The 115,584-nt window shown below is 42.1% G+C and overlaps 8 protein-coding genes and 1 non-coding gene across 16 annotated transcripts; 5 read left to right on the forward strand and 4 right to left on the reverse strand.

Annotated features, from left to right (window-relative positions):
• Positions 1-1,344: 1,344 nt before the first annotated feature.
• Positions 1,345-9,093, forward strand: LOC115111559 (neuromedin-U-like). Of its 2 annotated transcripts, XM_029637721.2 has the most exons (7): positions 1,345-3,784; positions 4,042-4,088; positions 5,391-5,441; positions 5,542-5,568; positions 5,689-5,739; positions 8,341-8,415; positions 8,916-9,093. In XM_029637721.2, the coding sequence occupies exons 1-7, from the start codon at positions 3,712-3,714 to the stop codon at positions 8,946-8,948; spliced, it is 357 nt and encodes a 118-aa protein (XP_029493581.1). In that variant the 5' UTR covers positions 1,345-3,711; the 3' UTR covers positions 8,949-9,093. The 2 variants fall into 2 exon arrangements, with proteins under 2 accessions (XP_029493581.1, XP_029493589.1); XM_029637729.2 differs by lacking the exons at positions 1,345-3,784; positions 4,042-4,088 and adding an exon at positions 4,471-4,654.
• A 150-nt stretch (positions 9,094-9,243) lies between these two features.
• Positions 9,244-12,149, reverse strand: LOC115111550 (phosducin-like protein 3). The gene is made up of 6 exons (XM_029637711.2): positions 12,044-12,149; positions 11,034-11,166; positions 10,732-10,822; positions 10,365-10,508; positions 9,897-10,105; positions 9,244-9,757 (listed from the first exon to the last, which is right to left on the reverse strand). The coding sequence occupies exons 1-6, from the start codon at positions 12,047-12,049 to the stop codon at positions 9,615-9,617; spliced, it is 726 nt and encodes a 241-aa protein (XP_029493571.1). The 5' UTR covers positions 12,050-12,149; the 3' UTR covers positions 9,244-9,614.
• Positions 12,150-13,413: 1,264 nt separating this feature from the next.
• On the forward strand, positions 13,414-42,824 carry LOC115111570 (TBC1 domain family member 8-like). Of its 4 annotated transcripts, none has more exons than XM_065013895.1 (21): positions 13,414-13,810; positions 16,085-16,195; positions 16,656-16,774; positions 16,971-17,199; positions 17,312-17,552; positions 20,852-21,058; positions 22,904-23,111; positions 23,610-23,795; positions 23,949-24,101; positions 33,135-33,285; positions 37,381-37,595; positions 37,729-37,846; positions 38,529-38,814; positions 38,941-39,082; positions 39,180-39,278; positions 39,371-39,439; positions 39,577-39,823; positions 40,357-40,422; positions 40,610-40,696; positions 40,768-40,895; positions 41,000-42,824. In XM_065013895.1, exons 1-21 carry the CDS (start codon positions 13,684-13,686, stop codon positions 41,474-41,476), a joined length of 3,666 nt encoding a protein of 1,221 aa, XP_064869967.1. In that variant the 5' UTR covers positions 13,414-13,683; the 3' UTR covers positions 41,477-42,824. The 4 variants fall into 4 exon arrangements, with proteins under 4 accessions (XP_064869967.1, XP_064869968.1, XP_029493603.1 ...); XM_065013896.1 differs by having other exon boundaries at positions 13,415-13,810; positions 40,795-40,895; XM_029637743.2 differs by lacking the exon at positions 20,852-21,058 and having other exon boundaries at positions 13,416-13,810.
• A 3,780-nt stretch (positions 42,825-46,604) lies between these two features.
• Positions 46,605-57,797, reverse strand: rpl31 (ribosomal protein L31). Of its 2 annotated transcripts, none has more exons than XM_065013897.1 (5): positions 57,753-57,797; positions 50,176-50,282; positions 47,903-48,028; positions 46,995-47,107; positions 46,605-46,672 (listed from the first exon to the last, which is right to left on the reverse strand). In XM_065013897.1, the coding sequence occupies exons 1-5, from the start codon at positions 57,780-57,782 to the stop codon at positions 46,641-46,643; spliced, it is 408 nt and encodes a 135-aa protein (XP_064869969.1). In that variant the 5' UTR covers positions 57,783-57,797; the 3' UTR covers positions 46,605-46,640. The 2 variants fall into 2 exon arrangements, with proteins under 2 accessions (XP_064869969.1, XP_029493662.1); XM_029637802.2 differs by lacking the exon at positions 57,753-57,797 and adding an exon at positions 53,712-53,811.
• On the reverse strand, positions 47,509-47,643 carry LOC115116901 (small nucleolar RNA SNORA5). Its single transcript, XR_003861617.1, has one exon. It is a non-coding gene; the product is annotated as a small nucleolar RNA SNORA5 (small nucleolar RNA).
• A 371-nt stretch (positions 57,798-58,168) lies between the features above and the next one.
• LOC115111586 (CCR4-NOT transcription complex subunit 11-like) lies at positions 58,169-64,779 on the forward strand. 2 transcript variants are annotated; one of them, XM_029637779.2, is made up of 7 exons: positions 58,169-58,918; positions 59,049-59,213; positions 59,488-59,640; positions 63,294-63,508; positions 63,608-63,810; positions 63,923-64,019; positions 64,267-64,779. In XM_029637779.2, the coding sequence occupies exons 1-7, from the start codon at positions 58,600-58,602 to the stop codon at positions 64,462-64,464; spliced, it is 1,350 nt and encodes a 449-aa protein (XP_029493639.1). In that variant the 5' UTR covers positions 58,169-58,599; the 3' UTR covers positions 64,465-64,779. The 2 variants fall into 2 exon arrangements, with proteins under 2 accessions (XP_029493639.1, XP_029493646.1); XM_029637786.2 differs by having other exon boundaries at positions 63,294-63,496.
• A 211-nt stretch (positions 64,780-64,990) lies between these two features.
• Positions 64,991-72,422, reverse strand: LOC115111582 (plastin-2). The gene is made up of 16 exons (XM_029637765.2): positions 72,323-72,422; positions 69,254-69,330; positions 68,962-69,122; positions 68,699-68,828; positions 68,260-68,392; positions 68,058-68,139; positions 67,746-67,911; positions 67,437-67,579; positions 67,184-67,279; positions 66,800-66,995; positions 66,596-66,674; positions 66,381-66,495; positions 66,142-66,275; positions 65,882-66,002; positions 65,610-65,734; positions 64,991-65,506 (listed from the first exon to the last, which is right to left on the reverse strand). The coding sequence occupies exons 2-16, from the start codon at positions 69,318-69,320 to the stop codon at positions 65,374-65,376; spliced, it is 1,881 nt and encodes a 626-aa protein (XP_029493625.1). The 5' UTR covers positions 69,321-69,330; positions 72,323-72,422; the 3' UTR covers positions 64,991-65,373.
• Positions 72,423-76,163: 3,741 nt separating this feature from the next.
• Positions 76,164-84,415, forward strand: LOC115111599 (leucine-rich repeat-containing protein 63). 2 transcript variants are annotated; one of them, XM_029637817.2, is made up of 10 exons: positions 76,164-78,142; positions 78,473-78,595; positions 81,027-81,524; positions 81,736-81,894; positions 82,011-82,165; positions 82,490-82,588; positions 83,043-83,179; positions 83,274-83,390; positions 83,549-83,788; positions 83,929-84,415. In XM_029637817.2, exons 2-10 carry the CDS (start codon positions 78,502-78,504, stop codon positions 84,140-84,142), a joined length of 1,713 nt encoding a protein of 570 aa, XP_029493677.1. In that variant the 5' UTR covers positions 76,164-78,142; positions 78,473-78,501; the 3' UTR covers positions 84,143-84,415. The 2 variants fall into 2 exon arrangements, with proteins under 2 accessions (XP_029493677.1, XP_029493685.1); XM_029637825.2 differs by having other exon boundaries at positions 76,170-78,142; positions 83,307-83,390.
• Positions 84,416-87,558: 3,143 nt separating this feature from the next.
• LOC115115804 (GDP-Man:Man(3)GlcNAc(2)-PP-Dol alpha-1,2-mannosyltransferase-like) lies at positions 87,559-90,696 on the forward strand. The gene is made up of 5 exons (XM_029644295.2): positions 87,559-87,917; positions 88,217-88,438; positions 88,557-88,928; positions 89,092-89,675; positions 89,796-90,696. The coding sequence occupies exons 1-5, from the start codon at positions 87,859-87,861 to the stop codon at positions 90,074-90,076; spliced, it is 1,518 nt and encodes a 505-aa protein (XP_029500155.1). The 5' UTR covers positions 87,559-87,858; the 3' UTR covers positions 90,077-90,696.
• The last annotated feature ends 24,888 nt before the right edge of the window (positions 90,697-115,584 follow it).

Consider the following 115,584-nt stretch of genomic DNA (forward strand, 5'->3'; position numbering starts at 1 on the left):
CACACACACACACATACACACGTAGGGCCGGCTCCAGGAATAAGCGACATAAGCGGTCGCTTAGGGCCCCCGGCCGCTGGGAACTCAGTCGTGGTCTCAGCTTACTGTTGAGAGTTAAAATAGTAGAATATACAAGGTGCAAGTTCAACATTTTGCTGTGCATCAGCAGGTTTTCTCTTGTTTTGTCAGTCACTGACAGTCACTCATTTAGCCATGTCAGCGAGCAATTTTTTTTATTTTTCTAGACTAGCTAGAAGTTAGTCTAGTTAGTTATCTAAAGTTTAATCATGGCCGAATACCGACCGGATACGTGTCCATGGGCCCGGACCAAAAGGGGGCCCCCATTGATTTTGTTAGACACTCTCACTCATATCATTAACATGGCATAATGCATGGCAAAATGTGTAGAATTGCAGGAAATTAGCTTTAAAGCTGCAAAAATGTCCCTCTGCCCGATGGCAAAATGAGTAGAACGCAAAAAACAACAGGTTTAATTGGTGTTCAGTATTCTGATATTTACGAAGGAGCAAGTGAAGAGTTTATTTCCAAAACATTATATCCACCAATGTTTCATCAGAAATGATTGCTTATCGGTACCTTCATGTGTGTGTAAGATATTAATGTTCTCAGATTCTTTTATTCATAGATTTTAGATGTGTATGAAAATTTGATATTTTGCAAAACTCTATACTTAGAACAGCCTTAATTCATCGGATCATGCACAAGGTGTTAAAAGCATTCCACAGGGATGCTGGTCCATGTTGACGCCAATGCTTTCTACAGTTGCGTCAAGTTGGCTGGATGTCCTTTGAGTGGTGGCCATTGTTGATAGATACAGGAAACTGTTGAGCGTGGAAAAACCCAGCAGCATTGCAGTTCATAACAAACCGGTACACCTGGCACCTACTACCATACCCCGTTCAAAGGCACTTAAGCCATTCACCCTCTGAATGGCACACATACACAATCCATGTCTCAACTGTCTCAAGGTCTTTAACCTGTCTCCTCCCCTTCATCTGCACTGATTGAAATGGATTTAACAAGTACAATTAATAGGGGATCATAGCTTTCACCTGGATTCACCTGGTCATTCTATGTCATGGAAAGAGCAGGTGTTCAAAATGTTTTGTACACTCAGTGCATATTCATTGTTTAGCTGAAATGGAATGTTCGTATCCTATATATTTGACTGTGATATGGGGTTGTCTCACCTAGAAATCTTAGGATGAATGCACTTACTGTAAGTCGCTCTGGATAAGAGCATCTGCTAAATGACTCAAATTTAAAATGTAAATGTTTTACATACAGATCTCATATTACTGTAATGAATTGAGGTACCTAGCAGAACTATTTATCTGGAAGTGAAGCAGATAAACATATAGCATTTAGCAAAAAAAAACGTGATTATTTGTCTCTCTGATATTAAACCATCAAAATTTCAAACAAATACATGTCTGCCATTGAACAACCCCATGCCATGATTAGATAATGAAAAAACACACCAATATTTTTCATAATTTCTTTAAACTATAAAAGCTCATTTACCAACATTTATGAAAATGGATATATAACGTTTTTGAATGAAACTCTTTGTGTGCTATCATCGAACAGAGGAGCAATGAGTTCTGTGACGTGAACACTTGCGTCAATGTAACACTCAATAGTCATGCAGTGTCAAGCATATGCAAATGTTTTAATCATCGTACAGTGTGATTGCCCTGAAAATAACAGCAACAGCAAAAACAGGAATCTAGTGATGAAGAGGCCGTTTGAGGGAGATGGTGGCCCTCTAGAGGACTCTTCAGACCCTGAGGCAGTCTCAGCGCTGCACATACAAAACAAGGTTCACCCTTGACGGGGAATATGAGCATAGGCTATCAGTCGGCTGCACTCTCTCTCATTCCACCTCTCTCCTTTTTGGCATTTCTTTCTCTGCATCTCCCCCTCTATCACTCTCATGTGAGGTTTTAGCTTTATGTGTGAAATCTCTCTGGAGTTTCCTGTGGGAACAGTGGAAGCCATTAATAGAGTTGAACAGGAAAGGTTCCTGTTGATGACTAGCGGTGATTAGAATCAGTTGGACTAATTAATTAAATGCAGGGGGCTGATCGATGCCGAGGGTCAAGTCATCTCAGACAGTACACTCCTTTCTGTTTGTGCATTAATGTGTTTGCTTGAGTGTATGCTATTTTGTTTGTATGTCAGTCTGTGTGTGTGGCTGTGGGATGATTGTGGGGATGATTGCTGTCTCAAATGCTTTTGTGTGACGTGTGCTGTTTTACTAGTGTGGTGGTGATTGGGACAGCATCTGATTGTTGATTGGAAGTTTCCATGAGGTAAACAAAAGAACACAAAATATTCCTCCACAATGAATGTCATTCAAATAAAAAACTGAGGAAAGATAGACACACACACAAAACACACACAAGGGTGTCCATCATGTCTCTGGGTTGGCTGTAGTTGGTCCCTCAGTCCAGATGAAAGTGCTGGCAAATCGATACAATGGCTTATTAACGGTATAAATCTCCCCCACCTGTCTGTGAGGCTCGTCTCTAAAATGAACTGAAGAGTCCTTTCCAATATGGTTTATATAACATACAATCACTGCTCAGGGGACCTATAACAAAGACAAACATACAGTAAAGACCTGTTCTAAATGTAATGATCAATATGTTGAGCTGAAGTGTAACTGCAAAAGCTCTTGTTTTTCTATTGGTTGCATCATAGAGCGAAGTGACTATAGGATTTCATAAGCATTCATAACCATGTTATATGCAACCATAACTACTAATTAACACAAACTGAACTGACCCAGAATAGAGACGTTATATGTTCGAGGGTGGGGGTCTGGGTCTCCCCCTTGAGTGTTCTACGCTATTTTCCATCCAAGGACCACCGGGCAGGTACAGCTAATCCACAGTCTCTCTGGAATATTGTTATAGATTCATCCAGGAGAAACTCGATTCACTGACCCACACATTCAACTTTCATGCTTACACAGGGAAACCGGGCCCCAACAGTCACAATAACTCTCTATAGTCAATCTAAAAAAAATACTAATTTATCAGTAAATGTACACAACACTGATAAATTGATGTAGTGAGACAAATTATATGATAATAAATGTTGACATTTCAACTCTGTGTCACTTCCACAGGATCACAGAGTAAAAAGGTTGTTAACACAGTTAGGCCTACATAATACATTTATTTGGTAGCCTACTTCATGGTTTTGACTGACTGAACATGAGCATCATCTGGTCATCCAAAGATAATTTCCTTTAATCAAGTGCACTGGGAAAAAAATGGAGACCAATTTTATAAACTCAATTTGGATTTTATATTCAGTGGCATCCTGTTTTTGATTAATTTATTTTATTTAGTTTCCGATCTAAATGTATCTAAAAACCATTATCAAAATTGACTTACACAAGTTGTTATTGTCTGACAGGCAAGAGAGAGGACACCTGCGCTCTAAGACTCAGATGATGATCAAGGAGACCAGTGGGACGTTGATTGGTCACTTCTACGTGGGAGATGATGCTTCTCCCATCAAAGTTATAGCCTATATAATTCTCTCGGTTGAGAAAGTCATTAGTGTTCAGTTCTAGGACCTGATTTTGCGATATAACAAGACTTACTCCTGCAGCACCAAACCACACACAGAGAAGCTATACTCTCACCAAAGCGCATGAGAATCTGATAGCTCGAGATGAGCGCAACGTATCTGCGACAACTTTGCCTCCTTCATTTGGTCTGGTGCCTTGGATGTTGGAAGGTGACAGGTGAGAGAATATTATTTATATAATTTAAGTTAACTTCAATATTTCAATATAACTTATTTTAAACTAATAATTTAATTGTAAGTCTTCTAAAAATGTTTTTCAACATTCAATTGATTTCTCTTTTGGTTTAGCTATTCATTGATATTGTTGATAATAGTTGACAATTACATGCATTTTGTTAATGTTGATGTTGATTATAGATTAATAACATTATAAATAAATGCTTTTTAAACTGACAATTTTCTATCTATTTTTAGAAGCTAATCCCAGCAAAGAGTGTGAACATGGAATTGTTTTGACAAAGGTATGGGAAAAAGGCTACATTTACACAGTCTATTAAACCAATCAGATCAACTGAAAAAAAAATCTGATGTGATTGGTCAAAAGACCAATTAGTGAAAATAAAAATCAGAATTGGGCATTGTGAAATTAGTTTTTAAAACAAATAGATGATTGTGAAATTAGTTTTCAAACAAATAATTATTAATTTATTACCATTACATTCCCTTATTTGATACCAGAGTCAACATTTTGAAGGTGTACTAGACACAAAACTATCAATATGTGCCTTGAATGCGAATCACTCTGGCTGCGTTTAGACAGGCAGCCCAATTCTGATGTTTTTTTCACTAATTGGTATTTCCATCAATCAACTCTGAAAAAGATCTGATGTGAAAAGATCTGTGATTCGTCAAAAGACCAATTAGCGGAAAAAATATCAGAAATTGGCCTCCCTGTCTATGAGCGGCCTTAAAGACGGGCTGCATTGGCCGTGAATCATTTACATTGATACGACCTCTGCAGATGTCAGGGCATTCATTATTTTTGCGCTTCACGAAGCAGCACAGAGCTGTTGAGTTGAGCTGTGAAGTAAGTTGTCAAGGAAGTGAGTTTGTGTGTATACACCACCTACCGTCAACCAATCATGTCAATGCGGAGCTATACAGAGCTATACGGAGCACTCTGCATTGTTACAAAAATTGGGAGGAACTCAATTTGGCCTCTGCATGCCTACGGAGCCTCTGACCACAATTCCGGATCAAGCATAAATTAGCTTTCGGTCTGTATCTTCAGTTGTCTTTACACAGGCAGCCCAATTCTGATATTTTGCCACTAATTGGTCTTTTGACCAATCAGATCTTTGACAATATTTTGGTCAATAATTGGGCAAAATATCAGAATTGGGCTACCTGTGTAAACGCAGCCTCACTGTTTAAACATCATGGGTTGCTTTAGTTGCACACCTCTAGAAAAATCTATTCTGCGTCTGAGTAGGTGGTCTGCAGGTAATTCCATTCAAATTAAATGGTTTTCTTGTGGTGGCTGGGGCAGGGTAGATGTGTTGAGGGGGTAGAGAACACAGAAGTGAGTCACACTGTAACTTGAATTAGACTGGTGGGGGATGATACATGAGGGGCATAAGAACATTTATGACTTTAACCTGCTCTCATCAGCTGGATACACAGGTTACAGAGACATGATTATTACTTTGTAACCTGTATAGTATAGTACATAATGGATTCATGTCCAACAGATTTAAGGTTTTCTTGGGTTTAGTGATGTCTTATAGACTTATGTTTGATCGCCATTGGTTTGCCTGCTGCAGGGTCCTGGGATCCAGACTGATGTGGGAGATATGTGGAGAGATCAGAATGAGGTAAGGCTAAGTAACTGCATGACTCAATCTTATCACAAATCATTTATAATATCAGTTCTGTCAGGATGCTTACTCTCTCCCTTTCCCTCTTCCCTCACAGCAGCAAGTTCAGAATGTATTCAAAAGAGTAAGTTCCTCAACAATATAAAAATGTTCTTCCTACCCTATACATATATACCGTATCCTTCAAAAAGGCAATACACTCTTTGGAACAGTGTGTTTACTTCGTATATTCTCTTTTTGTCAGTTCCTGTTCCACTATTCAAAGGCAAACTCAGTAGGCTCTATACAGCATGCGGTAAGTAAAGGAAGACTCCTCACTGTACAAATTGGCAACTTGCAGTGCCTTTCGGAACGTATTCAGACCCCTTGACTTTTTCCACATTTTGTTACGTTAAAGCCTTCTTCTAACATGTAATACCCCATAATGACAAAGGGAAAACAGGTTTTTAGAAATGTTTGCAAATGTATTAAAAATAAAAAGATACCTTATTTGCGTAAGTATTCAGACCCTTTGCTTTTATACTCGAAATTGACCTCAGGTGCATCCTGATTCCATTGATCATCCTTGAGATGTTTCTACAACTTGATGGGAGCCCAACTGTGGTCAATTCAATTGATTGATTTGGAAAGGCACACACCTGTCTATATAAGGTTCCACAGTTGACTGTCACGTCCTGACCATAGAGAGCCTTTATTTTCTATGGTGGAGTAGGTCAGGGCTTGACTGGGGGGTGTTCTAGTTTATTATTTCTATGTGGGGTTCTAGGTTTAATTTGATATGTTGGTGATTTGTATGATTCCCAATTAGAGGCAGCTGGTAATCCTTGTCTCTAATTGGGGATTATATTTAAGTAGTGTTGTTCCCACCTGTGTTTAGTGGGATATTGAATTTTGTATTTTGAGTAAGTGTATGTAGCACCTCTGTAGTCACGGTTTGTTGTTCGTTTCTTGTTTTGTTTAAAGTTTCACGTTTAATAAATTATGTGGAACTCAACATCCGCTGTGCCTTGGTCCTTTTCGTCAAACGATCGTGACATTGACAGTGAATGTCAGAGCAAAAACCAAGCCATGAGGTCGAAGGAATTGCCCGTAGAGACAGGATTGTGTCGAGGCAGAGATCTGGGGAAGTGTACCAAAGCATTTCTCTGGCATTGAAGGACCCTTCTGAAAGCTCGGCAATGACAAAAATGACATTTACTCCTGAGGTGCTGACCTGTTGCCCCCTCTACAACCACTGTGATTATTTTTTGACCCTGCTGGTCATCTATGAACGTTTGAACATCTTGAAGAACAATCTGGCCTTAAATGGCCATGTACTATTATAATCTCCACCCGGCACAGCCAGAAGAGGACTGGCCACCCCTCAGAGCCTGGTTCCTCTCTAGGTTTCTTCCTAGGGAGGTTTTCCTAGCCACTGTGCTTCTACAACAGCAAGCATTGCTTGCCGTTTGGGGTTTTAGGCTGGGTTTCTGTATAGCACTTTGTGACATCTGCTGATGTAAAAAAGGCTTTATAAATACATTTGATTGATTGATTGATTTAAGAACACAGTGGCCTCCATCATTCTCAAATGGAAGAACTTTGGAACCACTAAGACTTTTCCTAGAGCTGGCCGCATAGCCAAACTTGGTCAGGGAGGTGACCAAGAACCCGATGGTCACTCTGACGGAGCTCCAGAGTTGCTCTGTGGAGATGGGAGAACCTTCCAGAAGAACAGCTATCTCTGCAGCACTCCACCAATCAGACCTTCATGCTAGTTGCCAGACGGAAGCCACTCCTCAGTAAAAGGCACATGACAGCCCACTTGGAGTTAAAGGACTCTGACCATGAGAAACAAGATTCTCTGGTCTGATGAAACCAAGATTGAATTATTTGGCCTGAATGCCAAGCGTCTTGTCTGGGGTTAACCTGGCCCCATCCCTCCATGAAGCATGGAGGTGGCAGCATCAGGCTGTGGGGATGTTTTTCAGTGGCAGAGACTGGGAGACTAGTCAGGATCTAGGGAAAGAGGAACAGAGCAAAGTACATAGAGATCCTTGATGAAAACCTGCTCCAGAGCGCTCAGGACCTCAGACTGGGGTGAAGGTTCACCTTCCAACAGGACAACAACCCTAAGCACATGTGACCAATGTGAAATGGCTAGCTAGTTAGCGGTGGTGCGCGCTAATAGCGTTCCGATCGGTGACGTCACTCGCTCTGAGACCTTGAAATAGTGGTTCCCCTTGCCCTGCAAGGGCCGCGGCGTTTGTGGCGCGATGGGTAACGATGCTTCGTGAGTTACTGTGGTTGATGTGTGCAGAGGGTACCTGGTTCAAGCCCAGGTTGGGGCGAGGAGAGGGACGGAAGCTATACTGTTACACACACAGCCAAAACAACATAGGAGTGGCTTTGGGATTTCTCGGAATATCCTTGAGTGGCCCAGCCAGAGCCCGGACTTGATCCCGATCGAACATCTCTGGAGACCTGAAAATGGCCATGCAGCGACGCTCCTCATCCAACCTGATAGAGCTTGAGGATCTGCAGAGAAGAATGTGAGAAACTCACCAAATACAGGTGTGCCAAGCTTGTAGCGTCATACCCAAGACGACTCAATGCTGTAATTGCTGCCAAAGGTGCATCAACAAAGTACTGAATACTTATGTAAATGTAATAAATACATTTTTTTTTAAATATATTTGCAAACATTTCTAAAAACCTGTTTTTGCTTTGTCATTATGGGGTATTGTGTGTAGATTGAGGGGGGAGGAACATATTTTAGAATAAGGCTAACGTAACAAAATGTGTAAAAAGTCAAGGGGTCTGAATATTTTCCAAATGCACTGCATCTTTAGATTATATTGCAACATTATGCAATTGATTGATATGTGATTGGTCTAACAGGCCTTTCCCTCTCTAGTCCCATTCAGTGCACCCATTGATGCGCCTGTCACCAAAACTGTCTCAGAGGAGAAAGAAGCAGCTCCTGCTTTTGGTAAGAATCCTGTACCTTTTCAACTTGAATGGTTAGCAGAATAATATTATTGAAGGTCAAGTTTAGGAAACTGAAAAAGTTCCTTTGAGACAGTGTTATTCCCTATGAGCGACGCAGAGGACCACAGCCTGCCCACTGGGCACAGACATCAGTTCAACATGTAGTTATTCATTTAGTTTGTAGAGCTATCAAATAACATGATTTCAATGTGAACAACAAAACATTTCACCATGTCATTGGATTTAGGTTAAAAGTTTGGTGAAAGAGAACTCCATTACGTTGATTACTTTTTTCAAATCCAATTAGTTTCCCACATTGATTCAACCAGTTTTTTGCAGTGGGTGAGGCCAGTCAGTAAGGCTCAATCAAGGCATATAAACATGTATTTAAGACACGCAGTATATGGAACCTCAGACCGGTGTTAGAACCATTATTTTAAGGAAGACAATTCAAATGTACCAAAACTATAACTGAGGCTTTCGCTCTTCCCTATTACACAGAAGCTCCGGAATCTCCCTGAAGGTGTGATGTAAAAATCCGACTGTGGAATAACTTGAAGGCAGACACCAGCAAGCTGCATACCCCTGAACACAAAATGGTGGACAGACAGAAGCAGCATTCTCAGCTCTCGCTGGACTTGATATTTTTGAGAAATAAATTAAGATAAATGTGACTGCATTGCAGAATGTAAAGTGTCTTCCTGATTACCATAAATATGTTGTGATTTAAAATTAGGTGGCAATTACACATACAGGCATTATTAAGTACATCGCTATCAGAACAGTGAACATACACAAGAGTCAAATATAGCCAAAGCAGGCCTTCATGTGATGGTTACACAGATCACAGCGAACACTTTATTTAAAAAGCTGTCAACTGTGATTATGGCATGGGTGAATGGCTACTTACATTTCATTTTACAATTAGATGTATACATTTAGATTGTCATATTATAAAACGTATATGCAAAAAAGGACCATATTCAACCAAAGGTTCTGTAGAAACCCTATTGAAGAGTCTGATCTGATTTAGGAGAATGATCACAAGAGATCCTTTAACCGGGAAGGCATAGAACCGACGGAGCCTCTCTGCGGTAAGCATAGGAAGAGGTGTGCATTTTAATACATCACCACAGGAGAAAGCCATCCCCATTCAGAGACCGTGGAGCATTAGATTCATGTTATTTGGAGGTTAGGGGGCTAGTTCTCTTCTGAGTCACTGTCTTTCCGTGTGGGGAGAGTGGATCGAATCGACGACATTAGCTTGTCTTCAATCTGCTTCTTGGGGTTTTCTTCCAGGTCTGTCTTGACAGCGCCAGATTCCGATAACCTCCACTCCAGCTCTGAGGATGATAGGATAGTTTAATATCTAAAAGATAGTCACTAATAAAACTGAGGGTGTTATGCTAGATTTCATATCATGTAACTAAAACCATCCTAACTTAGTATAAATAAAAAGTCCTTCTTGAGAGTATAGCTTACCTTCAACTTTGAGGTTCATGCCTCCGAAGACCAGAGGCCCGATGTACTGTGCCTTCATCTCTCCCTCGTGGTAGACAAAGATTGTGGGCAGGTTGCGGTCGGGGTAGTTGGGGATGCAGGTGGTGGAGATGGACTTGAGGAACTTGGTCTGGGGGAACTTCCTGGCCAGCTCTGATAGATGCTGGTTTATCAGGGTACACAGAGGTACTCTGGGAAGACAGAAGATTAGAACAGGACATATTAGAGAGAACAGATGTCACAATGAGTAAATTAGTTAAAGCTAGTTAGGCTAAATGAAAACCTTGAATCATGATTTTCAAATAAGGTCTTGGTCATCAATGTTTTCACAATTTTCTGGTTTATCAGATCTTGTCAAAAATCAAACATCACTTTTTGAGAGCATGAATTGGTGTGCTCAACTGCAATCCTTTGAGAGAGAGAGAGGGTAGAGAATGGCAGAAGACTCACCCCTGTTTGTAGAGATGGAGCACAACCCAGATTCCCTCTCCAGCTTTGTTCACCTCCTTGATGTAGTCCTGCCCAGATATCTCCACTACTTCACCGAAGCAATTCTTTATCTGGGTGGCTTTCCATTCTGCAAGCCTCTTCTGTCTGGTAAGAGGGAAATGCAGAGGGTGTAAAGAAAGGTAGGCTAATCAGAAAGATCAGTTTTAGGGAGCTGAAAAACATCTGCCCAATGGGGCAAACAATCACAGAACAGGGTCAACTTGCCCGATTGCTCAGCTCACATGCCCCAGGCAATAGGGCAGCCGTTCATTCTTATCAACCCCTGTTGTATGTACCATCTAAGTGATGCTTTAAAGAGATCACTGACCTGTACATCTCGATGGCGGCCTCGTCCTCTTCACTGAAGTCATCCTCGTTCTCATCCAGCTCGTCCAGAGTCATGCTCTCATAGGTTTTCACTGGTCACAAAACACCATACAAGTTTTTAAAAAGTACAATTTAAGCTATTAAAACAACTAACATATGTTGCTCTTAAATGTTGGCCAAGAATCAGCCTTCCTAAACCATGTCCTGTTAGTTAAGAATAACATCAGAATTTGTTTGCCCTAGATCAGTTCAGTAGAAACTTAGTCCCATAGAAGTAGCCAACTAGAACTCGCCATCTCTTACCAACAGATGACTGCTCAAGAACTATCTGCTTCTCTAGAGCTTCCTCCTCAACCTCATCCTGAGTTCTCTCCTTAGGAGGAAGGACACCCTTCTTTCTCAGGATGTCATTCCACTCTGTATCTGCATTAGGGTCCTGAGAAATAAGAGATCATGTTGGAATTTTATTGTAATTTGGCTGTTTGCCATTCTGTACCACCACAGAGTTAAAAACACAACATCTATATAGCTAGGCCCTTGGTATTACTGCTAGCGAACATTACCTAATGTTTAGCCATCTAGTTAGCCAACATTTAGCTCTCAAACTCTAAGCATTCTGCCTTCTCCCTACAGTTTAGTCATTAGTTTTGCCCCCGACTGGCTCATGTGAACTACAATCAGGACACTATGTTTTAACTATTAGAAACGTAAATCATCAGTGGCGATATGGCTTTCGAACCATGGCCCTTATCTTTAATTAGCGAGAAAAAAAATAATTCTGATAAACTGCTACAGTAAAAGTGTATAATTTTTTTCACAGATCCATACTGCTAGAGATGCCTCCATCAGACGAAACTACATTTCCCGAGTTAGCTTACATACAGGTGTTCGAGCACGCTAGATCACTAATTATCACAGATGGTCCCTGATCGTAAACAAGCGCTGCAACATGGATATATCGCCCATGTGGGAACAGTAACAGTGTGTGTATTCATGTGACATTTTGGTTTTTAGAAAATTAATTATCGCTGATATGATATGCATCCAAAACCGTACCGCAAGAGGCGCGTGTTAATGTTCAGTTTGAGCGTTGGGACTCTTAACAAAACGCCCCTGTACAGAAGACACCTTCCTCCAACAATTACTTATGTAACGTTATAGTGGAACTGGGAGTCATGATCAATGGTTAAATAACGCTATGTGCCAATCGAGGTGGCGTGCGAACAGATAATCCTATTAATCGAAACATCGGCTATGTCCTTCATAACTACGATCAGAGTTATAGCTAGAAAAAGTTATCGAAGTTTACCAACCTGCATTTTTTTTAACCGTTCAAAACAGACGCTGAAAACACCACTGCTCTTCCCAGACACGGAAATAGAAGGACCTCACCCATATTTATTCCGGAGTAAAACAAGATATTTAATGTGACAAAACTTAAATACTTGTCAGATATCTCAAATATAGAATCGTTACAAAATAATTTATTTCTGAGGACAAATCTATTTTATCACCTGTTTTATATGTATTATTATCATAAACCTGGCTAGGGCAAGACATTCAGGGACAATAATAAAGGTTGCACCAATATCCGGTTTAGGTCCTGTATGTCTATATTAGGAGTGGGAAAGCTGTACTACATTCCATGTGTGGCATCTGATTGAGACAACAGCTGCACCTGAAAATCACACTGCTGTGCTGTCAGTGTCTGGGTTGACCATAGATTTATGGGGGTTGCATAGAGGTCCAAACATCTCTGAAAATTGTTGGCCTGTTTTTTGGTGTGTAAATGTGCTTCAATATGATATCCTTATACTGTATTTGTTTATTTTCAATGTAGTTATGATGACTATAGCAAGTATAGACAACGCATTTATGAATCATATACTTAGGTACATTTTCTACTGTGCAAATATATTTTCAAATCCTTTATTATGGGTATGGTTATAAATCTTTATGTCAGTCTTGATCTTGTGAAACTCAATAAGATTGTTGCTCTAAAATATGATAATTTCCTTAATTTCAGTGTTACTCTACACCTGTTGTTTACGAAGCATGTGACAAATAACATTTGATTTGAATAAAGTATTTTATGATTAGGGGCCTTTGACAACTCTGACCTCGTGTGTTTATTCTAATCAAATCAACCATAGTTTAAAACAGACATTATAATGAAATCCTGTATTTGTTATGTGTTGATTACATGTCAAGCATGCATGTTGCAACCTCTATTTTACCACAGAAGTAGGCTATAGGGATGGGTATATACGTCCATATAGAACATTATGTAAATTGTTATATTGTCTAGACTCTATAGGTACTTTATCATTGAAAAGCAAAGTGACCATGTCACCGACATGGCATTGATGTCATTAAATTAATATGTGGTATGATCAAAGACTATGACAAATATTCTGTCATTGTAAGCATAATGCAGCATTGATATAATAGGTACTGTACCTCATCTTCTGACGTATTTTTTGCACACATCAGACAGCATATGGCACATGACTAAACCTCTTTACTATGGGCAAACAATGTGTTTTACAATCCAATTATATTCCCAGGTTGAGTTTTGTATGATGTTCAATGAATAGGCTACTACTACATAATAACTATTCACAAAGCAAAGGGACAGTGAAATTAAACTTCCTCGCTTTCGCCGGAACTATGGGAAGGATGTTGGGAAGGAAAGGTTGGGTTAAATGCGGAAATAAGACGCTCGCTGTGTAGGCTACAGTTGCAACCGGTGTGAGAGAAAATATGAGCACAAGACGCCTGCTATCTCGGACAGCGCTTGAGATCAGTCATGGATGATTCTGAAATCACCTAATTTTCTACGACGCGTGGAACTGCTGAAGAAGTGTGCATTCTATCAATAGCACAACAAAAACTACAATCGGCTTTGTTTTGTTTTCGTCCATTCTCTTTGTAAATCTCTTGTTTTGAAAGCATGTGGTTGAATCCGGAGGAAGTTTTGCTGAAAAATGCATTGAAGCTTTGGGTTACCGAAAAATCTAACGAATTCTTCCTTTTGCAGCGCAGAAGAGGGCATGGGGACACAGGGGGAAAATTTACAGGTAATACGCCCCCTCCCATCTTCATCTCACTGTCTGTCGTCTGATTTCAGCAGCTTTGGCAGCCTATGTGGATACACCAATCTACGGAATACACTTGCAACACAGTAACAAATAATTTATAAACAATTTTGCAACTTGCCATAATCGGGGCAACAATGTATCACTTTAAATAGGCTCAGGATTTTTAGACAGCATTACTTGGGAAACAAGTGTTTTCTCCATATTCGGTGTCGTCAACACCTTGGAGCAATAACAGGCAACTTTTTTGCATATAGTATTTAGACATTTATTTTGTTCCAGGTCTTCCTTGATTTCTTTAAGTTCGATACAGTGTTTGTCTGATGATGAACTTTGATAAGGTGCCACCTGGTCTTGTTTTTGTTTAATCACCACTGGGACTTTCATACTTAACTGAACACATCAAGGACAGGAGGATAGAGAGTAGACATCTCATAAAAGGAACAATATAAAAACAGCCCGGCAATTGGTTATGATTTACAGTATTTGTTTGTCACCATGGTGAAAGGTAAGACAAAGCCCTAGCTGTATTGGGGTTGGCTCTTCTTACAAAACACACCATAGTATGTTTTGTTATATGAAGAGAATAACAAGTACAATATCAATTGGAAGAATAAATCTATGATTCGATTAAGATAGAACATAAAACCATCTGCAACCTCTATCATTTTGTGTCACTAGCTAAAGTATCTTCTGCTTCCTATTTCACAAAGAGCACTTTGCTACAAGGGAATTTTTAGTTATTTATATACATAGGGGTTATTTTCTCTCTACATCTGAGCACACTCTACATGTCCATTGTCCACAGCCATACAAACTCAGTGAACTATATAAGCAGAACACAATACATGATTTACAGTAGTTTAAGTTGGGACTTACAATGTAAGCGGTTTGGTGACAAATAAGTTTGTGTTGCCAGGGTGTCATGGTTCAGAGCGCCCTTATAGATGTGGTGTGGTCTGGAATGGGCAGTGCTCTAGGAGAGGGTTATTTGTCAGGAGTTCAGTTTGTCTTCCGTCCCTCTCCTCTTTTGTGGCGGGCGGTTGGGCGGGAGTGAGAATGCCAAACACTAGATAGTGATCTCATACAGACTAGACTGTAGCCTATTGAACGTAGTAAGCCTAGTCTTGCCTGCTGTGTGCTTATTACACATTTGATTGGCCAAATCATTAACAGACTGTTCTTGCTAACTTGATTTTTTATTGTAGTTGAGGGATGTAATGTGTTGCTATTAGGACTGTTTTTACTAGTGCTCCTTAAATGCTCCATTCTGTTGAAAATGGCAAAGAAAACCCAGAATGAAAACTAGACAAGAGGGACTAGTGTTTGGTGCCTTTGGCCTCCGTGGGAAAGCATGACCATGAATAGCAGTGGAGTTAAAGAGATACTATGATGATGAGTGTAGGCTCTGTTACCTCAGGGTATTCGTAAGCCTATCTGGTTCCATTAGGCTGATGACTGGTGGGGATGACTGGATGTGTAAGTTCTCCCTAAATGCTGGTTCCAGGGTTAATGTAGCCTTCGCAATGCCTAATAGGTACAAATTAGTTAGGTCTGGATGGAAATTGAAAGCTTGGGGTAGAGTAGTGCAGTTTCTCTTGAACGTCAACTGGGGTGTCACTGTCAACCATATTGGATGGGATGTTAGGGGCTCTGGCTTCATATGTGGAGGATATGGGGGGGGGGGTCTCCAATCAATACTATTAGCCATTGGTTCTAGTGGACCAATATAGTGACAAACAGAGAACAGCAATACTTGTGTTGAGTCTCTCAATAGCTTGTAAGCCTATGTTATGCTCTCACATAATGTGGCCATTATGAGACTGTTAGTGACCGTAAGTTGTACCAGTTTATGTCCTATCCAGTGCCAATCTTCTTCTGCTTGGCACCTCACTGTGGAATGTCTTGGTCTGTGATAGACGTGGTAATGACTTTAGCCTTCTGGCGTTATGTGTAATAGGTACCTTTGTGTCCCATCTGCTTAAAGGCACAATCTGTAAACTTCCTGCTGTTCAAAAGTCATTCCACTAATGCTAACCATTGATTATGTATGTTAGAGTATATCTTATTAATGCCTTATGAGCTTAATACAATTGTCTTATCCTTTGAAAATGTGATTTCAGTTTATATGGGTTGGTATAATGTGGCCTCTCTCTCCCATATGTCAATGAGCTCATTGACATGTATGTGTTGTCAGATGGTATTTCTCAGTATTTTCTGGTCTCTTTCTGTGTCTGACTGCTCTGGTCTGTCCAGGTCTTCTGGTGGGAGCTCTGGACTCAGTGCTGGACTCCAATGCCCGGGTCACACCGTTCCGTATCCTACTACAGATGCCTGGGTCACAGGTCAGCTGGACAATAGCTTGTGGTAAGCTCTCTGACATTTCTCTCCTTTGCTTTCTATCTCTCTGATTCTCATATTTGTCTGTCTCTCTCTAGCTCTCTCTCTTTCTCTCTCTGTGTACAGTGCCTTGCGAAAGTATTCGCCCCCCTTGAACTTTGCGACCTTTTGCCACATTTCAGGCTTCAAACATAAAGATATAAAACTGTATTTTTGAAAAAAGTAAAGGGGCTGAATAATTTTGCACGCCCAATTTTTCAGTTTTTGATTTGACTAAAAAAGTTTGAAATATCCAATAAATGTCGTTCCACTTCAAGATTGTGTCCCACTTGTTGTTGATTCTTCACAAAAAATACAGTTTTATATCTTTATGTTTGAAGCCTGAAATGTGGCAAAAGGTCGCAAAGTTCAAGGGGGCCGAATACTTTCGCAAGGCACTGTATCTATCTCTCTGATGGGTGTTGTATGTGTGTGTGTTGTTATACAGGTGCTGCTGTCGGAGAGATGAACAGGCATTGGGACTGGCTGGTCCAGAACCTACTCCACTCTCTCTCAGTGTTTGAGAACAAGGAGGATGTTGCCAGCTTCGTAAAAGGGAAAGTCAAGGTACTGTACTATTAGAATAAGACCTACTATAGACCTGTGATACGCTGTAAATACTTTGTAGGCCTACTATCGAAAATCACAGTATTCAACCTAATCTCAACTGTTGATCTCTCTCCTCCTGACTTTCTTTTCTATTTGTGTCTCTTGCTCTCCTTTTATTTTCTCTTTCTCTCATTTATTTCTCCTCCTCCTCCAGGGTCTGATAGCGGAGGAGGTAAGGGGGAGGCAGGCGGCTCAGGAGGAGGAGCCTGAGAAGTTCCGGGAGGCGCTGCTGAAGTTTGAGCTATGTTTCGGCCTGCCCTCCTCAGAGAAGCTGGTCACCACCTACTCCTGCTGCTGCTGGAAGGGGCGGGTCCCCCGGCAGGGCTGGCTCTACCTCAGCATCAACCACATGGCCTTCTACTCCTTCCTGTTGGGAAAGGAAGGTCAGTCCCCTTAAATGCTCTTCCTTTCATTAGCACACAGAATAGCCCCCAGTATTACTGGTTGTGAACTGGTTGTGAACTTTGAATGTTTGACCGCTTCTCTCTCCCTCAGTGAAGTTTGTGATCCCGTGGGCGGAGGTGACGAGGCTGGAGCGGGTCTCTACGGGTCTCATGACGGACATGGTGCGTGTGATGACGCGGCGGTGCCAGTTGGACTTCTCCATGTTCCTGAGCCTGGATGAGGCGTTTGGGGTCATTGGTCAGCTGGCAGACATCGCCCTGCGACGCCTGCTGGACAGTGAAGGCCTGGAGCTGGACCGAGTCCTCCAGCAGTCCTCCAACATCACCAAGAGGTCAGCAGGCAACGCAGAAAAAGTTTAAGTTGTATCGTATTGTAGTGTAAAGGAGGGCAGGGGATTTTGTGTGGTTGTATCATTCGCTTTGTTCAGATTCACATCATCTGAGAGGATTAGAACAGTTGCTTGCCTGATTAATCAGTTTGATAAACAGTAATTTAATAAGGTTCTCATTCTTATCTGTTTTGGTCAAAAGAGACTTCATCAAGCGCATCCTGAAAACCCCTCATATCTTAACTGATTTACTTCCCTTTAGTTTCCGACCATCCTTTGTATAACCATAGCATCATAGTGCAACTGATCTTCCTTTGAGCTGAGAGGGACGTTCAGTCATGTTCTTCAGACAGACATTATAGGCTGATGAGCTCATAAAGACTTGTAAATACCTAGACTTTGCCCCTATGTGTTTCAGCCATAACAGGAATATAGCGTATCGTGTTAGTCTGTGGGAAAATATATATTTTTTTACAATGTTCCTTCCTTCCACTGCCTGTGTATTGGGTTCCGGCTGGTCTCAGAACAGTTGTGTAGTGATTGATGGGCCGCGTTCCACGACACAGCACTGCACCATACGTTATAAATCAGTGTTTGTCTCAGTGTGACTGGAAGGCACTTCAGCTATATCCTGTGGGAAATTATACCTTCGCTTGGAGAGGTAGCTCATAAATACACCCCTGTTCTTCGTTCAGTCTTAGTTCTGTGTGTGTGTGTACATGTGTGTGTACATGTGTGTGTACGTGTGTGTGTGTCTAAGTTCCACCTGTAGTACATTCACCATAACACTTTCAGTTTCAGGTTTTGTGTGTAAAATGACAGCTTGCGGTGGTAAACATTGTACTTGAGCTAGGCTAGAGCATTTAGTACTCTCTCTATGGGTGTAACAGACTGTTTAATCATTCATTTGGTAACTTCCTCACATTCAGCACTTCTCAAATGAGTGATCTTTTTGTCCCTCCCCATCATTCAAACTAGTGACTTTATGTAAATTCCTCATCACAATACCATAACAGGAAGTGAAAAATTACCTGACCTAAATTGTAGTGACCAAAATAGTCTGCCTTTATCTAATTGTCTGTGGGTACATATGGATTATTTCAAGAGAAACTCTTTTTAACCTCGTATTCATTATCTCCAGCACCAAAACAGTGTCTACATGACTTCTTTCTAATTTTTCTCTTGCACAGGCTTGAGGTACACTCACTGAACTCTAGCCACACACTCACACATACTACACTGACATTCCAACACACACACATACAGTAGTGTAAACTACTAACGTAAAAATACTTTAAAGTACTACTTAAGTCTTTTTTGGGGGATACCTGTACTTTACTATTTATATTTTTAACTACTTTTACTTCACTACATTCCTTAAGAAAATATTGTACTTTTTACTCCATACATTTTCCTTGACACCAGAAAGTACTCGTTAAATTTTGAATGCTTAGCAGGTGTAATGAATCCTCAGGTAGAAAAAGGTGTAGATTCACACGCAGATGTTTATTAAGCCTTCGCAGAAGTCAGGAATCGTGGTCACAGGCAATGGTCAAACACAGGTAGGCAGTCAAAAACAATACCTCACAACCATACAAACAGAAATAAATGAACTAAATAAGGAGCTAGTGAGAAACAAACACAGGTGAAATCAATGACCAAAAATGAAAAACAGGGTTACGTTCCAGAACACAAATAAACAGAGCTATGTTCAAGAACACAAGAAAAAGAACACAAGGTTGACTTAAGAAAAGAAAAGCAGAACCTTACAGCAGGACAGGAAAATTGTGAAATTCAAGCACTTATCAACCGAACATCCCTGGTCATCTCTACTGCCTCTGGTCTGGTGGACTCACTAAACACACCTGCTTCATTTTTAAATTATGTCTGAATGTTGAAGTGTGCCCGTGGCTTTCCCTAAATGAAAAAACAAAACAAGAAAATAGTGTCATCAGGTTTTTTAACATCAGAAAAGTTGAATTATTTATACTTTTACTTTTGATACTTGTGTATATTTTAAAACAAATACTTTTAGACTCATACTCAATAATAATTTTGCTTTTACTTGAGTCATTTTCTATTAAGGTATTTTTACTCAAGTATGACAGTTGGGTACTTTTTCCACCACTGCAGATATACATTCACAATCTTTCACACTCTTCACATATGCTGCTGCTACTCTCTGTTTATTATCTATGCGGTCACTTTATCCTTACCTACATGTACACTACTGGTCAAAAGTTTTAGAACACCTACTCATTCAAGGGTTTTCTTTATTTGTACTATTTTCTACATTGTAGAATAATAGTGAAGACATCAAAACTATGAAATAACACATATGGATCATGTAGTAACCAAAAAAGTGTCAAACAAATCAAAATATATTTTATATTTGAGATTCTTCAAATAGTCACCCTTTTCTTTGATGACAGCTTTGCACACTCTTGGCATTCTCTCAACCAGCTTAATGTGGTAGTCATCTGGAATGCAATTCAATTAACAGGTGTGTCTTCTTAAAAGTTAATTTGTGGAATTTCTTTCCATCTTAAGGGGGTATACAGAAGACAGCCCTATTTGGTAAAATACCAAGTCCATATAATGGCAAGAACAGCTCAAATAAGCAAAGAAAAACTACAGTCCATCATCACTTTCAGACATGAAGGTCAGTCAATATGGAACATTTCAAGAACTTTGAAAGTTTCTTCAAATGCAGTTGTAAAAGCCATCAAGCGCTATGATGCAACTGGCTCTCATGAGGACCACCACAAGAAAGGAAGACCCAGAGTTACCTCTGCTGTAGAGGATAACTTCATTAGAGTTACACGCCTCAGAAATTGCAGCCCAAATAAATGAGTTCAAGTAACAGACTCATCTCAACATCAACTGTTCACAGGAGACTGTGTGAATCAGGCCTTAATGGTCGAATTGCTACAAAGAAACCCCCTACTAATGGACACCAATAGGAAGAAGGGACTTGCTTGGGCCAAGAAACACGACCAATGGACATTAGACCGGTGGAAATTTGTCCTTTGCTCTGGAGTCCAAATTTGAGATTTTTGGTTCCAACTGCCGTGTCTTTGTGAGACGCGGTGTGGGTGAACGGATGATATCTGCATGTGCATTTCCCATCGTAAAGCATGGATGAGGAGGTGTTATGGTGTGGGGATGCTTTACTGGTGGCACTCTGTGATTCATTTAGAATTCAAAGCACACTTAACCACTGTGGCTACCACAGCATACTGCAGCGATACGCCATCCCATCTGCTTTGCACTTAGTCGGACTATCATTTGTTTTTCAACAGGAAAATGACCCAACACACCTCCAGGTTGTGTAAGGGCTATTTGACCAAGAAGGAGAGTGATGGAGTGCTGCATCAGATGACCTGGCCTCCACAATCCCCCAACCTCAACCAAATTGAGATGGTTTGGGATGAGTCTGACCACAGAGTGATGGAAAAGCAGCCAGCATATGTGGGAACTTCTTCAAGACTGTTGGAAAAGGATTCCAGGTGAAGCTGGTTGAGAGAATGCCAAGAGTGTGCAAAGCTGTCATAAATGCAATGGGTGGCTACTTTGAAGAATCCCAAATGTCAAATATATTTAGATTTGTTAAAAAATAAATAATCGGTAACTACATGATTCCATATTATCAGGACCCAGATGCAGACCACGTTGAATAAACATATTTCAACAGGGGCAGGCGATAGACAGGTCAAGGCAGGCAGGGTTCAGTAAACCAGATGTGGGGCAACAGTACCGGACGGCAGGCAGGCTCAGGGTAAGGCAGAGGTCGGTGATCCAGAGGGGGGCAAAGGGACAGGTCGGCAGGCAGTCTCAGGGGCAGGGGCAGGCATAGTGGTCAGGTAGGCGGGCTCAGAGTCAGGACAGGCAAGGGTCAAAACCAGGAGGGTGATAAAAGAGAGACTGGAAAAAGCAAGACAAACTGGCAACAGACAAACAGAGAACACAGTTATAAATACACAGGGGATAATGGGGAAGATGGGTGACACCTGGAGGGGGGTGGAGACAAATCACAAAGACAGTTGAAACAGATCAGGGTGTGACACGTGTTATTTCATAGTTTGATGTCTTCACTATTATTATAGTCAAAATAAAGAAAAATCCTTGTGTGAGTAGGTGTTCTAAAATATTTGGCCGGTACGGGGTATTCAATTACCTCGACTACCCCGTACATTGACTCAGTACTGGTATCCCTTGTAAATAGCCTCATTATTGTTAATTTATTGTGTTACTATTTTTCATTTAGTTTAATTAGTAAATTATTATTATTTTATTCTTTTGTCCACCTATTTCTCCACCATTTTCGAAATATCCAATTGTGATCCAGTTACGATCTTGTCTCATTGCTGCAACTCCCAAATGGGCTTGGGAGCGACGAAGGTCGAGTCATGCATCCACCGAAACATGACTCGCTAAACTGCTCTCCTTAACACCCGCCCACTTAACCTGGAAGCCAGCTGCACCAATGTGTCGAGGAAACACCATTCAACTGACGATCGAAATCAGCCTGCGGGTACCCAGCCCGCCACAAGGCGTCACTAGAACACGATGAACCAAGTAAAGCCCCCCCTAGCCAAACCCTCCCCTAACCCGGATGACGCTGGGCCAATTGTGTTTTCGCCCTATTGGACCCCGGTCACGGCCAGATGTGACACAGCCTGGGGTCGAACCTGGATCTGTAGTGACGCCTCAAGCACTGCAATGCAATGCCTTAGACCACTGCGCCACTCGCGAGGCTCCAGTTGGTAAGGTCTGCACCTGTTGTATTCGGCGCATGTGACAAATAAGATTTGATTTGAAAACGCGATTCTATGATCATTGGTTAAAAAGATAAGAACAAAAGGTCCTAAACCACCAGGGTACGATTAAAAGTAAAGAAACTGTGATTTTTAAAACCTGCAATGAGTTTCTAGCCATAAGGAGGGTATTTTCCTGCTCCCCACGTCACCGTGAATCTCATAGTGTTTGAAAATCAATGTTTTTTAAATGTTTAAACTTTTGATGATGTCATTGAGTAGAAGTAAATGTAGAAATACGCCATTTCCACATATGTAGACACTTGTATTGTGCTGGAGATAATGAATATGAGATTGAAAATTGGTGGAATTACCATTCAAGTGTTCCTGACTCTCTGTCAGAAATGTCTAGGTCACTAAAGGCAACAAGGCCTTGAGGATTCACCCACAATCTATCATTTACGCTCTCCTTCTCTCTATCCTGGAGGTTGAATTCCTAGCTGTCACTAATTTGCAACAGAACGTTTCACTGTATCTGTTTCCCCCCTGCCAGCTAAGTATCTCTTTCTGAGTGTCCCACTAACTCTTCCCCCTCAGGGTTCTGGAGGAGCAGGCGTTAAGGACGTATGTCCTGGCTCTATTTCGGCTACCACGGGGCGAACGTCTTCAGGAGGTGGCGCTGTGTTCAGTGTGGACGCCCCATGCCCGCTGTCACACGACAGGAACACTCTTCACCACCGACAGCTACCTATGCTTCGCCAGCCGAGAGGAGGGCCACTGCAGCCTGCTTATCCCTCTCTCAGAGGTACCCATTGTACCATATTGCAGTGCCTCCCTATTTGATTTATAGAAAGGTCTCACACAAAAATCCCTCACAAGTTCCCCTAGCTTAGCTCTTAAGGTTAATCCAGCCTTCCCAGAGGAGAGCCTTTATCAGTGTACTGCAGTGTATTTTGTGCTTGAGGTAGTGTATTTTGGAGTGGTGGTGTATTTTGGCTACATACTATGTTGACCCTGCTTCTCTGCTGGTTAAAGTGTAACGCAGGTGGAATGTGGCTACTGCTGTTTACACAGTGTTGTTGGAAGTGTTAGAGTTTACACCTTTAGCTTTACCATGGTTATCTACATTATATACCAGTCAGTCATACATGAAGCTATATATAAATGTATGTATGGCTCTGCTATACATAAAAGCTATTCATAGTTTATTACTGTGTTATTACTGTTTTACAAGTAAATAGCGCTACAGTTATTTCTTTGGCTGTTCACCTCTGACCCCTGTCTCCTCCTGTTTTATTGTCAGGTGATCTCCATAGAGAAGGCGGAGAGCACCAGCCTGCTGCCAAACCCAGTGATCGTCAGCGTGAGGAGTAAGAAAGCCTTCCAGCTGATCGAGCTGCAGGACAGAGACAGCCTGGTGGACGGCCTGACATCACGCCTCAGAGCCCTCCAGTGGAAACACTCCATGTTCCGCAGCAAGAAATCTCTGGTATGCTACAGCAACACTACTAACTGCTAAATGTCTGTTGTCAATTACACACATCACATCTCATGGTGATGCCCAACAGGCCTAGTCCACAAAGTAGAATTGCTGCATATTAATTGTGTATATTTTACTAATTCTGGTGTTTGGCTGCTCCAGACCTCCTCGTCTCCCTACTACACCTTCTGCTATGACACCATGTACTGTGACGGGGAGGATATCGAGGAGAGAGCACTACGTCAAACAGTGAACACAGAGGCTCTGATGGCATGCTACCATCACTCTCAACCTGACCCCAACAACAGCACGGCTGTGAGTATGGAAACTGGCGCACCATAGGATGTAGCCCTGATATGAATAGGGCCTCTATTATTATGGTGTTTAGATAGCAGATACCATAATAATGTTGGCTGCAGCCATATCAGGACTACATTGGCCAATGTGTTTTCAGTCTAGGTGTAACGGATGTGAAACGGCTAGCTTAGTTAGCGGTGGTGCACGCTAAATAGTGTTTCAATCGGTGACGTCACTTGCTCTGTGACCTTGAAGTAGTGGTTCCCCTTGCTCTGCAAGGGCCGCGGCTTTTGTGGAGCGATGGGTAACGATGCTTCATGGGTGACTGTTGTTGATGTGTGCAGAGGGTCCCTGGTTCGCGCCCGGGTATGGGTGAGGGGACGGTATAAAGTTATACTGTTACATAGGCTTGATGTTTAGCATTGTGAATTAGGACTGGTTTAAGTTTTAGCTTGGTTTCCAGTTTCTAGTTGAAATAGGGTGATTCTTGGATTCCGGTGGTAAATGCTGTCCCTTGATTTTGGCACCATGTAAAAACACTTTAAAATTACAAAAACATTACAAATAAATGTTCTATTTATTTGACTGTTATTTAATAAGAGCATATGTAAGTCCTTTATACTGCAAAACATTTATTTGTATTCATTGTAAAAAACTACTGGAGGCAAGCAAATTGGCTTGTCCCACTGGTGATATGTAGAGAGAGGTATAGTGAAATGTTTTGGGGATTTAGAGATATCTATCTACTATTTTGAATCCTAGACAGTGAACAAAAGTATTTAATATATTGTATAGATCAACAAAAACAAATAAGGCTATTAAAATACCCTATTTTTACCAGTATAATGTGTGTCACTCAGTTTTATGTCATTGGTGTTACCGCCTTATTTACTGCTGATCTTTAAATAATGAAAGAACAGCAGTAAATAACAATAGCTGGGCTATAGACAGGGAGTACCGGTACAGAGTCAATGTGTCAATGTGTGGGGGCACCGGTGTCGAGGTAATATGTACAGTCGTGGCCAAAAGTTTTGAGAATGACACAAATATAAATGTTCAAAGTTTGCTGCTTCAGTGTCATTAGATATTTTTGTCAGATGTTACTATGGTATACTGAAGTATAATTACAAGCATTTCATAAGTATCAAAGGATTTTATTTACAATTACATGAAGTTGATGCAAAGAGTCAATATATCCAGTGTTGACCCTTCTTTTTCAAGACCTCTGCAATCCGCCCTGGCATGCTGTCAATTAACTTCTGGGCCATATCCTGACTGATGGCAGCCCATTCTTGCATAATCAATGCTTGGAGTTTGTCAGAATTTGTGGGGTTTTATTTGTCTACCCGCCTCTTGAGGATTGACCACAAGTTCTCGATGGGATTAAGGTCTGGGGAGTTTCCGGGCCATGGACCCAAAATATCGATATTTTGTTCCCCGAGACACTTAGTTATCACTTTTGCCTTATGGCAAGGTTCTCCATCATACTGGAAAAGGCATTGTTTGTCACCAAACTGTTCCTGGATGTTTGGGAGAAGTTGCTCTCGGAGGATGTGTTGGTACCACTCCCTTGGCTGAGAAGCAACCCCACACATGAATGGTCTCAGGATGCTTTACTGTTGGCATGACACAGGACTGATGGTAGCGCTCACCTTGTCTTCTCCGGAAAAGCTTTTTTCCGCATGCCCCAAACAATCTGAAAGGGGATTCATCAGAGAAAATGACTTTACCCCAGTCCTCAGCAGTCCAATCCATGTACCTTTTGTAGAATATCAGTCTGTCCCTGATGTTTTTTCTGGAGAGAAGTGGCTTCTTTGCTGCCCTTCTTGACACCAGGACATCCTCCAAAAGTCTTCGCCTCACTGTGCGTGCAGATGCACTCACACCTGCCTGCTGCCATTCCTGAGCAAGCTCTGTACTGCTGGTGCCCCTATCCCGCAGCTGAATCAACTTTAGGAGACGGTCCTGGCGCTTGCTGGACTTTCTTGGGCGCCCTGAAGCCTTCTTCACAACAATTGAACCGCTCTCCTTGAAGTCGTTGATGATCTGATAAATGGTTGATTTAGGTGTAATCTTACTGGCAGCAATATCCTTGCCTGTGAAGCCCTTTTTGTGCAAAGCAATGATGACGGCACGTGTTTCCTTGCAGGTTACCATGTGACAGTGGAAGAACAATGATTCCAAGCACCACCCTCATTTTGAAGCTTCCAGTCTTATTCGAACTCAATCAGCATGACAGAGTGATCTCCAGCCTTGTCCTCGTCAACACTCACACCTGTGTTAACGAGAGAATCAATGACATGATGTCAGTTGGTCCTTTTGTGGCAGGGCTGAAATGCAGTGGAAATATTTTTGGGGGATTCAGTTCATTTGCATGGCAAAGAGGGACTTTGCAATTCATTGCAATTCATCTGATCACTCTTCATAACATTCTGGAGTATATGCAAATTGCCATCATACAAACGGAGGCAGCAGACTTTGTGAAAATTAATATTTGTGTCATTCTCAAAACTTTTGGCCACAACTGTACATGTAGGTATGAGGTATGAGTTATTATAGTGACTATGCATAGATATTAACAGAGAGTAGCAGCAGTGTAGACTGGAGGGGGGCAGGCAATGCAAATAGTCTGGTTAGCTATTTGATTAGCTGTTCAGGAGTCTTATGGCTTGGGGGTAGAAGCTAGTTAGAAGTCTCTTGGACCTAGACTTGGCGCTCCGGTACCGCTTGCCGTGCGGTAGCAGAGAGAACAGTCTATGGCTAGAGTGGCTGGAGTCTTTGACAATTTTTAGGGCCTTCCTCTGACCCTGCCTGGTATAGAGGTCCTGGATGGCGGGAAGCTTAGCCCTGGGGATGTACTGGGCCGTATGCACTACCCTCTGTAGTGCCTTGCGGTCGGAGGCCGCAGGCAGTTATGCAACCTGTCAGGATGCTCTCGATGGTGCAGCTGTAAAAACTTTAGAGGATCTGAGAACTCATTTTAAATCTTTCCAGTCTCCTGAGGGGGAATAGGTTTTGTTGTGCCCTCTTCACGACTGTCTTGGTGTGCTTGGACCATGTTAGTTTGTTGGTGATGTGGACGCCAAGGAACTTGAAGCTCTGAACTTGCTCCACTACAGCCCCGTCGATGACAATGGGGGCGTGCTCGGTCCTCCTTTTCCTGTAGTCCACAATCATCTGCCTTGTCTTGGTCACGTTGAGGGAGAGGTTGTTGTCCTTGCACCACACGGTCAGGTCTCTGACCTCCTCCCTATAGGCTGTCTCATTGTTGCTAGTGATCAGGCCTACCACTGTTGTCATCAGCAAACTTAATGATGGTGTTGGAGTCGTGCCTGGCCATGCAGTCATGAGTGAACAGGGAGTACAGGAGGGGAATGAGCACGCACCCCTGAGGGGCCCCCGTGTTGAGGATCAGCGTGGCGGATGTGTTTTTACCTACCCTTACCACCTGGGGGCGGCACATCAGGAAGTCCAGGATCCAGTTTAGTCCCATGGTCCTTAGCTTATGGTGTTGAACGCTGAGCTATAGTCAATGAATAGCATTCTCACACAGGTGTTCATGTTGTCCAGGTGTGAAAGAGCAGTGTGGAGTGCAATAGAGATTGCATCATCTGTGGATCTGTTGGTGCGGTATGCAAATTGGAGTGGGTCTAGGGTTTCTGGGATAATGGTGTTAATGTGAGCCATGACCAACCTTTCAAAGCATTTCATGGCTACAGACGTGAGTGCTACGGGTCGGTAGTCATTTAGGCAGGTCACCTTAGTGTTCTTGGGCACAGGGACTATGGTGGTCTGCTTGAAACATGTTGGTATTACAGACTCAGACAGGGAGAGGTTGAAAATGTCAGTGAAGACACTTTGTCAGCGCATGCTCGGAGTACACGTCCTGGTAATCTTTCTGGCCCTGCGGCCTTGTGAATGTTGACCTGTTTAAAGGCCTTACTCACATCGGCTACGGAGAGCGTGATCACACAGTCATCCGGACCAGCTGGTGCTCTCATGCATGTTTCAGTGTTATTTGCCTCAAAGCGAGCATAGAAGTTATTTAGCTTGTCTGGTAGGCTCATGTCACTGGGCAGCTCTCGGCTGTGCTTCTCTTTGTAGTCTGTAATAGTTTGCAAGCCCTGACACATCCGACGAGCGTCGGAGCGGGTGTAGTACGATTCGATTTAGTCCTGTATTGACACTTTGCCTGTTTGATGGTTCGTCGGAGGGCATAGCGGGATTTCTTATAAGCTTCCGGGTTAGAGTCCCGCTCCTTGGAAGAGGTAGCTCTCCCCTTTAGCTCTGTTTGAATGTTGCCTGTAATCCATGGCTTCTGGTTGGGGTATGTACAGTTGAAGTGGGAGGTTTACGTACACCTTAGCCAAATACATTTAAACTCAGGTTTTCACAATTCCTGACATGTAATCCTAGTAAAAATTCCCTGTCTTAGGTCAGGACAGCAGGTAGCCTTGTGGTTAGAGCGTTGGACTAGTAACCGGAAGGTTGCAAGATCAAATCCCAGAGCTGACAAGGTAAAAAATCTGTTGTTCTCTCCCTGAATAAAGCAGTTAACCCACTGTTCCTAGAACGTCATTGAAAATAAGAGTTTGTTCTTAACTGACTTGCCTAGTAAAATAAAAAAAGTTAGGATCACCACTTATTTTAAGAATGTGAAATGTCAGAATAATTGTAGAGAGAATGATTCACTTCAGCTTTTATTTCTTTCATCACATTCCCAGTGAGTCAGAAATGTACATACACTCAATTAGTATTTGGTAGCATTGCCTTTAAATTGTTTAACTTGGGTCAAACATTTTGAGTAGCCTTCCACAAGCTTCCCACAATAAGTTGGGTGAATTTTTGCCCATTCCTCCTGACAGAGTTGGTGTAACTGAGTCAGGTTTGTTGGCCTCCTTGCTCGCACACGCTTTTTCAGTTCTGCCCACAAATGTTCTATAGGATTAAGGTCAGGGCTTTGTGATGGCCACTCCAATTCCTTGACTTTGTTGTCCTTAAGCCATTTTGCCACAACTATGGAAGTATGCTTGGGGTCATTGTCCATTTGGAAGACCATTTGTGACCAAGATTTAACTTTCTGACTGGTGTCTTGAGATGTTGCTTCAAAATATCCACGTCATTTTCCAGCCTTATGATGCCATCTATTTTGTGAAGTGCACCAGTCCCTCCTGCAGCGAAGCACACCCACAACATGATGCTGCCACCCCCGTGCTTCATGGTTGGGATGGTGTTCTTCGGCTTGCAAGCCTCCCCCTTTTTCCTCCAAACATAACAATGGTTATTATTGCCAAACAGTTTCATCAGACCAGAGGACATTTCTCCAAAAAGTATGATCTTTGTCCCCATGTGCAGTTACAAACCGTAGTCTGGCTCTTTTATGGCAGTTTTGGAGCCGTGGCTTCTTCCTTGCTGAGCGGCCTTTCAGGTTATGTCGATATAGGCCTCGTTTTACATTGGCTATAGATACTTTTGTACCTGTTTCCACCAGTTAATTTTTTTATTTTTTTTATTTCACCTTTATAGGTAGGCTAGTTGAGAACAAGTTCTCATTTGCAACTGCTACCTGGCCAAGATAAAGCAAAGCAGTGTGACACAGACAACAACACAGAGTTACACATGGAGTAAACAATAAACATGCCAATAACACAATAAACAAATCAATGACACAGTTGAAAAAATATAGTCTATATACAGTGTGTGCAAAAGGCATGAGGAGGTAGGCAATAATAGGCCATAGGAGCGAATAGTTACAATTTAGCAGATTAACACTGGAGTGATAAATGAGCAGATGATGATGTGCAAGTAGAGATACTGGTGTGCAAAAGATCAGAAAAGTAAATCAAATAAAAACAGTATGGGGATGAGGTAGATAGATTGGGTGGGCTATTTACAGATGGACTATGTACAGCTGCAGCGATCGGTTAGCTGCTCAGATAGTTTATGTTTAAAGTTGGTAAGGGAAATAAAAGTCTCCAACTTCAGCGATTTTTGCAATTCGTTCCAGTCACTGGCAGCAGAGAACTAGAAGGAGAGGCGGCCAAATGAGGTGTTGGCTTTGGGGATGATCAGTGAGATATACCTGCTGGAATGTGTGCTATGGGTGGGTGTTGTTATCGTGACCAGGGAACTGAGATAAGGCGGAGCTTTACCTAGCATAGACTCATAGATGACCTGGAGCCAGTGGTTCTGGCGACGAATATGTAGCGAGGGCCAGCCGACTAGAGCATACAGGTCGCAGTGGTGGGTGGTATAAGGTGATTTGTTAACAAAACGAATGGCACTGTGATAGACTGCATCCAGTTTGCTGAGTAGAGTGTTGGAAGCTATTTTGTAGATGACATCGCCAAAGTCGAGGATCGGTAGGATAGTCAGTTTTACTAGGGTAAGTTTGGTGGCGTGAGTGAAGGAGGCTTTGTTGCGAAGTAGAAAGCCGATTCTAGATTTTATTTTTGATTGGAGATGTTTAATATGAGTCTGGAAGGAGAGTTTACAGTCTAGCCAGACACCCTAGGTATTTATAGTTGTCCACATATTCTAGGTCGGAACCGTCCAGGGTGGTGATGCTAGTCGGGCGGGCGGGTGCGGGCAGCGAATGGTTGAAAAGCATGCATTTGGTTTTACTAGCTTTTAAGAGCAGTTGGAGGCCACGGAAGTAGTGTTGTATGGCATTGAAGCTAGATTGGAGGTTAGTTAGTACAGTGTCCAAGGAAGGGCCAGAAGTATACAAAATGGTGTCGTCTGCGTAGAGGTGGATCAGGGAATCGCCCGCAGCAAGAGCGACATCATTGATATATACAGAGAAAAGAGTCGGCCCTAGAATTGAACCCTGTGGTACCCCCATAGAGACTGCCAGAGGTCCGGACAACATGCCCTCCGATTTGACACACTGAACTCTGTCTGCAAAGTAGTTGGTGAACCAGGCGAGGCAGTCATTAGAAAAACCAAGGCTATTGAGTCTGCCGATAAGAATACGGTGATTGACAGAGTCAAAAGCCATGGCCAGGTCGATAAAGACGGCTGCACAGTACTGTCTTTTATCGATGGCGGTTATGATATCGTTTAGTACCTTGAGCGTGGCTGAGGTGCACCCGTGACCGGCTCGGAAGCCGGATTGCACAATGGAGAAGGTACGGTGGGATTCGAAATGATCAGTGATCTGTTTATTAACTTGGCTTTCGAAGACTTTAGATAGGCAGGGCAGGATGGATATAGGTCTGTAACAGTTTGGGTCTAGGGTGTCACCCCCTTTGAAGAGGGGGATGACCGCGGCAGCTTTCCAATCTTTAGGGATCTCGGACGATACGAAAGAGAAGTTGAACAGGCTGGTAATAGGGGTTGCAACAATGGCGGCAGATAGTTTTAGAAAGAGAGGGTCCAGGTTGTCTTGCCCAGCTGATTTGTACGGGTCCAGGTTTTGCAGCTTTTTCAGAACATCTGCTGTCTGGATTTGGGTGAAGGGGAAGCTGGGGAGGCTTGGTACGTTCACAAGGTCTTTTACTGTTCTGGGATTGATTTGCACTTTTCGCACCAAAGTACGTCCATCTCTAGTAGACAGAGAGCGGTATAACGGCTGCATGGTTCCATCGTGGTTATATTTGCGTACTATTGTTTGTACAGATGAACGTGGTACCTTCAGGCGTTTGGAAATTGCTCCCAAGGATGAACTAGACTTGTGGAGGTCTACAATATTTTTTTCTGAGATTTTTTTTTCCGAGGCCTTGGCTGATTTATTTTGATTTTCCCATGATGTCAAGCAAAGAGGCCTTGAAATACACCCACAGGTACACCTCCAATATACTCAAATTATTTCAATTTGCCTATCAGAAGCTTATAAAGCGACAGTCAATTTAGTGTATGTAAACTTTTGACCCACTGGAATTGTGATACAGGGAATTATAAGTGAAATAATCTGTCTGTAAACAATTGTTGGAAAAATTACTTGTGTCATTGCACAAATTAGATGTCCTAACCGACATGCCAAAAATCTAGTTTGTTAACAAGAAATGTGTTGAGTGGTTTAAAACAAGTTTTAATGACTCTAAACTAAGTGTATGTAAACTTACGACTTCAACTGTACGTACAGTCACTGTGGGGACGACGTCCTCGATGCACTTATTGATAAAGCCAGTGACTGATGGGGTGTACTCCTCAATGCCATCGGAAGAATCCCGGAACATATTCCAGTCTGTGCTAGCAAAACAATTTTGTAGTTTAGCATCTGTTTCATCTGACCACTTTTTTATAGATCGAGTCACTGGTGCTTCCTGCTTAAATTTTTGCTTGTAAGCAGGAATCAGGAGGATAGAATTATGGTCAGATATGCCAAATGGAGGGCGAGGGAGAACTTTGTACGTGTTTCTGTGTGTGGAGGAAAGGTGGTCTAGAATGTTTTTCCCTCTGGTTGCACATATAACATATAACACATATAACACTGCTAAACAGTGTACATGATTGATTTATTTGTTCCAAAGTGTATTGGTGTTAGTCAATTTAAATGAAGGTAAATAACATTGTGAGCAAAATTATGAATCATATTGATTTAGTAAATTATTTTTAAAGAATTGAGGAACTTTTGTGGCATTAATTTCATAAAATACTAATTTACCTAAATTGTCTCATTGGTGTTACCATGATTCATGATTCACTCCTAATGGTCGCACAAAATGATTTAAAGTCATTAAGCTACCATATTCGTAGATTTAGGATGGGAAGATGTACCCGCATACATAAAAAACTAATGCCAACGTAATTCAAGAACGACACAGCAACTCCTTTGTTGTTGTCATACCAAAAATGTAGTAGAACGAATCAGAAACAGACTGGAAACCAGGGTATGTTAAATGTGATAAAGTGGCAGGTCTGGGATGAAGTTGTGACTCTGTACATCTCTTTTATTATTTACACATATTGATCCCTGTTCTCCCCCTGGCTGGCATCCTGGGTAACTTGACCTCCTAATACAGGCCACGGCTATTGTGGTTAATAGTGCTAAGAATGTGCTTACAGTACTATATTCAATTTGCTGAAGGTTATGTGTGTGTCCTGTAGACCATGGAGCAGGTGAAAGAGCGTCTATGGGAGGACCACTTCCCGGAGTACGGTCGAGGCGTCCACATGTTCCGCACAGAGAAGATCCAGAAGCTGGTTGCCATGGGGATACCAGAGTCGCTACGGGGAGAGCTATGGATGACCTTCTCTGGTGAGGGACGGAGGAGTCTGAGGTTATTGGTTACTATATCAACAGGCCACATACACTACACGACCAAAAGTATTAGGACACTTGCTCGTTGAACATCTCATTCCAAAATCATGGGCATTAATAAGTTGGTCCACCCCTTTGCTGCTATAACAGCCTCCACTATTCTGGGAAGGCTTTCCACTAGATATTGGAACATTGCTGCGGAGACTTGCTTCCATTCAGCCATAAGCATTAGTGAGGTCGGGCACTGATGTTGGGTGATTAGGCCTGGCTGGCAGTCGGCATTCCAATTCATCCCAAAGGTGTTAAATGGGGTTGAAGTCAGGGCTCTGTGCAGGCAAGTCAAGTTCTTCAACACCGATCTTGACAAGCCATTTCTGTATGGACCTTGCTTTGTGCTTGAGGGCATTGTCATGCTGAAAAAGGAAAGGGCCTTCACCAAACTGTTGCCACAAATCTGTATTCACAGAATTATCTAGAATGTCATTGTATGCTGTAACGTTTTAAGATTTCTCTTCACTGGAACTAAGGGGCCATGAAAAGCAGCCCCATTATTCCTCCTCCACCAAACTTTACAGTTGGCAATATGCATTCGGTTAGGTAGTGTCATCCTGGCATTTGCCAAACCCAGATTCGTCCATCGGACTGCCAGACGGTGAAGCGTGATTCATCACTCCAGAGAACGCGTTTCCACTGCTCCAGAGTCCATAGGCGGCAAGCTTTACACCACTCCAGCCAACGCTTGGCATTGTGCATGATGTTCTTAGGCTTGTGTGCGGCTGCTCGGCCATGGAAACCCTTTTCATGAAGCTCCCGTAGAACAGTTCTTATGCTGATGTTGCTTCCAGAGGCAGTTTGGAACTCGGTAGTGAGTGTTGCTACCGTTGACAGGCGATTTTTACACGCTTAAGCACTTGGCGGTCCCCTTCTACATTTACATTTACATTTAAGTCATTTAGCAGACGCTCTTATCCAGAGCGACTTACAAATTGGTGCATTCACCTTATGACCTCCAGTGGAACAGTAGTGCATCTAAATCTTTTCAGGGGGAGGGGGGGTGAGAGGGATTACTTTATCCTATCCTAGGTATTCCTTAAAGAGGTGGGGTTTCAGGTGTCTCCGGAAGGTGGTGATTGACTCCGCTGTCCTGGCGTCGTGAGGGAGTTTGTTCCACCATTGGGGGGCCAGAGCAGCGAACAGTTTTGACTGGGCTGAGCGGGAACTGTACTTCCTCAGTGGTAGGGAGGCGAGCAGGCCAGAGGTGGATGAACGCAGTGCCCTTGTTTGGGTGTAGGGCCTGATCAGAGCCTGGAGGTACTGAGGTGCCGTTCCCCTCACAGCTCCGTAGGCAAGCACCATGGTCTTGTAGCGGATGCGAGCTTCAACTGGAAGCCAGTGGAGGGAGCGGAGGAGCGGGGTGACGTGAGAGAACTTGGGAAGGTTGAACACCAGACGGGCTGCGGCGTTCTGGATGAGTTGTAGGGGTTTAATGGCACAGGCAGGGAGCCCAGCCAACAGCGAGTTGCAGTAATCCAGACGGGAGATGACAAGTGCCTGGATTAGGACCTGCGCCGCTTCCTGTGTGAGGCAGGGTCGTACTCTGCGGATGTTGTAGAGCATGAACCTACAGGAACGGGCCACCGCCTTGATGTTAGTTGAGAACGACAGGGTGTTGTCCAGGATCACGCCAAGGTTCTTAGCGCTCTGGGAGGAGGACACAATGGAGTTGTCAACCGTGATGGCGAGATCATGGAACGGGCAGTCCTTCCCCGGGAGGAAGAGCAGCTCCGTCTTGCCGAGGTTCAGCTTGAGGTGGTGATCCGTCATCCACACGGATATGTCTGCCAGACATGCAGAGATGCGATTCACCACCTGGTCATCAGAAGGGGGAAAGGAGAAGATTAATTGTGTGTCGTCTGCATAGCAATGATAGGAGAGACCATGTGAGGTTATGACAGAGCCAAGTGACTTGGTGTATAGCGAGAATAGGAGAGGGCCTAGAACAGAGCCCTGGGGACACCAGTGGTGAGAGCACGTGGTGTGGAGACGGATTCTCGCCACGCCACCTGGTAGGAGCGACCTGTCAGGTAGGACGCAATCCAAGCGTGGGCCGCGCCGGAGATGCCCAACTCGGAGAGGGTGGAGAGGAGGATCTGATGGTTCACAGTATCGAAGGCAGCCGATAGGTCTAGAAGGATGAGAGCAGAGGAGAGAGAGTTAGCTTTAGCAGTGCGGAGCGCCTCCGTGATACAGAGAAGAGCAGTCTCAGTTGAATGACTAGTCTTGAAACCTGACTGATTTGGATCAAGAAGGTCATTCTGAGAGAGATAGCGGGAGAGCTGGCCAAGGACGGCACGTTCAAGAGTTTTGGAGAGAAAAGAAAGAAGGGATACTGGTCTGTAGTTGTTGACATCGGAGGGATCGAGTGTAGGTTTTTTCAGAAGGGGTGCAACTCTCGCTCTCTTGAAGACGGAAGGGACGTAGCCAGCGGTCAGGGATGAGTTGATGAGCGAGGTGAGGTAAGGGAGAAGGTCTCCGGAAATGGTCTGGAGAAGAGAGGAGGGGATAGGGTCAAGCGGGCAGGTTGTTGGGCGGCCGGCCGTCACAAGACGCGAGATTTCATCTGGAGAGAGAGGGGAGAAAGAGGTCAGAGCACAGGGTAGGGCAGTGTGAGCAGAACCAGCGGTGTCGTTTGACTTAGCAAACGAGGATCGGATGTCGTCGACCTTCTTTTCAAAATGGTTGACGAAGTCATCTGCAGAGAGGGAGGAGGGGGGGGGAGGGGGAGGAGGATTCAGGAGGGAGGAGAAGGTTGCAAAGAGCTTCCTAGGGTTAGAGGCAGATGCTTGGAATTTAGAGTGGTAGAAAGTGGCTTTAGCAGCAGAGAGAGAAGAGGAAAATGTAGAGAGGAGGGAGTGAAAGGATGTCAGGTCCGCAGGGAGGCGAGTTTTCCTCCATTTCCGCTCGGCTGCCCGGAGCCCTTCTGTGAGCTTGTGTGGCCTACCACTTCGCGGCTGAGCCATTTTTGCTCCTAGACGTTTCCACTTCACAATAACAGCACTTACAGTTGACTGGGGCAGCTTTAGCAGGGCAGAAATTTGACAAACTGACTTGTTTGAAAGGTGGCATCCTATGACAGTGCCACGTTAAAAGTCACTGAGTAAGCTCATTCCACTGCCAATGTTTGTCTATGGAGATTGCATGGCGGTGTGCTCAATTTTAAACACCTGTCAGCAACGGGTGTGGCTGAAATAGTCAAATCCACTAATTTGAAGGGGTGTCCACTTACTTTTGTATATATAGTGTATATTTAATGGTAGAGTTATGGTTAGGGTAGATATTTGTATATTCCCAAAGGAGGGAGAGAGAGAGAGTGCTGTTCTGTTCTACTGCCTACTTTCCATTCCTTTCCTGTGTACTGTACCATACCTAGCAATTCTAGTATGTGCCATTTTATCTTAAAGTTTGTGGAGTGGCTTTTACCAGGCAAGCAGTTCCCTTTTTTAGAACATTGTAGAGTCCATTCTCTGGGACCCTACTTTGCCATAACTGTTAGCATCAAATTGAATGTAATATGGAATCCAGAGCAGCAGGATTTAGTGGGCATACAAATAACTTGTGACCACATCTCCAATGGAAACAAGCAATTAGGCCTGTGAGCACCCTGCACACACTGCACCAGAAACAGACAGGCAACCGATTGTGGCTTCACCACTCACTGGGATAGAACTGAACAGACTGTTTTATTTGGCCCCATATCAAACTATCCTAGGTCCATGTTTACTCCCTCTCAATGATCTGAAAGCATCCTTTCACATCCTAGAGGGGGAGTCAACAAAGGGAAAGAGCTAGTTTTTAAAAAACAAGCCTGGTCCCAAAGTCATCTCGGTTAACCCAGAACTAAAGTCTTGCGTAATCCCAAAGTAATCCCTACCTTTTTGGTGTTTGCACATCTGAAAGAACCGGAAAGGTGATTTATCCATTCCTTTTAGATCGAAAGGAAAGGGAAAGGGGATGTTGTTTGACCAGGCCTTCATATATGTAGTTATATGCTGTTGCTGTGTAACACTGATACCTTTCCCCCTGGAAACGCAGATGCTTCATCAGAGTTGGCATCCCACCCAGGCTACTACTCGGGGCTGGTGACAGAGTCTATGGGACAAAGCAGTCTGGCCACGGAGGAGATCGAGAGAGACCTGCACCGCTCTCTGCCAGACCACCCCGCCTTCCAGAACGTCAAAGGCATTGCCGCGTTGCGCCGTGTCCTCACCGCATATGCCCACCGCAACCCCAAGATTGGCTACTGCCAGGTAAGGTACCCACCACCATACAGTATGTCACAGTGTGTGCACATGTGTACAGTCAACTGTATAGTGTGTCCAGTGTCCATAACCATACAGTTACAGACAATATAACTGACTGTCTGCCTGTCTGTCTTTTTAGTCGATGAATATCCTGGCATCTGTGCTGCTGCTGTACACTAAAGAGGAGGAGGCCTTCTCACTGCTAGTGGCTGTGTGTGAGAGAATGCTACCTGACTACTTCAACCGCAGAGTCATAGGTGAGATGTCAAACTGACCTGTATAGGTTTACCACTGCTACTGCTACTACAGTACTTTTACTACAGCGATGGTTTGTTTACTTCAGCTAGTATTGTACATTAGAGAAGTACTATCAAAGACACAGCAGAGAGACTATTAGTACACACACATTTTCCTGTAGAGCTGTTCTGGTGTTTAGGTGATTTGAATATGGTTTCTTTGTGGCATGTTTATTCTGTCAGGGCTGTTTATCTGCCCCGCCTGCCATTTGAGCCAACAATATCCAAAGGCTTTCTTTAGCCATGTGAAGCGTGTGCTGTAACACAAGCTAATTTCCTCTGCTTTGTGTTGCTATTTATTTATGGCGCATATGAAATGCGTTCAAAGTCATTTCCTCTTCCTTTAACTGTTCTGTCTGAATGAGTGTCTGGCCTGTTCTGCTTTGAAAGGGCAGTTGTTTACTTATTCTCCTTAGAAAATAGATTGTTAATCTCCAGGCAACTTCCTGGCTCAAATAGTCTTTACAATATAACTTATCTGGGATATTTCACAATGAGTATACATCATGAGTATGCACCCATAGTATTTCCATTAGAAAAAAACCATTTCCTTCGATGGGATAAAAAATATGTTTTATTTTATACTTCTATGTGTGTGTTTATCTATAATATTGTAGATTTCCACTTGTGTTTGAGTTTGCAGGTGCTCAGGTGGACCAGTCAGTGTTTGAAGAGCTGATCCGGGATCGTCTTCCCGAGCTGGCCGAGCACATTCCCGACCTCTCCCCCCTCTCTTCCATCTCCCTGTCCTGGTTTCTCACCCTCTTCCTCAGCGTGCTTCCCTTCCGCAGCGCTGTCTGTGTGGTAGACTGCTTCTTCTTTCACGGCATCAAAGCCATCTTCCAGCTGGGGCTAGCTGTGCTGGATGCTAACGCTACGGCACTGTGTGCGAGTGCAGATGACAGCCAGGCACTCATGATCCTCACTGGGTAATGCTTGACGGAAACAAAAGCCTGCACACACAGGCACTCTGTAGACAAGATTGGCCAACCCTGATGTGTGGGATGTTAATAGTTAATCATGCCTTTTATTTTTACTCTTGGCTCTGTCTACAGTTTTCTGGACCAGGTGAAGTACGATGAGGATCCATCTCCCCCTACCCCTCACCCTCTCTCGTCTCAGAGTGGGGAGGAGGAGGGCAGACCGCCTGTTAAACAACACACCCTGATCACTGACCTCATCGCTGACTCCTATGAGGTAAGACGGCACTGCAATACTCCCTCCACACCACCAGAGGGTTGTAGTGACAGTGTGGAGCTGATCTTTGTTCTCGTTGTGTGTTCTGTCTTGTCAGAAATTTGGAGACCTGACGGTGAGACAAATAGAGAAGTTGCGATGCAGACACCGGATCCAGGTTCTCCAAGCACACGAGGACACCACCAAGGAGAATGCGGTGGTTCTCTCATTTCACATAAACAGTCACAAACCTTATGCTTTTCCTCTCCAAACTTCTCTGACCTTGCCCCTCCCTCTCTGTGTATTTAGCTCAGGGTGGTGACCCCAGATGTCTCTCTCTCCCCTGAAAACCTGGCTGATGTCTACGACCTCTTCAAGGTACTTCAGTTCAATTCAATACACCTTCATTTATCTCCCCAGGACCACTAATAAAGGCATTGCCAGAACACAATAATAACATCCTCTGCTTATAGTCCAACTGTACAACAACACTTCTGTTTCTGTTTGTCTTATAGACAGAGCACTTCATCAACCTGTACTGGGGCGATGGGGGCACCACATTGGCCCTCCAGCACCATGACCCAGGCCGGCCCTATGTAGAGCAGTACAGAGTGGACCGGGTCCAGTTTAAGAGCCTGTACATGCTGCTGGTTCCCTGGCTTTGTGGCTTTCATACTGACACCGTGGCCCACCGGACCTTCACACTACTGGACCAGGACAGAGACTCACTCATCACCTTCAGAGAGTTCGCTGGGTGGCTGGGTATGTGAGCGAGTGTTTGTGTGTGAAAGAGAAAGAGAGGGAGGGTGTGTGTCTAAAGGGAGGGAGAGTAAGTGAGTGCTTGAAGAGAGACTGTGTGTAATATGAGTTTGTGTGCGTGACTGTGCCTGCGAGTATATACAAAAACCAAGAAAACAAACACCAGGCTATCTCACATTCGAATTCCCTTGTAAGGCATATAAGTCATGAACATTGGAAACCTGCCCACTATGCTTTTATGGGCATCTGGAATTCAGCCCACAAAGCTTTTATGGGAATCAATATCCAGCCAAGGCTTTTAGGAGTAGATGTTGTGTACAGTACAGTGAGAACCACTGAAGTTGAGGAAGATCAAGATTATGTAAATTCACCTCTTAAACTCACACATCTGAAGGGCTCCCTCTGTGGCCCTCTATCATTCAGAATAAACACTAACCTAGAATTTACTGACAGTATAAGCACTAACCTTTCATTTATTGACACACATTGTGATTTAAGGCCAATGACATTTCTGTGTGTTTGTCTCTCCGTTTCAGATACGCTATACTTTGAGGAACTGAATGAAAAGGTCAGACTACTGTATCGTTTGCACATACCTCCAGGTGGGTCACATAGCCTTCCTGTGGTGTTGTGCTTCTCTTTCATGTACTTTAGTTGGACATGCTATTATCTTGAAATAACATGTGCACTTTGTGATAACTGCTGATGTAAAAAGGACCTTATAAAATATATTTGATTGATGAATTAACTAGAGATGAACATTATTCATAATGGGACTGTTTCCTGTAGCTCTGACTGAGAGTGAGGATGACCCATCTCCACTGAAGAGCCCTCAGCTGTCCACTACCAGACCACTCCATGTAGAGCTGCCCAATGGTAAGTATTCACACACTGTTCCAGATTCACATTTACAGCGCAGGTCTGTTTAGATTATCACGTTGATGTAGCTCCTGATGTGTGTGTTCATGTTGAAGGGGAGATGAGAGACTTTCAGGAACAGTTGAAACAGATGTTGAAAGACCTGGCTAAAGAGAAGGAGAAGGATGTGGAGCAACCTGTACCTCCAATGAACCAGGTACATACAATAAAACAATTAATTCAATCAGGGATCTATTAAACAAAGAGTCATTGAAAGGTACTAAGTAAGTCACAATAACCTTGTATTATTGTTTTCTACAGAGGGAGTTCATCCAGTTCTGTAAGACCCTCTACAGCATGTTCCATGGCAACCCAGACGAGAATGAGCTCTTTCAGGCCATCGCTACAGTGACCAGCCTGGTGCTGCAGATCGGCGAGGTCGGGCACCGCAGCCGCTGCACAGGGTCAGAGGTCAGCAGCGAGGGTGGGGCCGGGGACGAGATAGAGGACGATCACAGGGAGGGGAGTCAAGAAGACCATCCCGTCTTCAGCACCGAAGAAGAAGAAGAAGAAGAAGAAGGAGAGAGAAAGGAGGGGACCAGCAAGAGTTCAGGGTCTGAGAGTCAGAGCGAGTGGGCGGTCAGCTACGCTCAGATCCTGGCTTCTCTCCTCACAGAACAGCAGCTAGTCAACTTCTTTGAGAAACCGATGGACCTGTCAGCAAAGGTGGCTGAGGCAAAAGTGAAACAGTACCATGAAAGGGCTGGTCTGCTTATGCTCCAGCAAGGGACCAGCTGATTTCAACATGACCAACAGAACCTTGATGTGAGAACCACAATGTGACCCAATACTAGGCTTCCAATCTAGTTTCTTATCTAGCTGTCCAGGCACCTTTGTCCCCAATAAGTGTTGTCTGTGTCCTCCGTCTTAAAAGGATGAGTGGGTACCAAGAGTCCGTATGTGCCTATATTGAGTCGTTGGTCGAGCACAAAGGAGAAGTAATGTAGATGTGTAGGTCTTCCTCTCCTGATGTAGCCGTGAAGAAAGGTGTCCTTGTCTTTTGGGATCAACAACTGTCTGAAAGCAGGTTAACCAAAACCAAGACATGCATGATAATCAAGAGACTATATGATGCATCAGTCATAATCATATATACTACTGTGAGAACGTCACACACCATGCACTACACATAGCACCATGAAAAGGGTTATTTTTCGTTGCTCAGTATTTATACACACGTTTTCATTCTGCTTCATCCGGTCTATGAAATGGGAACAAACTCAAATGTGCCCAGTTTTAGTGACATTTTCCTTGACTTAACATTGGCTGCCTGGTTGGTGATACACTTGTTTGCCATATTGTTCAATCAAGTAGAGCAGACAAGTGTTCTTTTCTGCCCAAATATGTTATGCGTGTACGCCTGCAGTGTATCATTTTGGCAAGCTTTTTCATTTTCCTTTTTTTATATGTAGCCCAAGGAGTCAAGAACTATTAACTGCCAAATGTTTGTCATACAATAATGGACATTGGAATCTTGCTTTTATGTGCGACACATTAAAAATGTGCACCTATATATTTTGTCAAATCACATTCGTCACGGTTTACAGCAAGTATAAAAGGTGCAGTGAAATACTTGTGCTAGCTCCTCAACAATGCAGTACATTAATCAATAGTGTTTATCCTGTATTGATTGAATGATTTTGTTCTTTAAGAAGTCTTATTTTAGGTTTTCCAAAACTGTTTGAGCCTTATTATTCTACCAAGCATATTTCTTCATTCAAGCCTTAAGTCTAAGTGACCAGTATTATGTTATAGACTAAAGTCCTACACACTTTCTTAAGATCAGTTGATACTTAACAAACGGAACTGCTGTGCCTCAGATTTAGTTGAATAAGTCTTCTATATAGAGAACTTGATTTTTCCATTTCAAATCAGTGGTGGTGTTAAATTGAGGTTTTGGTTATTCCAGAACCAGTCTGATGCCTTCTAATTGCCTACAGATGCACCTTGATGTTATTCGTAGTGCACACTCACAACTTCACTTGATGTGCATTATCACAAATCAGGCCATTTATCACTTCTTTAACGTGTCTGCTGCAAAATATCAGACATGGTTTGTTTGTAAATCATTAAAAACAATGTTGCATCCTTGTCTTATTCAATGTATTGCATAGACCAGTGGTTCCCAAACTTTTTATAGTCCTTTATCCCTTCAAACATTCACTGAGGTAAAGTTGCTTTTATATTCACACATTCAGCCATTCAACAGACTAGGTATGATTTATTCTATAAATGTCTAGCATACTTTTACAACATTTGTTTTGAGGAAAGATTCCAGTTTTGATTTTATGGAAAAACATAACATCTATAAAATGCCATTTAAAGCTGTATAAATCAATAACGTTTTCCCCTGATTATGACAGAATCATCAAACTAGGTATGATTTATTCTATAAATGTCTAGCATACTTTTACAACCTTTCTTTTGAGGAAAGATTCCAGTTTGGATTTTATAGAAATACATAAAATGTCATTTAAAGCAGTATAAATCAATAACTAATTAAATAACACAAATGTCTTGTTAACAAACTATAGTTTTGGCAAGTCGGTTAGGACATCTACTTTGTGCATGACACAAGTAAGTTTTCCAACAATTGTTTACAGATTATTTCACTTATAATTCACTGTATCACAGTTCCAGTGGGTCAGAAGTTTACATACACTAAGTTGACTGTGCCTTTAAACAGCTTGGAAAATTCCAGAAAATTATGTCATGGCTTTAGAAGCTTCTGATAGGCTAGTTGACATAACTTGAATATATTGGAGGTGTACCTGTGGATGTATTTCAAGGCCTACCTTCAAACTCAATGCCTCTTTGCTTGACATCATGGGAAAATAAATACCAAAAAAATCAGCCAAGACCCCAGAAAAAAATTGTAGACCTACAAAAGTCTGGTTCATCCTTGGGAGCAATTTCCAAACGCCTGAAGGTACCACATTCATCTATACAAACAATAGTACGCAAGTATAAACACCGTGGGACCACGCAGCTGTCATACTGCTCAGGAAGGAGACTCGTTCTGTCGCCTAAAGATGAACGTACTTTGGTATGAAAAGTGCAAATCAATCCCAGAACAGCAGCAAAGGCCCTTGTGAAGATGCTGGAGGAAACAGGTACAAAAGTATCTATATCCACAGTAAAACGAGTCCTATATCGACATCACCTGAAAGGCCGCTCAGAAAGGAAGAAGCCACTGCTCAAAAACTGCCATAAAAAGCTAGACTACAGTTTGCAACTGCTCACGGGGACAAAATATCATACTTTTTGGAGAAATGTCCTCTGGTCTGATGAAACAAAAATAGAACTGTTTGGCCATAATGACCATCATTATGTTTGGAGGAAAAGGGGGGATGTTTGCAAGCCGAAGAACACCATCCCAACTGTGAAGCACGGGGTGGCAGCATCATGTTGTGGGGGTGCTTTACTGCAGGAGGGACTGGTGCACTTCACAAAATAGATGGCTTCATGAGGATGGAAAATTATGTGGATATATTGAAGCAACATCTCAAGACATGAGTCAGGAAGTTAAAGCTTGGTCGCAAATGAGTCTTCCAAATGGACAATGACCCAAAGTTTAGAGGTCGACTGATTAATCGGAATGGCCGATTTAATTAGGGCCGATTTCAAGTTTTCATAACAATCGGAAATCGGTATGTTTATTTTTTACACCTTTATTTAATCTTTATTTAACTAGGCAAGTCAGTTAAGAATGTGTTCTTACTTTCAATGACGGCCTAGGAACGGTGGGTTAACTGCCTCGTTCAGGGGCAGAAAGACAGATTTTCACCTTGTCAGCTCGGGGGATTCAATCTTGCAACCTTACAGTTAACTAGTCCAAAGCAATAACGACCTGCCTCTCTCTCAATGCACTCCACAAGGAGACTGCCTATTACACAAATGCAGTAAGCCAAGGTAAGTTGCTAGCTAGCATTAAACTTGTCTTATAAAAAACAATCAATCATAATCACTAGTTAACTACACATGGTTGATGATATTACTAGATATTATCTAGCGTGTCCTGTGTTGCATATAATCTGACTGAGCATACAAGCATCTAAGTATCTAACTGAGCGGTGGTAGGCAGAAGCAGGCTTGTAAACATTAATTCAAACAGCACTTTCGTGAGTTTTGCCAGCAGCTCTTCATTGTGCCTCAAGCATTGCGCTGTTTATGACTTCAAACATATCAACTCCCAAGATGAGGCTGGTGTGACCGAAGTGAAATGGCTGGCTAGTTCATGCGCTCTAATAGCGTTTCAAACTTCACTGCTCTGAGCCTTGGAGTGGTTGTTCCCCTTGCTCTCCATGGGTAACGCTGCTTCGATGTGGTGGCTGTTGTGTTGCTTGTTTGAGCCCAGGGAGGAGCGAGGAGAGGGACGGAGGATATACTGTTACACTGGCAATACTAAAGTGCCTAGAAGAACATCCAATAGTCAAAGGTTAATGAAATACAAATGGTATAGAGGGAAACAGTCCTATAATTCCTAAAACTACAACCTAAAACTTCTTACCTGGGAATATTGAAGACTCATGTTAATAAAAGGAACCACCAGCTTTCATATGTTCTTATGTTCTGAGCAAGGAACTGAAACGTTAGCTTTCTTACATAGCACATATTGCACTTTTGCGTTCTTCTCCAACACTTTGTTTTTGCATTATTTAAACCAAATTGAACATGTTTCATTATCTACTTGAGGCTAAATTGATTTATTATATTAAGTTAAAATAAGTGTTCATTCAGTATTGTTGTAATTGTCATTGTACAAATACATTTATTTGATTTAAATCAGCCGATTAATCGGTATCGGCGCTGAAAAATCATAATCGGTCGACCTCTACCTAAATTGTGGCAAAATGGCTTAAGTACAACAAAGTCAAGGTATTGGAGTGGCCATCACAAAGCTCTGACCTCAATCCTATAGAACATTTGTGGGCAGAACTGAAAGTGTGCGAGCAAGGAGGCCTACACACCTGACTCAGTTACACTAGCTCTGTCAGGAGGAATGGGCCAAAATTCACCCAACTTATTGCGGGAAGCTTGCGGAAGGCTACCCGAAACGTTTGACCCAAGTTAAACCATTTAAAGGCAATGCTACCAAATACTAATTGAGTGTATGCAAACTTCTGACCCACTGGGAATGTAATGAAAGAAATACAAGCTTAAATAAATCATTCTCTCTACTATTATTCTGACATTTCACATTCTTAAAATAAAGTGATCCTAACTGACCTAAGACAGGGTATTTTTACTAGGATTAAATGTCAGGCATTGTGAAAAACTTAATTTAAATGTATTTGGCTAAAACTTCCGACTTCAACTGTGTGTGTGTGTGTATATATAAATATATATAATGTTTTTATTTATTTATGTTAAATCACATTTTTATTTGGCGTACCCCCATACCCCAGTTTGGGAATACCTGGCATAGACTAATTCATCAAGGAGATTTGAAGACCCTCAAAAGCACATGCAATGCAGGTGAAGTAAACATGCGGCTCCAGAGTGGCCTAAGGCACTGCATCTCAGTGCTAGAGGCATCACTACAGACCCTGGTTTTATTCCAGGCTGTATGACGACCGTCCGTGATTGGGAGTCCCATAGGGCAGCGCACAATTGGCCCAGCATCGTCCAGGTTAGGGTTTGGTCGGGGAAGGCAGTCATTGAAAATAAGAATTTGTTCTTAACTGACATGCCTAGTTAAATAAAAAGGTTAAAAAATATATAAAACATGCATTTATATCCTTACACTAATCAGACACTTGCTCTAGATTAAAAAAAATATATATAATTTAATGCAATTGCTCCACCAATAATCCAAATTAGTGAGTGCATAAACTCCGATTGAAAATAATATCCAAGACTGTAGTTTATTTTATACATTTATTTCAACACCAGTGAATAATTAGTTCTCATCCACATTGACCGTCTGCAGACCTGTAGAGGAAAGAAAACAATCAGAATCAGTGACATCTTCAACAGGCAATTGAGGAACAGCACAGGACTAGCTCTGAGCTTTGGTTGGAGCATTTACAGGTCCTCCACTTTGTATTACCATTTGCATGCAGCTGATCTGAAAATAAGCCTGCCACAATTTGTTCATTAAGGTCACCCATGGGGGTATTTTGCACCCAGTGGGTGACATACAAGTATTGCTCATTTCATATACGCCAGATCACCAACCTCAGGAATGCAAGTACACTTGTGGATACTATTCAGCAGTGAGCACAGCACACAGCCAAGCAAATGTTGGACTTACCTTTGTATGTTGTGACAGGAACGTATGTGACGAGGGTGTACAGTTTGTTGGGAGAGTCCTCGTCTTCATTGCGTTTCCTTGACAGGCGCACGCGCATACGGTATGGGACATTCCTGAAATAACATACAAAAATATCAGTTAACATAGAGAAATGTGCTCAGTTTTAGTGCATGGCATTGTGGAAAACTTTACACGCCTCAACTTGTATTAATTGCGCCAACTCTACACCCATCGCCAAGCATAACAGGATATTACTTCGCTCTGAAGCCAGCACTGATGCTGGCTCGGTCAAAGTGGATATCCGCCCGGGCTAACTAGCCTCTACTCCTTGATATCAGAACAACACTGCATGAAGCAGATAGGACAGGGGTGAGTGTGTTTTTTCTGCTGAGAGAGGGATGGGGGGAGAGGGAAAAATAGAGATGAAATAGAGACTGGGAGAGAATCTGATTTTCAACTTTCAATTCAATTAGGCGTAATGGACAGACTATGTGCATCACTGAAATCAACCATCAATTGTCATTAGCACAAATTTATCCCCAACATTCATGGAAAATGAATGCGAGGCCCATGAACTAGTTTCACTATGGCAGCCATTTTGGCCAGTGCAGTCCATTGCAGAGGAAGCACTGAATTTGACAAGGCTGCACAAAAAATGTGGAATTCAATATAGTCCAGTTCATACTACGGTTAAGTGCATATCGTCCCAAAACTTATTTCACTTAAAGCATTAACCTGTAGTATACTGTACCCTCAACTCAGTGTCACTCAGATTTGCTAGGATGACAGTTTCAAGTATCAGTTTCGAAATATATCAGTCAGTCAATCAAGATAAGCTCATAACCTTTTCTGTACCAGTGACCAGCAGGCTAAGGCCTCTGTCGCAAGAAACACAAGCGTTTCCTTACCTCACACCCTTGGTCCATACAGCCTTGTTCAGGCGAGTGTCGATGCGTACATCAGGGGTTCCCATCTCCTTCATGGCGAACTTGCGGATCTCCTTGAGAGCACGAGGTGCCCTCCTCTTGAAGGACCTGACAGGATAGAGCAAGAAGCAACGTTAATTACATGCACAGGATTATCAGAGGTTGATAAAATCACATTTGTTAGAGCAAGCCATGTCTATTTTTCTAAGCAACATAACAACGGAAGCCCTTGTGAAAAGGACCCTTATTGCAGTTCCAAAATAAGCATCCAGCAATGGACAACACTACACAGCACCAGCTGCTTATCCACCTATGACGACCGTAGAAAGAAAAATAGTCACACTGGCACCTCACATTCTTTCCCATAAGCAACAGCACACTTCCAACATTCAGCATGTACAAAATCAAAAGTGTCAACTGCCTCTGATAATTTTACCTCCACCATTCCCTTTAATCCACTTCAGTGGGATAGCCCACCAAATTACCTTAGACCAGCCATCAAAGTAACAAAGAGCATAGGGGCGGCAGGGTAGCCTAGTGGTTAGAGCGTTGGACTAGTAACCGCAAGGTTGCAAGTTCAAACCCCCGAGCTGACATGGTACAAATCTGTCGTTCTGCCCCTGAACAGGAAACCCAGCCTAAAACCCCATACAGCAAGCAATGCAGGCTGTCATTGAAAATAAGAATTTGTTCTTAACTGACTTGCCTGGTTAAATAAAGGTAAAAAAATAATAATTACAAACAGAATTCTTCCTTCAAAGGAAAGGGCTGATTTCAAGGTTTTACTGCTAACCTACAAAGCATTACATGGGCTTGCTCCGACCAATGTTTCTTATTTGGTCCTGCCGTACATACCTACACGTACGCTACGGTCACAAGAAGCAGGACTCCTAATTGTCCCTAGAATTTCTAAGCAAACAGCTGGAGGCAGGGCTTTCTCCTATAGAGCTCCATTTTTATGGAATGGTCTGCCTACCCATGTGAGAGATGCAGACTAGGTCTCAACCTTTAAGTCTTTACTGAAGACTCATCTCTTCAGTGGGTCATATGATTGAGTGTAGTCTGGCCCAGGAGTGTGAAGGTGAACGGAAAGGCTCTGGAGCAACGAACCGCCCTTGCTGTCTCTGCTTGGCCGGTTCCCCTCTCTCCACTGGGATTCTCTGCCTCTAACCCTATTACACCAATAGATATCCCTCTAGTGGTGGTCACTGGCTTACTGGTGCTCTTCCATGCCGTCCCTAGGAGAGGTGCGTCACTCGAGTGGGTTGAGTCACTGACGTGATCTTCCCGTCTGGGCTGGTGCCCCCCCCCCTTGGGTTGTGCCGTGGCAGAGATCTTTGCGGGCTATACTCGGCCTTGTCTCAGGATGGTAAGTTGGTGGTTGAAGATATCCCTCTAGTGGTGGTGGCTGTGCTTTGGCGAAGTGGGTGGGGTTATATCCTTCCTGTTTGGCCCTGTCCAAGGGTATCATCGGAGGGGGCCACAGTGTCTCCTGACCCCTCCTGCATCAGCCTCCAGTATTTATGCTGCAGTAGTTTGTGTCGGGGGGCTAGGGTCAGTTTGTTATATCTGGAGTACTTCTCCTGTCTTATCTAGTGTCCTGTGTGAATTTAAGTATGCTCTCTAATTCTCTCTTTCTCGGAGGACTTGAGCCCTAGGATCATGCCTCAGGACTACCTGGCATGATGACTCCTTGCTGTCCCCAGACCACCTGGCCGTGCTGCTGCTCCAGTTTCAACTGTTCTGCCTGCCTGTTCACCGGACGTGCTACCTGTCCCACAACTGCTGTTTTCAACTCTCTAGAGAGAGCAGGAGCGGTAGAGATACTCTTAATGATCGGCTATGAAAAGCCAACTGACATTTACTCCTGAGGTGCTGACTTGCTGCACCCGACAATTACTGTGATTATTATTATTTGACCATGCTGGTAATTTATGAACATCTTGGCCATGTTCTGTTATAATCTCCACCCAGCACAGCCAGAAGAGGACTGGCTACCCCTCATAGCCTGATTCCCCTCTAGGTTTCTTCCTAGGTTTTGGCCTTTCTAGGGAGTTTTTCCTAGCCACCGTGCTTCTACACCTGCATTGCTTGCTGTATGGGGTTTTAGGCTGGGTTTCTGTACAGCACTGAGATATCAGCTGATGTAAGAAGGGCTATAGAAATACATCTGATTTGAAACCGTGTGTAGATCGCACACATCCATAACTCTATAGCAGCAGACTCAGTGCCATGCCCCCAGACAGTGTACTCACACGCCATGTATGCGCTTGTGGATGTTGACGGTGTACTCCCTGGTCACAACCTCGTTGATGGCAGAACGCCCCTTCTTTTTCTCACCGCCCTTCTTGTTTGGCGCCATCTAAGATATCACATAAAACATTGACTAACCTTTTGCTCATAACCAGAGACAAGACATGCAATCCTCAAGTGTCCACTTTATTCGGTTAAAAGGAGTGGCCCCCTACCAAGTCAGCACTGAGCTTAAAATGGAACTGACAACATTTTAGCAACATTAAATCTTATTAAAATCTGTTCATATAGACCATTGTAAATAAATAAATAAAATTGTAAAAACTGTCTAGTCCAGGGCCAGAGTCTACGCAGAGTGGTTCACCATGGACAACCAGAGATACAGTAGGCATTTTATACATCATTCACTTTGAACTAGACTGTGTGTTTACCAGCCGTTACAACAGTGTGACTTTAAGTCATTAGAACGCATTCGCCAAAAAATACACCTGAATGGATTTCTGCAAATATGTCCTCTTTCATATGGGAACTTTAGTCTTATTTATCAAACAACCCTGAAAAGGTATGCGCTCTCCCTCAGTTATGCACATCAACAAGATCAACAACTAATGCTAGCCAGAGCAAGATGAGCTAAAAACCCAACAAACAAACAGACAAAACCTCTCAAACTTAAGCTAGTTGGCCCTAAAAATTGCACTGATACACTACATCCTGACAACCTAACTGACTTGCCTAGTTAAATAAAGGTAAAATAAATAAATCATTCTGCAGCTTGCCTACAAACAAGCACCCAAGCTAAATTAATCAAGTTGGCTAGCTAGCTACTTCCAGGCACAAATTACATTTGAGAACACCGCACTGACCATCTTACTCGCCCTAGCAGAGCTGGTTAGCTAGTCTGTTTACATGTTATCCAGAGCATTCATGACTAACTATAAAATGTTTTGCCTACGTTTACCGACACCAGTCATTCAGCCGGTGTTGTTCCTTCCGTAAATTCATCAGTTATTCTACGCTCTGGTAGACTGGACACATTACATTTTTAACAACGCTTTTTTATATATAAAAAAAACTAGTTCATTGCATCCGCTGTGGAGTCCAGTTTCATACTATGACCATATTTCCCAGCTGCTTGCCGTCATTTAGAAGTAATCACAAAAAAGCAGGCCTAATTTTAGTTCTATTGAGCACCGTGACACCAACTTGCCTTCCGAATGTCCTATTCCCAGCTTATTTTGTTTATGTCACAATGCCTGCTTCACTATTCTTGGCAATGAGACCTGCTCACATCATTTATAGTTAAAATGTAAACAAAAAATTACTCATGAAATCTGGGGTGGCAGGTAGCTTAGTGGTTAGAGCGTTGGGCCAGTAACCGAAAGGTTGCCAGTAACCGAAAGGATTCACAGTAGAAATATGTCTTTCGGCCCCTGAACAAGGCAGTTAACTAGGCACTGTTCCTAGGCCGTCATTGTAAATAAGAAATTGTTCTTAACTGACTTGCCTAGTTAAATGAATACATTTTTATTTATTTATTTTTTACAAATCTTGAGGTCGTCCAATTGATTCCTATAGGGGAAATATAGACATGTCTGTCTATTTCACCAAATATCTCAATGTGTATATTTACATTTTTTTCAAGTCGGGCACCATTTTAAATCAGGAGAATCTTCTCTTTGTAATTATGTAAGTCTGGGTAGCGAGCTCGTTTTTCATCGAGCACTAAGCCAGAAATAATCATAAGTTCTCATTTTTTCTTTACTTTCTCATTATGCGCACAATCGAGGTGTGGATGTTCACTTTCTACACGAGTAGTTCCCCCCCCCCCCCCCCAGTTTCGTCAGAGGAACAGATTGTGGTAAAAGTAAAAAAGGTATATATTTTTTGTTCCATTTAGGCAAAATTAAATTCTAAGCATCACTCCAGTCAAAACAGGCTCTGATAACGTTCGATTCCATTCATTTGCCATGGGCTAGCGCTCTAGCTTAGCAAACGTTCTTTTCAGCCTTGGGTGAACGTTGACTCGTTCTATTGTCCAGCCTAGCTCTGGCACACTCGGGAGGAGAGTGATCTGAAATCGGAGTAATTAGCCAAAGTGAATTTGTGAACGCAAGAGCTATGCAAACTGTACAACAGTCGTTCAAGTTCTTGCTAGATAACCAAATTACACCTGCCACCGAAAAATGAGTGGAAAAGTCAGTCACTCACCCACTCCTCCAATGACATGACATCCTCCTAGCAGCTAGCGAATGATAGATACTCTAGCCCAATCAAATGACTACCCATACTATTTGCCCCCCCCACGCTGCTGCTACTATTGTGTTATTTATGCATAGCCACTTTAATAACTCTACCTACATGTACATATTACCTCAATACCGGTATTTACTGCTGCTCTTTAATTATTTGTTACTAATCTTGTTTTATTTGAGGTATTTTCTTCAAACTACATTGTTGGTTAAGGGCTTGTTAAGTAAGCATTTCACTGTAAGGTCTACACCGGTTGTATTCAGCGCATGTGACAAATACAAATTCATTTGGCAGATGTGATTATTGCCCTGCTAGTTTGATTGTATTGACAAGAACAGCCTTAGTTACATTCGTTCATTTTGGTCCAAAATAAGAGTAATTGAAACTGAAACAGTGCATCCCGAATGGAAGCAGCAAACAATTTACCAGGCCATCTGTGATTTACAACCCGATATTTCTTTGATCCACCAATAAATGTATTGGCGAATTATATTAATCATGAGTTGAACTGCGAGTATATTCAACAAACAATGCCTTCGTGTACGTGACGTCATGAAATGTTAAGTCAAATATAATCTATTTTTAAACCCTCTTATAAAGTTGGTTTTGTAACAAACTGTTAATTTGATAGTTGAATGGTATGATTGTCTGTTTTATATCGGCAAAATAGTTAGAAGGCTGTCAGTTCCACTTAAAGCCTGCTTTCATTGACATGAACGTAAACAATCCCACGTGAAGTTTCACTAGTGATAAATTAGAACGTTGTAGAAAATATATTTCATGGGTTTACAATGCCATTAACTTTCGCCATCTAGATAAATGTTTGTGGGGCATAAACAATGTATACATCATTTGGCATACATCTGGCTGCTGACGCCAGGCAATATAGCCGGCTAGCTAATGACACTGGTATAGTTCTGGACTGCTAGTTTAACTAGCGAGCTACAGCAATTGGTATCTGACTAACTTTACATCAGTGACAATGGACAGACAGACCTAAACAAATGACTAATACGCTTTACAACCGAGACATTTATGACACAATAGTTCCGCTTAGCTGACTACTGGTTGTAGACGTGCGGTTAGCAGAGACTGCTTAGTGACAAACGTTACACGCTTCTATTTAAAAACGCACAATTGATAATTTGGGAATATTCAACCACAATTTAATCGTTTAGGGAGTTTAGTGTTTCCTCTTGCAATTACGTAATTAAAACATTGGACTATATTAACACACGGTAAGGATGACGTTAGATAAATAACACGCATTTATGAAAGCAGTACTCACTCTACCCGAGAAATGTCGGAAAGGAAGTTGCAAAGACTTGTGGGTACTAAAAGGCAACGGAAAATGGTTCACATCCGGGTCGTTCTAAACGCACGAAAGAAATATTGGTGGATACAATTTCAATTTAAGTGCTTTATTGGTATGGGAAACATATGTTTACATTGCCAAAGCAAGATAAATAGAAACACTTAGTGAAATAAACAATACAAAATTAACTGTAAACATTACACTTACAAATTAATAAAGACGTTTCAAATGTATGTACAGAATGTACAAATGTACAGTGTTGTAATGATGTACAAATAGTTCATGTACAAAAGGGAAAATAAATAACAAATATAGGTTGTATTTACAACTGTGTAGCAAGGCTATACTCACTGAGTCTGTACGTAGTAAAAGATTTCCTTAAATTTGGGTCAGTCACAGTGGTCAGGTATGCTGCCACTGAGTACTCTCCATTTAGGGCCAAATAGCATTCAAGTTTGCTCGGTTTTTTGTAGATTCTTTCCAATGTGTCAAGTAATTATCTTTTTTTTTCTCATGATTTGGTTGGGTCTAATTGTGTTGCTGTCCTGGGGCCCCAGGACCAGTTTGCTTAGTGGGTTCTTCTCCAGGTTAATTTCTCTGTGGGTGATGGCTTTGTAATGGAAGGTTTGGGAATTGCTTCCTTTTGTGTGGTTGTATAATTTAACAATTATTTTCTGGATTTTGATAATTAGCGGATATCGGCCTAATTCTGCTCTGCATAGATTATTTGGTGTTTTATGTTGTACACAGAGGATACATCTCATTATTGTAACCCTTTCTTGAATATTCGATGAGGGTTGTTGACGTCAACCATCTGTATTTAATGGAAAGAGACGTTATGCTACTAGCCTCAGACATGAATATGCATAGCCATCTCAAGACTATGACTACGATATAAAGTGTTTTTTCTCAAACTTGCCAGGATGTCACTACTTCTACCAGTATACTTTTTATAACTTCAGCATCAAGAAATGTCAATTTGATCAAAATAAAACCCACGTAGCAAATAAGCCATTAATTTTTTTTGGTGACCAAATTCGACACTCCTTTAACATCCATACAAAAAAATCCTTGCTTGATCGGGGCAACAAAAACCGCCACCTACTGGAGGGCAACAGATTTTCCGCCGAGTTGGGCCTCTCGGTTCCTCTTCCTCTCTGTGTTTACTCAGGCAAATCAAATCAAATCAAATTTTATTTGTCACATACACATGGTTAGCAGATGTTAATGCGAGTGTAGCGAAATGCTTGTGCTTCTAGTAGAGTATATACATATGAGATGAGTATGTAGACAAAGTAAACAAAGTGGCATAGTTAAAGTGGCTAGTGACATAAGAATGCAGTCGATGATCTAGAGTACAGTATATACATATGCATATGAGATGAATAATGTAGGGTAAGTAACATTATATAAGGTAGCATTGTTTAAAGTGGCTAGTGATATATTTACATCATTTCCCATCAATTCCCATTATTAAAGTGGCTGGAGTTGGGTCAGTGTCAATGACAGTGTGTTGGCAGCAGCCACTCAATGTTAGTGGTGGCTGTTTAACAGTCTGATGGCCTTGAGATAGAAGCTGTTTTTCAGTCTCTCGGTCCCAGCTTTGATGCACCTGTACTGACCTCGCCTTCTGGATGATAGCGGGGTGAACAGGCAGTGGTTCGGGTGGTTGATGTCCTTGATGATCTTTATGGCCTTCCTGTAACATCGGGTGGTGTAGGTGTCCTGGAGGGCAGGTAGTTTGCCCCCGGTGATGCGTTGTGCAGACCTCACTACCCTCTGGAGAGCCTTACGGTTGAGGGCGGAGCAGTTGCCGTACCAGGCGGTGATACAGCCCGCCAGGATGCTCTCGATTGTGCATCTGTAGAAGTTTGTGAGTGCTTTTGGTGACAAGCCGAATTTCTTCAGCCTCCTGAGGTTGAAGAGGCGCTGCTGCGCCTTCTTCACGATGCTGTCTGTGTGAGTGGACCAATTCAGTTTGTCTGTGATGTGTATGCCGAGGAACTTAAAACTTGCTACCCTCTCTACTACTGTTCCATCGATGTGGATAGGGGGGTGTTCCCTCTGCTGTTTCCTGAAGTCCACAATCATCTCCTTAGTTTTGTTGACGTTGAGTGTGAGGTTATTTTCCTGACACCATACTCCGAGGGCCCTCACCTCCTCCCTGTAGGCCGTCTCTTCGTTGTTGGTAATCAAGCCTACCACTGTTGTGTCGTCCGCAAACTTGATGATTGAGTTGGAGGCGTGCGTGGCCACGCAGTCGTGGGTGAACAGGGAGTACAGGAGAGGGCTCAGAACGCACCCTTGTGGGGCCCCAGTGTTGAGGATCAGCGGGGAGGAGATGTTGTTGCCTACCCTCACCACCTGGGGGCGGCCCGTCAGGAAGTCCAGTACCCAGTTGCACAGGGCGGGGTCGAGACCCAGGGTCTCGAGCTTGATGACGAGCTTGGAGGGTACTATGGTGTTGAATGCCGAGCTGTAGTCGATGAACAGCATTCTCACATAGGTATTCCTCTTGTCCAGATGGGTTAGGGCAGTGTGCAGTGTGGTTGAGATTGCATCGTCTGTGGACCTATTTGGGCGGTAAGCAAATTGGAGTGGGTCTAGGGTGTCAGGTAGGGTGGAGGTGATATGGTCCTTGACTAGTCTCTCAAAGCACTTCATGATGACGGAAGTGAGTGCTACGGGGCGGTAGTCGTTTAGCTCAGTTACCTTAGCTTTCTTGGGAACAGGAACAATGGTGGCCCTCTTGAAGCATGTGGGAACAGCAGACTGGTATAGGGATTGATTGAATATGTCCGTAAACACACCGGCCTAATAATAATAATATAAATAATATCTATTATATTGACAAGATAGGGGAGTGACCGCTCTAACAATGTAAATACAACCGTTAATACATGTCCTCAAAACACATCATGTACACACTGGATTGGTCCACCCACACAGACAGCGGCGTGAAGAAATTCAGCTTGTCACCAAAAGCACTCACAAACTTCTACAGATGCACAATCGAGAGCATCCTGTCGGGCTGTATCACCGCCTGGTAGGGCAAATGCTCCGCCCACAACCGTAAGGCTCTCCAGAGGGTAGTGAGGACTGCACAACGCATCACTGGGGGCAAACTACCTGCCCTCCAGGACACCTACACCACCCGATGTCACAGGAAGGCCATAAAGATCATCAAGGACAACAACCACCCGAGCCACTGCCTGTTCACCCCGCTATCATCCAGAAGGCGAGGTCAGTACAGGTGCATTAAAGCAGGGACCGAGAGACTGAAAAACAGCTTCTATCTCAAGGCCATCAGACTGTTAAACAGCCACCACTAACATTGAGTGGCTGCTGCCAACACACTGACTCAACTCCAGCCACTTTAATAATGGGAATTGATGGAAACTGATGTAAAATATATCACTAGCCACTTTAAACAATGCTACTTCATATAATGTTTACATACCCTACATTACTCATCTCATATGTATATACTGTACTCTATATCATCTACTGCATCTTTATGTAATACATGTATCACTAGCCACTATACTATGCCACTTTGTTTACATACTCATCTCATATGTATATACTGTACTCGATACCATCTACTGCATCTTGCCTATGCCGTTCTGCACCATCACTCATTAATATATCTTTAAGTACATATTCTTAATCCCTTTACACTTGTATGTATAAGGTAGTAGTTTCGGAATTGTTAGGTTAGATTACTCGTTGGTTATTACTGCATTGTCGGAACTAGAAGCACAAGCATTTCGCTACACTCGCATTAACATCTGCTAACCATGTGTATGTGACAAATACATTTGATTTGATTTTCAATGATTGAAAGCAGGGAAGATCAGGTAGGACCATTCAAACCATGATACGCGTGCGCACAACAGGCACTAAGTAGTTTTTCTCAAAGTTGACAGAATGCCACATGCATGCATCCACTTATCAGTACATGTGTAACAGTCTAAGCATTACAAAACGTATAGTCGATCAAATCTGCCTCACGTAATTCGACACTCTCTCATAGACCTCCATACAAAAAAAGGCTTCCCTCACATGGACGCCTCTTCCTCTCTCTTTGTTCAGGCCGTTTAAAACATGGTCAGTTCCGGTCTACTTGACGGTGGCTCTCCCATAGAAACCAATGCGATAGAAACTGGGTCTGGTCTGCTTTGTTTATCGACTTGTATGTGAACAGGAAATAAAACAGCGAGTGGGATGTCTCGCTTCCTCTTCCGTCTCTGACACGAAATTATTTTTTTTGCAGTGCTTTTCCAAAACAATAAATCAATTACACCACATTTTTAAGTAATGTGTTATCTGTCATTTGTAGAAAATGTTTGTTGTGTCCACGAGAATACCAGAGCAAGCAGAAATAAACACATCATCTTCTTTACTACATCTCCCGTAATGCACGGTGTTACCGGGGTCGAGTCAAAGGTCAAAACTCAACGCTGCAATGTTGTGAACGAAGTGGAAACTGATGGGAGAACAGCTGAGAAAAGCTAACTTACTTCTTATTAAACATTTGATAATAATTACATTCATGCTTTTACGACCAGTAAGTCTGGTATGCATTTTTTTAGTTGATCAAGGTCGAATTTGTTTAGCTGTATAACTTACTTTTATAATGAATTTGGTGACAAGCTAGCTAGTAAGCTAACTAGCATTTTCTAATTTATCTAGCTGCCCATATCTGCACTCCTGTGGAGTATGTGGAAATGTATCTAGCTTCGTTTTAAGTATGAACTGAATAACGCGACCTACGTACAATTATAAAATACTACTTGCAAGCAGTGATTTATCATTTTGGTCACATAGCTAAAAGCTAGCTATCAACAACATAGTTACAATGACACTTGCCCCGAAGGAGCTCTCCAACCTCTTGGGAATCATCTCAGAGGAAGCTTGCACCAACACTTTCGAAAGTCTATCATCCGCTTTTCATCATTACTTCGCGAAGGCCGAACATTTCCGAGTAGGATCGGTTTTGGTGATGCTACTGCAACAGCCGGACCTTCTGCCAAGCTCTGCACAGCGCCTGACTGCCCTCTACCTCCTCTGGGAGATGTACCGCACAGAGCCACTGGCCGCCAATCCCTTTGCTGCTGTCTTTGCGCACCTGCTGAACCCCTCCCCAGTTGGGGATGAGCAGGAGAAACAACTGTCTGGTGAGTGTCTGCTAAAATATCAAATGTATTCCATTTGGATAGTAAGAAGTATTGTCCAAAGTTTTTACCAGCGGTGTGTTGCTGTCATCATATCAATTCAAGTATATCCTGATCATGTGACTGTTCATAGGATTCCTGCCACCGATTACACAGCCCGAGAAGTTCTTCCTCTCCCAGCTAATGCTGGCGCCTCCAAGGGAACTCTTCAAGAAGACCCCCAGACAGGTGTCTTGCATGGACGTGGGGAACATGCCACAGTCCATAGACATTAGTGGGCTGCAGTTGGCATTGGCAGGTACAGTACCTGAATGTATGCACTTCGCATGTATCTTGTATGGAGGATGGTTATTGAATCTCAATAATTTTAGACAACTCAAATAGTTACGTATGATGGGGAATTACATTTCTTGGTTAGGAATCCACCTATTGAGATTTGCTTGTGTTGAGACATAAAACCTCTCATATCCTTACTGTAGTACAACAGACAGTTCTTTACACTTTACTATGCAGCAATTCTAACGCTTCATATATAAACTCTCTTATTCCTCTCTCTCCCCTTTAACCTGCAGAGCGCCAGTCAGAACTACCCACCCAGAGTAAGGCCAGCTTCCCCAGCATCCTCAACGACCCGGATCCAGATTCTTCCAACTCTGGGTTCGACAGCTCAGTGGCCAATCAGATCACAGAGTCTCTGGTCACTGGGCCTCGACCTCCACTGGAGAGTAAGTGGAGCATTTCATCATTCAGTTTGTTATTAGGCTGTCTGTTATGTTTATGGACGACATAATTAAAGTGTATGTTGACACAAAAACATACACTATATGCAGTTGAAGTAGGAAGTTTACATACACTTAGGTTGGATTCATTAAAACTCGTTTTTCAAACACTCCACAAATGTATTGTTAATAACAAGCTATAGTTTTGGCAAGTCGGTTAGGACATCTACTTTGTGCAATTTTTCCAACAATTGTTTACAGACTGAATTATAAATGAAATAATCTCTGTGTCACAATTCCAGTATTGTCAGAGGTTTACATGCACTAAATTGACTGTGCTTTTAAACAGCTTGGAAATTTCCAGAAAATTATGTCATGGTTTTAGAAGCTTCTGATAGGCTAATTGGCATCTTTTGAGTATATTGGAGTAGGTGTACCTGCGGATGTATTTCAAGGCCTACCTTTAAACTCTGTGCCTCTTTTCTTGACATCATGGGAAAATCAAAATCAGCCAAGACCTCAGAATTGATTTTGTTTAGACTTCCACAAGTCTGGTTCATCCTTGGGAGCAATTTCCAAACGCCTGAAGGTACCACGTTCATCTGTACAAACAATAGTACACAAGTATAAACACCATGGGACCACGCAGCCATCATACTGCTCAGGAAGGAGACACATTCTGTCTCCTAGAGATGAATGTACTTTGGTGCGAAAAGTGCAAATCAATCCCAGAACAACAGCAAAGGACCTTGTGAAAATGTTGGAGGAAACAGGTACAAAAGTACCTATATCCAAAGTAAAACGAGTCCTATATCGACATAACCTGAAAGTCCACTCAGCAAGGAAGAAGCCACTGGTCCAAAACCGCTACAAAAACGCCAGACTACGGTTTGCAACTGCACATGGGGACAAAGGTTGTACTTTTTGGAGAAATGTCCCCTGGTCTGATGAAACAAAAATAGAACTGTTTGGCCATAATGACCATCGTTATGTTTGGAGGAAAAGGGGGAGGCTTTCAAGCTGAAGAACATCATCCCAACCGTGATGCACGGGGTGGCAGCATCATGTTGTGGGGGTGCTTTGCTGCAGGAGGGACTGGTGCACTTTACAAAATAGATGGCATCATGAGGTAGGAAAATTATGTGGATATTTTTATTATTATTATTATTATTATTTTTTCACCTTTATTTAACCAGGTAGGCTAGTTGAGAACAAGTTCTCATTTGCAACTGCGACCTGGCCAAGATAAAGCATAGCAGTGTGAACAGACAACACAGAGTTACACATGGAGTAAACAATTAGCAAGTCAATAACACAGTAGAGAAAAAAAGGGAGTCTATATACATTGTGTGCAAAAGTCATGAGGTAGGCGAATAATTACAATTTTGCAGATTAACACTGGAGTGATAAATGATCAGATGGTCATGTACAGGTAGAGATATTGGTGTGTAAAAGAGCAGAAAAGTAAATAAATAAAAACAGTATGGGGATGAGGTAGGTAAAAATGGATGGGCTATTTACCGATAGACTATGTACAGCTGCAGCGATCGGTTAGCTGCTCAGATAGCAGATGTTTGAAGTTGGTGAGGGAGATAAAAGTCTCCAACTTAAGCGATTTTTACAATTTGTTCCAGTCACAGGCAGCAGAGAACTGGAACGAAAGGCGGCCAAATGAGGTGTTGGCTTTAGGGATGATCAGTGAGATACACCTGCTGGAGCGCGTGTTACGGGTGGGTGTTGCCATCGTGACCAGTGAACTGAGATAAGGCGGAGCTTTACCTAGCATGGACTTGTAGATGACCTGGAGCCAGTGGGTCTGGCCACGAATATGTAGCGAGGGCCAGCCGACTAGAGCATACAGGTCGCAGTGGTGGGTGGTATAAGGTGCTTTAGTGACAAAACGGATGGCACTGTGATAAACTGCATCCAGTTTGCTGAGTAGAGTGTTGGAAGCAATTTTGTAGATGACATCGTCGAGGATTGGTAGGATAGTCAGTTTTACTAGGGTAAGTTTGGCGGCGTGAGTGAAGGAGGCTTTGTTGCAGAAGCAACATCTCAAGACATCAGGAAGTTAAAGCTTTGTCGCAAATGGGTCTTCCAAATGGACAATGACCCCAAGCATACTTCCAAAGTTGTGGCAAAATGGCTTAAGGACAACAAAGTCAAGGTATTTGAATGGCCATCACAAAGCCCTGACCTCAATCCAATAGAACATTTGTGGGCAAAACTGAAAAAGCGTGTGCGAGCAAGGAGGCCTACAAACCTGACTCAGTTACACCAGCTCTGTCAGGAGAAATGGGCCACAATTCACCCAATTTATTGTGGGAAGTTTGTGGAAGGCTACCTGAAACGTTTGACCCAAGTTAAACAATTTAAAGGCAATGATACACTCAATTACTACTTGGTATGTAAACTTCTGACCCACTGGGAATGTGATGAAAGAAGAAAAAGCTGAAATAAATCATTCTCTCTACTATTATTCTGACATTTCCCATTCTTAAAATAAAATGGTGATCCTAACTGACCTAAGACAGGGAAGTTTTACTAGGATTAAATGTCAGGAAGTGAAAAACTGAGTTTAAATGTATTTGGCTAAAGTGTATGTAAACTTCCGACTTCAACTGTAGACAAAAGTGTGTGAACACCGCTTCACATGAGTGGATTTGGCTATTTCAGCAACACCCATTGCTGACAGGTGTATAAAATTGAGCACACTGCCATGCAATCTCCATAGACAAACATTGGCAGTAGAATGGCCTTACTGAAGATCTGTGACTTTCAACGTGGCATAGGATGTCACCATTCCATCAAGTCAGTTAGACAAATTTCTGCCTTGCTAGAGCTGCCCCCTTCAACTGTAAGTGCTGTTGTTGTGAAGTGGAAACGTCTAGGAGCAGCAACAACTCAGCCGTGAAGTGGTAGGCCACACAAACTAATAGAACGGGACTGCCATGTGCTGAAGCACGTAGCGCATAAAAATTGTCTGTCCTCTGTTGCAACACTCACTACCGAGTTCCAAACTGCCTCTGGACGCAACATCAGCACATTAACTGTTTGTTGGGAGCTTCATGAAATGGGTTTCCATGGCTGAGCAGCCGCACACAAGCCTAAGATCATCATGTGTAATGTCAAGCGGCGGATGGATGGAGCAATGGAAACGCGTTCTCTGGAGTGATGAATCACGCTTCACCATTTGGCAGTCCGATGGACAAATCTGGCTTTGGCAGCTGCCAGGAGAATGCTACCTGCTCGAATGCATAGAGTCAACTGTAAAGTTTGGTGGAGGAGGAATAGGCCCCTGAGTTCCAGTGAAAGGAAATCTTAATGCTACATACAATGACATTTTAGACAATTATGTGCTTTCAACTTTGTGGCAATAGTTTGGGGAAGGCCCTTTCCTGTTTCAGCATGACAATGCCTCCTCTTGTCGTAGCAAAGGGAGGGGACCAACTCCATATTAATGCCCATGATTTTGGAATGAGATGCTCAACGAACAGGTGTCCACATACTTCTGGTCATGTGGGGTATGTCTTTTCATTAGCTTGGTATTGTAATGACACAGGAATGATACTATGAAGTATATACCATGTCCCAAGTATCACTTAAGACAAGCCACATATCCAGCCTGTAATATCTCCCTGTGACCCTACCTCCCCCAGGTCACTTTCGTCCAGAGTTCATCCGGCCGCCTCCTCCCTTGCACGTGTGTGAGGATGAGCTGGCTTGGCTAAACCCCACGGAGCCCGACCACCGTGTGCAGTGGGACCGCTCCATGTGCGTGAAGAACAGCACGGGTGTGGAGATCAAACGCATCATGGCCAAGGCCTTCAAGAGCCCACTGTCTGCCCAGCAGCAGTCACAGGTGAGTAGACAGGTACACTGTCTACTCAACTGTATTTTATATATTTCAAACATGACCTTCGCTTGGGAGTTCAACCTGAATGTCTCTCTAAATATTGCTCTCTCCCTATAGCTCCTGAGTGAGCTGGAGAAGGATCCGAAGCTGGTGTACCACATCGGTCTGACCCCGGCCAAGCTGCCTGACTTGGTGGAAAACAACCCTCTGGTGGCCATCGAGATGCTTCTCAAACTGATGCAGTCCAGCCAGATCACGGAGTACTTCTCTGTCCTGGTCAACATGGACATGTCTCTGCACTCCATGGAGGTGGTCAATAGGTGTGGACACTTTGGATAGAATTTGATTTATACAATTCAGTTGTCTACAATCCGTTTTAAAATGTGTTTATTTTTCTGTTTATTTATGTGAGGTTATTCTTTGTGTGCACAGGCTGACAACTGCTGTGGACCTCCCTCCAGAGTTCATTCACCTGTACATCTCCAACTGTATCTCCACATGTGAACAGATCAAAGACAAGTACATGCAGGTAAGGAGGACTGTGGAAGGGCCTTGACAAGAGCCTGTAGCTTACTGTTAGGCCTTTCAGTAACATTGAAATGCTTGTCTTACCAGAGGATGCATACCACTTTCTTTCACAGAAATTTGTAACAGGAAGTTCATTTGTGGGTTGTCCCTGCTCAAGATGACTGTTTCTTTTACTAACGTTAGTCAGTGTTCCACTGTGTTAGTCAGTGGTCCAGATGTTTATGTAAAACCTCTGTTTCCATTTGCAGAACCGCCTGGTGCGCCTGGTGTGTGTGTTCCTTCAGTCTCTGATCCGGAACAAGATCATAAACGTGCAGGACCTGTTCATCGAGGTGCAGGCCTTTTGCATTGAGTTCAGCCGCATACGGGAAGCAGCTGGCCTCTTCCGCCTCCTCAAGACCCTGGATACAGGAGAAATCCCCCCAGAGGTCAAACCTGCCAAATAACGCTTTCATAGTACATAGAACGTGGCAGTAGCCTGTTGTGCCAAATAACACCCCCCAGGTAGTAAGCCCACAGAGGCACAACCCGCTAAATAGTGCCCCAACCAAGAGAAACTGACCAAGGCTGTATAACCACCCAGACAATCCTCACGATCTCACCAATACCTGCTTGGAGTCCAGCTTTGAACTCAGTTACTGTTTTTCGTCTCTCTTTTCTGGACAAAGATGGACATATTTTGAAAATAGATTTTGAAACTTTTTTTCCCTCCATAGATTGATGCTTGTTGGTTTTGTTTCATTAAATGGATATGTAATGAACCATCTGGGTTGTTGGATTGTATTTTCTACTGAACATGGTGAGACATACAGTACATGCAGATACAGGAATGTTGGATTCTGTTTTGAATGGGGGAACTAGATGATTTATGACATGAATAGGTTCTCAATGCAGAATAACTATTTGTAAGGGAACTGCTCATACAGGTGTAGTGCATTATAATACATGTGAACAAAACCAAGACGCACAACATTTGTTTTCAATTTTATATAAAAATCTGTTTCCCTGATATCTTTTCACAAATGTTAGTCTGAAAGCAAAATGGTCACAATTTGAAATGAATAGCATCAAGTAAAGAAGTTTCTATGTTAAAAAAGAGCTAAATCTTATATCAAAATAAGATGCTACATTTAAAAAATATATTTTATATATTTCCAGTATAACTCCAGGTACAGTATTATTATTTGTTTTCTGCTCTTCATTATCAGCCCTGAGTTTTGAATCAATGATTTCCAGACATACTAGCTACATTACTGAATTAGTATTGACCTAGTGAGCTAATATCTTCTGTAACCTGATTCTGGTTGTTATACTGATCACCTCTTTATGTGATGTGTTCTGTGGGGTTGTGACCCCTACACCCTCTTCATGCCCCGGGCCATCAGGCAGGCGAACACTGTCATCACCATCTTAGGTTTCACCTCCACTAGGTCTTCAGGCAGGGCGTACACCCGCGCTCCGATCTTCCTGGCCATGGAGATGGCATACCTGACGACAGGCAGGATTTAGGGGACATCTTAGCTGTTGTCCTGAACATGTCATCTCTTTCATCAAAGCTAGTACTCAAATGTTATCATCATATGGTACGTACTTGGCGTTATTGAGCTTCTCTTCCTCAGTCAGGTCCTCCACCTTGATTAGGTCATAGCGGATGGAGCCTGGCTGGATGGCATCAATCAGGTCCAGGACTGGCATACTGGTGGCTATGGACCCATCCTACAGAGGTACACACACACACTGAGCTATTGCTGTGGTGGATGCTTTATTTTTTTACTTATTCTACTTGGAAAAGTAGAATGAAGTCTAGTACTTCAAAAAAGGTACCATGGTCAGAAAATGTTAAACAGCAGAGTTACAGCCTACCTTGAATCCAGAGATGGTGCCTTTGCCAGCCTGTGTGAGTGTGTCGTTGACCCAGGTGATGATGGTGTCGTCATTCACCTTCTGCCCATCACCAAGCTCCTCCAGAATGTTCAGCGTGTACCTGAGAGAAAGAGATGGATCCTTCTAAATGTGGAATTATGGAGTAGGCACTGAGCCTGCTTATGAGTTTTTCCTGATCACATGACCTGAACAGGGGAAAAAATATCTAAAGCATTTTTAATAATGTTCTGTTGCATTACCTCCTCATCAGCTGCCACAGCAGGGCCTGGGTGAGTTTTCGGTTGCCCTCGTTCAGGTCCTGTCCAGCAATTCCCACCAGGGAGAACTTAGCCTCACTCTTCCCCAGCTCCACTGCATAGTTACAGTTCTCCAACTGGCACAGACAAATGCATAATAAATCAATGAATAATAATTCAATCAATTGATCAGTTTAATCATGATCTCACTGTGGGAGAACACTTATTGTTCATAGTCTCACCTTCTTCATGTTGCTGCCCAGTTTGGAGTAAGGGGGTTTGTTTACTCTGTCCCAATCCACTGGCACATTGATCTTCTCATAGAGCTGGAAGATGACCAAAGCATCATCTATGTCCCTGTAAAACATGCACACACATTACATTCGTGTGGTTTCCAAATGATTGAAATGGTTGGAAATGGTGTATAATAAGATGGAGTGACCTGTACTGTACTTACACATAGAGGTGGTTGACACGAGGGTTGACCCCCAGGGAGTTCATCCAGTTCCTGAAGGTGCGCTCCTCTCTGGTCTCACCTGTAAGTGACATAACATTACACACTGATTCAGGCCTTGTACTGTATATATAGTTTATATTATTTTATCAGGAAGAGGGGATGCTCAGGAACTAGGTTATGGTTTGGGATGGTCCCAACACTGACCCTCGATGGAGCTCCAGTCAATGTCCTGGTTCTCTGGCTTCTTCAGGGCAGGATACTTATTAAACAGGTTGGCAATGTACGCCAAGTTCAGCTTGGGGTTGCCGCGGACTACGTCGGTTGCTGTAACAAACTGTCGGCAGCCAAGACGGTCAGCCTGCTCCAACATGCACTCTGCTCTCTTTATGTCCTCTTTCTCCTGCAGGGGGCGGTAGGGAGAGATTTAACAGCAACATCTACTGTATCTATGATGCATCACTCATTGATAATACGGTCAATTTAGAAGGCCCTTTTAACCAAAAAAGAAGAACGGCACTGTCTGTTGACCAGGTTGCCTAAAATGGAATTGTAATGGATGATGTTTTATAGGGTGGGATGACCATGTACCCTTATCCCTGAAATGTCGATGGCAATCAGAGGGATTCCCTCCTCATCTCCCTTAGGGGCCACTTGGTTCAGGATGTTGTAGTAGGCCTTGGAATCCTGTTATGCAAAACAAAAAATGTATACAATCACAAATGCACAAAAAGATCCCGGACCGACACAGTCATATGACAATCCAGTACCAACACAGTCATATGACGATTCAGGACTAACAGTCATATGACGATCCAGGATAGACATGGTGCGTATGACCCACCTTGATGTCAGAGCTGAAGTTGTTGATCTTGGAGCAGCCGGCCTCCTCCAGGTGGTAGTTGGCCCAACGCAGCAGCAGCTCCTCTGGGGAAAGCTTCATCAGGTCCTCCAGGCTCTCCCCATCCCTCAGCAGGGCTATCAGAGCTGCACACACACATCATTGAAATAACACACTCTTTAACATACATAGCTACAGAGATCAAGTGATGTACAGTACTGTAGATATACATACACACTCACATGTTATAAAGTTATAAAACACACCAAAACATTGAAAATCCATATTCAAATAAACATTTAACACACACACCTTCGTTTCTGCTGATCTCAATGTCTGCGAACAAGCCGATCTTAATGACCTGCCAGAGCAGGCCTAGGACCAGATGCTGCCTGCCTTCCTTCAGGTCCTCTGCTCCGATGTTTACCACGTGGCAGCCGATGGCCGACGCAGAGTTAAGAGCCAGGTTCAGATTCTCCTGTTAGAGCACACAAAACAGTATAGATACATGTGCATGGCATACAGTATATACTGTATATAATGACAAAGAAATGGCTGTCAATGGGTTATACAAAGCTGCAGTCCTCTGAGTCAGCTGGTGTTGAACAGTCTGTAAAAGGTTACCTGGATGGTGAAGGGTGTGAGCTTCTTCTTGTTGATGGTTCTCTCATCGATGGTGTCCGGAACAGACTGATTGATCATCTTACTACCAGGTGAAGGAGAGGTGCATAGGTTGATACCAATGGAATATTTCCATAGGGATTGATTCATATCATCAAGGTTGCACATACTCTAAAGTAAGTCCATGAGACCAGTTAGAAAGTACCATAGAACGATCCCATCTCCGACAGCGGTGAACAGGTCGTTAGTGGTGGGGTCCATGGGGAGGACATGCTTGCAGTCTGGGTCTTTCTCCAATGCCTTATTCACCCAGTTCACAAAAGCCACCTTCTCCTCCTCTGTCAGTGGAGAAATGTGTGGGCATGGGGGGAATGCACAACATTAAACATGTAGGAGTATTTGTATTTATGGAGAAATATTTGTATACATTGGCCAATCAGAGACGTATAGATGTGTAACTTCACAGACCAGGAAGTCTTGTTGTACTAATGGATTTTTCCACATATAGAGATAGATGTGGTTCTGTATGCCTCATTTGAATGATAAGTGCTTTCTGTGTGATGTTGGCTACAGATGTATCTAGACAGACTGAATTAGATATCTTGGGGGTATTCTCAGCCAGTGAAACAAGTAGGGACAGTCACCTGAGTAGGAGTGCTGTGTGCCTGAGCTGGACTGCTCTGAGGTTCCTGCTACAGCATAGATGCCCTCCTTCTTGTTGATAGCTTTCTTGAAGGTCTTAGCCACCTCTGTGCTCTTCAGTCCATGGACCACCTTAGTGAACGAGAAGAGATGAGACCATGTATCTCTGGTGTCATGTCAAGATGTCTCAAGGTGTGGTCTGCTCTTCTTGACATTGACTTTCAGTAACTGCCATTTATTTTGACCTATTGACCTCTGAACTTACATTGGCAAACTCGTTGAAGGTGACTTTGCCGTCATGCAGGTCTCCTGTCTTGGTAAGATCCTGGATGATCTCTCTGACTCTGTATCCTGGCAATGGCAGGTTGGCAGCTTTGAACAGGTCATTGAGCTCATCTGTGCCAATGTGGCCGTGAGAATCAACATCTGGAATAAGAAATATAGGTCAAAGGTCACATAGAATGTAGCCTTGTTGAATGCAAAAAATAATCAGGGACCCAGGATAAGAGTGAGAGAGTGAAGTGAGTCTATAATGAATTTCCCTGTCAGGCTCTCACCGATCTTAGCAAAGGCTTCTCTCAGTTCCTCCAACTCATCCTGAGAGATCTGTGCTGGAGCAGCCATCTTGTGGAATCTGAAACCAGTTACACATAACTTCACCTTTTTTTCACTAAACCATACGGTACTGAACATACTCAACAGGGAGGAACTAGAATAAATATTCAATTTTAGCATTTTGTCATTGTGATAATTTCAAAAAAATGTGCTCTACCCAGAGGTTGTGGGCTCTGATGTCTATTTCTTCGTGAAACATCCTGCTTCTAGCAAGCTACTTCCTTCCTACTTCTGCTAAAGTGGTGAGGTCATTTACACGATTCGTATCTTTATTCATGTCTTTATTTCATCTGTCTTAGGACTGAGTATACATTTCAGGCCCCAGTCTGAGTTGAGAGGGGAGTAGATGTAGCTGTAGTGATAACAGACAGGAAGAATGGCTGCCATTCACTGTGCAGTTTCAATGAGGCTGCTAAAGCTGTATACCACAGATACAGCGAGAGATAAAAGGTCATGTTAGAGACAGAGACCTACTTCAAACTAGGTCTGCTCTGCTTGCCTCAGAGGTGTGAAGTTTGGAGATGAGTAACACATGTTTCTCTTTCCATTGTCACCCAGGACAAATCAGCTTGGCTCCTAGAGATTGTATCGATGGTTTTCTAAACATATAGTGTGGAGAAGGGTCTAGAGACCATTATTCATTTATATTCAACAATGTACCCACTGGACACAGACATCATTTCAACGTCTAGTTTTGATTTAATTTCAGTTGAGTTTCTGTGACTTCAATGTGAAATCAACAAAAATGTCATCATGCCATTGGATTTAGGTTCAAAGTTGGGGGGTGACTTTTTGCAAATCCAATTAGTTTTCCACGTTGATTCAACGTCATAACATTACAATTTTTTGTTGAAATTATGTGGAAAAAAGTTGATTCAACCACGTTTTGCCCAATGGGTATGTAGTAGCACAGTTTTGAATGCTCAAATAAGTCAAAACAAGGAAATCCGGGTTTTGTTCCCTTTCTCACACTACAGCTATAGAGGTCAGAAACAGAAGTGAAACTGATGTCTTTACACACCATGGCTCAAAATGACCAGCTTTGTAACTTTGTAAGCACTACATTCCAATCAGCACTGAAACACTCTATGATTATTCAATTAACCACACACTGGATGGCACAGTGTAATGTTCACTAATCTAACGATATGATATTACTGCCTTTTTAAGGCTGACCTTTACCCAGGCTTTACTTTAAAAAGAATAATAATAATAGTGAACCTTTATTTAACTAGGCAAGTCAGCTAAGAACAAATACTTATTTACAATGATGGCCTACCGGGGAACAGTAGGTTAACTGCCTTGCTAAGGGGCAGAACTACAGAGATTCGATCCAGAAACCTTTCAGTTAGTGGCCCAACACTCTAACCACTAGGCTACCTGCCTTTTAGATGATGAAGTAAATGTGTCTTTGCAATTTGATCATGAGGGGTGTTGTCTTTCATCAAGCAAATCCAGTTCCTTGATTTGAAATCCTTAAAACCATCATCAATCATCAAGGATTACCTGTGGTCTCAGCCACTAAAATCAAGGGCCTTTACGGAAGTAAAACTGCAATACCCACAAACATCAGTCATGGTACCGTGGATTTCACATGCAAATCTTGGTCTCTTTTAATAAATAGACAGCTTATTCATTACGTACTAAGAAAATAATCAAATGAAAAGGTACGTTTGCATAGATTAGCTAGAGAAATAGAGATTTATTGGAACAATATTATGATGTGGACATTTATCAAAGCCAATCTGTCTGTCACTCAAATGAATCTTTATACATCAATCAATTGTGCTCACTCAGTTTCTCACATTTGTTCTGTATGAAAATGCCCACTCCTTTAAAGCCCCCATGCAGTCTTTGTCATTTTATTTTTTAAATCACGACTGTAAATTTAATGAAAATAACACCAAAATATATTTGTTATCATTTATTTCCCTGAGCCTCCTTTGGCCCTTGAAATGCTCAGTCTGATCATGTGGATGTTAGGAAACACATTTTAAGATATTTACATGCACAGCCCTGATTGGCTGATAGGATGGTCTAGAGCCCACCACCTTACCCAGATGAACACTCACTGATCTGTTATAATCATGATGTGGGCCAAACGATTTGCACCACCTAAACATGCTGAAATGTCAGGCTTTTTTTTTTTAAACAGCTCTTACACAAAAAGGGCATTATCATCTTTTGCACAATTTAAGAGTGTTATTTTCGACCTCATTTTTTGTAAATATCATTTAAAAAAGGAAAATGAAGTTAACTGCACTGCCCCTTTAAGTGTAGTGTGTTATTAATTATTCAAGCACTATTGAAAGACAACATATAGTATGTGTTATTTATTGTTCATCATTTCTAAATGACTACAGCAGTGGTGAGTTGAAGATTACAGATGTGTATGTGCCAGCAAATTCTACATGCTTAACGTTATTGGATGAATAGTGATGATATGTTGGAAACTTTTAGAAAATGTAAATGTTTCACTAAGTTACTGTTGGCTTCACATGTTAGAATGTTCAGCAGTTGCAGCAAGGCTAACCACAACCCAACTAACTTCCTGTTTAAACACTATGCTATGATTTACACTACTTCTGCTCTCTGCCACCATGCTGATACTAAAACTAAAGTCATGACATGGCAATGCTTCTCCTGTGAACATCAGAATTCACTTAGGGCTATATAACAATTTTGGTAATACTGTATCAATGTATTATGTGACTGTGTAACAACAATCCTTGGATGATAAAGTAGCAAGAGGATACTGTTAGGCTACTGTAAATCAACACAAACTACAGATGGTGCCCTCAGATCCAGGAAGACACCATCTATGAACACTTGTGGACTGTTAAAGCAACAGAAACTCATCATCCTTATCATCATCATTCATCTTCATCCTCATCAAAATCAACATGCAGTCACAGACCATATTCCCAGTAGATTCAATGAAATACTGACACATGCAGAGGCACACACAGACACGGACACAGAGAGGCCCCAAGGTCAGGAGATTGAATTACCTTAGGGAGGTGAGTTGACTGGAAGGCCTGTCTGTGTGGTCTCTGACTCACTCTCCTTCCTTCAGTGTGTCTGCTGCTCTCACTGCTTGACAGGCAGTGCACTGTCTCTCCCTCAGAATCAACTGACAACGAATGTACTAGGAAGGAAGTGACATGCAACCCAGGACAACTTCACTAAGAGAAATGAAAGACGTTGTGTCTTTATATGGCAATCTGCTGCCTGCCACGGAGTTATCAAGGTGGGAGCAAGTTGGGCCTGCTCTGAGGTTGCCCCAATGAAAAAAAGAAAAAGAAAAAAAAAGAAACGGCAAAATATTCCAGTAGCCTAAAACGGATTTTTTTGGTTCCTCCACATTGCTTATGTGAAAGATAGACAATTTATGGCATTTATGGCAGTCGTGCAAGTTGAGCCTGCTCTGAGAATTTATTTGACCCATAACTACCTAAAACTGATCTTTCTGGTTCCTCCCCATTGTTTAAGTGAAAAAATGACAAATTATGGCATTTATGGCAGTCGGGCGAGCAACTCCAGCACCTGCAAAAATGTACCTGGATGTGCATATGTTCTTCAGCTTTTGTCGGGCAAGTTGAGCTGAGAATATATTTTACTGATAAAAGACAATACTTATTTTTCACACTTCATGTAACATTGTCATACATACCTTTTCTCCAATATTTGCATTGGCATGCGCTCAGGGTTGGGGAGTAATGGATTACATGTACATGTTTACAAAAAACAGTAACTGTAATCCGTTACGTTACCAGCAAAAATATTGTAATCAGATTACAGAAACTTTTGAAAAACTATATGATTACTTTGAGGATTACTTTTAAATTCAGAAAGAATGTTTGCGAAAAAAATCTTTGACACTTCTCGGTTTTCTCAAAGACATTCATATCAGCATTGAGAAAAAGGGCAAGTTTAGGTTTGTTCCACCTGAATGAGTCTGACCACAAGTCAGAGACCACTATGATGACACACCAAATGTGTTTGATGGATCGCGGGAAAAGAGCAGGAATAGGCTTTTGTAGGCTACAGTCCAAGCTATGGCTTCCAATGGTGCAACTGCTGTCGGCATCCAAAGATTATCCAACTTGAATAAACGCTTGGAGGTAAGGATGACAGCAGTGTCACACCCTGACCTTAGAAAGCTTGTTTATGTCTCTATTTGTTTGGTCAGGGTGTGGTTTGGGTGGGCATTCTATGTTCTTTATTTCTTTGTTTCTGGACGAGTGTGGTTCCCAATCAGAGTCAGCTGTCTATCGTTGTCTCTGATTGGGGATCATACTTAGGCAGCCCTTTTTACCCACCTGTGATTGTGGGTAGTTGTCTATGTATAGTGGCCTGCGAGCACTACGTAGCTTTATGTTTGTTATTTCTTGTTTCGTTGGCAACATTATAAATAAAGTAAAATGTACGCTCACAACGCTGCGCCTAGGTCCATTCCTTTCGACGAGCGTGACAAGCAGTGTAGTCAATGGCGATACGGATATCACCTGTTATTGATATCTACATAGCGCATTGATGTGAATCACACCTCCGCTCTCACATCAACAACATCATGCCAGAAACCCTAGATCCACTCCAATTCACATACCACCCCAACATATCCACAGATGATCTCAATCGCACTCCACACTGCCCTATCCCACCTGGAGAAAAGGAACACTATGTGAGAAGGCTGCTCATTGACCACAGCTCAGCGTTCAACACCCTAGTTCCCACAAAGCTCATCACTAAGCTAAGGACCCTGGGACTAAACACCTCCCTCTGCAACTGGATCCTGGACTTCCTGACGGGCCACCCCCAGGTGGTAAGGGTAGGCAACAACACATCTGCCCCGCTGATCCTCAACACTGGGGCCCCTCAGGGGTGCGTGCTTAGTCCCTTCCTGTACTCCCTGTTCATCCACGACTGTGTGGCCAAGCACGACTACAATACCATTAAGTTTGCTGACGACACAACAGTGGTAGGCCTGATCCCTAACAACGATGAGACAGCCTACAGGGAGGAGGTCAGAGACCTGGCAGTGTTGTGCCAGGACAACAACCTCTCTCTCAATGTGAGCAAGACAAAGGAGCTGATCATGGACTATTGGAAACGGAGGGCCATACAGGCCACCATTAACATCGACAGGACTGAAGTGGCGCGGGTCGAGAGTTTCAAGTTCCTTAGTGTCCACATCACCAATAAACTATCATGGTCCAAACACACCAAGACAGTTGTGAAGAGGGCACAACAACACCTTTTCCCCCTCAGGAGACTGAAAAGATTTGGCATGGGTCCTCAGATCCTCAAAACATTCTACAGCTGCACCATCGAGAGCATCCCGACTGGTTGCAATACCGCCTGGTATGGCAACTACTCTGCATCTGACCGGAAGGCGCTACAGAGGGTAGTGCGTACGGCCCAGTACATCACTGGGGCCAAGCTTCCTGACATCCAGGATCTGTATACTAGGCTGTGTTAGAGAAAAGCCCGAAAAATTGTCAAAAACTCCAGTCATAGACTGTTCCCAAGTCATGGACTGTTCTCTGCTGAACAACTAAACTAATCAAGTGGCAACACGGACTATTTACATTAATGCTACTCGCTGTTTATTATCTATGCATAGTCACTTTACAAATTACCTCCATTAACCTGCACCCCAGCACATTGACTCGGTACCCGTACCCCCTTTATATAGTCTTGTTAATGTTATGTACATTTCGTGTGTTGCCTATTGATTGATTAATTTTTTTTACTTTAGTTTATTTAGTAAATATTTTATTAACTCTATTTCTTGAACTGCATTGTTGGTTAAGGGCTTGTAAGTAAACATTTCATGGTAAGGTATCCACCAATCAAATCAAATCAAACTTTATTGGTCACATACACATGGTTAGCAGATGTTATTGCGAGTGTAGTGAAATGCTTGTGCTTCTAGTTCCGACAGTGCTGCAATATCTAACAAGTAATCTAACAATTCCACAACAACTACCTAATCCACACAAATCTAAGTAAAGTGATGGAATAAGAATATGTACATATAAATATATGGATGATCAATGACCGAGCGGCATAGGCAAAATGCAATAGATTGTATAAAATACAGTATATACATATGGGATGAGTAATGCAAGATATGTAAACATTATTAAAGTGGCATTATTAAAGTAACTAGTGATCCATTTATTAAAGTAGCCAATTATTTCAAGTCTGTGTGTAGGCAGCAGCCTCTCTGTGTTAGTGATGGCTGTTTAACAGTCTGATGGCCTTGAGATAGAAGCTATTTTTCAGTCTCTCGGTCCCAGCTTTTATGCCTCTGTACTGACCTCGCCTTCTGAACAGGCAGTGGCTCGGGTGGTTGTTGTCCTTGATGATCTTTTTGGCCTTCCTGTGACATCGGGTGCTGTAGGTGTGCTGGAGGGCAGGTAGTTTGCCCCTGGTGATGAGTTGTGCAGACTGCAAAACCCTCTGGAGAGGCCTGCGGTTGCGGGCGGTGCAGTTGCCATACCAGGCAGTGATACAGCCCGACAGGATGCTCTCAATTGTGCATCTGTAAAAGTTTGTGAGGGTTCTAGGTGACAAGCCACATTTCTTCAGCCTCCTGATGGGACAGGGCAGTGTGCAGTGTGATGTCGATTGCATTGTCTGTGGACCTATTGGGGCGGTATGAAAATTACAGTGGGTCTAGGGTGACAGGTAAGATAGAGGTGATATGATCCTTGACTAGTCTCTCAAAGCACTTCATGATGACAACAGTGACTGCTACGAGGTGATAGTCATTTAGTTCAGTTACCTTTTCCTTCTTGGGAACAGGAACAATGGTGGCCATCTTGAAGCATGTGGGGACAGCAGAATGGGATAGGGAGTGATTGAATATGTCCGTAAACACACCAGCCAGCTGGTCTGTGCATGGTCTGAGGACGCGGCTAGGGATGCCGTCTGGGCTGCAGCCTTGCAAGGATTAACACATTTAAATGTCTTACTCATGTCGGCCACGGAGAAGGAGAGCCCACAGTCCTTGGTAGTGGGCGACGTCGGTGGCACTGTATTATCCTCAAAGCGGGCAAAGAAGGTGTTTAGTTAGTCTGGAAGCAAGACGTCTGTGTCTGTGATGTGCCTGGTTTCTTTTTGTAGTCCGTGATTGTCTGTAGACCCTGCCACATTCGTCCACATACACCTGTTGTATTCAGTGCATGTGACAAATGAAAATTGATTTGATTTAACTATTTGAGCCTTACGGATTTGGGTTGTTGTGGATGACTGTTCACAAATCTAAATGTGCATTTGAATCCAATAATGGTTGAATTCAAGAAGTTTAAGCTGCCTATCAATCATAGTTTTTGAAACCAGTGGACAGCCAGTGAAATATGCGCTCTTGCAACAAATGCATAGTGCGGATCCCAGCATATAGAATAAAAGTGAGGCTTTTATTGGTTACATTTCTCCAGGCCCATCCCTCAGCTTTTTACTAAACCAGGCGGGGCGACCGTTTTGTTATTGTTTCATCTGTAGATTTGCCACTTAAACAGCTGCCCGGAAGATATCAAAGTGTCACCAACAAAAAGGTCAACAATAGGCCTATAGCAAATACAGCACATGGCATTAATTTTTCACATGTAAATATCACTTTTCAGTAGTGCTCAAAGCATGCCATTCCATGAGCACAGCATTTATTTTTCAACTCGAATCAATGAGCCCAATCTGTCCTCCATGACAACAAAATCATAAACAACAGAGTAGGGCTGGCTAATAAGTCCTTAGTTTTCTGGTTATGCTCAGGTAAAACAATTTGGCTAATCTATACTTTCATATTTCCAAGTCCTATTCTTGAAGATCAAGGGGTGTCATATTTATTGGAATGACTGGAATTCTGATAGACTTTTGTTTTTAATGTAAAATTACAATTTAATCGTATTATTAAATGTAGTAAAAAGCGATGGGTTAGAAGAAGCCTACATAACCATAAAGTAAAATATAACATCCATATACTGCCAGCTATGTAAACTTTAACATAGATTTATCCTGCAGTAGATGTCGTTCAATTGGTAACATGCATTGCTGTTGTCACGTCCTGACCTTAGTTCCTTTTTTCGTCTCTATTTTAGTTTGGTCAGGGCGTGAGTTGGGATGGGCATTCTATGTGTTGTTCTATGTTTTTGAATTTCTGTGTTTGGCCTGGTATGGTTCCCAATCAGAGGCAGCTGTTTATCTTTGTCTCTGATTGAGAACCATACATAGGCAGCCTGTTTTCCCACTATGATTTGTGGGTAGTTGTTTTCTGTCTCTGTGTCTGCACCAGACAAAACTGTTTCGTTTTCGTTCGTTCTCTTGTTATTTTGTTTTTGTGTTCAGTGTAAATAAATATTAACATGCACATGTACCACGCTGCATATTGGTCCGATCCTTCCTACTGAAAACCGTTACAGTTGTCTTCTTCTTCTTAAGGGGAAAGTAATTTAAAAAGTAACTGAATGTAATCCGATTACATTACTGAGTTTGGGGTAATCCAAAAATTACGTTACTGATTACAATGTTGGACAGGTAAGTAGTAATTGTAACGGATAACATTTAGAAAGTAACCTACTCTACCTTGCATACTCTAGTGTAGTAGACAATCAAGCATACATATCATATTAAATTACTATTTTCATTCTTAACGGAATTATATGCATGCACCCAATTTGACTCAGACTATTTTTAAAAAAAAATCTTCTTTAAATGTTTTTTGACTCTTGATTTGTTTGACGGTTGTTATGGCGGTTGCCAAGGGCTCTGCTGAATCGGGAGGTCGACTCTCCACCACTTACATAGAGGCCAGGGAAATCTCAGCGGTAAGTTTGCCTCCAAAAAGGGACAATATGATGTAGCTAAGCTAGCTAGTTAACTAAATGTGAAATTAAGAATGTGATGTTTATATTGAACGTGTTTCAAATGTCATTATTTGGTAGATTCATGGCTACTGGTTGCTATTATTTTATGACTGGTTGTTTGTGGTTGGTTAGCTTAGCTCTCTGATTTCTTAATGTTGCCAACAACTAGGCTTGCCAGTTTTGCTCCCTCTGATTAGCCTGCAGCCTCCTCATGAAAATCAATGTCATTGTCAGACATTTATGCAACTGTAAATGTATACAGTAAACTTAGCTACTGTACTTTTTTGCCAGGAAATAGAAGCTTTCACCGTGGAGTCGCTATGCCATCAGAACGTGCAAGGCTTCTTCGGAGGCCTTTGCCCCCTAAAAAGAATCCCCCCATTGTGAAATCACTTCCTTCGCCTATACTTTCAGGTAGGTTACAGGGATTGTAATACAGGGATTGCCCTATTGCCTGGGACAAGTGAATTGAGCAGTCCCGCAAGTTCAGCCGGCTCGGGGGTTGCCCCATTGGACGATACAAAAAAGTGAAACTGAAAAGTCATTCCAGCAGCTTAAAACGGATCTTTCTGCCCAGTTGACAATTCTAGGGAGAGGGAACGTATTTGTAATGTTACCCCCAATGTTCCCCTAATGTTTGAGTGTCCAGTTTTCTGTTAGTTAGGGAACAGCATTCTATCTATGTTAGCAAAACACTTCTTAGAACCTTTTTAGAATGTTTTGGTGTTAAAGTTAAGAGAATGTTCCTTTAATGTCAAGCAGAACTTATCTAGAACTTGGTTACAATGTTCTCAGAATATACACTGAACAAAAATCTAAAAGCAACATGCAACAATTTCAGATTTTACTGAGTTAGAGTTCATATACGCCCCTAATCTAGGGATTTCATATGCTTGGGAATACGGATATGTATGTGTTGGTCACAGATACTTTTTATCAGAAAACCAGTCAGTGTCTGGTGTGACCACGATTTGCCTCATGCAGCGCAACAAATTTCCTTCGCATAGAGTTGATCAGGCTGTTGATTGTGGCCTGTGGAATGTTGTCCCACTTCTCTTCAATGTCTATGCGAATTTGTTGAATATTGGCGGAACTGGAACACGCTGTCATACACGTCGATCCAGAGCATCACAAACATGCTCAATGGGTGATATGTCTGGTGAGTATGCAGGCCATGGAAGAACTGGGACATTTTCAGCTACCAGGAATTGTGTACAGATCCTTGCGACATGGGGCTGTGCATTATCATGCTGAAACATGAGGTAATTGTGGTGGATGAATGGCATGACAATGGCCCTCAGGATCTTGTGATGGTATCTCTGTGCATTGAAATTGCCATCAATAAAATGCAACTGTGTTCGTTGTCCGTAGCTTAGGCCTTCGAAAATGAGCATTTGCCCACTGAAGTCGGTTACGACGCCCAACTGCAGTCAGGTAAAGACCCTGGTGAGGATGACAAGCACACAGATGAGCTTCCCTGAGACGGTTTCTGACAGTTTGTGCAGACATTCTTCGGTTGTGCAATTCCACAGTTTCATCAGCTGTCTGGTGGCTGGTCTCAGATGATCCCACAGGTGAAGAAGCCGGATGTAGAGGTCCTGGGTTGCCGTGGTTACACATGGTCTGCGGTTGACGCCTGTTGGATGTGCTGCCAAATTCTCTAAAATGACATTGGAGGCGGCTTATGCGAGAGAAATAAACATTAAATGATCTGTTAACAGCTCTAGTGGACATTCCTGCAGTCACCTCACATTTTAGAGTCGCCTTTTATTGTCCCCAGCACAACATTTAAGAGAAATTAGCTTTTTGTGCGTGTGGAACATTTCTGGGATCTTTTATTTCAGCCCATGAAACATGGTACCAACACTTTACATGTTGCGTTTATATATTTGTTTATTTATATATTTGTTCAGTATACAACATTAATGTTCTTGATGCCTTTTATGGAACGTTGCAAGAACATTCATGTGCCCAGTTTTTTTCAGGGTAGAATAATATTTCATCAACGTCCCACCAAACATACACAGGACATGGTTGCCATGTTCTCAGAATATACAATATTAATGTTCTAGACACGTTTTATGAGAAAATTGCAAGAACATTCCAAAAGGCAGACAATTTATGTCAGTCGGGCAAATTGAGCCTCCTCTGAGAACAACCAAAATACAAAGAATTACGGAACTGATCTTTCTTATTTCTCCCCAATGTGTAGGTGAAAGGATATATGACACTTATGCATGTAAAATGACTGCTTAGAACGTATTACACATTTGTTCACATTACTTTATGTTAATAAAATATTTCAGTTGTGTAAATCACATTTGTTTTCACTGCTGCCTATGCTTTCTGACAAAATCACTATTTTGTAGTTCTTCAAAGTAAATAAGGCATACTTTTATGTCTGCTGAATACCAACTATTAATCACTTAGATCATGTATTTTCAGGTAGAGATACCTTGCGAACAACAACTGCTCTCAATATCCCCTCACAATTGTGCATTTGTAAAAGAAACACAGACTGGACAAGCAGATGCACAATGGATTATGGTCATTGTAGTTAATTACCACGTTTTATGAGCTAAGCTATGGAGAATATTGGCCTGTTCGAAACTACAACTCCGTACAACATCACACAGTTCAGGCTGGATCTGATTTATCTCTAGAGAGACTGCAATGTGTGCATTGAGCTTACAGAATAAAAATGAATGAAATGGAATTCAAATAATTGAATTGTTGGTCAATTAGTTGTTTAAAAAATGAAAAATAACAAAAATGTTGGTCAGCACTATCTACGTTTGATCCAACTATTAAAGTGCCATGGGAAACTTGCATTTGTTTCTTCCAGGTACAATCATAGACTCATTGCCCTCAACAGAGAGAATGGATCTGAAGGACAGTGCCACCGGGTGGAGTGAGTCAAGCTGCCACATGCTTCCTCTTTGGGACTATGACCCTGCAGCCTTTAGGGTGGCTCCCACTCCTCTGACCTCGGTCCCATCCATGCTAATACCTGAAATAATTGAGGGATTCCCCTGTAAACGTCCACGCACTCTCCCCAAAATCCCCCTCCTCGACCTCCTCAAGACAGACCCCAGATACATCCCCTTTCCCCCTAGTTTTAGCTTCAATGACTTTCTGCGGAACCCTAATGGCGGCTGTGGGGCTCAGTCACTAGAGGGCCTGAAGAAAGTGGCACTGTCTCGCTGCAACTACAGGAAGCTGGTTGGGCTTTTCCTGATGGAGCTGCACAAAGGGCAGCAGACTGAGGTGTCCAAGCAGCTGATGTCCACTGAGAAATTGCCAGAGGCCAAGAGCAGGATCCCACAGAAGCAAATCATATGCGGTACATACTGCATTTAATATGTTAAAAGATTACCTACCATTGTAGTAGGCTATAATCCAGATTGTGGTGTGTTCATTATGCACCAGTACTAGTGTATTATTTAGTGAGTATTGTGTGACAAGGATGCTTGCTTGTGTAAGTTACAGTGGTGTACTGTTTCTTCATGCGTATTGTGTGTGTTGTTAGCATTTGTTGTGTGTTATCTGATAAGAGCTGGCAGCATTGATCCGTATGGAGGTGCAAACTCAGATGATGTGTCGGCGGAGCTGTTTGGGAGATGGGACCTGCAGATCTGAACAGAAGTCTGTGGAGATATGGGTACCCCCAGGGGAAAGACAAGCTGTTCAGAAGCAGGAAAATCTATACCTAGGCAAGAACATGTTTGCCTTCTAACTTACTATAACAAAACTAACACTATTGAGTTGTTTGTACAAAGCCAAGTTCTGTTTTTCTTGTAGCAAATAAATACATTTTTCCTTTGAGCAGGAACGGAGGTGATCCTGAACTCTGTGACTACCAAGCACTTCCAGGGCTCTCGGCGGACCCACTCCCCGTTCAGGCACTCTGGAGAGGGCATCAACCCATCTGAGCTGGCCATACTGGACTGTCTGACAGAGGGGGGCAAGGCACTCACCCTGAAGGTGCTGTGTGTTGCTTACTGTGTTGTGTGGGTGTGTGTGTGTCAAATTCTACAAGTCTCTTGTTTGCCAATTATTTATGTATCCTTTTCTTATTGTTTTATAATTTATTCCTTATGTATTGAAAACATTTGTTCTCAGACTCTTTGCAGCATTACTGAGAGCGACAGAAACACAGACATCACTTATTCTGACTAACATTAAAAGGAAATGAAACGACTGTCTCAAATTTAGCATAACAGGAAGTTGAAGAGGAATATGCAAGCTAGAGCTTCCCTTTTTCTCTGAACCTTGACTGTGTGTTTGATTTACTGTGTGTTTTCTCAGGCCCACTTCATTGCCCTGCTTCCTGATCTGACTCCTCTGGCCCAGAGCCTGCTCTACCTCAACCTGTCCTTCAATGACTTCACTATCTTCCCAGTGGAGGTGAGATGCCTTATGAACTGTGGCAAACCATGAGCATGTCTTACCAATATACTGGGGTTGTTTTAGAGCAGTGATCATCAACTAGATATTTGACTAAAACGAATCATTTCAAACCTTGCTTACATTTGTATGCGATCACATACAGTATATCTCTCTATTATGTTTCGGAATACTTTGAAACAGATTTCCAAAATTAAAATCACGTGGAGCTGATTTGCTGGTGTTGTTACAGTCTTTTATGTCCAACAATAAAACATTTTTTAAAAATGCTCCGAAAAGTTGGGGGGTCAAATAAAATCCCCTGTGGGCCAAATTAGGCCCACAGGCCGCCAGTTGGGGAACCCTGTTTTAGAGCCTATTTGTCTGAAAAGGGGTTCTGAGCATGTTGCAAAATGTCATTGCAATTCCATGGCAAGACAACTTCCAAATATCTCTTCTCTCTCTCTTTAAACAGGTGTATGAGCTCACACAGTTGGAGGTGCTGAAGATGAGAGACAACCCCATAGAGGAGATTCCTACCGGCATCCACAGACTCACCAGGCTCAAAACCTTTGTCATCTCCTTCTGCAAGATCACCTCCCTGCCGTCAGAGTAAGCCACAAGGGGGCGCTACAGGGTTGGGAACTTGTTATACCACAGTGTTATAAACCTACACTGCTGTTAGAAGTCTCTGTCGGTCTCCCAGATCTGAGTCCTGTGCTGTTGGTCCTACCTACAGGCTGTACCAGCTGCCCACCCTGCAGTTTCTAGATGTATCCTACAACCTTCTCTCATCCCTAACAAATGACATCAGAAAACTCAGGTACAGTCTAGAGTAGGCAGTAAGTCTGCAAAGACCATGATATGGAGCTTTTTCCAAGGTCTTATATTGTATGGGGGTAACTCACCTACCCCCACCACCTTTGTAAAGTACCCACTTTGTGTTATTATTTAAATATAACAGAACACCTCTGTCTGCAGGACTCTGGAGTACCTGAATGTGGAGGGGAACCAGCTGCCTGGCCTGCCCTGTGGGGCCCTGCGCCTCTCCCTGACCCAGCTCAGGATCTCCAACAACTACATGCACCCCTACTTTTGGAAGAGCTGCAGCTGGAACTCTCCCCAGGATCTGCAACACTCAGCCACTATGACCCTCTCTCTCACAGACACCTGTCTGCGCTACGCCAGCCTTCCCCCTGAGGCACAGATGGCCCTTAGCAGGTAGCCTATTTACATGACCCTGATCAGATTCAACTAAATAAATACACAGTATAAAGGATGAACTCCATGTTTGTTTGTTTTAAGGTAAAAGAGATGACTGTTTCATTGATGGTGTGTGTGTTTTTTTTTTGTGTCCCCAGGGTGGGTGTTTGTGACTGCTGTAGGGGTCCTATGTACGGACCTGGACTCAAGGTAATCCGGCCCTGCTACAATATCTTCGGACTACACAGGGTGCCCTTCGTCTTCTATGCCTGCACCCCAGCATGCCACTGGAACTTCAAGATCCAGACCAAGAGTCTCTCCAGTCTTCTGTATGGAGAAGACACAACTCACAATAGTGAACAACTAACATGACTATGAAGGAACCAATACTGAGGCTACTATATCTTGGCCTTAATAGCCAAAGACCTCTGAATATCTATCTCATCAGCTCTACTAATCTTGTGCCAAATTGTAACCTTACTGATGTCTACTGATGTCACTGTCTTTATATAGCCTTGAGTAGTTGTCTGCAAAACATGTATTTTGCACAGCAAGTGCATGTGAAAACTCCCATAATTATGGCACTTTTAATGTCTTTAAATTTTCCATTGACCTCCAATTAAAATAAAGTATTTCTGAATACTAGTTGTGTTTAACTATTTCAGCCTCAAGTAGTGTGTATCGCTTTAAGCCTGACTTCTTATTTAAACAAACGAAATGTGGACCAATCACAGCACCTCAACAGAGCTTGACAAATCTTTTTTTGAATGACTGAAGGAGTGAGACGAGTTTTGTAACTTTTTTATTAGTAGTGTAATGGCATTTTTAAAATACTTTTTTTTTTTTTTTCCCCGTCCAGGTTGTGGAGGCGGCAATACAACATTAGTTGTAGTATGCTATAAAACCTTAGAAGAAAAAGAGAAGATGATGTATAGTTGAGAGGGATGAGGCCAAAGTAATGGCAAATAAGTCTGGCTGCACAACTGATTGACAAACACTGCAAATTGAGAAGTCATGTGACTAAACTGAATAAAAAGAAGAAACTGCACTATGAAACAAAGATAAATGATAAAGAATGATAGGAAAAAGTTTTGGAGCACCTTCAATTAAATTTTGGGCAAAAAGGCAAACTCTGCTCCATCATTCATTGAATCATATGGCTCATTCATCACAAAACCCACTGGTATTGCTTCATTGGCAAGATTAGCAACCTTAGGCATAACATGCCAGCAACAAATGCTGACTACCCATCCAAGTACAGTGGGGCAAAAAAGTATTTAGTCAGCCACCAATTGTGCAAGTTCTCCCACTTAAAAATATGAGAGAGGCCTGTAATTTTCATCATAGGTACACTTCAACTATGACAGACAAACTGAGGGAAAAAAATCCAGAAAATCACATTTTTTATGAATTTATTTGCAAATTATAGTGGGAAAAAAAGTATTTGGTCACCTACAAACAAACAAGATTTCTGGCTCTCACAGACCTGTAACTTCTTCTTTAAGAGGCTCCTGTCTTCCACTCGTTACCTGTATTAATGGCACCTGTTTGAACTTGTTATCAGTATAAAAGACACCTGTCCACAACCTCAAACTGTCACACTCCAAACTCCACTATGGCCAAGACCAAAGAGCTGTCAAAGGACACCAGAAACAAAATTGTAGACCAGCACCAGGCTGGGAAGACTGAATCTGCAATAGGTAAGCAGCTTGGTTTGAAGAAATCAACTGTGGGAGCAATTATCAGGAAATGGAAGACATACAAGACCACTGATAATCTCCCTCGATCTGGGGCTCCACACAAGATCTCACCCCGTGGGGTCAAAATGATCACAAGTGAACGGTGAGCAAAAATCCCAGAACCACACGGGGGGACCTAGTGAATGACCTGCAGAGAGCTGGGACCAAAGTAACAAAGCCTACCATCAGTAACACACTACACCGCCAGGGACTCAAATCCTGCAGTGCCAGACGTGTCCCCCTGCTTAAGCCAGTACATGTCCAGGCCTGTCTGAAGTTTGCTAGAGAGCATTTGGAGGATCCAGAAGAAGATTGGGAGAATGTCATATGGTCAGATGAAACCAAAATATAACTTTTTGGTAAAAACTCAACTCGTCGTGTTTGGAGGACAAAGAATGCTGAGTTGCATCCAAAGAACACCATACCTACTGTGAAGCACGGGGGTGGAAACATCATGCTTTGGGGCTGTTTTTCTGCAAAGGGACCAGGACGACTGATCCGTGTAAAGGAAAGAATGAATGGGGCCATGTATCGTGAGATTTTGAGTGAAAACCTCCTTCCATCAGCAAGGGCATTGAAGATGAAACGTGGCTGGGTCTTTCAGCATGACAATGATCCCAAACACACCACCCGGGCAACGAAGGAGTGGCTTCGTAAGAAGCATTTCAAGGTCCTGGAGTGGCCTAGCCAGTCTCCAGATCTCAACCCCATAGAAAATCTTTGGAGGGAGTTGAAAGTCCATGTTGCCCAGCAACAGCCCCAAAACATCACTGCTCCAGAGGAGATCAGAGGAGATACTAACAACATGCCACTGACTTTGAGTAAAGCCAGTGTGCCTATGTATGAGGATGACTCAACACTATACACCTCAGTTACTACAGCGACTGAAATTACTGCAATACTCAACAAAGTGCTGCAGTTAATTTCTGAATGGGTGGCAAGGAATAAGTTAGTCATAAATTTCAAAAACTAAAAGCATTCACTAAACCTCAACTAAATCTTGTAATGAATAATGTGGAAATTGAGCACATTGAGGTGACTAAACTGCTTGGAGTAACCCTGGATTATAAATTGTCATGGTCAAAACATATTGATACAACAGTAGCTAAGATAGGGAGGTCTGTCCATAATAAAGCACTTCTCTGCCTTCTTAACAGCAATCCAATTTGTAAGTCGCTCTGGATAAGAGCGTCTGCTAAATGACTTAAATGTAAATGTAAATGTAAGGCACGTCTTACAGGCTCTAGTTTTGTCGCACATGGACTACTGTTCAATCGTGTGGTGAGGTACCACAAAGAGGGACTCAGGAAAATTGCAATTGGCTCAGAACAGGGCAGCAAGGCTGGCCCTTAGATGTACACAGAGAGCTAACATTAATAATATGCATGTAAATCTCTCCTGGTTCAAAGTGGAGGAGAGATTGGCTTCATCACTACTTGTATTTGTGAGAGGTATTGACATGTTGAACTACTGGCACACAGCTCAGACACCCATGCATACCCCACAAGACATGCCACCAGAGGTCTCTTCACAGTCCCTAAGTCCAGAACAGACTATGGGAGGTGCACAGTGCTACATAGAGCCACGACTACATGGAACTCTATTCCACATCAAGTAACTCATGCAAGCAGTAAAATTAGATTTAATAAAACAGATAACAATGCACCTTATGGAACAGCGGGGACTGTGAAGCAACACAAACATATTCACAGACACATGCATACAAACACACGATAACATACGCACTGTACACCCACGTACATATGGATTTTGTAGATATTTTGTAGATATGTGGTAATAGATTAGTGGCCTGAGGGCACACACTTAATGTGTTGTGAAATCTGTTGTAAATGTATTGGAATGTTTGTATAATTGTATAACTGTCTTAATTTTGCTGGACCCCAGGAATCCATGACAAATACAAATATAAAAAGCTAGTGAATTCACACTCCAGAACAGTAGGCAGACACAGCCCACACAGTAGGTGGAGGCATGCACCGCTAACTTACGAGTATGTTTGCAGACCGCCATAATACCATAGAAGAAGAGGAGGAGCAGACAGCTACGGGAAAAGACGAACATCTTTGGGCTATCACTAACGCTACCTACCACAGCGGCAAAGTCAAAATGTGCTATATCGTATAAATTCTTGAAAATTAACATTTGCTTTTTGGTCTTACTTTAAGGTTAGCAGTGTGGTTAAGGTTGGTGTTCGGTTTCAAATCACATTTTAAGAAGATTAATTGTAGAAAAAGTGTAGAAGTTTATGACGGTGGCTGAAACGACATTTTTGAGAAAGCTTTACAAGCACTTCCGGTGTCAAAGTTTGTGTTGTGTTGTGTTGTCAAGATGGCTGGCCATGATCATCATCGTGACCATCTGTCTCTGTGCTTATGTGACTTAATCAGGTAATAATCAATTAATAAATAATGCTGCTTTGTTTCTGATACCTGTCTAACCTTACAATTCTCGCCAACAGAAATTGGATATGAATAAAGAATGAAGTGACCGTCATAGCTACCTAACGTTAGTTAGTAGCCATATCTATGAAGAGAAGACATTTTACAATCGGAGTAATTTGTATAGACAAACCATTGTCAAAAACGAGTTAAATTCCTAGTTGGCTAGCTACTCAGAACCAGTCAGCCAGCCACCATGGTGTTATAATTAGTAGTATAACCTTAATTATTTTTTGTCTTGAAAACAGATTACTATGGTCCATGGTGTTGCCATGCGTGTATCTGAGCTTGGTGCTGGCGCTGCTCCTGTTTCTACTCGTCATGGGTGTCCGAATATGGCTGCAGAGGAGTCGGAAAGCCCGCCTGGCTCAGAACAGTTCCCCAACTGTGGCCTTCTTCCACCCCTACTGCAATGCAGGAGGGGGCGGGGAGCGGGTGCTCTGGTGTGCCCTCAGAGCGCTTCAGAATAGGTAGGTTTACGCAGTCTGAGCCTATAGTTAGATTTTAATGCATTAGTGGAGTGCTCATGAGCTTAATAACCTAATCTTCTTGATATGTTATGTCTCTTCTGTGTCTTCCCTCCTGTAGATACCCAAACGTTTCATTCGTTGTGTACACCGGTGACCATGGGGTGACAGGGGAGCAGATCCTCGAGGGCGCCCAACAACGCTTCAACATCAGGCTGCCTCATCCAGTGACTTTCATATTCCTGAAGAACCGTCTCCTGGTGGAGGCTAGCTCCTACCCCCACTTCACCCTGCTGGGGCAGAGCATGGGCTCAATGTTCCTGGGCTGGGAGGCCCTCACTGCCTTTGTACCAGACCTCTATATGGACTCCATGGGCTATGCCTTCACTCTGCCCATCTTCCGCTACCTGGGAGGATGCAGGGTGGGCAGCTATGTGCACTACCCCACCGTCAGTACTGACATGCTGTCTGTGGTGAGAGAGAGAAACCCAAGGTCAGAACTGTTTATTTTAATTGCATAAAGCATGTTGATATGGTTATTTATTGTGACACAGATAATGTATTCGTTAATAGTTTGGTTGATGTTTTTGTTATCAAACTTGTAATTTGCCTCTGCAGTATTTGTGATGATACACTCCCTCCTATAATCCCAACAGGTTCAACAATGCAGACTACATCTCTGCTAACCCTCTTCTTAGTATGGCCAAGGTGATGTACTACTGTGCCTTTGCTCTGATCTACGGCCTAGCTGGCTCCTGCAGCGACGTCGTCATGGTCAACTCTACCTGGACACTGGGCCACATCCTGGCCCTGTGGCGCGCACCCAGCCGCACCGGTGTGGTCTACCCTCCCTGTGACGTCCGCTCCTTCCTCAACATCCCATTGGAGGATGAGGTGGAAGGGGAGGGGCTCGATGACAGGAAGTGCCATTCGATAGTGTCCGTGGGTCAGTTCCGACCAGAGAAAGACCACCGGCTGCAGATTAGGGCCTTCCGGAAGCTTCTGGACAGGAAAGGGGTAGGTCCAGGAGGGCGGGATTCTCTGAGGCTGGTGTTGATTGGTGGCTGCCGTAACCAGGAGGATGATGATAGAGTGCTGATGCTGAGGGGGTTGTGCCAGGAGCTGGGTGTGACAGAAAGAGTTGAGTTTAAACTTAACGTTCCCTTTGATGAGTTAAAGAGGGAGCTGGTGGGCGCCACCATTGGTCTGCACACCATGTGGAATGAGCATTTTGGCATAGGTATTCATTTTTATCTATACCATCTTATTATCTTCTGTTTTTAAGAGAAGTGTTGTACATTCCAAACATATTCATCTGATCCCAGTTCCTACTCTCTGCATCCTCTCTCTCCTGTCTCAGGTGTGGTAGAATGTATGGCTGCAGGGACAGTCATTCTGGCTCACAAGTCCGGCGGCCCCAAGCTGGACATTGTGGTTCCCTATGAGGGCGGGCAGACTGGCTTCCTGGCCGACAGCGAGGACAGCTACGCTACTGCCATGGAGACCATCCTGGCACTGTCGCCGTCGGCACGGCTGGAGATCCGGCGTAATGCTCGACGGTCTGTAGACCGTTTCTCCGACCAGGAGTTTGACGCCAGCTTCCTGTCTTCCATGGAATCTCTGATGGGAAAGCTGGAGTGATGAGGGAAAACCAATCACTCCCCCCTCAGACTGAAACCCTTCCTCTCTGCTGCACTCACAGGCCTGATTGGCTGGGAAACTGATGGTCTATGAGACCTTTGCTGGCTTTATTCATAGGAATAAGTAAGGATGCTTGTCTAACTTGCTCTGTCTTGCTAGAGTTCCAGTGAAGGGATTTGCTGGAAATTCTATTGATGTTTACACTCAAAAAGCACTTGGTCCTTATATCTAGTCCAATACGGCAGAGGGATCAAACATTGTGCTTTTTTTTTCTCACTGTGATTTTTTTTCTTGCTCTGTTATGGGACTATGGTTCAGAATTGTAGATATTATACAAACAATGCTTTTTTTTAAAAAAAGGAAATGTATTGTTAATTTGTCTGAATCTTAAACGTAAACTTGTTGTATTTTGTATATCATTTTTATTTACTCTTTAAAGTCCCTCCAAGCAACAACGATACCGAAACATTTTCAATGCCCAAATAATTTACATCTTGTCAATGTTTGCTTATGTTATACTTTAACCTGTGGCAAGAATAGATAGCCCTTGGTCAAAACTTTAACCTGCAGTTTAGAAAAATGCAAGATGCGTCTGTACTTAAAATAAATAAATAAATATATATTTCACCTTTATTTAACCAGGTAGGCAAGTTGAGAACAAGTTCTCATTTACAATTGCGACCTGGCGAAGATAAAGCAAAGCAGTTCGACACATACAACAACACAGAGTTACACATGGAGTAAAAAAACATACAGTCAATAATACAATAGAAAAATAAGTCTATATACAATGTGAGCAAATGAGGTGAGATAAGGGAGGTAAAGGCAAAAAAAAGGCCATGTTGGCGAAGTAAATACAATATAGCAAGTAAAACACTGGAATGGTAGATTTGCAGTGGAGGAATGTGCAAAGAAGAAGTAATGGGGTGCAAAATAAATACAGTAGGGGAAGAGGTAGTTGTTTGGGCTGAATTATAGATGGGCTATGTACAGGTGCAGTAATCTGTGAGCTGCTCTGACAGCTGGTGCTTAAAGCTAGTGAGGGAGATAAGTGTTTCCAGTTTCAGAGATTGTTTTTGTTTGTTCCAGTCATTGGCAGCAGAGAACTGGAAGGAGAGGCGGCCAAAGGAAGAATTGGTTTTGGGGGTGACCAGAGAGATATACTTGCTGGAGCGCGTGCAACAGGTGGGTGCTGCTATGGTGACCAGCGAGCTAAGATAAGGGGGGACTTTACCTAGCAGGGTCTTGTAGATGACCTGTAGCCAGTGGGTTTGGCGACGAGTATGAAGCGAGGGCCAGCCAACGAGAGTGTACAGGTCGCAGTGGTGGGTAGTATATGGGGCTTTGGTGAAAAAACAGATGGCACTGATAGACTGCATCCAATTTATTGAGTAGGGTATTGGAGGCTATTTTGTAAATGACATCGCCGAAGTCGAGGATCGGTAGGATGGTCAGTTTTACAAGGCTATGTTTGGCAGCATGAATGAAGGATGCTTTGTTTGCGAAATAGGAAGCCTATTCTAGATTTACCTTTGGATTTGGAGATGTTTGATATGAGTCTGGAAAGAGAGTTTACAGTCTAACCAGACACCTAGGTATTTGTAGTTGTCTACATATTCTAAGTCAGAACCGTCCAGAATAGTGATGCTGGACGGGCGGGCGGGCAGGTGCAGGCAGCGATCGATTGATAAGCATGCATTTCGTTTTACTTGTATTTAAGAGCAGTTGGAAGCCACGGAAAGAGAGTTGTATGGCATTGAAGCTCATCTGGAGGGTTGTTAACACAGTGTCCAAAGAAGGGCCAGAAGTATACAGAATTGTGTCGTCTGCGTAGAGGTGGATCAGAGACTCACCAGCAGCAAGAGCGACATCATTGATGTATACAGAGAAGAGTCGGCCCAAGAATTTAACCCTGTGGTACCCCCATAGAGACTGCCAGAGGCCCGGACAACAGGCCCTCCGATTTGACACACTGAACTCTATCAGAGAAATAGTTGGTAAACCAGGCGAGGCAATCATTTGAGAAACCAAGGCTATCGAGTCTGCCGATGAGGATGTGGTGATTGACAGTCGAAAGCATTGGCCAGGTCAATGAATACGGCTGCACAGTATTGTTTCTTATCGATGGCGGTTAAGATATCGTGTAGGATCTTGAACGTGGCTGAGGTGCACCCATGACCAGCTCTGAAACCAGATTGCATAGCAGAGAATGTGCGGTGGGATTCGAAATATTCGGTGATCTGTTTGTTGTCTTGGCTTTCGAAGACCTTAGAAAGGCAGGGTAGGATAGATATAGGTCTGTAGCAGTTTGGGTTTAGTGTCCCCCCCTTTGAAGAGAGGGATGACCGCAGCTGCTTTCCAATCTTTGGGAATCTCAGAGGTTGAACAAGCTAGTATTCGGGGTTGCAACAATTTCGGCAGATAGTTTTAGAAAGAAAGGGTCCAGATTGTCTAGCCTGGCTGATTTGTAGGGGTCCAGATTTTGAAGCTCTTTCAGCTGACTGGATTTGGGAGAAGGAGAAATGGGAAAGGCTTGGGCGAGTTGCTGTGAGGGGTGCAGTGCTGTTGACCGGGGTAGGGGTAGCCAGGTGGAAAGCATGGCCAGCTGTAGAAAAATGCTTATTGAAATTCTCAATTATAGTGGATTTATCGATGGTGACAGTTTCCTATCCTCAGTGCAGTGGGCAGCTGGGAGGAGGTGTTCTTATTCTCCATGGACTTTACAGTGCCCCAGAACATTTTTGAGTGTGTGTTGCAAGAAGCAAATTCCTGCTTGAAAAAGCTAGCCTTGGCTTTTCTAACTGCATGTGTATATTGGTTTCTAACTTCCCTGAAAAGTTGCATATCACGGGGGCTGTTCGATGCTAATGCAGAACGCCATAGGATGTTTTTGTGTTGGTTAAGGGCAGTCGGGTCTGGAGAGAACCAAGGGCTAAATCTGTTCCTGGTTCTACATTTCTTGAATGGGGCATGATTATTTAAGATGGTGAGGAAGGCGTTTAAAAACAAAAAACAAAACAGGCATCCTCTACTGGCAGGATGAGGTCAATCTCCTTCCAGGATACCCAGGCCAGGTCGATTAGAAAGGCCTGCTCGCTGAAGTGTTTCAGGGAGCGTTTGACAGTGATGAGTGGAGGTCGTTTGACCGCTGACTCATTACGGATGCAGGCAGTGATCGCTGAGATCTTGGTTGAAAACAGCAGAGGTGTATTTAGTGGGCAAGTTGGTTAGGATGATACAGTGGGGCAAAAAAAGTATTTAGTCAGCCACCAATTGTGCAAGTTCTCTCACTTAAAAAGAGAGAGGCCTGTAATTTTCATCATAGGTACACTTCAACTATGACAGACAAAATGAGGAAAAAAATCCAGAAAATCACATTGTAGGATTTTTTTATGAATTTATTTGCAAATTATGGTGGAAGACACATTTCAGTTGAATGCATTCAGTTGTACAACTGACTACGTATCTTCCCTTTCCTTTCTTGTCTTTGTGCTCTGTAGTTTTTTCCTCTTCCGACTGTTCATCTCAATGATCTGTCTCAAGGTTCCTTCAATATCCTAAATGTTGCAGATAGAAATCTAATATATAGAGCAGAAATGGTAATTTCTTGTGCATGACATGTCTTTTCTACACAATACATTTCTATGTGAAAGTAAGGCATTAAGCCCCTGGTCTTACCTGGGCAGGTTGGGGTGTCTCTGTCTGGTGGCTCTATGTGTCTGGGCTGAAAATATGTCTGTTCTGTTCATATCAATAACCACGTTTCCATGCGTGCAAAGTCATACTGTATAAAACAAATCACTACAGCTGTAATGGAAACAGTTTCGGGTATAATTGTATAAATAATGACAGATCATTTGTTCGATTGGCATGGTGGGATCTTTTTATCTCTTCAAATTAATTATGCGAGAAATGGTGGTGGAAAAGCATGTATGTGCAAATATTGATATAAATACCATATCGAAGTAAACTTGGAATCACAATGATATGATGTGTGTTGTCCTCCCACTACGACTCGGAAAACCATGCAATTGAGGACAGGTGCTTTTTTACCGAGCTCCGTGCCAAACTTCAGAAAGATTGTGAAAAAAGTTTAGTCATTACTACTTTTATTTGTTCAAGATATAAGACCTTTCCTGTGACTGGAATAATAATTGGATAATTTATTTCGGCATGTCCAGGCAAAGTCGTGACAAAAAAAGAAAGGAAGAAGTTAGCTGTTCTATTGCTAATCAACAAGAGAGAAACGTGCTTATAGACAACTACCATAACTACGCTTGCCCTATGGATAATATCATGCTTTCGAATGCTGTTGAAGATGACGAATTCCCCGGTTACTCCGTGCAAACCTCCACCCTCCAAAAAAACCAACATGAACTCTGACATCGTGGCTACCCTCTCCTTACTCATCAACTCCAGGTGTGACGCCATTGAGAAAATGGTAGGCGCGAACACCATGGTTATCGAAGGCTTGAAAAAGACTGGAGTTTGCATGTGGTGAAATCAAGGATGTGAAAACGAGTGTCAAAAGTTGAAGAAAGTGTGGAAAAGAATAACTATGTCCACCATAGACGTCTCACTGATCTGGAACAATACACAAGAAGATGGAACCTGAGACTCTACGGCTTGCCAGAGGTGGAGAATGAAGATGTGCGAGGAGAGGCTATCCACATCTGCCAAGAAGTTATGCCTGCAGAGAAGAACAAAGTTGGTGATACCATCGACGTTGTGCATCGCCTCGGCAAGAAGCAACAGCAAAACGATTCAAGATCTAGGGGTATCATCACCCTCTTCACTGCCAGATTCTACAGGGATGCTGTCTGGAAAGCTGCTAGGAAGAACGCCTTCCTTCAGAGCCATGGTATGCGTTTCGCCGAGCATCTCAGCCCGGAGGACATAGAAAGAAGGAACAGGTTGTGGCCAACGATCAAGATAGCACGAAATGAGGGAAAGGCCGCTTATTTCGTCGGGGGACGAGGCTTCATCAACGGTTCAGAAATCCATATTCCTCCCTAAAAGGAACAGGTTGATGGTTTCAGCCATGGTATTCTCATTGTCCTTATGTTGTTTACCTAACAAGCATCAGGTGACTATTTTTCAGGAATACTCAGGTTCTTCAATTTATTAGTTTGTTCTTGTATGACCAGAAGACCTATTTTGTTTACAAACTTCCGAAGAAGATTGAAAGCTGTATTTATTTTGTATGTATACAGTAACTAAGATACTGTTTTAAAGGGCATACAGGTCTGCTCTGACTTTACACGGTTATTGTTCTATTTATTTCCAAAAAAGGTCTTAGGAACGTTTATATGTAAAACATTTTTTATTCAATTATTTTATGATCAGTTTTCATATGCACTTAAAATAGTAGGTACTCTTTTATTTATTTAAATTGTTATTTTGTATTTTATTTCTCAGAATAGTTCCTGATTACACTAAAGAGGGTTTTTAGTCTCTCTTACTACAAGAACCCTTGGTTTGGTCTTGAACATAATTTTCAGTTGAGTTGAATTTCAAAGCCGGATAACGTCTAGCTCAAAGGTTATGGAATAAGCTATTTTCACTTTAAATGGACTTAAATGGTGCAGATATCAGTTCCTTATCGTTTACATTCACTGCTCCTACGTCTTTGACTGCTCCTACGTCTCTTACTACAGTTTATACTTTTATATAATATTTGTTGTTTTGTCTTTGTCTATAGTTTCTCTTAATGCTAGGGGGTTACGAAACAATGTGAAGCGCAAGGCCTTATTTTTATTAGCTAAACAATTTCGAACAGATTTTTGCTTTTTTCAAGTCTCACTCAATTTCAGCTGATGTGACACAGTGGGGCAACGATATTTGGCTTTCCCATGGATCTGAACGCTCCGCCGGTGTCACTGCAATGAAAAATACATTTGGTGGTAATATTCTACACTCGGACTGTGACCCCTTTGGTCACTTTATTTGTCTTGTGATCAGTTACAATAACATTACGCTCATTACTGTATACTTCTACGGGTACAACACCAAACATGAGAATGATGAGTTGCTTGAATCTATAGAGAAACATATACTTCATTGGTTATCTAAATTTCCCAATTTGTTATTATTGATAGGAGGGGACTTTGACATTACTATAGATAATTCAACTGATAGATGGCCCCCAGGTAGGCCAACCAATCAGAATTTGGGTTTAATACTTTTTATGGAAAAGTTTGATCTTACTGATATATGGAGAGAGAGGTTTCCGGCCGACAGATCATTAACTTGGAGTAACAGAACAGGTTCCAGACAATCCAGAATATATTTTTGGCTTATATCCAAACTGAAACTAAATAGCTCATTATTAAATAATGATATAGTTGCATTTGAGGTTAAAGATCTGCTCTCACACTTTGGGAAAGGGCTTGTGAAGAAAATTCTTATTGCAAGAACTGGGAGCTCTTTAAATTTGAGGTGTCCAAATACCTTAGAAAATATGGTAGTAATCTTGCTAAGACCAGAAGAGCTGAGGAGGAAAAGGTGATCATTAAGATAACTTCCCTTTCTCAGAGGTCCCCAGCCGGCCTCTCAGGGGAGGAGAAGATGGAACTAATTGAGTTACAAAATAAACTGGATAATATATATAGATTAAAAGCAGAAGGAGCCTTTATTAGATCTAGAAAAAAAATGGATTGAGGAGGGAGAACAGAATTCATCCTATTTCTTTAGACTTGAGAAATTTCACTCTAAAAACGACACTATCCATAAGTTAAACATTGATGGTGTTATTATAGATTACCAAAAATTAATCGCTAAATACTGTACCAATTTTTACAGAAAATTGTATAGCTCTACGTACTGTCAGGAATCCACAGATATGTTTTTTTAACTCACTGAATAAATCAAATCAAATCAATCTATCAGTGATATAGAATCTAAACAGTGTGATGAACCCATCAAAGTTGAAGAGATTATAGAGTCTATCAAATATCTAAAGAACAATAAATCACCAGGTGTTGATGGAATTACATCAGAATTTTCACAAATTATTTTCTGAACAAGTAGCTCCCTTCATATTTGAAGTCTTTTTTAGAGAGTATTAAAAACAATGTTCTCCCTCCTACAACGAGTCGGGTTAATAACACTGATAACTAAGCCTAAAAAACAAGTGCTGCTTATCGATAACTGGCATCCAATTTGTCTTCTTAATAATGACTATGAGATATTAGCCTTACTACTTGCAAAAACAATTAAAGATGTCCTGGATGCAATCATTGATGAAACAGTCTGGCTTCATGAGGAACAGACATATTTCTAACAATGTCAGACTAGTATTAGACATACTTGACTACTCAGACCTAATAACTGCCCCCTCTTCCTACTTGTCCTCATCCTCCTCTTTCTTCCCATCATCCTCCAGTGGTTCAGGAGAGACCTGTGGAGCACTCTGATGACAGAGAGAACCGCAAAGAACCTTTCTCACTCAATTGTGAGTGTTCAGTCAAGCATAACCATAGAACAATGAAGTGTTCTTCAAGTCTAGGCCCCACGAGATACAGGGTTTGCAGGCATTTGTTAGTGTGTGTATGTTTGGCCTTCAGGGTGGCTCCTGCTGCTTGTAATGAATCCCTCCAGAGGAGACAGGAGGCCAACCAGTACAAGCTAATGGCAGAGAAACAGCTGGAGAGTCTCCGGCTGTATTACACTGAAACAGCAGTTTGCTGGCTTCTGTTAAATACTAGAAAAACTGGATATGCTGCAGATGTATGGTAACTAAAAATCTGTGAATCTGACCCCTGAACCTTCCTCTTTTGACCCACAGGGCCTGCGGCCCTCCACAGCAGACGCTGAGCGGTACCGACAGCCTGAGCAGGGGCAAGGCGTTCTACACACCCACACATACCCGACGTTAGGAGGCAGGATGGGCAGCAGGTAAAACTGAACGGAAGGAGAAGGTGTAGAGAAGTGACTGATTTATTGTTTATTTGTGAAGCATTCAGGTTCATATATGTGTAGTATCTGCGGCAGTTGCAGCACATCAGACAGCAATATTAAAATTAGATGACAGAGAGCTGACGCTGAGGTAAAGACGACAACATATTGACATGAATGTTTCTCTCCCATTCCCTACCATTCTTTATCACATCTACGTGATATCTGCATCAGTGGTGTAAAGTATTTAAGTAAAAATACTTTAAAGTACTACTTTAGTTGTTTTTTGGGGTATCTGTACTTTACTATTTATATTTTTGACAACATTTACTTCACTTACATTCCTAAAGAAAATGATGTGCTTTTTACTCCATACATTTAAAATGCTTAGCAGGACAGAAAATGGACCAATTCATACACTTATCAAGAGAACATCCTCTGGCCTGGCGGACTCACTAAAACAAAAATGCTTTGTTTGTAAACGATGTTTGAATATTGTAGTGTGACCCTGGCTATCTGTAAAAAAAAAAAAAAAAAAATGTAAAAAGTGTGCCGTCTGATTGGCTTCATAGAATGAATTTATTAATTATTAATACTTTTACTTTTGATACTTAAGTATATTTTAGTAACTACATTTACTTTTAATACTTAAGTAACTAATTTAATACTTAATAGTAACTCATTTGCATAACACCACTACACATTTCTAATACCATTCTCACTGTTGTTAACATAACACAGTCTATACAGTGACTATACCAAACTAGGAACACCTTCCTAATATTGAGTTGCATATCTGATCCCACTCCCCCTCTTGGGCATGAACACTACAAGGTGTCAAAAGCGTTCCACAGGAAGGCTGGCCCATGTCGACTCCAATGCTTCCCACAGTTGTGTCAAGTTGGCTGGATGTCTTTTGGGTGGTGGACCATTCTTGATCCACACAGGAAACTGTTAAGCGTGAAAAAAACAGCAGTTTAGCAGTTCTTGACACAAACTGGTGTGCCATACATACCCCATTGAAAGGTAATCAAATATTTTGTCTTACCCATTCACCCTCTGAATGACAAACATGCACAATCCATGTTTCAATTGTCTCAAAGCGTATCCTCCCCTTCATCTACACTAATTAAAAAGTTTATTTAACAAGTGACATCAATAAGGGATCATAGCGTTCACCTGGATTCACCTGGTCAAGTCTGTCATGGAAAGAGCAGGTTTCCTCAATGCTTTGTACACTCAGTGTATATTGACTATAGCTAGGTTTCCATCCAATATTCTAAAATCTGCATAATGACCATAAGGTGAATGCACCAATTTGTAAGTCGCTCTGGATAAGAGCGTCTGCTAAATGACTTAAATGTAAATGTAATAATGAAAATCCACCAGTGATGTTTCCACCAAACGGACTTCTTTCAGATACAAATCAGTGCGTGATGGCATAGTGCACAAAAACGGTACCTTTTTTGCTTCAGTTTTCATGTACCGAATAAAAATCTAAATTTCAATGTGGTTCCACCGCATGTTTTACTCTACGGATAGTGTTGTCACAGAAACTGCTGCGTTAAATAGCAAATGTGTCGACTCTGGTTTTAGCACTTGCGCTCTAGCCAACAGCTCACAGATACAGTGCGTGTAGGCTAGTCTACATAACATTATTATGGATAAGAGCGAGAATATTTGTATTTGTCATGCCACTAGAATCAGACCCTCAATATTTATTTAAAATAAGTGGTGTTTTCTACTTGTTTATTACATTTCTTTTGCGATGTACACCGTATATTATTTTGTAATACAATAGTTTTATTCTAGTGCATAGTACTTGGAGCAACCTCGTTGCATATACAAATAATGACCTATCCCAGCATATTAAAATAAGACAGTAACTTTAGACCAGTTGCTAACAACATAAAACTCATCTTCAGGTGCACTTTAATCTCGATGGGCAAACAAGCCTATATTTGATGTTACCATTTATACCACGGCAGGCAGTAGAACTATAAAAAGGTACCTTACCTTTAGTAGACGTATCATAAGGCGCAGACGGCGAGGCTTTGAGTTGAATATGGTGATAATTTCATCATAATCCAATGTTTCTGTCAGTTCACGCTCAAAAGACAGCAAACTGAAGTGGTTCAGCCGGGCGCTTGTCACTGATGTGCGAAGATGATTTTTTAAATCCTAGTTGTTGTTGAGAAAAGTCTCTCCACACTGCATGATGTCATTGGAAGTGTGACAATGATCATTAACAGAGAGTTTATATTAGGGAAAATATCATCAGGGCAGCTGTCAAGTACATTCATTATGGAGGAAAAATCACTCTTTCCCATGTTCATTTTGCAACTCAACTGCTGAATAAAAACAGTGAATTTAGCATAATGATCGCATGTGGTCTTTGGCTGCTCTTTAAGGCTGCAGGTTTGGGATTCTTTGGAAAGGGAGGCTGCCGCTTGCATGATCCCATGTGTGTCTTTTTGAAATCTTGAGTTTAACGCAGTAATCTGTCTGTCTAGAATATTGTTCCAAAATTGCCTCAGGTCACTGTCACTCTTGATGCTGGATGTTTTCCCTAATGAAGTTGTGACTACACTGTCTGCCAATTTTACAGGTAATTTTCGCTGCCGTGATGTGCTCACATCCCAATTACTAATATCATGCTTAATCATCATCTCTTCAGTTAGCTTGAGATCTTTATCAATGTCTCCCGCTGAGTTATCTCTGAATGTAAAAAGCAGCTTTTGAGGATTTCAATTAAACCAATCCCTTTGTAGCAAAATCACTAGTGTCAAACAATTTACTAAACGTGACTAACAGGAATAAAAACTTCTTGTTCTGGATTTGTTGCAAGAGGGCATCGGCTTCTAATTTGGTTTGTTCACAAGCCTCTGAAAAATCTGCAAGAACTTCTAAAATGACATCTAGCAGTAACAGCACTTTACTCACTGATCCTGATTTTGAACTCCAACGTACATCTGTGGATCTTTCTAGCTCGATACATGGTCTATTAGGATGCAACTCTTTCTGTACTTCTATGAATCAAGCATGTCTGTGGGATCCACTCATAAGTGTGTAGCTGGTTTACTGTGTCAAAAAAAGTACTGACATGTCCCAACACTTTTGCCGTGGCACACAGAACCAAATTCAAACAGTGAGAGTTGCAATGCACATATACCGCTTGCTTAAATGTTTGCTTTAGTAGGACATGCACCCCTCTGTTCCCTGACATGACTGAAGCGCCATCGAAACAAAAACCCACACACAGAGTGGGATCCAACTTCAGGGGTTGCAACACTTCAAGTATTTTCTGAGAAATTCCTTATGCAGACAAATCAGCGGTTTCCATAAATCCAACAGCTCTTTCTTTAATCAGTCCAGCATGAATGTATTGGATGCACACAGTAATAAGTTCTTGTTTAGATTGTTCTTTATATTCATCTGCTAGTATGGCAAAATAGGTGGAAGGCGCATAATGAACTTCATCTTTTATCCTGCACAGTAACAATGATGCTGCTCACTCCAGCAACTCGTTATAAACTTCGGGGCTCATAAGAGTGGCATTGCGAGGTAGCTCATTAAGCCTGTTTTGTATTTCTGAGTCATACTTTGAGGTGAAATTAGAGATTTCTAAAAAGTGACCTTTGTATTTTACCTCTTCGGTTGCTCTATGCCCTCTGAGTGGAATATCCTGCTTTGCACACATTAGAAATATATCTATGACCACTTTAACATGTACACGGTTTCTTTCTATAAAATCCATATTTGCATCATCATGTATTTGGTTCAACACAGTCCCACGACTTCTAGGCCCATGGGTGCCTTGTATGATTCACATTTTGTAAGGGCACTAGCATGTAATTTGCTATTCTCGTGTTTGCAGCAAGCATTTCTTGTGAGTATCCAGTTTTTAAATCCATCTCGTACAAATCTGAATTCGACATTTGCCCAAGGAAAGTGCCCACAAAATGTACAATAAATTGCATATTTTTCTTTACTATACTCAATCCACACGTACTGGTCATACCACCTTGAAGAGAAGCAACGTGATTAACCATTTATCATACTTGAAGGGAACTTTACTAGCTTTGGTTGACAGGCTGGTTCATCAACGGCAGACAAATCTGTCGGTGGACCTACTGCAGGTCCACCCCCGCCCACAGCATCAAGAACGAGAGGAGACGGTGGGGTAGGCAAGCATACCTGGCTCAATGTGGCATTAGCGGTTGTTTCTATCCTGGCACCACCTGTTAATGTCTCATTCTGGAAGCTATCGGTAGATTGATCCAAATTATTTTCTGGCACACACTATTTTTCCTCCATACGTCTTTCTTTGAAAAACCTAGCGATCGACATTTGGTTTGCCATTGCTAGAACTACTAAATTGCCTTAGCTGGTGAGTCAATTCCAGTAAACTAGCGCGGTAGAGCTTTCTAGCTTATGCGCTACAAAGTTTATCCACGTGACGTTGTTCAGGTAAACCACCTTTATGATTTTTCTTTTTAATGTAACCAAAAGTCGGAAGACAACTTGATTGTCGCGGACTTTCTTTGTTACATTATATTAAAATTGCCCATAGAAAATGAATATCACATGCATTTCTTTAAAAAAATGTAATAAAATAAATACAAATAAAACTGTATATTGAAAAATAATAACTTTTTTTTGGGGTAGGCCTGAGATCAAACTGGGTAGACCACGACCCAGGCTCCCCGTGGCTACGCCGCTGATTTGTAGCCTAATAAACTGCACGGTTTTCTTTTTTTCTTCTTTTTTTTTTAACAACAAATCAATACATAAAGCACGTGAGGGAACAATGCCAAAAAAGATGCAACACTGTTTCTGGGTGGTCATTACAAAAGGAGCTATTTGAGTTGATGTTTTCCTTAAACTTCTTCATATAGTGGTTGGCAGGATAATATTTATGAATAATTTTAAAGGAAACTTCCTTAATTTTTGTTAACAAGTAGGTATGTGTGGCAACATCCAAACTTTTTCCAACAGATATTATCAATAAATACATTCCAATAAGGCATGACATAAGGTATATAGATACAACATCCTGCTGAAACAAGGTTCTTTTCGCTCTGTTGTTGAATGGACCAAAAGAGAAACAAATCTTTCCTACTGATGAGTCAACAGGGTCAATAGAAGGTAGGCTCTGAGGGTCAGGTCTTGACACGTTCCTGAATAACATAGGAACACCTGAGGGAATGGCATCTAAAACAATTGCAAAATCTTTAGGTGTTACAGGGACCTTGTAAAGCGATAGGAATTCCTTATAACTGAGTAAAAGACCCTCTGCATTTACCAGTTGGCTCACCGACAGGATATTATTTCGGAATCAATATTCTAAAAACAAAGAAGTATTTTTATACAATATATCCCGTTTATTCCATATATAATATCTGTGTGGAGAAAAATTGTGTTTATAAATTAAGGGCTATGACAAGAAAACCTGCCTATGAAAAGCAGAATGTTTCACTGGAACTTTGTCAATATTATAATTGCAAAACAACAAGAAGTCAAGGCGAACCAAAAGTAGAGAAGACTTAGTAGAGATGTCAGCACTGGCATGCTTCCATAGAGAATGACAACAGTCTAATGATATTCACCTGATGATTGTACTCTGAGATTGAGAGATATGGCTGACGTAATTTACATTTCATGCCCAGGAATCTTTGAAATGGGCTCACATTTCAGTTCGGTGTAACTGGTTTTGATGCCAAAAAGCTAGAGCGGATGGAATCTGATGATTATTATCTGATGATTATCTTCAGATAATGGAGAGCAAGCTATGATACTGACCACCAGGTGGTGCTACTGTCAACATTTCCCCACAGCTACTGTGAAGCCAAGCCTACTGAATGCAAGAAGGAAACTATATGTTGGGTAATGTGTGGCTGAAACTAAGCAGATAAAAGCTAATGGTTCTGATAAGGGGAGGTTTGAACACAGATCTTTTAGCGTTATGTCCCTAATGTGTGTGTATCTGGGGTCTGTGCTGGAGCGGACCCCACTCTAGCCTGTGGGCCTACAGCAGCTCTCTCTGTGCAACATCATGTGGCTGAACTCCTCCTCAATCACCTAGAAACATCCAGAACAGAGTGAGGAAACAGCACAATACCCTGAAGCGAACACACACCCACACGCAAGCTAATTATATCTGTTCTTAACAAGAAGTCACAAGACTTCTGCAAAGTGTGAGGAGTTAGCACATTTGGCTTGTGCAAGTTTTGTTTAACTCTTTCAACCAGAAAATATTTGAATGTTAATTTCTGTAAGAAGAAAGTCACCTCACTGTTTATGATGAGCTCATATCACTGAGTCTACCTATCAGAGGAGGAAACAGAGAAATACCAGAGATACAGTGCATTCAGAAAGTATGGACCTTTTCCACATTTTGTTGTTACAGCCTGAATTAAAGATAGATTAAATTGAGATTGTGTCGCTTGCCTACATACAATACCCCGTAATGTCAGTGAAAATATGTTTTTCTAAATGCCTTGCAAAGAAAGGCAACTATTGGTGGATGGGTAAAACATTTGAAAAGTAGACATTGAATATCCATTTGAGCATGGTAAAGTTAATAATTACTCTTTAGATGGTGTGTCAATACACCCAGTCGCCACAAAGATACAGGAAGGAAGGAAGGAAATCGCTGGTCACTTTAAAACAGGCCAATGGTCACTTTAAAACAGAGTTTAATGGCTTTGATAGGAGAAAACTGAGGACGGATCAACAACATTGTAGTTAGTTACTCCACAATAATAACCTACTGTAAATTACAGCGTGAAAAGGAAGCCTGTACAGAATAAAAATATTCCAAAACATGCATGGTGTTTGCTATAAGGCACTAAAGTAAAATTGCAAAACATGTGGCAAAGAAATTAACTTAATGTCCTGAATACAAAGTGTTATGTTTGGGGCAAACAACATCACTGAGTACCACTTTTCGTATACTTGTCATCAGCAAGAAATACAGAGTTTTTGTAAAGATAAAAATAAACGGAATAGAGCTAAGCACAGTCAAAATCATTGAGGAAAACCTTGTTCAGTCTGTTTTCCAACAGATACTGGGATATAAATTCACCTTTCAGCAGGACAATAACTTAAAACACAAGGCCAAATATACACTGGAGATGCTTTTCAAGATTACATTGAATGTTCCTGATTGGACTGGTTACAGTTTTGACTTAAACCACCGTAAAGATCTATGGCAAGACTTAAAAATGGCTGTCAAGAAATAAGCAACAACCAACTTGACAGAGATTGAATAATTTAAAAAAGAATAATGTGCAAATATTGTACAATCCAGGTGTGCAAACCTCTTAGACTTACCGCGAAAGACTCACAATATACTAACGTGTATTGACTCAGGGGTGTGAATACTTACAGTATGTAGATTAGACATCTCTATATTTCATTTTCATTTAAATTTGCTACAATTGAAAAAAAAAACATGTTTTAACTTTGTCAATATGGGGTAGTTGTGTGATTTTTTTTTATTTTTTTAATACATTTTGAATTCAGGCTGTAAAAACAAAATGTGGAATAAGGCAAGGGGTATGACTTACTTACTTACTTACTTACTTATAAACAAACAAACAATTGTCTACCTGGAGCCAAATACCATGAGTGTCGTATTTCAACGGCCCGCAATTATTTGAGGGTTATTTAGATTTTATGGCAATGTTACAATTCTTTCAATGGAATATTCTGGCCATGTTGAATCAAATGTTTAGCATTTGTGCAAAATTACCAAATTAAAGCACAGTTCATTTCTGAGATAGATGAAGTAACAGGAGCCCATCCAAACGATTGGTGTCAAACTCAAAGAGCCTAAAATTAGTCCCAAAAAAATATTGTGTTTTCAGTTATTATTACATGGTTAATGAGAGACAAATGTATTGCAATAAAATGGTATACGCCACAACATAAATATCAATACATACCTTGACGACATGGCTGAATCAATGATTGATGGAATGTACAGTACACGGAGTGTAGAAAACATTAGGAACACCTGCTCTTTCCATGACTTAGACTGACCAGGTGAATTCAAGTGAAAGCTATGATCCCGTATTGATGTCACTTGTTAAATCCACTTCAATTAGTGTAGATGAAGGGGAGTAGACGGGTTAAAGAAGTACAGTACATATACAGTAAGTATGTGGACACCCCTTCAAATTAGTGGATTCAGCTATTTCATCCATACCCGTTGCTGACAGGTGTATAAAATTGAGCACACAGCCATGCAATCTCAATAGATAAACATTAGCAGTAGAATGGCCTTACTGAAGAGCTCAGTGACTTTCAACGTGGCACTGTCAAATGATGCCACCTTTCCAACAGTTGGTCAAATTTCTGCCCTGCTAGAGCTGCCTCGGTCAACTGTAAGTGTTTATTGTGAAGTGGAAATGTTTAGGAGCAACAATGGCTCAGCCGCGAAGTGGTAGGCTTATTCTATCTTAGGTCAAGGGGTATGAATATTTTCTGAAGGCACTGTGTGTGCTTGTGTGTAGGCTTGCGTGGCAGTGCTTACTGGATGTCAGGGTGCAGAGCTCCCTGAGCAACAGAAAGAACCAGTATTATATGAAAATGCACAAGGATATCTTGCAGCTGTGGTAGTGGTGGATGACAAGGAGTAAAATACTGTATGTTTGTGGTGTATTTGATGGGGCGGCAGGTAGCCTAGTGGTTAGAACGTTGGACCAGTAACCAAAAGGTTGCTGGATCAAATCCCTGAACTGACTAGGTAAAACTCTCGTTCTGCCCCTGAACCCATTGTTCCCCGGTAGTCTGTCCATTGTAAATAAGAATGTGTTCTTAACTGACTTGCCTAGTTAAATAAAGGTTAAAATGAACCATTAGAAATGTGCTAATAGAAGGGAAATGGCAAAAAACACATAGCATTACACTGTGGGTGTTGGTGACAGTGAAACTCTGTAACCCCAGCTAGTATCAAAACAGCCCTGTCCTGGAGAGCAGAACAAAGGTTTGATGTAGCTACAGCCAAATAGTTGATTGATCAGACCGCTAGCTAATGCTCTACATTCCCTCCTGCCCACACAACAATCAGGTAAAATATCACCACCTACTGATCTTAGACACACAGCGTATACTTTTTAGGTTGTCTAAACATATAACAGAATAACATTTTATTTTTATTTCACCTTTATTTAACCAGGTAGCCTATTAGAGAACAAGTTCTCATTTACAACTGCGACCTGGCCAAGATAAAGCAAAGCAGTGCGACACAAGCAAGAACACAGTGTTACACATGGAATAAACAAACATACAGTCAATAACACAATAGGGGGAAAAAAGTCTATATACAGTGTGTGCAAATGGCGTGAGGAGGTAAGGCAATAAATAGGCCATAGTAGCGGAGTAATTACAATTTAGCAAATTAACACTGGAGTGATAGATGAGCAGATGATGATGTGCAAGTAGAAATACTGGTGTGCAAAAGAGCAGAAAAGTAAATAAAAACAATATGGGGATGAGGTAGGTAGATTGGGTGGGCTATTTACAGGTGGGCTATGTACAGCTGCAGCGATCAGTTAGCTGCTCAGATAGCTGATGTTTAAAGTTGGTGAGGGAAATAGGTCTCCAGCTTCAGTGATTTTTGCAATTCGTTCCAATCATTGGCAGCAGAGAACTGGAAGGAAAGGCGGCCAAAGTAGGTTTTGGCTTAGGGGATGACCAGTGACATATACCTGCTGGAGCGCGTACTACGGGTGGGTGTTGTTATCGTGACCAGTGAGCTGAGATAAGGCGGAGCTTTACCTAGCATAGACTTATAGATGACCTGGAGCCAGTAGGTCTGGCGACGAATATGTAGCGAGGGCCAGCCAACTAGAGCATACATGTGGGCGTGCCAGGTAGACCCTCCATAGTTCACTTCACTAAAACACTGACATTTTGGCATTCACTTTGTAGGCCTAGACACAGAGAGAAAAAGAGGGGAGGATGATACAGTACATATGTTTTGTTGTTGTACGGTCTATTCTCACAGATCTCAGGATAAAGGTAATTTGGCTTCCCACACAGGTCCTGGCTAGCTCCATGGTACTAACCAATCACAATCAAACAAACTTGGACTCACTAGCCAACAGTTTAATCTAAAAAGTGATATAGTGATCCAGACTCATTATTTGCACACCAATGTTCTTTTCTCACCTTATAACAATATAACTGTATGGTTGTACAGGCTGTAAAATGTTAATAGCATTTCTCAACCATGTTGCAGCTCTCTGTAATCAACAATCGTGGAGAAAAGTCATGGGGAAAATACCAGTAGTCTCTTCTCTAGCTGCGCGTCTTCTGCCACTATCATAGTAATTCACTAGTTTAACATTCTTGCGATGCCAAAGTCTCCCAGCTTGGCATTCATCCCACTCTTGGCAAGGAATATATTCTAGAAAGCAATACAGAAACAAAACAATGATTAGTGTAGATCAAGTTGTTATAAGCTGTATCTGTGCTTTGATATTTATGTGGCTTTTAACTGAATATGAGAGCAGTTTAATACCTGTGCTTTCATGTCGCTGTGCAAAATCTTCCTGTTGTGGATGTGCTTCAGTCAGAGAGATCTGTACGAACCAATCCACTATCTGAGAGTGGAAACAAAATAGTTTACATGAGTCTGTGTGTGTGTGTGTGTTTGGTTTTACTATCCTTGTGGGCACCAGAAGTCCTCACAAGGATAGTAAAACAAGGAAAATTCAGACAAGTGGGAACATCAACAAACTGCGCTTGTTGAAGCCACCGTGCTGACAACTTGGCACTCCCCCACCGACGTAAAAAAATATTTAGAAAGGTATAGAAATTAATTATTTTCTACATTCGTTTTTGGCACATTTATCCTTTTTTTATTTTATTTTTTTAACCTTTTTTTTAACTTTTTTGGTGTAATATTGAGTTTTTCTAAACATTTAAAACAAACAAAAAAATGTTCTAAAAAAGCCTTCCAAATACATATAGGAGGGAACACTGTGGCGATGTGTCAAGAACTGCAACGCTGCTGGGGTTTTCCATGCTCAGTTTCCCCATGTGTATCAAGAATGGTCCACCGCCCAAAGGACATCCAGTCAACTTGGCACAACTGTGGGCCAGCATCCCTGTGGAACGCTTTCGACACCTTGTAGAGTCCATGTGAATTGATGCTGTTCTGAGGGCCAAAGGGCACTCTGAGGGAATTCCTAAAATATTAGGAATGTGTTTCTAATGTTTAGTACACTCAGTGTATATTAATAATGCAATTATTTTTCTATCTCTAATTTATCATTGACTGGTAATCTGGTATGAGCATGGTGGGAAATACATTTTTGGGTCCACCAGCCACTGTGGCAAGTATATACCAGTCAAAATATATACATTTTTGCCCTAATTACACACACAAAAAGTTGGATAAGCATGCTTTTAAAATGTCTCTAAAACAAGGTATTGCTAGTAAGAAGTCATGGGGCATATTTCTCAATTCCAGCGTTTAACCAATTTATGTTCAAATAAATAATTTAGATAAAAACATAAGTTCTACAACTGAACATCAAGAATCAACAAAGTGCCTGCCCTGCCACAAAATGCTGAGTGATATGGCTTATTTATTATTATAGTTCAGGACTCTACACTGACATTTTTTAACAAGGAGTAGATGTGTTGCTAATTAGAAATGTAGAATTACACAAATAAATCTGGGAGAATAATTAAAATATTTTAGTGTTAAATGATACAAAATGACAAAGTTCATTAATATAGGTGGTCTTTGCTCAATCAAGTACAATCATTAAGTGAGACGAATGTTCAGCTGCGACTTTAACTTCTTATGGCTGGGGGGCAGTATTGAGTAGCTTGGATGAATAAGGTGCCCAGAGTAAACTGACTGCTACTCAGTCCCAGAAGCTAAGATATGCAAATTATTATTTGGATAGAAAACACTCTGAAGTTTCTAAAACTGTTTGAATGATGTCTGTGGGTATAACAGAAATCATATGGCAGGCAAAAACCTGAGAAATATCCAACCAGGAAGTGGGAAATCTGAGGTTTGTAGGTTTAAGTCTTTGCCTATCCAAGATACAGTGTACATTTGGTCCGATTGCACTTCCTAAGGCTTCCACTAGATGTCAACAGTCTTTAGAACTTTGTTTCAGGCTTCTACTGTGAAGGGGGAGCGAATAAGAGCTGTTTGACTAAGGGGTCTGGGAGAATGCCATGAGCTAAATCACGTGCGCGGCCGTGAGAGCGAGCTGCGTTCCCGTTCATTTCTAAAGACAATGGAATTGGAATATTATTGAAGATTTATGATAAAAACATCCTAAAGATTGATTCTATACATCGTTTGACATGTTTCTACGAACTGTAATGGAACTGTTTTGACTTTTTATCTGGACCTAGTGCTCGCGCCTTGTGAATTTGGATTTGTGAACTAACCACGCGAACAAAAAGGAGGTATTTGGACATAAATGATGGACTTTATCGAACAAAACAAACATTTATTGTGGAACTGGGATTCCTTGGAGTGCATTCCGATGAAGATCATCAAAGGTAAGTGAATATTTATAATGCTATTTCTGACTTCTGTTGACTCCACAACATGGCGGGTATCAATAATGGCTTGTTTTGATCTCTGAGTGCTGTACTCAGATTATTCCATGGTGTGCTTTCGCTGTAAAGCTTTTTTGAAATCTGACACAGCGGTTGCATTAATAAGGAGAAGTATATCTTTAATTCTATGCATAACACTTGTATTGTCATCAACAGTTATTGTGATATTTCTGTAAATTGATGTGGCTCTCTGCAAAATCACTGGATGTTTTGGAAGCAAAACATTACTGAACATAATGCGCCAATGTAAACTAAGATTGTTGGATATAAATATGAACTTTACCGAACAAATGGCAATTAAGTCTGGCAGCCCAACTGATTGGCAAATGTGCTGCAAATTAAGAAATCATGTGACTGAACTAAATGAAAAGAAAAAAACTACACTATGAAACAAAGAAAGAATGATAGTAAAAAAGAATGATAGTATATATATACAGAATGATAGTAAAAAGCTTTGGGGCACCTTAAATGAAATTATGGGGGGAAAAAGCCAACTCGGCTCCTTCATTCATTGAATCAGATGGCTCATTCATTCCAAAGCCCAATGATAAACTACTTTAATGACTTTTTCATTGGCAAGATAAGCAAACTTAGGGATGACATGCCAGCAACAAACGCTGACACTACACATCCAAGTATATCGGAGCCAATTATCAATGACAATAATTGTACTTTTGAATTCCATAAAGTCAGTGTGGAAGAGGTGAAAAAATTATTGTTGGCTATCAACAATGACAAGCCACTGGGGTCTGACAACTTTGATAGAAAATTACTGAGTATAATAGGGGATGATATTGCCACTCTTATTTGCCACATCTTCAATTGAAGCCTACTAGAGAGTGTGTTCCCTCAGGCCTGGAGGGAAGCGACACAAGAATAGTAAAGCCCCCTTTACTGGCTCAAATAGCCGACCAATCAGCCTGTTACCAACCCTTAGTAAACTTTTGGAAAAAAATGGTGTTTGACCAGATACAGTGCTATTTTACAGTAAACAAGTTGACAACAGAATTTCAGCCTGCTTATAGGGAACTGCAACTGTAAACCAATAACATAGATTTCTAAATGTATTTAGAGGAGTCTGTTAGACGAGAAGTCTGTCTATAATAAAGCGATGCTCTGCCTTCTTAACAACACTATTTATTTATTGCATTTATTTATTTCACCTTTATTTAACCAGGTAGGCAAGTTGAGAACAAGTTCTCATTTACAATTGCGACCTGGCCACGATAAAGCAAAGCAGTTCGACACATACAACGACACAGAGTTACACATGGAGTAAAACAAACATACAATCAATAATACAGTATAAACAAGTCTATATACGATGTGAGCAAATGAGGTGAGATAAGGGAGGTAAAGGCAAAAAAAGGCCATGGTGGCAAAGTAAATACAATATAGCAAGTAAAACACTGGAACGGTAGATTTGCAGTGGAAGAATGTGCAAAGTAGAAATAAAAATAATGGGGTGCAAAGGAGCAAAATAAATAAATTAAAATAAATACAGTAGGGAAAGAGGTAGTTGTTTGGGCTAAATTATAGGTGGGCTATGTACAGGTGCAGTAATCTGTGAGCTGCTCTGACAGTTGGTGCTTAAAGCTAGTGAGGGAGATAAGTGTTTCCCGTTTCAGAGATTTTTGTAGTTCGTTCCAGTCATTGACAGCAGAGAACTGGAAGGAGAGGCGGCCAAAGAAAGAATTGGTTTTGGGGGTGACCAGAGAGATATACCTGCTGGAGCGCGTGCTACAGGTGGGTGATCCTATGGTGACCAGCGAGCTGAGATAAGGGGGGACTTTACCTATCAGGGTATCAACAAGGCAGGTCCCACAGGCCCTAGATTTGTCGCACCTTGACTACTGTTTAGTCTTGTGGTTAGGTGCCACAAAAAAGGACTTTGGAAAATTGCAATTGGCTCAGAACAGGGCAGCACGGCTGGCCCTTGGCTGTACACAGAGAGCTAATATTAATAATATGCATGTTAATCTCTCCTGGCTGAAAGTGGAGGAGAGATTGACTTCTTCACTACTTTTATTTATGAGAGGTATTGACATGTTGAATGCACCGAGCTGTCTGTCTGAACTACTGGCACACAGCTCAGACACCCATGCATACCCCACAAGACATGCCACAACAGGTCTCTTCACAGAGATGGGAGGCACACAGTACTACATAGAGCCATGACTACATAGAACTCTATTCCACATCAAGTAACTGATGCAAGCAGTAAAATTAGATTTATAAAACAGAAAAATACACCTTATGGAACAGCGGAGACTGTGAAGCAACACAAACATTGGCAGACACGCATACACACGCACTATACATACACATGGATTTAGTACTGTAGATATGTGGTAGTGGTGGAGTAGGGGCCTGAGGGCACACAGTGTGTTGTGAAATCTGTGAATATATTGGTATGGTAGCTGAATTGAGGCTTATTCAAGACTTAGGGATCAATATTGCTGTTACAATATCAGCCGATATCACATCCAAAGTTTAAATGCAAGGCAGTGTGTGTGCGCCAGACGTCAGTGAATAAAGCGCAGCATGACCAACTAATGTCAATGTAAGTTAAAGCCTATAGCCCAGACCTGGGAGCAGAAAGACAGAAGGATGTGCACCAGCTAGCCATAAGGCCTCCATGAGGGATCAGTGACTCTTTACATATAATCAGACTCATTACACTATTTAACAACATGTAATCTCCTCATTACCAGCATCTCTGTGTGGTGCCATGAGCTCTCCCACAGGGTCAGTGGATGGCTAGCCATCTGTGTATATGCGCTTCATAGATTCCTCTTCTAACTGGGAGCAATGTTCCCACAATGCAAACACATGTCATATTCTAACCTGTACTGTGCCTTTCATAACAAAAATGAGTCATACTGATGTGGTCTTTTAGATATTCTGAACTTCAATCTATTTTGATGTGATCCATATGAATAAATAAACAGGGATGTTCGAGATGAGTCCCAGAATTTCAGTCAGAGAAATGAAAGTAAGGAGGATTGGTTATTCACCAAACATACTAAAAGCATGTACATTATGTACTCTGTAGAAAAACACATTGGCCCCTCATCATTGACTGTGGAGGTGAACCAGCAAAAAACACCTGGCGTCTCTCCCATGACACCCTTCTACAAGCTCCAACTCATCGGGATCTCAGACAGATTTCCAGAGGTGTGGACTCGAGTCACATGACTTGGAATCGAGTCACAAATATGATGACTTGCAACTCGACTTTGACACCAATGACTTGTGACTTGACTTGGACTTGAGCCTTATGACTCGACCTGACTTGATAACCCTCCCCAAGCCCAAATATATAAAAATGATGCTATTAAAAAAAGTGTACAGCGCATCAACTCTTCATTTAACGGATTAAAGTTTGAATCGGACAGCAGCCAATTAAATTGTGCCAGCTGAGAAAAAGTTGCGTGTGGCTATGTAGAGGAATGTCGGCGAGTGAATTCAGATTGAGCCCTTGGAAAGATGATACCCCAAATTATTATTTTTGTATATACAGACTACGCTGTAGTCAACAAAAGGCAGATTGCAACTTGCAGAACGTGCGAGAAGAAAATTACACATGGAGGCCCAACAACTTCCAACTTTGTTTGACATTTGAAGCTGCACAAAGAACGGTAAGTCGTGGCTAATATAGCCGACAGTTATATATAACTTTGCTACTATAGCATGTAGGCTAACATAACATTAAATCAATGAGCCTTCACGCAGTCAGCCAGTGCGGGAACGTGATCATTGCACCCAAGATTGAGACCAGGCAAGATTGTGCTACTGCCCTGCTCAATATTTATTTTATATGCTTACAGATTTGAACAATACCAGATGAACAACAGTGGCACAAGTGAACCACAACAGTCTCCAATCTCACAGTTCATGGAGAACCGTGTAGGGCAGTACAGCATGAATCATCCACAGCAGAAAGCTATCAACAATGCAATACTGTCCGACCTGGTTATCGATTGCAACTTGTCTCTGTCAATTGTGGAAAACAAGAGTTTTCGTCACTTTCTGTCAGTGGTTGACAGTGAGTACAGCCCAGTGTGTCGTAGAACGCTCTCGTTGTACGCTCTCGTTGGCTGGCCCTCGCTTCATACTCGTCGCCAAACCCACTGGCTCCAGATCTACAAGTCTCTGCTAGGTAAAGCCCACCTTATCAGCTCACTGGTCACTATAGCAGCACCCACCCGTAGCACGCATTCCAGCAGGTATATCTCACTGATCACCCCCAAAGCCATTCTTCCTTTGGCCTCGTCTCCTTCCAGTTCTCTGCTGCCAATGACTGGAACGAACTGCAGAAATCACTAAAGCTGGAGACTCTTACCTCCCTCACTAGCTTTAAGCACCAGCTGTCAGAGCAGCTCAGAGATCACTGCACCTGTAAATAGCCCATCCAATCTACCTCACCCCCATACTGTATTTATTTATTTAGCTTGCTCCTTTGCACCGCAGTATCTCTACTTGCACATTAATCTTCTGCACATTTTACCATTCCAGTGTTTAATCGCTCTATTGTAATTACTTCGCCACCATGGCCTATTTATTGCCTTTACCTCTCTTCTCCTACCTCATTTGCACATGCTGTATATAGATTTTTGTACTGTATTATTGATTGTATGTTTGTTTATTCCATGTGTAAGTAACCCTGTGTTGTTATGTGTCGAACTGCATTGCTTTATATTGGCCAGGTCGCAGTTGCAAATGAGAACTTGTTCTTAACTAGCATACCTGGTTAAATAAAGGTGAAATAAATAAAAAAGAACATGGACATCAAAAGTAGAGAACTTCGCTAAAGAGAGATGTTCAAAACTGAAAACTCAGTTGAGCAACACAGACCATGTTTCAGTCACAGTGGACATTTGGTCCGACCGGAAGATGAGGGGGTTCCTTGGTGTCACTGTGCACTGTATGGAGAAAGATGGAGAGAGGATACAGCTCAATTCCAATCTCTTGGCCTGTGACCGCTTCAAAGGCCCACACACGGCCGA

This window comes from Oncorhynchus nerka, linkage group LG3 (assembly GCF_034236695.1).
Source record: "Oncorhynchus nerka isolate Pitt River linkage group LG3, Oner_Uvic_2.0, whole genome shotgun sequence".
Taxonomy (NCBI): domain Eukaryota; kingdom Metazoa; phylum Chordata; class Actinopteri; order Salmoniformes; family Salmonidae; genus Oncorhynchus; species Oncorhynchus nerka.

Bases quoted from the DNA above. Each gene is read 5' to 3' on its own strand.
- LOC115111582 (XM_029637765.2), bottom strand. From the start codon at position 69,320: ATGGCTGCTCCAGCACAGATCTCTCAGGATGAGTTGGAGGAACTGAGA. The intron at 66,675-66,799 runs GTCAGTGTTGGG...TGTCACTTACAG, and splicing joins TGACTGGAGCTCCATCGAGG to GTGAGACCAGAGAGGAGCGC. The intron at 65,735-65,881 runs GTAGGCTGTAAC...GTACCTCTGTAG, and splicing joins GCACCATCTCTGGATTCAAG to GATGGGTCCATAGCCACCAG.
- LOC115111599 (XM_029637817.2), top strand. From the start codon at position 78,502: ATGCCATCAGAACGTGCAAGGCTTCTTCGGAGGCCTTTGCCCCCTAAA. The intron at 78,596-81,026 runs GTAGGTTACAGG...TGTTTCTTCCAG, and splicing joins TCCTTCGCCTATACTTTCAG to GTACAATCATAGACTCATTG. The intron at 83,180-83,273 runs GTAAGCCACAAG...TCGGTCTCCCAG, and splicing joins ATCACCTCCCTGCCGTCAGA to ATCTGAGTCCTGTGCTGTTG.
- LOC115115804 (XM_029644295.2), top strand. From the start codon at position 87,859: ATGGCTGGCCATGATCATCATCGTGACCATCTGTCTCTGTGCTTATGT. The intron at 87,918-88,216 runs GTAATAATCAAT...TCTTGAAAACAG, and splicing joins TGCTTATGTGACTTAATCAG to ATTACTATGGTCCATGGTGT. The intron at 89,676-89,795 runs GTATTCATTTTT...CTCCTGTCTCAG, and splicing joins GAATGAGCATTTTGGCATAG to GTGTGGTAGAATGTATGGCT.
- LOC115111559 (XM_029637721.2), top strand. From the start codon at position 3,712: ATGAGCGCAACGTATCTGCGACAACTTTGCCTCCTTCATTTGGTCTGG. The intron at 3,785-4,041 runs GTGAGAGAATAT...ATCTATTTTTAG, and splicing joins TGGATGTTGGAAGGTGACAG to AAGCTAATCCCAGCAAAGAG. The intron at 4,089-5,390 runs GTATGGGAAAAA...TGCCTGCTGCAG, and splicing joins ATGGAATTGTTTTGACAAAG to GGTCCTGGGATCCAGACTGA.
- LOC115111550 (XM_029637711.2), bottom strand. The intron at 10,509-10,731 runs GTCAGTGATCTC...CCCTCTTACCAG, and splicing joins GCCGCCATCGAGATGTACAG to ACAGAAGAGGCTTGCAGAAT. The intron at 10,106-10,364 runs GTGAGTCTTCTG...CTGTCTTCCCAG, and splicing joins CTCCATCTCTACAAACAGGG to AGTACCTCTGTGTACCCTGA.
- LOC115111570 (XM_065013895.1), top strand. From the start codon at position 13,684: ATGTGGTTGAATCCGGAGGAAGTTTTGCTGAAAAATGCATTGAAGCTT. The intron at 21,059-22,903 runs GTGAAGCTGGTT...CTTCCCCCTCAG, and splicing joins CTGTTGGAAAAGGATTCCAG to GGTTCTGGAGGAGCAGGCGT. The intron at 39,824-40,356 runs GTATGTGAGCGA...TCTCCGTTTCAG, and splicing joins AGAGTTCGCTGGGTGGCTGG to ATACGCTATACTTTGAGGAA.
- rpl31 (XM_065013897.1), bottom strand. From the start codon at position 57,782: ATGGAGGTCTATGAGAGAGTGTCGAATTAC. The intron at 48,029-50,175 runs GTGAGTACACTG...CTATCCTGTCAG, and splicing joins CACAAGCGCATACATGGCGT to GTCCTTCAAGAGGAGGGCAC. The intron at 46,673-46,994 runs GTAAGTCCAACA...TTTCCTCTACAG, and splicing joins TCCTGTCACAACATACAAAG to GTCTGCAGACGGTCAATGTG.
- LOC115111586 (XM_029637779.2), top strand. From the start codon at position 58,600: ATGACACTTGCCCCGAAGGAGCTCTCCAACCTCTTGGGAATCATCTCA. The intron at 58,919-59,048 runs GTGAGTGTCTGC...GACTGTTCATAG, and splicing joins GCAGGAGAAACAACTGTCTG to GATTCCTGCCACCGATTACA. The intron at 59,214-59,487 runs GTACAGTACCTG...TTTAACCTGCAG, and splicing joins GCTGCAGTTGGCATTGGCAG to AGCGCCAGTCAGAACTACCC.